General features: G+C 42.1%; 3 protein-coding genes across 3 annotated transcripts; all 3 read right to left on the bottom strand.

Annotated features, from left to right (window-relative positions):
- Positions 1-5,645: 5,645 nt before the first annotated feature.
- osbpl5 (oxysterol binding protein-like 5) lies at positions 5,646-57,331 on the bottom strand. Its single transcript, XM_071539671.1, has 23 exons — positions 57,250-57,331; positions 44,768-44,829; positions 23,850-24,005; positions 23,551-23,624; positions 21,648-21,728; positions 21,144-21,245; positions 20,823-21,026; positions 20,478-20,562; positions 20,190-20,352; positions 14,512-14,725; positions 13,855-14,039; positions 13,583-13,664; positions 12,922-13,020; positions 12,648-12,744; positions 12,084-12,182; positions 10,569-10,666; positions 9,949-10,038; positions 8,514-8,650; positions 8,033-8,212; positions 7,710-7,839; positions 7,078-7,192; positions 6,863-6,965; positions 5,646-6,152 (listed from the first exon to the last, which is right to left on the bottom strand). Exons 3-23 carry the CDS (start codon positions 23,983-23,985, stop codon positions 6,017-6,019), a joined length of 2,610 nt encoding a protein of 869 aa, XP_071395772.1. The 5' UTR covers positions 23,986-24,005; positions 44,768-44,829; positions 57,250-57,331; the 3' UTR covers positions 5,646-6,016.
- A 2,741-nt stretch (positions 57,332-60,072) lies between these two features.
- LOC139661256 (receptor-type tyrosine-protein phosphatase eta-like) lies at positions 60,073-108,977 on the bottom strand. The gene is made up of 33 exons (XM_071539676.1): positions 108,799-108,977; positions 94,462-94,486; positions 94,030-94,215; positions 93,490-93,750; positions 79,453-79,710; positions 75,813-76,070; positions 75,397-75,660; positions 74,630-74,890; positions 73,721-73,993; positions 73,191-73,460; positions 72,673-72,936; positions 71,838-72,098; positions 71,443-71,697; positions 70,734-71,000; positions 70,228-70,488; positions 69,806-70,069; positions 69,409-69,672; positions 69,043-69,309; positions 68,265-68,546; positions 67,548-67,697; positions 67,096-67,300; positions 66,810-66,928; positions 66,607-66,694; positions 66,444-66,488; positions 66,334-66,342; positions 66,105-66,192; positions 65,937-66,027; positions 65,439-65,512; positions 65,033-65,167; positions 64,807-64,923; positions 64,264-64,424; positions 62,173-62,308; positions 60,073-61,642 (listed from the first exon to the last, which is right to left on the bottom strand). Exons 1-33 carry the CDS (start codon positions 108,853-108,855, stop codon positions 61,484-61,486), a joined length of 6,075 nt encoding a protein of 2,024 aa, XP_071395777.1. The 5' UTR covers positions 108,856-108,977; the 3' UTR covers positions 60,073-61,483.
- On the bottom strand, positions 85,965-93,397 carry LOC139661250 (receptor-type tyrosine-protein phosphatase eta-like). The gene is made up of 9 exons (XM_071539670.1): positions 93,393-93,397; positions 92,581-92,780; positions 90,756-91,016; positions 90,321-90,581; positions 88,496-88,756; positions 88,138-88,321; positions 86,754-86,835; positions 86,249-86,306; positions 85,965-86,143 (listed from the first exon to the last, which is right to left on the bottom strand). The coding sequence occupies exons 1-9, from the start codon at positions 93,395-93,397 to the stop codon at positions 85,965-85,967; spliced, it is 1,491 nt and encodes a 496-aa protein (XP_071395771.1).
- Positions 108,978-115,143: the final 6,166 nt, after the last annotated feature.

The following is a 115,143-nucleotide window of genomic DNA, read 5'->3' as shown; positions in this document are numbered from 1 at the left end:
AATTAATCGTCAGCGGCCAAGTTCAAATTGATTTAATCGACGCTTCAGGGAAATTCGGTTGATAAAGTGTAGTGATGACAGGACATCAAGATAATACTGGAATTCGACAGATAATAATACACTCAGAAGTGACCCCACACCTTCAGCTATGTACGCCCTTAGCGGCCCCTGACACACACACACACACACACACACACACACACACACACACACACACACACACACACACTCTGACCCACATCAAGGTCCACATTAAAAACAGCTACTTAAGGTACAGTCCCAAGACTCAAACCAACACTGCATACATTACATGAGATTAAATTATTATATTCAATTAGATTAAACTATAAACAACTCAAAATTACAAGCTTAATCTGATCATTACTCAGACACACGTCAAACCAAACAATTTACACTGACAGGGCGATTAAAATCAAAGCTCAAACTTGTCAGAAGACAATGTTTTGATAAGGCAGTTGTCAAAACGCTTGTCAAAAAGCTTTTTAATTTCCAGTACAATACTTTTGTGTCCTAACTAAGCCCTGAATCAGACTAACAGCCACTGAATTGGTAGTGAGGAGACAAAGACGTTCACCCACAATACAGGAGTCCTGTGAAAATCATGTATCACTCTTAAACAATCACTCCCGGAAGTGATTTACTGGTTTAAAGTGGAGTGAACCTGACACCGTCTGATCTCCAGCTAGCAACACTGTCCAGAGAAAAACACTGCAACAAAAGGTAAAGAAATAGACACATGACACACATCACCTCAGGGTGGACCAGGCTGCCAGACTCTCTCTCTCTCTCTCTCTCTCTCTTTCTCTCTCTCTCTCTCTCTCTCTCTTCAAGGCAAGCCCGGACAAGCCCCGTGTCTCTGCCTCCCTCTCCCGCCTTTCAACAGGGTTCAGATGGTTTGGGACGCGCCTGAGCTGCAGCAGAGCAGCAAACCGCAGAGCAAACATCCGATCTGACTCCGCTGCCCCTCAGCCAAAACAAGCGGGACACGCCTCGACGCAGCTGGCCTCTCACACACTTACCTGGGGAGAGAGGTGTGTGTGTGTGTGTGTGTGTGTGTGGGGGGGGGGGGGGTCATGGTTTAGAGAGAGAGGGAATACAATTAGTCCTGTGTGTCTAATTATAGCTCAGTCAAGTTCTGAGGTGAATGAATAAATGAAGAGGTAACACGCGATATCCACTCATAAAAAATTTGAAAACCCCTCTAATAGAATGATTGCTGGAATGTAACTAATGACCACTATGGAATATTATTAAAGTAATTAAACATCTTAAGACCTTTGATTACTAAATTAATGAATTCCAGTGTGGATATATAAATAGCCTTTTGAAAAGAAAGCCTTCAAATATAAAACTGTTCCTCCACTTCCATATGACTCAGTGATGTGTTTGAATGTTCCCCTCAGTGAGGCTGTTTGTACTGCGGTGTGTGGGATACTGTATTTGACCAGAGAGCAATCACACTCCTCCTCACACACACTGACACAAAGACACACACACACACACACACACACACACACACACACACACACACAGACAGACAGGCAGGGATTAAAAGCAGGGAACAGCCTTGGAGCATAATGCCACACACCCACTAAAATTTCCTCCTTTGATGGAATGCTTATTGACTGGAAAATAAACACACACTCGTACACACACACACACACACACTCCTGTGGCCTAATTTGGACTTGTGGTGGCGCCCCTTCCGCCAACCCCCCACATGTCGTACGGCACAAAGGTCCAGTGTGCGCCCACTCAGCGCTGCGGCCAACTCTAGAGAATAGAAACATCTCCTCCAGGGGGAGGAGGCTGCCCCCTGATCTCTACCCTGCTGCCCATCTGCCCACTCTGCTGCTGCGCCCCTGTTCCTCGCCCTTTTCACCCCAACAAGCTCTTCCTTTTAAATTCACACATGGCCTATCTTGTCTGAGTCTGAATAGGGGGTGACCAGAACAGATTCAAGGAACTGCTGTTGCTGGATTCCCTGATCTAGATCCTGCTGGTCAAGTCAGTTTGCTCCCACATTTCCAGGTTCTTGTAATAAGTATTCCCAGGACCAGCAGGGTGTCACAGGGTGTAGAATCTGGGTTCAAGCCCCTGTGTTGGCAAGCATCCGCCCTGCTGAAGTGCCCTTGAGCAAGACACTGAATCCCTACCAGCTGCAGGAGCAGTGACCTCTGACCTCCCTGTATAGGTGGAGCAAGCCAAAAGAGAATTTGGTAACCCTTTAAATTACAGGCCATTAATTACATAGTAATGATTGGAAATGACTAAGTAATTTCCTAGTAAAATAGATGTAATAACTCTTTATAGAATTCAAATGAAGGCCCGTTCTGTGGTTCGTGTTGTTTTCTGTTGTTATTTGTGTAGAGTTACTATGGAGTACCTATATCCCTATGTGAATATTGTACATGGTCAGTATTGGTATGTCTTTATTATTTATTTCTAAAATATATAATGTATTTTAGTATTCTCCATTATAAGCAAATGAAAACCTAATGAAAAAACAGATTGTTTCTGCACAGGTGTCGTCACTTTCTGTAATGAATGGAAGATAAATCAATGCAGACAGTGTGTTTCTAGCTTTTTTTTTTTATCATTCTAACACTATAACCGGTTATTACATCTGTTTTACTTGGATATTAATTAGTTATTTCTGGTCATTTAAATGGTTACCGAGAATTTCCCTACAGGGTTCAATAATTATCACATTAGTATTTGGTTTTACTAGCTTAGAAATGCAGAGCGAGGATAAATAGCGGCCTTTCATCAGCCCGTTGCCTTGTTTTCATAGTGATTTTTATGACAATATCTGTGGAACAATATGTCAGTGTTGAGCCTTACTGGATGCATTAAAATCTGAAGTATCTTTATAAGCCTGACTCTAAAACAGGGTCAGCACCGTCACACAATGAAATGACAGCTTGTGAGAGGCGGGGAGTTTAAATGAGGTTAAGCCGGGCTAAAAGCTCCAGGTATCTATGCTACCGTGGACCACAAACGCATTCCCCCTCCCTTAGATTAGTCTGAGTTTGGACAGAGCTGACACATTGATATGCCAGGTATTCACCTCACACCACATCAAACGCATTCTCTGTAAAACCAAGCAGGGTGGGAACGGAAAGATGGTGTTGTAGAGTTTGACTGGCAGTGTCTTTTAGAAGAAAGAGTCAGTGAGAGTTTGTGGAATGCATTGGGTCAGGAAGGTGACAGAGCAGAGTCTGTATCTGAAGGCAGATCAACCATGGCTTTTAAATTTTGATGCACTGGTACACAACACTGAAACATCAGTTGACTGCAACAGATGGGATGTCTGGCCATGTCCATTCATCCATATCACTCCTAATGATCCGAAAGTCAAAACTGACTCTAGATCAGCACTGTGGAAATCTTGATAGACGCCGCCAATTGTTCAGAATGTTTGCACAGGGAAGTGACGTGATGATCCGTCATTGTAACACTGTCAGGACATCCCATAACACTCAAGGCTTATCTCCCATCTCCTGCCAAGGGAGTCTGATGCCTGTGCGCCCACACACACACACGCACACACACACAGACAGACACACACAGACACCACCTCAGCTGTCTCACCCACCCACCGTTTAGTCATCACAGACAGGCTCCTAAGACAATTCAGTTAACTCTTGGTGGGACTTAGATCTGTGTGTGTGGCAGAGATCCTGATCCGTGTGGCGTCTACCGGGGGATTTTCACCTGCACAGGTTCAAGTCTCACGCCCGTGTGAAGCCTCTGCACCACTGCTGCTGCTGCTGTGGGAACAACTCATCTGAGTTATGTGTACACAAACTTTGCCACCTACGTCGTTTGTACTTGTGTGTGGGCTCCAGTGAGGATCTGTCTTGTGTCTAGGGGTGGATTGTCACCTAAAAGACCCTTTTAGTTTAGTCTTGTCTAAGTCCAGCATATTCTTTCGTTTGTACCCAACGCCTCAACGCTTTCTCAGCTTGACTGCTCCAATCCATTTATTAGCATCTGGGTATTTATAAGTCAGAGGAAGGTGGACAGGTGAAAGCAGGTTAAGACTTTACAAAGCTATTGAATACTTTGGTAAAACAGCCCCAGTCTAAAAGACACATTCTATATTAGTCCCAAATCAACATCTCCCTCTAGTGGGCTGCCTGCAAAGGGAATGATGTTGCCTGTGTAAAGTGAAATATTTATTTAATTCTCATTGTTATCAACACCAGTGGATCCCATTTCCTACTCTAAAAAGAATTATGAGGGCAAAAGTCAGTGTGAGGATTAAAATGTCAATTTTTACTGTAGTGCTACAGTATGCAACAGGTATGAACAAAAACATTGGGCAATATCATGTTCTCTGTTGTATCATTCCATATGACAAAAATACCTGGCATGTAGAATACCCACAACATGGCAGTAGAGTAGAAAAAAAAACATATGAAATAAAAGAATAAACAAACAAAAGTGTGAATAAAAGCATTCAAAGAGTCGACTTCCTTCTTGTGCTCTCCGATTCTCTCCCACTGGGCAGATCAGCACTGGCAACGGACCAACGGACAACTTCTCAACTTTGATCCTCCTGCCCAACTGAAATTCAAGGGTAAAAACCAAGATCACAGACCTGGCTTTGTTTTGCACCACCATAATGGCTCACTCACGCACACAAATACACACACATATACATATATATACATATATTTATATATGTATACTGTAAACAGACAGACACACACACATACAGGCAGACAGACAGACACTGAACACACACAACCCTGGGAGAGCGATTGTCACTCCTGGCCTCTATCCTCCAAGCTGAATTAGATCAGGAAATCAAGGTTAATCACCCAATAAATACATTCTGAAATCTCTTTTGGAAACACAGACTGTGTGAATGTGCTCCAGACAAATATATACAAATTGGAACATTGATCAAAAAAGAAAAGAACAGAACAGAAAAACTCATTACTAAGTGTTTTACATCTTAAAACAGTCACTCTAAAATGGTGTGGACCGAGACGCACACCCAAACCCCTTCTGTTAGGCCGACTGCAGCGGTTTCCTCAACTCGTGAAATCCATCTTCTTCTCTTATTTGCCGTTTCCTCCACCCGTTGTTCCTATATATAACTGATTGTACACACTAGTGTCATGGTCTAGACCAAAGCAGTGCTATGCTATTACCCCTTCCGCTATGGTGCTACAGGCACACAAATACAAAGACACTCTGTTTAGCTCTCTGCCCTGCCTCTCTCCCACTGTCCTTCCTTCCTATGTGTCACTAGAAACACATACGCCCTGTAAACAAGTACTCTTTGTCCTTTCGGATTATAAATACTGTTTTGGTAAAATCATCATTATTAAAAGACGAGACAGAGTGTATTTGAGCGTACATCTATACAAAACAGACAGAATTGCACTGTTGGAAGATGCGTTTGTTCCTTCTTCATTTGTATATGTCACATTTTTCTCTTCTTTTTTTTTTGGCTTCAGCGTTAAGGCCCAAAATCTTGAGTGGAAGGGGAGTAGGAAAAGTCCACGCGGTGATCTATCTGCGCCCATAGGGCCTACTATAAGTACGAACAACACATACACGCACACTCAAAAGATCAACAGTATTGCTAAAGGAATGGTGGATGTTATTCTTTTCGCAAAAATCATTCTTCGTCATCATTACAATTCATCTTTTCCATTCGAAAACCTTCTATCCAATCTCTTGTCATCTTTCTCTCCTCTTTCCTGTCCAAAGTGCGTGGGTGCCGGTGTTGTTTCAGTCTGGCTACACTAGGGGGCGCCGTTCCTCTCTGCAGGTGACTGACAGGCGGTGGCTGTGGTTGTGTTTATTGCTATGGTGTCCATGCTCCTCCCCTCTGGAGGGGAAACGGGACAAAGTTGCCCTCTTGACACTGATCTAAGGTCTCCATCTCCCTCTGCTGATTAGAGTCTGTGTTTGTGGAGAGGGTCTGATGGTAGATCGGCGCCGGAGGGAAACTCCTCCCCGGGGAGGAGCGGCTTCAGGTGAAGACGTAGTTGAGGAGGAGCTGAGAGAGGAGCAGGACGCACAGGATGAGACAGTGACGACCCGTTAGCGACACGCCATCCTCCGCCGCCCTCTGACGAGCCAGCTGACGACTCAGAGCCACCAGGTTCCTACAGAGAGAGAAGGGACAGGATGACCAACACTTCTACAGGGTGTCTGCAGGTTTTAATACTGCTTGGAATTAAATTTTCAGTAGAACATAGCAATTGTTGTTTAAGTTCTAAAACTATAAATGTGTTTGATGTGTTTATTAAAGCAGATGTGATGAAAAAAAATGTTTTGCATATTGTATTAACCCTGTTCTGTATTCAACTAAGAGTGGACATGCATGTGGATCAAATTCACTGTGAACTGCAAGTGATGTAATAAATCATTAGAAAATAAAACTGACCCTCCTGCCCGTCACATTCCCGTTTTGGTGAAACTACACAATTTGCCCTATTTTGACTGCCTTGCTTTCCAACTCTGCTTTGGCTAGATATCACCAAATGATGAGGACCTCAAAAAACTGTTTAAGGCATTTTAATACTTTCTACGGCCATAGATTTAAATAATTTAAGACAGATACTGAGTTCCAACTGGAAGAGAAATGAATTTCTCTTTACCAAGAGGCAACTATTTCTTCAATGGCCATGTGGTTTTGAATTTCTCTTTTGTCTTGCCCCCTCCACAGGGAGGTCAGAGCACTGGGCCGGCTAGGACACTTCAGCTGGATGGATGCTTGCTGATATGGAAGCTTGAACCTGGGTCTTCCAGTCTCTACTCATTACGCATCCCTGCTGCCTCCACAGGTGTGTGTGTGTGTGTGTGTTATTCTCACCTCTGGATGTCCTGCTGTGTCTTCTGTATCGATGAGATGGAGGCCTCTATCAAGGCAATGTCCTTCACTTCTTTATTGCACCGCGCACACTGGTTGGAGAACCCTGGACACATGACAGGCAAGAACACAGGACACCGGTAACTCATAGAGCAATTGGAGTTCATATGTGTGTCCTTGTGTGTGTGTATGTGTGTATGAGCGTGTGTGTGTCTTACCCTCGTTGTCCGAGGACTCGTGTGTGGGCTCTGGTGTGGTGCTGCTGCTCTCGGTGTTCTGGCTGCAGCTGGACGGCTGGCTGCTGGCCTTCCTGCGCTTCCCAATCACCTCAGCCTGGGACACGGCAGAAGACACACACATTGCAAATCTGTTAGAACTGTACCGCAAACACCTGGACAGGGAACTGCTGGCTGACGCACCGTGAGGGCAGCTGAACGAAAGAGGAAAATCGGCCTGGCTGGTCATCACCAAACATGACAGTGACTGTGATTTTAGAACAGTTAAGAGCCGCTGTTAGGCATGATGCAAAGCAGATTGGCCTATTGCTTTGATAAAACAATAGGAAGACACCACTGTGATAAAAAAAGAAAACAAAAGCTCAATAAATCTTTCATGTTTAATCAATAATAAAGAATAATTATGATTAAATATTCTTCCACCAAGCAATATAGTTCTATCAGTATGAGTGATTTTCGGTTAGCGCTTACATATTTAAATGAACACTCATTCTCACAGGTTTTATTTTATCAGGTATTTTAAAACAGCTCTAAAAGTGACTCAGCCAATCAAGAGTTATCTGTTGTGTGAAAGTATGTAAGTGTGCAGGTGTGTGTGTTCGGGCCTGGCTAACCTTCTGCTGGCTGGCCCAGCTGTGGCTGTAGGAGAGTCCGTTGTGTCGTCTCTGGGTTTTCTCATGGGTCTGAATCACCCCGTCCTTCTCAAACTGAACCAGGCAGCTCTCTGGGTCCCACGGCCGCGTGCTAACAACAGTAACAATATATTAAGCTGTGGATGTGCTGACACCTGCTGCACACATCATTATCTCAATTTTTCCCCATCTCACTCTACTGTTCAATCCTTCTTGTTACATTCAGCTAAAAAGACAACATAGCATGCTGTGTTTTTCTGTGCGTGCAGGTTTTATTTGCTTGGTGTGCGGGTGTGTGTTCGTACTCTGTGTGCTTGTAGGACCACTCCGAGGTAACGGGGTCCTGGTGGAAAAGCCGCGGGCTCCAGGGCTTGTCTCCTCTTTCCCTGGCCTCTCTCCTCTGAGCTTCCTCCAGGACAAACTTCTCCTGGGTGGCCCGGTTCTGGTCCCGATCCATGATGGCACTGGTCACATGCTGCCACAGTCTGAAAAGAGCACATCACAAGGGTCACATGTCTGAATATAAGCTTAATCAGTCAATGGAGTTAGCAGAGGTCTTGCAGTTGTCTTGTATGTGACAAGTAAAGGGGGGTTTATATTTGGATAAGAAGCAAGATGTCTGAGGAAAAGAACATTTGCTACTTGTTATTGTCCTGTTGTTTTCATGTTGAGGGAAATCAAGTTATTTTCCTCAAATGAATGACTATGCGGTCAAGCATAAACGCAGAGTGACTGACAAACACAGTGGACATGCGTAGTGAATGAGTAACTGTGTGTGTGATTTACCTCTCAGACTCGAACTCTCCCTGCTGGTCCAGCTGGACCACCTGTCTCTTGAGGCGGCTGACGCGGACGTCTGGGCTGGGGTTCCACAACAGCTCCTGCTGGCCCGAGCGCTTCTCGTGGATGAACACCTCGCCGTCCTGATTACGATAACAAACAACAATGAACTGCTCAGTCCCGCCTATCAAAGAAAACAATTCTGAATGGCTGCATGAAATAATTTCAATTATCAATATGGAAAGAATATGTGACAGAAAACCTAACACAGAAAAAAGATTCTCCGAGATCTGGGGACCATTTCTAGATCGCTTGGAAAGATTTGACTACCATCTTGGGATACTTGGGCCATATATTATCTTTATTATTATTTACTACACTGTGATATAGTACAACTCTACCATATACATGATATCTATTAGATTGTTTCTCTTTGAGATTATTATGAATATGTCACACAGCATTTCGGTATGTGGTGGGACATTACATGTTATGTTGTATAAGATTATAGAGTTTCATAGTGTACTTGACCACGTTAGATATATTTGGGCACGAGACATGAAAGGCACAATGACATTTTTGTATATACACATACCAGTATGTCTGTGCGTAGATTGTTTTTTTTATTTATCTGCAAATTGTAAATGCCTATTTATAATCCATAATTTGATTTGTCAGCCCATGTTGCACCCTTTTCTTGTTTTTTTTAAAATTTATTTATACATATATTTTTTCTTTTCTTTTTTCTTGTACCATCATGTCCTTTTTCCTTTTCTTACACGTCTGTATGTCTATTGTTAAACCGCAAAATAAAATATATATATATCAAAAAAAAAAAAAAAAAGAAAACAATTCTGAAATTAAACCTGTCATTCATTCTAAGGTTACAACCATGTTCTCTATAATAGGGACATTCTCTTTTCTCTCTCTTTGGTCAGTGTTTAGTATAGTGCAGGCTGATATAATGGCTGGGCATGACTGTCAACTAGGCCATATTACTCTACTCACAATATGTAAAATGATACTAGGTCAACAACTACACAAATTCTCTAGTCATATGTATATCTTAAGATTCAACAGCAATATTTTTCCAACCTTTTCTAAACTTATGTGTACTGTCCCCAAACTTTTAAAGACCTAGGAATAATAAAATACATTTTCCCTACTTTTTCAGACTTTCCAGCCCTGTGTAGGAACCCTGCAAACCGGGTCCTCCAGTTGCTTTGTCTGCCTGCTCACTACACCGCCCTTCTGCCCCTAAAACGCTAATTACTGATTCTGCCCCTAATTACTACTGAGAATTAATTAGTGCTAAGTGGCAAAGAGTAGGCGGCAGAGAGAGAGAGGCTGCGAGACGAATTAAGAGGCGACAGGCATGGACAGAGGATAAAGAGATAAAACAGGAGAGGGGAAATGTTGGAGTCATGTTGGAGAATCTCACCCAGTGTCCATCCACAGTAGCCAGTAGCTCCTCTCCAACATGGATCTTCCCACTGATCTGATTCACAGAGCAGGGGCCTCCAAGGAAAGGCTGCATGGAAAAGAAAACACCTTTACTAAAACTGCTGTTACCTCGAACATATCGACAACTGCTACAGTAACTACAAGCTACTGTTATACCCTATTAGAGACTACTGACTCACTCAAACTACTGTTAAAACTGTGAAAAAGTCCTACTGTAACTATCAAAAACTACTAATGTCTAAAGCAACCAATTTTCCTAAGATGATAACTAATGATTAGATCTACTGTTATCTGTCACAGTATCAAAATTATTTAAATGATTACTGTCTCATACTGTATCAGAAAAACAAATATTGTTAACTTACACTATGATCACAAAAACAGCTGCTACCTCACATTGTATGAAAAACTATGACTACGGAAACTACCATTATCTCACACTATGTATTATCTCAAAACTATGCCTACAAATCCAGTGTTATCTCACACTGAAGGAAAACCTATTGCTACTAAAACCCTACTGCTACTGTATCACAATTCGCAAATTCAAGGCAAAAGGTGCCAATTCAATCACACACAAGTCATACAAATGTATACCTTCAGTTTGAACTCCAGCTCTGCGGCACATTTTGTTTTCTCACACTCGATGGTAATCTTCCCACCCAGCTCTAGTGTCATAGTGCCGTACAGGATACCTATAGAGACACATACAATAGTAGAGCATTACAGTAACAGTATATTAATCAACATAAAACCTAGACGAGGAACAGAGAACAGGAATCAGACAGACATTTACATTCCTGTGTAACTCAAGTGATGCATCATGGGTTAGGAGTTTAATTTGCACTCTGCCCACTCACAGTGACTGTATTTCTTGACTGCACTGTAGGACATGTGCTAATTTACAGTACAGCTACCTAAAGTATATCCAAAAAATAAACAGAAACTTGACCTGAGTTGGATTCCATGTCTACATTTGGCTGCCTGCCATATGACAGTCCATGAGCAGAGCAGAGCAGGATGTTATTCAATTTCCAGTACAGGAAGGCAGTCTGGCTAAGACAGATGGTCATGACAGGGACCGTCCACATACAATTTGTCATGGTAGGCGGGTTTCTATTTTAACCTTTTGTATTGTAGCCAAGTTTGGCAAATTAAGCGTAACACTGGGGAGCTTGGCGAAAATAGCCAACGAGGTTAGTGGGGTGAGCCAGGCACTACTAAATGAAATCTTTGAGAGGCATGTGGTGAGGAAGACCAGTGCTGTTCCCCACTGTCCTGGTCTCTCCCTTAGCGGGCAATTTGAGCTGATGCCTTTAACTCAAGAGAAAAAGAACCAGGGACTCATTTATCCCCACTACAAGTAGTGCCTTATGCCCCTATAAGAATACCTTATGACATTACTGCACTATGACTGATCTTATCAACTGATCTTATCAAAGCATTACCATATAGACTAACCAGATTAGAACTGGTTAGTCTACATGATATATGTTTTTGGTGTTTTATACTGAGTGTTTTTATTGTAATTGCCCTGCAAACTCAATTTCCCTAAATAAAATAAAGCTGGTAACCCTTCCTTGTCCTGTCAACCTAAGAACTAGGTATTTACTAATACTTTACAGTCCAGTTTCACCTTAGTCCTTAGTTTATGTGAAAATCAGAAGGTATTTGTTAGTAACACACTGATGCATAGACAGTAGCCACTGAGTAGAGAAGAATCTCAGAATACCAAACACACATGGTTTCATAAACCCTTTCCAAATGGGTAGAGCCATGAATAATTATTATATAAGAAAAGTGTATATAATTCATCTTGGGCTACTGCTAATATAAACTTTCAGTAACAAGATTCCTCCATGATTTGATGGGTAAAAGAGGTGTTTGAAAGAAAGTGTAGCCCAGTTCCTTTGGAATTCCACCTTTAAATTTGTGCTGTTCCCATCCTAAACTGTTCAAACCTTCAGCATCGTTACTTAAACTGATGAGTAATACCAGAGGTGTTTTTAAGTAATGCAGCTGTAATTTCTTACTTAATAACAGCTGTAATTACTTGGTAATTTAGTATTTGGACAGTTTGATAGCAGTCAACATATAGACCTAATCCATTACCTTTGCAGTGAGCGTAGGGCATAGTGATGACATACTCCTCATCCCTGCTCATGAACAGCAGCCTGGCTTTACCATCCAGGATGGCTGACAGAGAGTTACCTACAACAGGAGAGGGGGGGGGGCAAAGAGGACATTAGAGGGCATTGAAAAATATTTGTTTGTAGATCCCCTGACAAACACATATTTACAGGAATGCGTTTCAGTAAAGGACCGCCATTTGCGGCACCCGTGAAGCAGGCAGGAATTCAACTCGACATGCGTGTGTAGATCAAACTGGTGACCAAACCTGTGACCGTTGTGTCATGGGATGGTCTCTTAAACCAATATGACACACTGCTGCCCCTGACGTGTATGTCTAACATGCCTATGCTGATCTTCTGACTACGACCATCTATGCTTAGTTATACCACATTAAAAGAATAGTAATGATTTTCTCACATCATGACAAATCTTATTACTTCCATCCATATTAGCTTCAGAAAATGTCTCTCTATATTGTTATAAGTAGGTCCAAATAGATTAGAATTTTGTCAGAATTATAATATGCTGTGTAAAGTGGCGTACCATAGAACTTGGACTTGGCCAGGATGCTTCCACTGATTGAATAACCATCCTTCTTATTGCAGACATAGAAGGCAGAGATGGGTGGATGGTGGGACACCTGGCAGAAGGAGAGAAAGAGATGGAGAGATGGAGAGAGAGACGGAAAGGAAGAGAAGAGGTGTCAGGTACCCTCTGGCATGTGTAAATTTCACACTCGCTGTGTTTGCCAGGTGTGTGCTCTGTGTGTTTGTCTACATGTGGATGAATTAAGTCCTGTGCATGTGCCTGGTCTAACCTGTTCAGCTATGTAGAAAGTACAGCTGTCAGTTTGAGGGTGAAGCCAGCAGCAGCGAAATGTCTCCCCCAGGATCGGGTTATAAGGCTTCTTCAGACCCTGTGAAACACATGACACATCGTTAGTGTCTTCACACTGTGCATTTCCACACTGATTACTGAACACTGGCAGGCAGGTACACACACCCGCATACACATGCATGGACACACACACACACACACACACACACACACACACAGTTTCTCTTTCTTAAGCCAAATGAGGAACCTGTTAGACCAGTCTTTTCTGTTTAAAGCTTTTTGTCAGTTAGGCAAAACAAGACCACAGTTCCTCAGGATTGCACCAGTCTTACACAGTCAATATACCAAATTGGTATAACCACTGAGGTTAACTTACTCAAGACTAAGCTTCTATCAGCTACAATTTGTAGGGAAGAATACTAAATGAATGGACAGATTGTCAACATCACTATGGAAATATTAAATTCATTACACCACCTGTCTGGACTGAATAATGGAACAGGAAATTATTCACAATATGGTAGACAGTAGATGTCATGTACAACCTTTTACGCTATACTTACTCTAACAGAAACAGCAGAGGAGACTGATGCGCCACTTCAGAATAAATAACAAGCCATCTGGGAGTGAACACATCTTACCTTGGGCTTCTTGTAGAAGCCAGACAAGTACCATCGCAACACCTGCTTGATCCGCCCGTATGCACTCTCCTCCAGCGCAGCTCTGTGCCAGGGAAGGGAGGTGGGGTAATGGGAAGAAACAGAAACAAACAGGATTATGAAGAGAAAACAGAAACATCTTTAATTCAAAGAAAATACAAAAATGTAAAAAACGTGAACGTGTATCTACATATATTGTGTACACACAAACATGCGCGATCACACACAGAATATAATGACATTGGGTTACTGACTGTGAGAGCAGGTCAGCGTGGTAGTAGTAGTCTGACAGCTTGTCTAGGAAGGAGCGTGGCTCCAGGATGAAGGTGGGCAGCACCACCTTGGACAAGTCCATGCCTGGCCGCAGCTGCTTCAGCAGGGTCCAGATCAGACTCTTGTTCTCCTCCGACACAGTCTCCACCTGGGACAACTCCCCAGCCTGGGTGAACACATACAAACACAGGCAGGGACATGGGAGTGAGCTAGGACAGCAGGGTGGCCTAGCGGTTAGAGAGACAGCTCTGCCCTACGGCAAGCAATAAAGCATCACATTATTATTAGGCTAGGGCAACGAGGAGAGAGTACTGGATGAACTATATTTGGATACTTTAGTGAGCTTGCCTTGTGAAGTTGGGAGCACTGGAATGAGCGACACTAATGCAAATAGGGGTGATGGGGAAGGCAGACGGACAGAAGCATTAACAGAGGAGTTGTGCCATGGTGGAAATGCCTGAGTATAAGAAACTTTAAGAAATGTGCTCATTTGAACACAACAGAATATCTTGAAACACCCAAAATATATATCTTTCTACACTTATTTTTCCTGCTGCCTTCTTTGACATAAAAGGTAAACAAGATAAGAACAGGGTCAATGCCCATCAACATAAATAAATGTGAACTTGGCACCTCACCTCGGCCATCTCCTCTGGGCCCTGCTCTACGTAGGCTGTGGCCTGTGGCCCCGGGGACAGCTCGTCTGATTGGTCCATGTCGCTTTCCTCAGTCAGCCTTCCACCGTTCTCATTGGCTGTGGTGTCCCAGTCCTCGTGAGCCTCGCGCTCTGATTTGTCCGAGAAGCCGTCATGCTCCATGTGGTGATTGCCCAGCAGCACAGAGTCATTCAACCTACCGGTAGCAGAGGAGCAGCGAACACTCAGGTTAGAGCTATAATATGCAACTCTAACAAACAGCATCAGCCATTCAGCCATTCATATTGGATAAGGCACTGTTGTGGAACTGCATGTCTCTGAATAGGTCGAGTCAAACAAATTCTGGAAATTATGCTATGAATTTGTGGTTAAAGGCATGATTAATACAATTTAATGAGTTGTTTATTCTTCCTACATAACAGTTTTGTATGTTGATATTTGATTTATGGTTGTATCTTAACAGATTTAAATACAATCATAATGTGGCTCTCATAGCAGTAGCAAATCATTGCTGGGGATAATTCAGTTGTGTGGGAGCTTGAGGATATTTTTTTTCTGACCTAGCTCAGACATAAGAGATGAATAATAGGATATGACATGGAAATTAGGAACATCTCACTCAATCTTATCTCTGTGCTGCCAGAGCTCCAATGACTGCCTCGCCACTATGCCACAGACTTAAAATATCTACAAACAGTCCAAAACCATGACACAGCCTTCTGACAACACAGAAAGTCACTGCTATGAAACTTCAAGGCCGTGAATGTCCTTTGAATGTGTTGTGAATCTGAATCCACTGAGGGCTACTATGAGTAAGCCCACTGCGTTAGAGATGGCCCAATATAATAACACGGCTGACCTGGAGGGCCTGGATGTATCTAGCACATCTGACCTGTCTGGTTGCCCTGGCAACCCCCCACACTCCCCCCCTCACCTTGAAGTGGTCTGAATGTCACCAGCTACAGTCAGGTGACACATACAGGGACATATATGCGTTTGCACACAGACAATCCAGAGATATAACAAATTCAAAATGCATCCTCTGCTGAATTACCCATATTATGCATGCATGTTAGCTTCTGTGGAACGCTCCAGTCTAAACACGCATCCAACCAAATTTTCAGATCTGTTCGCTTTCTAACCAACCACAACAAACTAAAAAAAACAACAGCGGAGACAGACACGCATTAGCCTATCTATGGCCAAGGGAAGAGAAAGGGTGAGAAAGATAGACACAGGCAGAGAGAGAGAGAGAGAGAGAGAGAGAGAGAGAGAGAGAGAGAGAGAGAGAGAGAGAGAGAGAGAGAGAGAGAGAGAGAGAGAGAGAGAGAGAGAGAGAGAGAGATGGGGGATGAAATTGATGGCTAAAGAGGGACATCATGGCTCCAATCTCTCAGCCATTATAGAAGTCAGACAGTGGACTTTTGTCTATCTTTTATCTAAAAACACACACAGACAACACACTCACAGACAGACAGGCACACAAACAGACAGACGCACTTACACAGACAGACACAGGCAGGCATACACGTAAATTAAGGCAGGTCTCAATGGTATGCACACTCAAACAAAGGCTCCAGTCAGACATTGCACAAATCCTTCCCACTTCAAGTCCTGAAAAACACGTAGAAACCTTATGACAGTGGAAGACAACTGTAGTGTGCCATATGCTTTCTGCAAATGTGGGCCACACTGTATTCAGGGATGGGATTATGGTCACAAAACCTCCCCAGAAAAAAACACAAGGGAACAGTAATTTCGCCAAACAACAAAAATGAATGGGAGTTGCATGTCCGTAAAGCCTGAGGTCTCGACAAACCTGAAAAATCACATTCCTGCTCACTGTGTGAATCACTAACCAACCAGAGATGTTATTTATTAACACAAACACACAGACAGAGGAGGATTTCCTTACCTCACAGACCTCAAAACACCACCAGTGACGCTATCAATAAATCCAACCACAGGCACAGTCTGTCCTTATCTCTTTCCCTCTCCGGTTAATGAAGCGTTTGTGTGCGTTTTCAGTCAGGCAACAGAGAGGTGCAGATTTGTTTCCTTGTCTCTGACACGTCTGCTTCCTGAATGTGTGTGTGTGCATGTTCCCGTCTGTGCGCACTTGAGAGAGTGTGTGTATGTGTGTGTGCATGCAACGTCTGTGTTGCTGCCGTCTCTCTCTGGGTGGTGTAAGGTTCACATTCTACTCAATCTTCCTGCTCCTCTGTCGGCCATGTGACCCGGACGGGCTGCTTGGATTGGCTGGAAGAGGAGCAGGAGAGGAGGGAGAGCTGGGATGGATGGCCAGAGGGAGGGCTCAGCCGCGGAGGAGATAAGAGGAGGAGGGGCTGGGGAGGAGAAGGATGTCTAATGGAGGATGTCAACAGTACACAAACACTGATTTACACATTCAGGCAGAGACGGCAAATGGCAGCGCATGATGCCTAAATGCCTGCATGTACGGGACTGTTTGCACATAGCACACACACAAGCACATATCACACATTAATAACTACCAGTTTACAGGTGAAACATATATTGATAGGATTTACTACATATATATACATATATATATATACAGTATACATAACTACACACATAGCTATACACCCCTTCTCTACATATGTGTGTATGTGTGTGTAGTACAGTGCTGAATCATGGGTGGGGTTCAGACTCCGTGTAAAACAGACGGTGTGGCCTTTGGGCTTTAGTGTTACACAACAGCTATCAGTCGACACAGCGGACTGCACAACTGGAAGGACAGCACACAGACATACACAGACAAGCACAGACACACACAGACACACTCGCAGCATAATGACCTTTTTCTGAAATGCCCCTCGTCACATTCATTCTGTTCCACATTCACACTGGCTCAGTACAACCACAATCCTCTACTGTTTGCCACCGACCACTGGAGCAAATGGGGGTTAAGTGCCTTGCTTAAGGGCACCTCAACAGTCATTGCTGAGGAAGGGAAGAATGTTACTCATTCACTTTTAATGTCAAGATTTTCACAATTCAGGTTGTCTTCCTTATATGTTGAGTGTAACAGTGACAAAACAGAAATGCCAGAAATCTTTCATTCAGAGGTAAAGTTTGGCTTTAGGGTGGCTATTTGAATTTCCTGCAATTAATGGATTTTGGAAAAGTCCTAAAAGTTTCAGTTATAGTTTCAGATTCACAATTTTGCAAAAGTGAAAGTGTATCCCATATGGCAGTAAACATTCAGGCTGATGTTGAGCCAAAAGAAATTATAGATTTTTGAGAATTTGAGAATTCACAAACGGAAATAAATGGTATGAAACATTTTCTGTTTCCCCTGAAAAGACTGAAACAAAAAGGTAGGGTCTATGGCATGGCTAAAAAACAAACATTTGAGCCTGCAGTATCATTAGTGGAAAACTGAATTTCACAGGGCAGTTGTCAGTATACCCCATGACCACTCAAAATTAATGTCAAATTCAACAGTCTGCTACTGAAAAACATAACTAAGTTTAGCCAATTTTATATATAGTACAGTATGTGAATGCAACATCATCAATAATTGCCATGCAGAATCACCTACTTTTTCCTTCATGCTGTCCGTGTCTGTCTCTTAGTTTCAGAACCTGGCAGCAGCATGTTAAGTTTGAAGACTCTCCACTACCCATATTGGTTCAAATGTCCAAGTGTGTATCACTACTTCTACCATCTGGCTAGAAGTTTCAGCCAGGTTTCATAAGGTTTCATACTACAATCTAGCAGAGAAGAATAAACATAAATAGAATACAATTTAACATTTGTTTTAAAGAATGTCCATCTCTTAACTTAAATTTCCTAGTCAAAATCACTCTGACTCTATACAAATGTAACATTTTATTCCAACATTTACAGTTTTTCTCAATCGCTTACACACTATGACTGGGCCTATTAACTAAACATCCCAAACCATGACGCCATCTACCAAAAGACAGACCCATTTCCCAAAACTATAAACACTATTCCCCTGTTTCCACACATGATTCACATTTGTTGAACTTTTTGTGAAAAACTCTACACACAAATCCCTTCATATATCACTGACTGCACCATGTGCTCATTTAGAAAGCACTGCCATTCAATATCATTAACTCAAGTCATCACAGCTCAAACCCAATTAACACACAATTCCCCAGGTGCAAACACTAAGAGTCAAAATTGTTCACACACCAATCAGAACCTCAGGATAGATAGATAGATAGATAGATAAAAGGGCCATGGGTCAGTTTACTTGTTTTGGAACAATGGATCCACAAAGACCTGAAGGTAGAGGAAGAGGACACAGGAGAGGAGGTGGAAGAGGATGAGGAAGAGGAAGAGCAAGGGCAAGGAGACAAATAGTTTCTGATGAGATTCGTGCAACTCCAGCTGCACGAATCTCGAATCAGGATGCTGAGGCAGAATAAATGTGATTTTTTTTTTTTATGCACAAACTGTTTTTTTTCCATTGGTTTATATTGCTAAATACATGGACATTATTTTACTGTATTCTACATTCTTTATCAGTTGCATATTTTTACAGTAGATTTACTTATTCACTCAATTTCAGTTTATTTTACTACAGTACATTGAGGAATTAAACATTTTGAAAATGTATACATGTGTTGTGTCTTTATATTGTGTTCATCATGTAAAGAGGTTGTTCTGGGGGAAAACCATAAGCGGCATTATTCATTGCAGTAACACGTTTTTACGGTCGTGTTTTGAATTGATCTCACCAGTGTGTAATGGCTATTTTGTAGTGTATGTGTATTTGACGGTTTTTGTCTGATGTCTGAAGGCAAAGTTTGGATGTTTAGATGTAAGATTACATGGTTTTGAGTGGAGAGTTTGGTTTTGACATGGAAGTTTGAAGTTTATGAAAATGAGTGTGCAGTTATGCATTTGTGTTTAGAGTTTTGGGAAATGGAGCATAATTTCAAGAAATGTGTCTTGGCAATCAAGAAAAACTGTAATACCAGTAGGAACACGTATCCTCAAAATGGACCTGGCCATGAATAAGTTACATAAAGAGTTCTTTTTAATGAGCAAACCCAGCAAACCAGGATGATTCTTCAAAAATGAAAGGATAGTCATCCTGAGACCAGCTATAACACAGTACGTATGTGTGTGTTTGTGTGTGTGAAAGCATAGCACTTTTCATTTCCCCTTTATTGTAATTTTTTCTGAAAAATCATCCTGACCAAAAGCAGAAATAAGTGTCCTTTAACATCTGTTTTTCTCCTACGAAGGAGAAGCTTTACTTTCCTCTGCCTTTTCAGTTGTTGCGTATTCAGACTGGGAACTCCAACATGGATCGTCAACATGGCGACATACACTGTAAATGCTACACACCACTACTTTTAACATGTTTGTAATCCTTAAACACCTTATAATCCTTATACTTCTGAATGGAACACAGCATAACTGTGGTTGGTAGCAATGCCATCCTTATTGATTGATATGCACAGACTGGCGAGCAGCACCGGTGACGTGTGTCTACATCAATCTTTCAGGACCACCACAACTCGGGAGTGTGATTGTGTAGAGCTTTGACAGTCCAGTGAGAATTGCTGTATAATAGAGGATAACGATCAAATGATACCTGATAAGCAATCGATACATTGTGTGTGCAGCTGTATGTGTAGGCTTGTATTACTCACTGTAGCAGCTCTGTGTCTGTGAGTGCAGTGGACTGCAGTAGGTGGAGTATATGGGAGGACTCTGAGGAGGTGCTGATGTCTCCCTCTCTCCCTGCTTTGGCTGTCAGCTTGTAGAGACTGGAGCAGCTGAGAGCCAACTCCAGGGCATCCATCCAGCACCGGCCTGGAGGGACCAGCAGTGGTGTTAGAGGCAGGAAATATCGCTTTCAGCAAACAAAATATAAAATCTAAATTAAACCCTCAAGAACAGGTAGTTCCAACCCAGCCAAACACACACATATGCCTTACCATCAGACTCTGAGGCAGCTCTGAAGATCAGGTAGTTGCTGGGTAGAGGCTGAGTGATGGAGCCAACATTCTCTCCTTTGGGACCCTGAACATGGAAGAAACAGTGACTCACACCTCAGGTCATTTCAGTCATGTTGCACCAACAGAAATGGATTGTAATTCGATGGCTCTCTCAAAGGCTACAAGCATTATCAGGTCCTGAGTGAATGAGTTTATTTAGACGTCAATATGATCATCGGAGTCTTCTTGTTGCAAGTCAATTTAAAGTGTTGATGTTGATTGAATTCTTCTCGTCTGTTATTATTGGGGTAAAAAAAATTCAGTAAGCCTGACAAAATGTCTGACCTTGACAGCCCAGATGGATTTGTCCAGGGGGTGGTAGAGCTTGAAGCAGAAGCCGTCCTTCTTGGAGGGCCTCTCGATCAGCTTGCATGCATTGAGCAGGATGGTGCCCACCCAGTGGTCAGATTTTGGGGTCTTATAGATCAAGAGAACCCCAGGCTTCAGGGCACACCACAGCTTGGTCCAGCTCTTTAAAGAGCCACGGATCTGAGGAAGAAAAGAGATGGGGCAAATTAGCAGGGTTCAGTCAGACTGTCAGACTATCAATGACATCATACTAAGTAAGTCTGGGGGATTAATGCTGTCATGACAACATCCCTGTACCTTTAGCCAGTTGGACATGATGACAACACTGGGGTCCTTTAGAGCGCTAAACAGTTCTTTGGTTGCCCGTTTCTTCTCCTGCCTGTAATTTTGCTTCTGGAGCTGTGAAACAGAAAAACACCTGAATGAGTCATCTATCATTAGCGGGCGGGAGGATAGATCTAAAAACGCAATCACTAGGGGGAAGCAGAGTCAAACAAATTTCATGCTGGCATACTGTAGTCTTTGGTTGTCATCAACATGATTTATCTTTGGTCATTTGAAATGCGAGCTTAAAAAAGGGTACATGTTTAAAATATAATTTGAACAAATTTGAAAAGAAAATACAGAAAGGGTCAGTGTATATTTTAATTTTTGAGCTGAGATTGCTTACAGAGATACAGAAGTGCAAAATGATTACATATCATACAGTTATGATCAAGCTGAATGGCTGATAAAATTCTACATTTGTCACGATCGTCTCAAACTAGCCTCCTGTAACACGGGACAGGAAGTGATGCGTACCTTGAGAGACTCCTTCCGGGCCAGCTTTTCTGTGGGGGAGGGACAATCCTTCTCCACACCATTGAACATCCTGGACTCAGACTGGAGGAGGAGGGAGAAGAGGAGAGGTTCATTGAGGATGAAATGAAGACAAGGGAGAGGAGCGACTGTAAAGGATTTAAGTTAAACATGGCAACTGTCCACTGTGTCAACTTACCAACCACAATTTATCATGCATAACTGATTTCAGATTTTAGATCAAGAGTTTAGTTTCTAAAATTAATAAATGTAGAGTATTGGCTTGTAAATTAGAATGTCCACTGTGGCTGAAATTAGTCAAGATCTTGACATAGGATTTGAAAAGTACAGTAAAATAATTCTGTTCCTCAGATAATAAAGATTAATAATCAGTGATTAATAATCATCATGTCTAGCAATATCTATCAAAATGATTGGGACTGTCTGCTCATGCTCATTAGTAACAACTCAAAAAACAACAACAACAACAATTGACTCTCTAATGCAGTGCCCATTACCCAACTCAACTCTTTGACATCAAATAAAAAGCCCATTATTAAAATATCTCATTTGCCCTGTCTTGAGCTGATGCCACTGTAACACAGCTATTATGTGCAAGGTTGTGTGGAGCAGGTGGGTGGTCAGCCCATTCAGCCAACAAGGCAGCTTAGCAGTCATTCAGTATTTTGGTCAGAGGATGACCGTTCCAGTTCCACCCAGCCTGGCGTTTTGATCCATGAACCCACTGACTTCCTGGGTTAGATAGCATAGGGCTGAGATACTGATCTGTGGTCTCCACTGACCAATCAGTAGATAAAGATTAGAATCTTAGTAGTAAGTCCTCCTATGATTTCAATGTGGTAAGTAATCACATAACCACTTTCATTGTAAGCTAAACCAGTATGATTCACAATATTATTTGGTGAGCCCACACAGGCGCTGAGTCCTACTCATTTGTGTTTACAAGAGCCCATTCTTAGTGTGTAGTACACAATTACAACCCAGTCTAAATGGCAGCATGTGATGCTAGGGTTAGGCTGTGCTGAGTCTCCTATTGTCCCACAAGGGCTTTTGTAATGGGAGAAAGGCCAAAGGGCCAGAGATGCAGCTGTGCCTGTGAATCATTCCACACACAAACATGTGATGGAGGAGAGGAGAGGAGAGGAGAGGGCAGGAGAGGAGAGGAGAGGAGAGGAGAGATGAACTGAAACCATTGGAAACATTTATTGATCATTGTTAATCACTCTTGCTAATGAGTGGAGAAAGATTAAGGCCAGCATAACATGAGAGCGGGAGAGAGATAAGCACCAGAACAACTAAGGTCTGGGTTGTCAAGAGAATGGCTTGCAGTGGGCTGTCACCGTGGCCCTGATGTAAAACTCCATGACTTTTGCATGACTTCCCATAGCTAAAGTCAGTGTGACCTGAAAATGTTTTTAATTCCTGGTTTGTTCACGTTGTTTTACCAAAGGAATGAACACCACTTTTGGGCCTGCTGTGTAGAAAAACAGTTGAAAACCACCATCTAACGCACTAACTGTGTGAAACAAGGTGGAAAATACATTCTGGTATATGCCTGTGAAGTCACCCATTTGTAAAATTTCCTGATATTCCCTGACTCCCCCAGAGAATTTATCAAATTCCCTGTTTGGAATACACCACTCAAAATTCCATGATATTCCAGAAATTGCCAGTGGGAACCCTGTAAAGAAGGGTTCAACATTGGTGGGTCTGTCTAGCGTTAGAACAAAACACTTATGAATGCTTTAGTCTGCTAATTATAAGCAATCAGAAAAATAAATCATCATAGGATGCACTATGATGACACATGAGGCTGTGTGCTCACCTAATGAGTCAATAAGATTGGATTGTTAAGGAGCGGCCCAATCAGGAACTGTGTTCTTACCTTGCTGCTCGGCGATTGGGCGGGGCTGAGCTCATTACTCAGCATGGAGAGACCATTCCTGTCCGTCTCACTGCCTGGTGGGAACACACAACACACAGTCACATACAATTATACCGTAACAGACAATAAAAAACATGACAGACCAAGAAACAACTGTACAGAATACATACAATACAGTACACTGTCATTTCACAGACAGTGGATTTCAACTAGCACGCTTCACTGAAATATCAGATTTTGCGTGTCATATCCTTATTTTATGTTCTTAGCTTGTCAGCCTTGACCTCTTGGTGTTTCACCTGGGCTGAGGTGGTAGAGGTCGTTGTCTCCTCCGTAAGACAGGTTCCGGGTGAGGGCGCGGGGGTCAATTTTTGGCGGGGAGGTGGCATTGGGGCACAGAGAAAACCTCCGATGGAACAAATTCTCCTCCTTCATCCTGACAACCTGCTGGTCCTCTGGAGGGAGAGAGAGAGGAAGGAAGGAAAGATTTGGAAGGGGAGGAGGAAATGGAGGAATAAAGACACAAGGAAGGATGGAAGAAAGACAAATTTTGATTAGAACAAAACCTATTTTCAAGACCTTTTCAAGGTCAATGTTAATTCAAGATACATCAATTTGATGATCATAACGCTGCAGTCATAAACTCTACCTACAAGGAGGACAAACAGTTCAGTGAAGTGATCCATCCTCTCTCCCCTCTCTGTAGTAGCTCCTCTCTATATATATCTGATCTCCTTCTTTGTCTCTCCCTGCGTCTCTGACTCCTAGCTCTCAAACTCCTTCTTCCCTTCTGTCTCCCTGCGTATATTTCAATCCGTCTGGTCCCTCCTCTTTCTCTCTCCATTCCTAGACTAACAAAAACCCACTGTACGAGGATATGTCAGCCTGTCCACATAATGGGACTGTACGTGGCAGTGACAGACCATCCAGGCCGCACAGTGTCCGCGTATGTGACAGATAGCCTCTCCACACAAGTTCACAGTCACTCTGTCCACACAGACAGAGCCACTGTCCATGGCAGCCCTACCCCCACTCCCCCTCCCATCCTCTCCGTCTGCTAGCACCACCAGGCTCTGTGGTGGCAGAGGGACAGGCTTCGGCCCACAAATTGCTTCACCCAGAGTAATGATGTCTGCAGTCACACCCTTGACATCCGGGTCCCACCATACTAGGGAGACGCAAAACTCCACATGCACACAGGTGGGGTCAAATGCAGCCGTTGTAGATTTCCACATGATCACTGTGGTTCTGTGGCTTCATGTTGTTGTTGTTTACAAAGGTAAAATATGTGCTGTTGTGTATTTACAGCACTGAGCGGATGGATTGCGTTTTTAGGCCACCATCTCCACGCAAAGCTAACAAAAACATGTGTACACAATAAGCAAACACACATGCATACACACGTGTGCCTGCAAACACACACACACACACGCACACACACACACACGCACACACACACACACACACAAATCTGTGCCAAGACTGTTAGCGTTTTGCACATCTGTCTGTTGTTAATGAGTGAGAGATGTTTTTCTTCTTTGATCCCTGGAGACAGAATGACGTAGCACTTTGTCGCGCTCTGACTGTTTCCTCAATCCTCCGGTTCTTTCCCTCTCCTTGTCCCTTGTTTTCTCCTCCACTGAGCTCTGTAGTTATTGACGGGTGCAAACTATTCATAGCCTGGTATTAACATCTGCAGAGAGTCCTGACTGTGTCCAGACAGATCATTAAGCTCATTCAAATGGGCGGTGAGCTGATCTTTGGAGATCAGAGCTGACAGTAAAAACGCTGAGGTTAATGGAGCGTTGCTGTTACCACCTGGGTCTGTCTGGCCGCACTGTGTTCTGCTCAGATCAATATAATCCTTTTCATTTTCTCTCCGAGCAGAAACACATATAGTAGGCTAGACCCTCTGACTCCCAGCCTACACAGCAGTCTCGCCTACAAATCCTCAGCTGCAACATCCAAGAACAGTGTGTTACATAAAATTCATTCATGGACTGTTTTTACAAACCGATTCATTTTTAAACTCTCCCACATTATTCCACCATGACTACACTGTTACATGATGTCAATACCGTATGTTACAAAGTCCTGCGCACATATTGTTAAGTGATCGGGGTGTACCACAGTGATCAGGGTGTACCAGGGTTCATGGTAAGCTATGGGTAGACAATGGCTTACTCTTTCAACAAAGCACATTAGAGAAATTGGAAATCACATCTAGTGCTGAGGGAGTCCTATAATCCTTGTATCAGACAACAGTATTTCCTGTATGTCAGTGACAGTGCAAGAGCATTACTGGACACCACTGCATATGGGCGTGCATGTATGTGTGTGTGTGTGTGTGAGTGAGAGAGACGACAATACATTATGAGAAAGCCAGTTGCCTGTTGCAGGATTTAAATGGTACGGACATGCATTATTCTAGCAGTGATAGGAGGTATTAAGTGCTTGGTGTGGATTAACAATATGTACTATAACCTCCCATACAAATAGACATATGTAAAACACACACACTCACAAGTACCCACTTCCCTGCTTTCTCAACACACCACTCCCTGCTTTCTCTGTTCCTTACCCTGACTCTGTGACTCATTCTCTCTACCTCCTGACTGCCTTCTCATTTCTGATCTTGCCATCTCTTCTGTTCTCTTCTTCATCTCGCCCTCTGCTCCTTTGTTCTTTCAGAGACGTAGCTAAGAGCGACCGAGATATGAGAGAGAGAGGAAAGGTAAATTCCTTCTTCCCAAAAAGAAGCCTTATTCGTCCTCGTTGGGTTGGGTCTATAAATAGCATTTCATTGCTGCAGTGCGTGTGTGCATGTGTAGTACAGTGCTGAACCCTGGGTGGGGTGCAGGCTGCATGTAAAAGAGCTTGTAGCTTTAGTGTTACACAGCAGTAAACACAATGGACTGACAAACTGTATGGAGACACACACACACACACACACACACAAAAATAATACCACTTACTGCCAGCCTCAGGGAGGGCCAAGATGTCATGGGCAGACATGCTGACTGACAGAACAAACCAATCATAGATGGTCCTCACAGCTGCAGGGCGGGGAGTCTGCTGGGTGTGTGTGAGCACGTTACTTAGTCTAGTACTAGCATGGGTGTGGCATCCGTGTGTGTGTCATACGTGTGGGCCTGTCAGTTGGATGTATCTGAGAGTCCATGGTAGTATGTGTGTTGAGGGATGTGTGCGTGAAGTGAGTGTGTGGATGTGTGTCTATCGAGCATACGTGACTGTGTGTGTGTGTGTGTGTGTGTGTGCCTGCCTTGCTGCTGCAGACTGAGGGGAGGATTACACAGGATGTAGAAGGAGAGAGAAAACACTCACCACTCCAACCAGTGAATCCCAGCTGCAGTGGCAGAGCAGGCAGTACTGAGCGCCCATTACACACACACACACATATGTACACACACACACACACACACACACACACTCGTCACCAGTCTAACTACAGCGTAGGTGCTGGGAACACTATTAACCTGCCTACACATGATCAGCGTTCTTGTGCCTCGCTCACTGCACAGTTGAGCGCAGGTAGACAAGTTTGCAAATTGATTCGTCATCACGGAAGGCCAGTCTGACAACTGACATTTCACCATGCAACAGTTTTTCTCCCAAGATCGTGATATGTCTTCAGTGTGGTGTTATACCCAAGGAGGTTCGAGGTACTCCACGTCTTCACATCGCCTGCTTACGTCACGTTTATGTCACAAGCTACAATCTCATTGGTGGCGCTTTGAAAGGTCAGTTGCAAATGCGGTCAAAGTTGAAATAATTTGAACTTTGAGCACAGCAGCTGGGTGGCAAACTTGAGTGGTGCATGTTGCCATGGGTAACGCTACCGTCAAGGTGGGCACCACCACTCTCACCATAGGAAAAGCCAGTGCAAAGCCGTTTTACGGTGTAGGCACCATTAGGATGCATTAAGACCAGGGATTGGTAGATTGACAGAAAAGCAAAGGATCATATTTGTTCACTCATTCACTCACTCACGTGTATGTCTGTTTGTACTTGCTTGCGTGCATGTGTGTATGTTTGTACTTGTGTGCATGTACGTGGGCGTGTGTGTCTTTCACAGCACAAGAAGCAAATGTGGGTGTTTCAGGAAGGAGCAGGACGGCTGGCTGGCTGGAGAGTGTTCAATGCCATGGGGTTCCCAGGCTCAGCCAAGGGCCACAGTAACACAATATCAGACTAAATGATTGACTACTGTTGCTTCAGTCTGTGGGAGGGCCTAGTAACACTAGCCTTCCTCTATGGAAATAGAAGTGTGTATCAGTTGGCTCACCAAAGCCAATCTTACGCAACTTGGCCTTTGTCCACCGTTTCACTAGTGCTACTGTCTGCATGCATGCAATACTCTAGTTACTGTGAACCATCAAATTAAGGTGATAGTTTGATTTAAAGTAATAATCCACAACATTTTTCGATAAAATGCCTGTTTTGCTACTCTCTATCGCCGACTGATAATCATGCAACAGTGATTCCACCTATAACCAGTTCATAAATAGCGATATCAATTGTAATAGATATGCAGTAATAATGTAAGTAAACAGTTATCACATTTTCTAAAACACTGGATATATTTATATAGTGTAGATATTACAGTTTCTGTAGACATGGTCACTTGTTTTGTTATTTGTAGTCGCTTCTCTATTCTCAGTAGAGCAGCCCAACCTTGTTTGTTTTGGGGGTTTGGGAGCTGCTGTCTGTCCAGTGACTTCCAAGTACTGGGGACACTGCCGTCAAATGATCGCAGGGAAATGCAGTGCAAAACACCAAAGTGATGAACGTTTATCACCAAAGCTGTTGCAAAAATCAAGAAAATTATCACTTTAAGCAGATTATCACATTAAGCATTTCAAGTAACGCAATTTCCCCCAATAACCTGGGTCTTACATGGATTTATTTTAGATTCAAGTCAGCTTATGCAATGTGCTGCAATTAGATCCAGCCCACAGCCACACCAATATAGACAAAAAATGTCTGAAAATATTGGCAGATGTGGCATTCCTTGTTGTTCGCATCGATGCACTTCGAGAACACCTTGATGCAAGCAATGTGAATCTCCGTGTTTGCTGAAAATAGAAGGTACTGACGCAGCACAGACCCTTTCCCATTGGAGAGATACTTTTCAGGCAACAGGTCAACTTCCTCTGTGACCTTTGAGACACGTGCACACATTTAAAACCCCAAATGAAAACAGACTGAAGTGTTTTCATTGCCAAATAAAGCAAGATTGGGCTTCTCTATCCTCTGAGCTTAAGGAGTGCAGTGTTGGCCTTTGCAGCAGTAACAGTAGACACACAGTGTAACAGAGAAGGTGCTACTGAAGGGGGAAACACATGACTGAACATCAGCAACAGGAAAGGACATTCAAAAAATACCGCTGGGACCAGTTAACCTGGCAATGATAAATACAGATAACAAGTCAGAAATAGACTGTACACGTCCATACTTGAAAATATCACTTATGGTGGGCATCTGTCCAAAAAAAATGTCACCTGCTGCTCAGTTCGTTTGAAGTCACGTGGGTTTATATATCTTGAGAAAGGAGAAAAGGTGAGATGAACCTATCCAATGTAGGTTGCATTTGTTTAAGAGTGCTATGTACTATGCTTGCTCCAGAGTAAACGACAAATCATAAGTGCGCACTATTTCTGTACTAAGCAGCCATTCTACCCTTTCACTGACCTTTCATTAATACAGAAAAACAACCTGCGATGGTGCTAAACCTCAACTCTCACCACTCTCAGAGCAAAGCATTGCACCTACTGCCTGCCAGGCTGGGCTAACATTAACCTCATTCACCATGACCATGCTACACAGGCGCTAGGCTAATATTTACCCAATGATATGGACTTATAAAGGACTACCTGTGGAAAAGATAACAGTGGAGTAGCAGGACCAGGCCAGTCAATAACACAGACATTCTTGTATCCTACAATAACCTTGAACTATGAGTAAAGAGGACAGGAAAAAAACACAATAAAAGGGTTTGTCCCACAGTTACCCTGTTGAGGTGTAAGCACTTGTCTTTTTGTCACATGGGGCCTGCTGCTTTTTATTAATCATTAGACCACATGGGAGGAGGAGGGAGGGGAGACGGAGGGAGGTGTCTGGAAGGGAACATGTTGACATGCTGTAACCTGTGCAATGTTAATATGCTTGACTAATCTGACTAGCATACAATCTCAATCTCACTCAGGGACACACTGTATTAGCCTCCATACGAGTCTGGGGTGCAGATGCACTGGCTGATGTTGACCTTGGTTCGGTCTGTTGGAAAACTCATAGATTGTAGTACTGTAGTTCAATGAAGTCCTGAAACTTTCCACAGTGCTTTTTAAGATTCAAGTTGCCCTATGCACAGCCCTCGACTTCTACATAAATCCTAATCAGAAACACTATATGAGATGTTGGCTGAGAGTTTTCTGAATTGATTGAACACACAAACACACATACACCCCATATTGGAGCAGGAGGGAGTATGGCATCACGCTGTGCTCTGGCAGTAGCATTAAGTTGTTTTCAATGCAAAGCTCACATTGAAAGGAAGCCTGCTGTTTGTTTTACACAGTGCCCATTAATCCTAAATCATAGAGAAACTTTACATCTGTCAACAATATTGCTATTTAAGGAGGAAACTGTCATATCACATTTAAGTACCCTGAATTAGTCTACATTCCACATGAAAAATTGGGTCTTGTTTGTCAGCTGACCCTCTGACCCTCTGTCCCTGCTGTCATTCCCCCCAAGGTCTCACTGCAGCCACACACGCATACACACACACGCACACACACGCGCGCACACACACACACACACACACACACACGTGGGTGGGCACACACACACGCATGCATGCACACACACTTATAATACATGTGGTTGCCATCTATTGACTATATTCTTATTTTGTAATCCCTAGACTACACGCAATCTAAACTACAATACATGCTTACCGTTAGGGCTGGGCGATATGGTTGAAATCAATATCACGATAATCATAAGGATTTTTCTCAATATCAATATATATCACGATATGGTTCATGTATGCAAAATCATGTTAAATAATCAAATTAATGTTCATCTCATTGAACCGAATGGTAATGTTAGGTGTGGTGTCAAACAAAACAGAAATTTTCAAATAATATTCCTACCATACCTCATTTTATGAGAGTTTAAGTAAAATTTGCTTGTCATCAATTTAGACAGCAGAAATGTGTGTCACGATATCAAAATATGTTATCATATGTTATCATCACGATATGATTCCACTGAAAGACGATAAACGATAATATTGAATTATCGGCCAGTCCTACTTACCGTTAACACTATTTTTAAACCTTAACCTAACATTTGAGGGCAATCCAAAGGGCCATTATTTGGAGAGGGGTTTGGATGGTCAAATGGATAGAGAGAGATGGAAAAATAAATGGGGTGATGAGAGGCAGTGTGGTGATGGTGCTGCAGCATTAGGGAGGGGCATGCTGGGTGGAAACATTTCATAGATGGGGGTTGCAGAGGGACAGTGAAGGGTGAGAGGTGATGTGGAAGCCTGCGAGGCTGCACAGAGGATCTTCACTTCAAAGTTCCAAAACTTAAAAAGGCATACTTTACAGGATTTTATGTCCGTAAACGTAAGTCAACATGGCAGCGTTCGGTGAATGATCAGAACAAAAAATAAGTGTTTTAAGCTTTTAAACAGACTTTCAAATTTCAGTTGTATGGCATAATCAAACCTATATATGGCTAGATGAAAATAACATAAAATAAATGCTCACCTTAGGCGCTTTTTCTCCTCTTCATGTGCTTTTGCAAGAGATGGATAACATCTCTGAAAGCAGCCAAACAAACGCAACTTATCAAAACTGTTCTCACCTCAAACACAGTAGGATATTCCAAGTGGGAAGTTTCCCAGTCATCTTGAACGTACCATAACGCCAACACAGAAAAAGGTTACTGCCCAGAAATGCTCCAAACATAATAAACCCAGGCTGGGGGGGGGGCTCTGCAGTCATGGGTATTTATATAGATTGCCAGTCCAGCGAAGCGTGTGGTCATTTAAAATATTTTCAACAGTAAAATCCTGCATAGTATGCCTTTAAACCAATTTAAACCAACCACCAGTATAGTAATATAAGTACATAAACACTGCTGCAACACAAACACATACACAATCAAGGTGACAGTCAGCACTGGCTGATATTGAGTGACACAGTGGATGAGTGACAACCCAGCATGCGTGTGGCCTTGACTGTGTACGTGTATATTTACATGTACGCACTGCAGTATGTGTCCAGCATATGTATGAGAGTGTGGGGGAATTGCTACACTGAGAGCCAGCGCCAAGCCAGCTGTTCCTAATATGATGGCACAGATTAAGTCCAGAGCCAGGCTCCAGACACTCTCTCCATCCTTCCACCACTCTCTATCTACCCTCCCTCGAACGCCCCCAACCCCCCTAACCTCCGACTCCAACGACGACAGGATTAATGGATGGCCATATGACCTAGATTCTGCATGGGGTGGGGCTAGTCAAACACACTAATGGACTGTTTCCAAGTCTGTGCATCCACAATGTGCACAGCAACATAGACAGACAGCTTATTGAAATGCTACAGTGGGTACAGTAACTAGTCTCAACTGAATTAACACACACACACACACACACACGCAGGAGACCAATGCTGACATCCAACACAAGCACACACACACGCACACACACACCAAGAGAGCTATATTTGCAGACATTTGTTCTTCCATTTGCTCATGTTCAGTGCATTCCAAAAACTGGCCCTTCTACTGTTGCTGCAGACTGCTCAAACTGATACTGTCCGTCCTAGTAACGCCTGTCCGCCTGTCCAGATGCCTTCATTGTTTCTGCAATAGAATCTACTGTCATACCCAATAAAAATTAAACTATTGCTCAGAAACTGAAGGAGAAGCATGGGGTAATGTTGTTCTTTCTAAAAGAACACAGTGAAAGCAGAACTAGTCCTACTGTTACATATTTTTACTGCATAAAAAACACAGTGACACAGGAGGCTAATTTTGTGACGGACTGTGGGAGGTTGTGTGGTTTGCCTGCTCTATTCTGGGCCCCGCTAGGGGTGCAGGTGTATTTTTGGGAACTCACATGGAGAAAATGCCTTGCAGCCAGACTTCGGCTTTGATCTCACTTAAAATAGGAAACCCCCTGTTCTGTGGGACTGCAGCGGTCCTTCCTGTCCTGCCCCCATCGCTCTCTCTCTCTCTGCCTAACTGTAGCCAGACACGCTAAACCCTAACCCCCTGTGTAGCCTTGCAGACCTCCATATCACCTCTCACCCTTCACTGCCCCTCTGCAACCCACTATTTCCATCCTGTTCCACCCAGCATGCCCCTCCCTAATGCTGCAGCAACATCACCACACTGCCTCTCATCGCATCACCTCATCTATTTTTCCCATTTCCCTCTACCCAACTGACCACCCAAACTCCACAGGTCAGTTGCATTTAATAACTCAATAATCACATCTGTGAACACATACACACACAGGCATGCACACATAAAAACATAAGCTTGTCCAGGTAATACTTGTTCCTATTCTAAAAGAGAAGAAGCTCTCTGATCACAAGCCAGCTGGGGAGAGATGGATGACAGTAATCAGTGAGGCTGCAGGTCTGTCTCCTTGTGTTCCCCCTCCCTCTATCAAAGACATCCAGGGACACAGCGGTGGCAGCCTATTGAAGGCTAATTGGGCAGAATGCCTCCACCGGTCTCTGTGTCTCAGGTCAGACTGGCAGGAGCTCACTCCCTGCCCTTGGTACACACAGCCTGTTTCTAAGCACAGAGGCTTCTGTCAGATGGGAAGGGGAAATAACAAAGTAAACACAGACAGAAAATGAGACCTAAAATTCCCCACAGGGAGGGTGGGAAATGAGCTCAGAGGTTGGTTTGGGGTAAGCTCTGAAAATTCAAGCTCAGTTAGACCACCAGAAACCACCTTTCAAAACCCATATTTACCTCCGTCAACGGAGTTATGTTTTCGCCCCATTCAGTCTGTTTGTCTGTTAGCAAGATATCTCAAAAAGTTATGAACGGATTTGCACAAAACTTTGTTGAAAGGTTGGTCATTGGGAAGTAAGAAGATGTGACTAACTTTTCATACCAGTTGGCCAAAGGGGGTGTGGTGGTGGCTGTGGCTTCTCACAAAAAGGCATGTACCTTCCAAACAGATTCACCATAACACCATCAAACTTTGTGTGCCTATCAGCAGAAATACGAAGAGGCAAACCATACATTATTCACCCAATCAAACAACATGGGGCACTGGAGAGCTCATTTCCAGTTTAGACATACCGCCCTGCCAATTTTTCCAAAATGTGGCCGAAGGGCAGCCCTAATGGCCACTGAACAGATATAGTTGCGATAATTGGCTAAAATGCTTGAAAGTGGCTTTGAAAAGGCATATTTTGTGTCTCATTTCAGGTACAGTCGTGAAACAAGTTGGTAATGGGGCATGGAAGAAATTATTAACTTTTGGTGAAAATCTGACATGTGGAACTGTCATATCTTGCATTGCGTTGGCAGAGGTATGCACTCTACTGAGTGCCATCTAGTCAATCCTGTAAAACTGCTGTGCTTGTTATTATGATCCACCTTTCAAGGCAGCAGAGTCCAATATTATTCCAGGAACAACCACCCACAAGACAGTCCATTCCCTGTGGGTCATTACTATCCACAGACCTGCTTTACTCACTGACATCTATTTTTAAATTATACACTATACAGCTGCAGTAATGTAACAACACTAGCTAGGAAAAGACTAAGATAAAAAGCAGAGCACTTATTTCTTTTGGATGACTTGAGGCTGTGCCATTGTGAATCTCTAAAATGTTCAGCGCTTCAGTTCATAGTCATTTTCACAGAGGGGATTTCAAATGAAAAGAGGTCCAGAGCCATGCACTGGAACCATGTCTGACCAGGTAGATGGAACAAGCCAGTTGGCTGTCTGTACAGCTGGATCCAGGCCAGGGATGGCTGTCCATGAGGGCCAGCTTTAAGCAGGCCTAGCCCAGCTGAGCCCATGGCACTGGGCCCGGGGGTGCTGCCAATCATGGCCCTTTTGTTTACACACACGCGCATGCATAAACACATGAGTGTGACACACACATGCACGGGTACACACACACACTCACATACTGCCATGGACATGGAAGACAGGACCACACAATCATAAGGCTGTGTTTACTTAGCCAATTAATTATAACCAACAGCCACTCAGACTGAACTGCAAAAGTGTCAGAGGAGCTTATGATTGTGTGGTGCACTGTGATTTCAGTGTCACACACGGTTACCTAGCCTAATAGGAATGAGTCATTATTGTACCTTGAGAGGCTGCAGCCATGACTTTAACTGGTACTGACACGCACCCTCTCTCACTTCCATTTTCATGCTGTTCTTTCTCTCTGAGCATCAAGGACACTCAAAGTATAGTGCCACTTTCACACTATTCAGGATTGTGTCACCATCAATGGAATGTACCTTGCAGCTTTAGAGACACAGATCTGACAGTACTTGCTGCAGGTGTATGCGCACCAACAAGCAGATACACGCATGCATGCGTGCACATACAGGCCTACACACAGACACAGACACAAACACACACAGACAACTTCAATTCTGGGTGCGAGCCAGACTTAGCCTAGTCTTAAGAGCAGAGTTTTTCCAGCACTGTAAAATCTTGGGTAGGCCAAGGTAGTTTTGAGCCACCTAAGGAAAATTGTGAAAATTAAATTTAAATCGGCTCGGAAATTGCGTTTGAATAAAAGCCTATTTAAGAGTGGATTATTAATACGATAAAGTCTTCCACCAACGGAGGGCACTTGTCATTCTATCAGTAGAGACAGGAAGAAGCAGTTGGAGCCACAGGTGGCAGGTGAAGTGAGTCAAAGTGTAGAAGTTGTGTTATGTATAACAAGAAGCGAACAATTTCTGACATTTCAACGTTTGAAGGCACGAGTGGTGAATGATGGCAAAAAGCTGAGGTAATGTCGGAAGTAACAGGCAGTTACAGGCAGACATCTTTCTAGCCAGTGGCAAGCTACCACTACTCAGCTGCACTGACCAATCTGACACACAACAACGGCTACAACATCAGTGTCGACCACAAGCTTTCCTGAAAATAAATGATTCCATTACTTTTATGTTCAACATAATAAAACTGATTAAAGTCACTAAGCACTGCTCTATGTACATGTATCCCTGAGTAAGTTGGGTTTTTTTATGTTCTAGTTACACAGCTGAGGGACTTGTTCATTTATTGTATGTTCTAATTATCCAGATGAAGAATTTTGTTTGTTGTTTATTGTATGTTCTAAACTTACAATTTTTTATTATTCATTTATTGTTTCCCAAATAAGTCTAAAGAAACACGGGAAAGATTCTGTACATGTCTGATTTATCAGCATTATTAGCATAATGACAATTGATTCAATCCAAAAATTGTGTTAATCATGGCAATCGTTTTTCATGGAATCAAATTAAGAGAACCCAGGCACTTAAAAAGACAAACACATTAAGTGATGAATTCATACTGACCTGTCCTGGTCCTCTCAACCATGGAAAAATGAATTAAATTGGATTCATAAAGCTAAGGAATTTCTCAACTAGGATGCTGTTATTAGGGCTGTCCCGAATACCATTTTTTGGGCTTCGGAGCTTCGGTAGTAATCAACAGCGAATATTCGAAGCTTCGGCCGCAGCGTGTGTGTGTGTGTGTGCGTGCGTGCGTGAAGAGTCACGCACCTTCAAACTGCTTGGCTTTCCATACACGGGTAACAGTTCACCCGACAAAGTTCACACACAGTCACAGTTCCTCCTCACAAAAACACAGCGCTGAAAACATACATATAACTTCAATTAATAGCCAGAGAGAGAGAGAGAGAGAGAGAGAGAAGTGAGTGACCAATACACTTTTATTTTATTTATTTAATCATTTATTTATGTCCTTTTTCTTTTCTTTTTTATTAACATAATCTTAATCTCTCTATATCTTGAAACCCTTATTTGATATTTTTCTCTTTGAATGTTATTGTGTACTGCATATAAAATGTGTGTAACCCTTGTTACCAACAAACATTAATTCCTTCACATAGTTTACTGATCCTCACTCTGTGATGGAGGCTCTGGGTACGGGAGCTGAACACGCAGCAACCCAGTTCCTCTGTCCAGGCACTGACTCTCTCTCACACTCACACACACACACACACACACACACACACACACACACACACACACACACACACACACACACACACACACACACACACACACACACACACACACACACACACACACACACACACACACACACACACACACACCTAGACTGATATTCATCTTGATGCTTTGGCAATATTGTCTGTGAACTTTCATGCCAATAAAGCACATTGAATTGAATTGAATTGAGAGAGAGAGAGAGAGAGAGAGAGAGAGAGAGAGAGAGAGGTATCAAAATACCGGTAGCCTACCTTAGAAAAAAGATTAAAAAAAAAAGATCAACAGAGAAATGTCTTGCTGCTGCTTCCTACTGCTTCTCCTGAGTTTTGTTCAGCAAATTTGACAACTGACAGCTTGAATTTCAGGTCGTACTTTTTTCTCTGTGCCACCATGGCGATCAGCAAATGTGACTGACATTTGAATGCAAGTAAGAAAAAAAAAGAAACTGCTTCGCAGCGTCAATGGCAACCGGTTTACGGATTACATATAAAATTACATTTAAAAAAACGAATATCCGATTCCCAAAATTGAAAACCGAATACCTACCCAACGAACAAATATCCGAATAGTCGAATATTCGGGTCCAGCCCTAGCTGTTATGTTAGTCTATGCCAAAACTGGTGTCTATAAAAGAATAAAATTGGAACCACAGGAGTTTGGGTGTTAAGTTAGCCGCAATGATAAAGCCAGACCGGCTGTGCTTAGGCACAACTTAAGCCTCTTTTTGAGCCAGGAAAAACCCTGAATACTTTACCAATAATGCACCTGGGTGTTTCATTGGAGTGAGCCACGATGCCAGAATCACTAACAAGAAAAGCTTTATGCAACACTTCCCTTTCTGTACTGACCTTAGTACGACTCATCACTGTTAAAAGGCAAAGAACTATGAAAAGTTCCGCTTTCCACTTAGTTCAATTTCACTTCAGCTGCGACGAAAAGGTGAAGTACACCCACTGTAGGCTTTTTGTACTTCATTTGAACTGGATGTTTTCTTTTGGAATGACTGAGAGATTAGAAAACAGACTGGCCGGCAGAAGACATACAAATGTTCCTCCACTAACCTACTTCGCCTAAAGTTTGATTCTCTTTTAACCAGAAAACAAATGGCTCAGACAACATATTCAGCAAAAGTTAAACAAAGTCCATGTCTGAGTCCATCAGTTTCAGAAGAGTTAAATGCTTCCTGAGAAAGTTGGTGGTGATTGTCTATGTAGCTGAACGTTGAACTGAACGCTGACCCACAAGGTTTCAGGGGTCAGGGGTCATTCATTCAGCATAGCACACAGTCAGTTAGAGCAGCTCCACATCAGGCATCACTAATGATGGGAAGAGATGGATGGAAGGATTGACGAGCAGTGGGATGGGAGGACAAATACTGGAGGAGGGGCACTGTGATGACACTCAAAGTGATAGCTTAAATGTAGCGTGAAAAAGAGCCTTGCTTTAGACTTTTTTTCTCAACTGCCATTGGGAAGCGGGCTTCGAACACCAAAGTTGCGTCTCTGAATATCTGCACTGGCTGGTAAAATATGTTTGGGAGAGGTGAATGAGTAACTTCCTCTCCACCCAAATCAACTCCTGACAAAGTGCCGTTGAGCAAGCACTTAATCCCCAGTGGAGCGGCTCAGCAGTCAACAGCGTGTCGTGTCACTACCTCTACTAAAATGAAGAGTCTCACAAAAAGATTCAAGTTGGACCTCACGCAGAAGAACAAAGTCTTTGTTCATGCAAAGGCAGCCTCGTGCCATATCTACCCTTCCTTCAGCTCTAAATGCCACTCTTCCATTTCCACTCTCAAGGCTGAAAAAGTTGAAGCAAGAAAAAAATCAATGCATCAGCCAATTTTAGTTATCGCATTGCACTCTGAATTATATATAAGGGCTATGCAAATTAGACTCTCTCTCTTGCTCCATTTCCAGTCTCTGCGGCGATTTAAAGGCCCTGTTACATCATGACAAGGCCTTTTTATAGAGCTGAAAACCTCCGTGGCGGAAAAGGGAATAATAAGCTGTGGAGGCTGCAGAGAAGGAGAGATAGCGAGAGAGACAGAAAAAAAGAAAGAGAAAATGAGCCTGTGTCTGATTAAGCCGGCACAGGCTATGGGCTGTGTAAAGTATGGGCCCCAGGGGAGCGAGTGTGGTGAGGGCAGGGCTCTTCTGTCTGTCTGCTGCAAAGAAAGAAGGTGCGGGGGTTTTCTGCCAGCAGAGTCCTGTAGGCTGCCTATCCTGACTGGACAGAAGCAGGGTCATTAATCCAGGGATAATAGATGACAAGGTGTCTGCTAAATGACAGGAATGAATGATGCTCAAGCTAAGAGCCACCCAATGGGAAGCAGAGGGTGGCATCCTGCATGGAGCCCATTAAAATTGTTTAAAAACACACCTCAGAGTGTATTATCCCACTTAAACCATGACCACTTGCCAAAGATGAGAGAACCATGACTGTTTTTCATCTTTTCTAAAATAAAATATTATTTGGTCTTCTCTTGTACTTTGCCAGAACCTAGAAGAAGCCCAAGCTGTGCAGAGGTCATTTTACTTTCATTTGCAAAAAATTATTTGGGCCTGCTCACTGACAACCTTGAAAAATTACGCCCTTTATCAGGAGGGACAGTCAACCCACACCTGCTGATTCTGCCTGCCAATCAGCCAATGAGCTGGTTATTAGCCAAAATACTTTGTGGGTATTTAGAAAACTGAATAAATACTGCAGCTATAAACACAAATGTTTTGTAAGTTAGACACTTACATGTTTTCATATAAAAGCAAGCAGGTCAGAGTTTCATGGGGATTTTACAACATCAGTTTCATCTTGAGACATCGTCTAAAGGAGTACAGTTTTCATCTGGCTTGATTCCAATCTTATCTTGAGCATTTTTTTTTTTAGATAAGGTAAAAAAAATATGAGGTCCATCCACCCTATTACAAGGCTTCATTCCAACTAACCAGCTGACTGTCAGGCTTGTCATCAAGAAGCTTTCATTTATTATTTTTCCAATCTACCCTTGTCTTTCAAGAACGGAGCTGAGATCATCTTCAGAGAACTTAGATAGCCTAGTAGTTAGAGCCATGAGCAGCTGCCCTCCTCCCACCTCTGATCTCAGCATGGAGGCTCCTCCAACTGCTCTTCAGAGGGAGGGACTGTGAGAGAGAAGCTGACCTCGGGGCACTGCTGTAAACTGCCAGCCTTTCTTATCTGGGAAAGAAGAAACGCCATTAAAAACACCCAAAAGGAAGGCTGGCTTACCACAGCCTTATTGGACTTCCGGACGCTCTCACACACAGCCAGACAAATGGATACTGCAACAACAAGGCTCTCTCATGATTTTTTAAAGAAGTAGTGGAAAGTAATTGGGTCATCCCCACTAAGAGTGCAAGTTCAGCCCTTTGTCCAAGTAGTCATTTGATAGTCATGTCACAAGCCAGCCCACGGGCTAAATAAACGCGATGCAATGGGGCTAGGATTTCTCTATAGATCCAATGGCTAAACAGCCACTGTGCTCCAGTTACGCTCCTGTCAAGGCAGTTATCAGACCAGCTCATTCTTGTCTGATGGTTAATCCTTATCAAAAATACACAGCAACAAGCACTGTTGTGACAGATATGATAATGATCTGCCTAAAAAATCTAGGGTCAACTGGAATATGGTAAGCAAGATTTGCCTACTTGGAATATTTACTTCCCTGTTAACTGAACAATAATTATAAGTACAAATAATATTAAAATGCCTGCCTGACTTGCATTAGGACGGACTTTATGGACTGTGCTCTACACTGGGTAAATTTAGTGACCGTCACCTCATCAAGGGATCACTCTGGCTGTGTCTGTCCATTGCCTTACCACTGGCCCACACCTTCCCTTTGTTCACCTGCTGTCCACCAGTATTAATTAGGTAGCAATCAATGCGGTTTTGGTGAACATACACACCTCTCGCAGCCCGTCCATCCTCCCTCTTTCGTTGTTGTCCACCTTCCCCCTTTCTCTCCCTTCATCCATCCTATTTCTGACAGACATTTTAATAGAAGCTGGCAGCAGCTCACAGGCTTTTCACTGACAGATACACAGGCTTATCTTGGCCAGCAGCCTTTGAGTGCTAATCAAATAAACAGACCTGCAACTCAATATAAGGAGAGAGAGAGAGGAGATGGATCTTATCAACATACAGTAAGGGCTCCCCTGCAGATGCTACAGCACCGGGCGTGTACAGGGCCAAATATAGCCAGGATGAGGAAGAGCACAACTAGGACTTCAGGAGTTAAAGGATAATTCCAGTTATTTTCAACCCTATTTTCCAGTTTTGTTTTCCATGACGATCGATTGTGTTCAAAATTTCATCACTTACATCACTGTAGAGCTTAACATTCCTCCAGTTTGGCAGGAGCGCTGCTCTAGCGCTCTCTAACACACACCAAGAGGGCCAAAGCAATCTCCAACAGCTGAACCCAAAAACTGCTTAAAACACATCATTTCAACACAATAAAGTCACACTGCAGTTACACATCTTTAAATAGCTGTGATCAAACAATTATCACAACATTTCAGTTATAATAGTCTATTTGATACTTTTCTAATGTTGCTCACATGCTTCCTTGTTTACTTTGCTGGTGAACTGGAGGTACATAAAGGTCTACAGTGAAGTAAGTGACAAAATTTTTAACAATCAATCGTCATGTTGGCAAAACTAGGCAAATAAGGCCCAGGTTGAAAATAACCAGAATTATCTTTAAGATAAAGTCTGGACTAAAATCAGCATCGTTCATTGTTACTGCAGAGGCCCACGTATATGAAATGGTGTGCTATTTTTGCTGTCATTATGCTGTTTCAGAAGGAACAGAACAGACCTGATTGGTTTCCTCATATCACTGATACACAGAGAGGCTCTCAGATCAAACACACAGTAGGATAAAGCTGCTCTCCAACCATCAGAAACACAATGAATAAACATAAATCTCACTCTGGCTGCCTCAGTGTTGAGCTCATTAATTTACACTTTGCTTTGCTGATCAAAAGGGACCGCAGAATAGGCTACTCTATGTTTTCTGTGAATGGAGTTCTACAATACCCAGTGCAGAAGCTATTTAGCATTATTAGTAACAAATATAGTGTTAATTTAGCACTTATCCTAGATTTATTCTGCCTGACATCCATCTTGCATGTACTTTTCCTTTGGCTTTATTATTCCAAGGTCAGACTCCTAACCCTAAACACATGACTAGTGTTTCAGGCGCTAAGCTAACATTCAGCTACAAAATATAGGCTTATGCTAATTCAGAGGACAACCCATACATAACCTTGTATTATTCCTCTCCCTGCATCTTAAACTGTCCAGGCTATGCAATGCTAAATCAAGTAGCTTGTAGATCAAATGATAAGAATTAGGACTGATTAAATATGGAAAGGAGAGCAGTTCCACCATTAACCCCAGTTTCAATATTTCCATCCACCCTGCTCTCTACAGCCAGCCATGGGTGTAGTTAGTCTTTGAAATTTACTCAGCAGTGAACCCAGACTCTCCACTCCCCATTGGTTGGCTGCCTATTCATCAGAAAGACCACATTTTAACATTTCATAGGACCGTCAGACCTCACTGTAACAGAGAGAGAAGTTAAATCAGAAGTGTGACAGAAAACAAGAATGAAGTCCATCAGATGTGTGAGACAAAGAGCAAGAGATAAAGTGAAGTGTGTGATTTTCAGCGAGCACCTCACAGCACCTTTTTCATTCAGTTAAAGAAAGGTGTAAGTTGAGCCGGTGGTGTTATTAAGATATAGAATAAGGACAATTCTCTACTCTCTGCACTTTTGTAAACCAAATCACGAGCTCAGCAGTAACTTCAAACTGTTGCTATGGGGTGATTAAGGCAAACAAAGCCAGGGTGATTCAGTGCTGACGTGATAGATTGGACATGTGGACAGAAATTAAGCCATCTTCCATCTGTTGACCCAAAGTGTATGAACATTATGAACTCCAATATGTCCAGTAGATGGACACTGTGTGCATAATATTGAGCATTATAAATGGAAGGCAGGACCGATAAGCAGTACTATGGAATAGGGGTGGGCAGTATTCATCGTATTCTGTTACATCACCACACGGCCATCTTGGTAGGAAAATAACAGGTGATTGTAATAAATTAACAAGTGATTGCAATCAAATGACAAACACAGCCAATGAGCTGTGTGTATTGTAAAGCACCATATTGGTAGGAAATGCATGTGACATCATGGGAACTATGAATACCGAAAATGTAATGAAACCGACACCACATATCTTTTACTGACCCAATTTTCCACGTCAGCATGTTCATTAAATGTATTCCTCCAGTGTGTTTGTTCCTTTAATTTAAAGCTGTGACCAGAATGTGAAACTTGATGTCTTTGGCGACCCTTTGAGTCCCTTAGTGGTGTAAACAAAATATAAACAAATTATCATTTAATTTATTGTAATTGAGGTAAATGTGAAAATATATCATGATATGGATTTCAGGTCACATCGCCCAGCACTACTATGTAACTAAAGTCAGTCGCCCAAGTATTTATAACCCTTATCTCAGCTCCACACTAAGGGAACGCAACACCGTAGTAAATCAGAGAATCTGCGTGGGTGTGTGCGTTAACACAGACAAAAATGAGACAATAGTAGCCTGGGTGTGAGCTGTCGGGTACAGGTTGATCTTGCCTGGTTAATGTGTAATTTGCTGTTAAACCTCATAACAGATCGTACTGCTTCACATGCCAAGATAAACAGCCAGGGCAAAGCTGAATGTAAACACTTCCTGACTGATATGAGCGGGCAAGTGGTGCTTTCTCACAACGACCACAGTAGAGTTATAACCTGCTACCATCTTAGGGCCGTGAGGAATAGCAAAGCAAAATCTCTCATTGACCTAACCAGGACAGAGCTGAGACACCAAAAACACATGCAATGTCCCTGGCTTTACTATTATTATGATTCCATCACACCAACAGGAACATTTTTATTGTAAGTAGGCTTTCATTTGAATGAGTCTGCTCACTAGTGTTATATGAACACCTGGTTTCCATCTTTAGACCCAAAAAGCAGATGTGTTGAACAGCTGGCTGTCTCCAGCACTGTTTATACAACTAACCAACATGGACCAAGAACCTGGAATACTCTCCATCCAGGAGAGACCAAAATACCCACTGTAGTAATGATGGGAGACTGTAAAAAAGAAATAGTAACTAGTCATTACACATTCTCTACTCCTGTATGAAAGAAGAACATGTACTCCAGGCAAACTGCCTGTTTTAGGGCTTTGCATATCTCTGAAGTATCATTCTGTAGCCAGCTGTCCTTGTGCAACCCCAAACACTCACTCCCTTCTAGGCCAAATGCATGTGACACACCCTGTGCTCTGCAGATCTCAGTTCTGTCAAATTGGTTCTCTACTTTCTCGGCCGCATTCTGTTCCAACTTTGCAACACTGACACACAATCAGTCACGTGGAAACGTGGTCATCAAAGGAGCACCAACGTGAGCATTACTGCCCTAACTGATTTCCGTGATCCAAATAGCTGCAGAAGGGAAATGCACTTCAAGTTCAATAAAAACCTGGCACAAATAGAAAGTAAATGTACTACACACCTTGAGGGACATGCCCTATTTCTCTGTCCTGCTCGAAAAGTGAGTCACCCCTCTTGGCAAGATGGGGTACCAATGTGCTTTTGCATCCATGTCACACTGAAAGTGGACTGACACCTGTGAGACAACAGGCCCAAAAATAAAACAAGCACACCCATGTACGAAATCTACACGTGAGGCGTCACAGCCTGGAATTACCGCAGGTGCAAATGGTTTGCATACGCAAACCATTTGATTAACTTAACCTAAAGTAGATATCTAGCCCATTTAACCGAGCTGGTGCATTATTAAGACCATTAAAGTGTAGACCAGCAGGTGAGAGCTCAGCTTACCTTTCACCTGAGCCGCAGGACACACCACATCCAGAAGCCTTGGTTGGAGCAGCCTGTCTCACCTGCAGAGAAACAAACAGAGAGTAAGGTTTCACTCCAACTCACATAGTACAAACAGACAAACTCCCTCCCTCCCTCTGTCCCTCCTTCCCATGCTCCTCCTGGTCACACCACCATAGCCTGTGCTGGAGAGGGAGGGGCCCCACCCAGTCCCCGTCCCAAGGGAGCCAAGCCAGGGAGCCGTTAACGTCTCTCTGGGCCAAACACACAGCCTGTTTACCACCGCTATACACAACACTGTCAGTCAATCACTGCTAGCTAATGTCGGATTAGGGCAACAGACCCGCTTTAGCTGTCTATCATTCTAAGATCCAATCCAATTTGTGCACAATAAGGCCCTGAAAAAAGTCATTAAAAGTGACAGTGAGTATGACTGATGGCGCTCCATTTTTCATGGAAGGAAGCAAGATTCTATTCAGAATGTTTACTGAGTCAATAGAACTACAGCAGCAGTTACAGCCAACTGTATACACACACACACACCTAGAGCACTACTCACACTAAACAAACACACACCCTAGTTGGAGGTAAATCCAGGAAAACTTGAAGTGAGAAAAGGAGCGGGTTGATTGCTGCAGGCAGGGTGATGTCCCCTGCTCATTTACATTTACAATTTTGACTCTCATTCTAATTGGACATATTGGACACATGTTGTGTTGTTGCCTGCTTGAAATTTTGTTTTCAAAATCCCATTCTTGTCTCACTTTTGTTCTCCCTTGAAATGCTGCTTAATCCTGCCTGTGCAAAGAACAATGCATTCTGGAACAGCTGGGATGTGTGATAAGCCACAAATCCAAAAAACAAAACACGCGCGTACACACACACACATACACACACACATACCCTTAATGTACACCAAATACACTCATATCATTCCAAACAGACGTGAAACCACTTCCACAAATGCAATACTGTAATCACTAAACCTCAATATTTCAGTACTGCATCATCTTGCTGCAGGGAAACAGTTGCACACACTTTTTACACATCTATCATATATGACTTCTCAATAACTACTTCCACAATATAGGCTTGAAGAAATATTTATATGAACAGTAGAGGATTGTCTCTATGTTACAATTAGGGCTGAACAATTAATCAAACTTTTATCGAAATCGCAATATGGCCTACAGCAATTTTCAAATCGCAGGAGGCGCAATATTTGTTAAAGGCGAAATGTGTGTCAAAATACCATTTTAAATGAAATATTGTCATGTTGCAGAGATGTCCTGGCCTACACATCATATTCTACAGACTTAAGAAAATCCGCAAAAATCACACCATAATCATTTTAATACGTTTTTCAATGAAAATGAGAATAATGATGTAAAAAGTATCATTCCCTCTAATATCGCAAATCATATCGCAATTGCAATATCAGTCAAAATAATCGCAATTAGATATTTTTTCAAAATCGTTCAGCCCTAGTTACAATACGGTATGAATGTTTTCATCAGGAACATGTAGCAAGGAAGTGTGTACTTGGATTACAGGTAAGAAAGCTTGACTTTTAAATTTTCACTCAAAACCTTTCGAGTTTTCCAAGGTGTTCCCATGACTGAATGAATCCTGCACGTAATTCATCACAATTCTAGTAGATCTAAAGATGACTTGGCCTGGATCTCTCAGGCCAACACCGGTCAAGGATCTAATTGCAAACCAAAGAGTGTAAAATGGTCTGGGTAGCAGGGGCAGAATCTGTGCCTTTAAATCCCACTGCAGAGCAAAGGAGCAGGCAATAACACTTGAGTACATCTAACCTAAATAAGAAGTGAACTGAGAGAGAATCCCTGAGCTGACAGCGCTTGAGGGAGAAAGACAAAGAGGGAGGGAGAGGGGAGGAGACAGGAGCCAAAGAGAGAAAGCAAGGAGAAGAAAATAGAAAGATAGAGGGAGGAGGGAAAGATGGGCTGAGAGAGTCGTGACATACTACTGGGCAGAATCAAACCATGCAGCACTGGTTTTTGTTGTATGATTTGTATGATGTCAACCACGTATGACGACATGAGAGAGGTGGAGTGCGCATGGAAGTAAGTGTGCATGAAAAAGAGGGAGCATGAGAGGAAGAGGAAGACATTGTGACCCAGAATGTGACGTGGTTCGGAGGGAAGGACTCCGGTAGCACTTGGGTCCCAACACTACTCTTTCATAGACACTCCTAGGCGTAGCTGTCTAGGCTTGTCCTACATTTCCTCACACAGACCAGATTCTGAAGTATCTGGGCCTGGGGCCATCCCACAGTGCAATGGACTAAAACGCATGCCACGTAGTTGTGACGCTGTGCATTTGCATTCAGCTCATGACCTGTATTGCATTTCGGCCAACCTCCACTATGCTGTCCAATAATATTAAGTTACCATAAAAATAATCTTCAAGTAACTGGGCCAAATAAAATTCAAGCAAGATACACTGATAAGCAAAGCTAGTCCTGAGAACTGGTAGTTGGTAGAAATCATGCCACATGCATACATAACAGACTGTATGCTTCTCTGGAAGCAAATAACATAACAATTACATCAGAACATTGTGAGCTAGCCAACGGTTTCCTACCAGAGAGCCAAAAGTGATTCATAGGAGGGGTTTTAGATCACAGAGTGCAGGCCACTGATTTATAGTTGTGTCTGAGGCTCAATGGAGGGAAACAATGGGGAAGACATGAATAATAAGTTTGGGCTAGAACTGGCTGCTCCATGTGAGAATATAGCTGCTAAAAACTGTGGCAGAATAAATAGAATGACAAATACAATGACAGAGTACCAAGATGAACAATAAGCTGATTTCTGAACATTTGAGATGAGATTTTACTGATGTCTTCAACTTAGGCCAAGTGATCCAGAGCTGTCTGTAATAAATCAAGTCCTTGCATATCCAAATCTCTACATTATTTACAGTCCTGTTGTGCGTTTGTCAGTGTATAAGATAAGATAAGATAAGATAAGATAAGATAAGATAAGATAAGATAAGATAAGATAAGATATACTTTATTGTCCCACAGGGAAACTTGTCTTGGGCTCCTAGCCACTGCATCACGCAACACATTTGTCAACAACATCACAATGCACATGCATGCAAGTACATAGATCATACATACAAACTCATGCAAAACGTGCTTCAATTCACATGTTGAGTGTGAGACAGTAGTTCTTTAAAATAATAAAAGGTAATAAAAAAGACAATAGTTTCAAATAATAAAACCAGGTATAATCAACCTGTGGTTCTTTAAAATAATAAAATAATATAGTACTCCTACTTGTTGCTATTTAATATCTTGATGGAGGATGGAATAAATGAATTCTTGGAACCGGTTCAGTCTGCAATTTGGCATCCTGAACCATCAGCCTGAGGGCAACACCTCGAATTCTGGGTTCAGGATGTGTGTTGGGTCTTTCAGAATCTTCTGTGCCTCCCTGAAGATAGTGATGTTCTTTTTTCCCTTTCTTTTGATCTTCATGGCCGTTTAGATGAGACGTGCGAGCTTAGACTTTAACTGTGCTGACAGGTTACCATACCATACTTGGATGCCATATCGAATTACACTCTCTAAAATCATTTGATAAAACAAGAACATAAGTTTAATATTTACACCATAGAGTCTAAGCCTTCTCAAAAAAGTACATCCTCTGTTGTAGCCTAGAACAAAGGTTTTCAACATGAACATGCCATGTGAGCGAACTGTCAATGTGGACACCAAGATATGTATATGAAGGAACCTGATTTATGGGTACATAGTGAATGAGTACTGGACTGTGGTCACCAATTGACTTTGGGTCGAATATCATCTCCTCAGTTTTTTTCACATTCACATTAAGGTGGTGAGCATCACACCAATCCACAAACTAATGAAGTGGTGGTGAACCACTAAAGTGGTGGTGAACCAGTAAACTTCCATCTCTCTATTTTTCTTTTGACCTCCCTTTAACTTCCATAAATGTTCCCTGTTCGTCTACCTCTGCATACTTATTTTCCCTAAAGGGTAAATATCTGTCTCTGTCACTCACATTTTAGGTGTTAAACTGATGCTCCAGACTGACTTACAAGAGTGCAACAGGGATAAGCTTAAAATCCTAGATCACCCACATTACAAGCAACCAATAATGAGTAGTGTATAGATTGCAAGGGTCACACCCATAGTGCCCTGACAGTATAATATATGATAGACAAATGCTTCATAAACAATTTAGAAGCAGGGGAAAATGTCAATTTTTCCCACCATACGTTATCTACCCCTGTCCATAAAATTATCCTCCATCTCCCCACCATAGGGTGGTTCACCACCACTTCCCATCCATGTCCTTCCCTTGAGGCTTCTTCCCAGAACCCATCTAAGCCTCCTTAATGAGGCAGTGGGGACTCCACACCTTTAATAAGAGACATGGAAGGGATGTAGGGGACTGAACTTTAGCTTAATGAGAGAGGTGAAGGGATGGACAGAGGCAGGGAGAGCACAAAACAGTCCATGGTTGAGGGCAGGCACTGATTATAGACCTCCCTCTGCTTATAAAAAAGCCTTTAAAAGTCAAGCATCTCATCAGCAGCCCCCTCCACTTCCCTCTTCATCCAGCCGCCCTCATCTCCATCCATGTCCTTCAGCCCACTTAGTTTGATGCAATCACTTAGGCAAGGCCGAAGCAGGCCGCACATAGCATTCTTGTGAAGGTAGACAGTTGTCAAAAGACCTTCAAAAGTAAAATATGAGAAGGTCAGTGTTTGTTTAGAAAGTGAGCCTTTTCAAGTTGTGGATGATTAGGCTAACTCCTTCCTTTGGTCCTACATCTGATAGGCCCTAATCCAAGTGGATAATGTAGGTCGATATTTACAAGTCAAAGCCAATGCCTTGGGTATACAGGGGTTGTTTGTCCAGTTACGCCAAGCCACTAGGAGGACAAATAGACTATGACTTAATCATTCTCCCTCCATGAACAACAGAACAGTCAGAAGACTGGGACACAGGGAGACAAAGTGAGCATTCGCCGTTCCTAATGGCAGCAGATTAGTGCTCTAAGGAATGACGCTCGGTCTAAGGGCACTTAACAGTAAGTGCACTCAAATGCCTTACAGACTAATTATTGCTCATCCCATGTCCTCCTCCCCTGGGGCCCAGTGTCTGTGCCGTTAGGTTTTATTCTGGGCTGGCAGAATACAACTGGCAGAGAGCTGTTGTATGAGAACTAGCAACATGGGACCAAGAGTCAACTGCACCCATCTAAAACAGCCCCCACATCACAATACTTGCTTGGGAACTAATAATGTTGCTGATGATGATGATGATGATGATGATGAACTTCTCTGGACCTGTCGCTTCAGACAAACAAAAACAAACTATTAAGAAATATCCTGTTCAGGTGGCACAAGTTCATGTGAAATAGCCGCACAGCTGGAAAATTTCACCCACAGCTAATAAAATGTAAACACAAAGAAAATGTATAATTTGGCCTCAGTTTGTCTCTATTGTGTAGCCCTGGCACAAGGGCTTGCTGTGAAAATGCATTCCTGAACGTGCATGTTTGTTATTGATAACCCACTGCTCCACAGTGGTTTCATAACCATAGCTTTTGCAAGCATTGCCTTAGCCTTTTTCCCTTTTGAAAAAAGCCTAATAATTAAGCTAGATTTTGCTGCGTAACATAGGGTACATTAACATTATCCTACACTGCTAAATATAAAACCAAAGACAGACACTCTGTCTAATAATCACCAAAATATGATAAATGAAGCATGAATGGCAATTCATCTTCATAAGTGGGTGGTTGGGTTCTTGAATCAGGCTGTGATTACTAAATCGGTTAGCAGCCTTATCACAGTGCTGGTCCGGTACAAGGAGAAGTAAGGCAGGGAGTCTACCAGTACGGAGATTAGGTTTGGTTCGTTCTTAAACATAAACATTCACACCCACTGTAGGATCTCTGAGATTCATCTGCATTCATCAAGACTCGACCCTGACTGGATGAGAGGATTCCTCCACCAAAACCATAAAGAACCCTGTCCTGAATATTGCAATAATAACCTCATTGAGGTTACTGCCGATTCACTGCATCCAGTCATTCAGGCTAGCTGTGTTTTATGGGAATTATCAGTACGACTAGAATATGCCATTTCCCAATCACATTTTTTGGCTGAAACTATGCGATGTACAATAGTCAGAGAAAGTAGCACAAAAAATGCCCAAACTAACAGTAAAATCTAAGCAGTACTGAATCCACAAAATTATCACATTTTAGCATTAGAGTTGACTAAGCATTCTAATCTTAACCGTTACGGAGATGAGGTCATACTTATGTTTAGCCTTCATTTACGTCTATTATGATTGTAGTCAGGTGATGGGCCCATGTTATGGAAACTGTCCACGCTCTGAAACCTGAGGTCTTTCTGGGAGCTGGTTGGCAAAGACAGCAACGCTTGAGTATCACAAGTTTCCTTTTAGTGTAATCTAACACAGTGGCACTTTCCCCCTGCGCCTGCTTCCTCCAGTAGCAAAACTGCTACTGCACAGTCTCACAAACACACACACATACACATCAATGCTGACCCTAGAAAATGGGGAGGAAACTATTTTTTTTTACTAAAACAACAGAGAGGTGTGATATTACCCCATTAATGGCAATTGATTAAGAAGTAGCCGATGACATAAGTGCCACTTGTCATGTCAACACCAGTATAATACAGGATACCAGGTCCAAAAATCAGAGCCAATCCGACCAAGCCTGCGCAGAGCCACGATGACCCTCCAAAAAGGGCTTTAACAGCCTGATGCTAAAACCATGACGTAATCAAGCCTCTCAGCAACACCTCTTTCGTAATAAAACACTCTCCCTGCTCCAAAAGTGTTCAAAGTGTGTCAAACATTGACGACAACCCTCCTGTAAACTCAACACAGAAACTGCAGCTTAGCCCTTAAAACTGCAGATTATCAGCATCTGACATGGGGTGTCCACAGCGCCAATCATTTTCAGGGACGGGACAAAATCTCTGTGCAAGGCCTGGCGCTCAGAAACAGCTTTTAGAACAGATGAAGAAAACAGATGACAACAGATGAGCTTGGTAACCATTTAGCTTTGATTAAACTGATGTTTTGTTTATGCACTGTAATTACGAAGCAGGGTGGGTCTAATAAGACACTGCATTAGCCTCACAACTTGAAACCCAACAATGAATTGTACTTTAAATGGTAGCCTAGTCTAAAGTGTAATAGAGGAGTGAAAGACCACAGTGTTTCAGCCCAAGAGGAAATGGAATCTCTCTTGGGGCATCATTCTGCAAGATTACACATTTTCCACATTTGACTGACTGGATGTATTGAATACAGCTTCACAAAATCAATTTTAAAAAGGACAATTCCAGTGTGTTTATTTTTTTATGTTTTCCATCCCTTTAACATTAATTCTGTCTGTTTTTACATGCATGTAAAAACGATTACAGAAAACAACTCCTTCTACCTCATCACTGAGAATGAGAAGCTGACTTTGTGTTTTGTAAAGTTGCATCAGAACGCTAATATCAGGCTATAAACTTTAACATTTTGAAAGAACTTCCGTTGAATGCTTCATGTTAATTCGCACATTCAGGAACACTGTGAGAGACGAGACAGGAGGGGGGTCTTTCTTCCATTTTCTCCTTGTAAACAAACATATGACTTCCGGGTCACTGCATGTGCAATTTCTGCATTTTCCTCTCCAAAATAAATCATTTAACCAACAGTTAATGTTCTCTGTGGTTACAGTAGGACCCGCCTTCTATCAATGACATCCAAGTCAAGTCAATGTGCAAACCAAAGCAAGATTCTTCTGCCAGCTATAGGCCCTTTTCACATCGTCATGGTAACAGCTTCTGCATTGAGAAACAGGTGCATTACAACTTCCTATTGCCAGCTCTGGCCTTCACTAAATCTCTCCACAACCTTCCCAAAATTAACATTGGTGAAATACAAAGACTATTTTTGTAGAGTCCTGGATCTAAACCAGAGACAGGCTACAAGATTTTCACCTTGAGTTACTTCTTTGCAAAAATAAAGTTGCCACAAGGTGTATGCACTGGTTTCTCAACATGGAAGCTGTGAAAAGGGTCTATAGCCCGTAAAATGAAATGGATATTAAAGCTAGATTTTACACAATTAGCCTACAGCTTAAAATTGCTGCCCTCTTCTTTACTGGGTGTAAGTTGTAATAATTAGACAGTGTTTGTTTCAAAATATTTACTCTGAAAAACAACTAAGAAGACAACAACTCTGTTTATCGTCCCATTACAAAGCCATGTGTATTTTTTAACATACATGTACAGACAACCATGTACACACAACATAAATATGCAGCTCTGCCCTATATACATATTGCTATGATGATGATGATGTTTAAATAAATTACTCTTTCATGCTTTCATGACAGAAATTAAACAAAATAACAAATGTTTCACCATTTCTACAACAATTTGTACAAAACCTTACAATATGGTGTTTTGCATTTGTCTGAATTCCCTTTTATAACCTAGATTCTGTGATTCCATCTTCAAGTGAGTAAAGCAGCAGCCCCATACACTAAGCTACAGTTCAGTGAGAGGTGGATATCGATTGCAGAGGCGCTGCCGTGAGAACTGTTTCCAGCCACTGCCTCTGTAAAGGGAAGAGCAGTGGATCTACCATCTTAAACCTCCTCTCTATAAATACACACACACCGGCTAAGCCCACCCAAACCAGCAGCCTAGGAACAAACGTCAGGGTTCAGGGGTTAGTCACAAACCTTGACTGTGTGTGTGTGTGTGAGTGTGTGAGTGTGTGTGTGTGTGAGTGTGTGAGAGTGTGTGAGAGAGAGAGAGAGAGAGAGAGAGAGAGAGAGAGAGAGAGAGAGAGAGAGAGAGAGAGAGAGAGAGAGAGAGAGAGAGAGAGAGAGAGGAGAGCGAGTGATGGAAGCAAGAGACAGAGGAAGAGTGAGAGAGCTTAGAGAACAGGAATGTAAAAAAAAAAAGTGTGACAGGAAATTTTGCGATACAAAAATTTGACGATATGTATTGTTGAATTTTTCATTACCCTATTTTTTTCAGTTTTTGCTCAAAATATTGTGATAATATCAAACTCTGAACTCAGTACTGTGTCAGCTGAATATATCGTTACCTCCCCATTAGAGAATAAAAATAGATTGTAGATTATTGTGATGCCTACATGAAAGGTTAGTGTCTAGAGATGTTATACACTGTTATAATACTGGTGTCAGCATAGAAAACTGCTAGGATGATAAAAGAAGAGTTGTCTCATGGGCAAACTGAGGGTATAACAAAATCCACAATGATGCCTAACACCTTTAACGGCTTCCTACAATGGACCATATGTCATCTTGTGTGCGCTCTTTTTCTCAATTTAATGGAACAGCTAAATCATAACCTTGAAAACATCCGTATTTCTTATTTTATTCACAGGGAAATCAGTTTTTTCACTGGGAAAGAATGGCATTCTGTGAGAGGAACCTGCTTTGAGACATATAAAGGCCAAGTTACAGCTGTAAAGTGACTTAGGACAAAAAAACTCCACAAGAGCAGAAGGGGGGGGGGATCTTGGCACAATGGAGGCTGCTAAAAGTGCGTTTGCTCTCTGGGGGCAGAGAGAGACAGATTCAATATGGAGCAGTATTAGCCTAGATTCCCCCACTAGATGTCGGGGAAAGCATTTAGGTCTCAGGGGAGCTGGAACGGCACTGAGCCACTTATCAAACCCTGGAGTAGGACGCTCCCATAGTAAAGAGCTGTCAGATTCAAACTAATGGTTTAAGGTACACCAACTAAAGCCAGTGTGCCGCTCCAAGGGAAAAGCACACCGAGTATTAACAGTTGCACCACAGGCACACATACAAATTAAGGCATGCAAAGCGGTAAAGATGTTTTAAATGCACAGGTGTACAGCCATTGCCGGCTGCTGGGGTTCAAAGAGGGGGTGTCTCTCCTTACTGCTCAGCAGGTTTTGTCTCTATTGGGCAGCTCTCTGGCATCCATGACTTCCCTCATGACAGACTCAGCCAACAGATAAAGCTGAAGATCCAGCTGGTCATTCAAAGCAAGTAAATGGCTTTGCTGTGCTCAACTGAGGTTCCAGAGAAAGATTAGCAATTCACCAAACACTGATATTGACTGTAAGAGTGTGACCTCAGGTGGCTCCTGCGGTAGAAGTCCATAGAGATCTACAGTACGTGTTTAGGCATGGTGTTTTTTTGAGCATTCCTCAGAACAGCATGGGAGTTGGGACATCTGTTGCTGTAACTTCCTGCTAGAAAAAGCAATGATAAAAGATTCAGCACTCACCGCCCTCAGAAAGTGACTCAGGCAGCTCTTCACATACATCCCTCTCCTTCCTTCATTCACTATCACTCTCCATTTGTCATTCCTGGCAGAGGAAAGCCACAGTTCTAGTTGATAGGCTTAGGGACCAACACCATTAAATCTCTCTGCCTGATTAGTGCAGGGCAGATTCTCACACGGCACAACAAAGCTTTGGATGAGAACAGATCAGCACAGCAAACCTCCCATCAATACAAAAACCTCAGTGACCCCAAATTTCATACGTTCGAGAAACTCAGCTAAAACTGTGCCTAGATAGAGACATGTTGGGTTGTAGAAGATTAAAAATCAATCTAATGAAAGGAAAGAGAAATATTTATAGCTACATAGACCCGATAGCAAACATAAACAAAGAGGAGGACAGACAATAAATGGCTGTTTTTGTTATGGATCTTGGCCTATTTCCAAGTGCCAGTCATTATTATTGACTTTCAAATGCCTGGTGTGTTACCAACTCTGCTACTGACACTATTTGCAGTCTGACATTTTGCGGTCATTCAATATCAGATCAATTTTTTCCAATGCAAGTCAGAGTCTGACAGGGAATTCTAAAGTTGGACCAAGCCCTTTATAACCAAAATGTTCTGCATAACCTGCTCTGAAAGATGGAGTGTAGCACCCAAGTCCAGACAGATGGTGGAAAGAAGGGGGCAACAAGGCAAATACAACCAGAAGAAAAAAGTGGGGAACAAGAGCCAGGTTGTTGCACAGCGTTTTCTCACCCAGCTGCGATTTTCCCAATGTCACCAAACATTTCACTTCTAGCACTCTGGCAATCATTTCCATTTGTGCTTAGACTGTCTTCTCTTCAGATTATTTTTTCCAGTATTTTCTGCTACATGTTCGAGTAAAACCTTACCCATTAACTAAAGTGCACCACTGTGTTATTCTCCTCTCTAGCAGAGCCTAACTACACCTAATACCACACAAATAAAAAAGATGAGCTCCTCTATCTCTACTAAGAGCAGGCAGAGATGGATATGGTGAAATGGCACAAGTGAAATCTCCACATTTATTCATGATCTCATCAAGATCAGATATCTTAAACCCCTCTGTTCATTTCTAGTCATGTTGATCACATTCAGACAGTGCATGCTGTGCCATGAGAAGGAAAAAGCATCACAACACAACACTCTCCAAAATACCCTAACATTAGCTCTGAGCACTTCAATATTAGCTAGGAGAGGACTTAGCAGAAAAGCTTGTTGACAACCATCATGTGTTGGTAGTGAACACATGAGAAAGGTTACAGCTTTGGCAGCACACCAGCAACAGAGGGATATACCGCTGCAGAGATGTCTTGGCCTGCACTGTTTGTATTTGACATTGAAGTGTCTACAGCCCTATATGTCTCTATACAGTCCTCTGCAATTACACACTGCATTATGACTACTGCATGCGATACATCGTGCATTACATGTGTTGTACTGTAATGTAGATACACTCACTATCGTAGAGTGTATCGGCATTGGTTAGTTGAGGTTATTAACAGGTCATTGCTATGGTCAGCTTTCATATGACTAATCTGCTCTGTCACATGCGTTTTACAGGTTATCCATTCAAATCATTAACCGCTACACTTGCAGCTGGTTATACTAGAAAGGTATATCTAACAAATATGAGAAAATCCTACAAAGCTATCCGCCCTTGCCTGTCATAGCCAGCCCAGACATCGGCTAGGTTCATGGTTGCCATGCAAACAAGTGACAACCAAGCTGCAACCGCATGGGGCATCGTCCGTTCAGCTAACGCGCTAATGTGGTGCTGTAGGTTTACTTTGTACCTAATAACGTCACTAGTAACCGCTACCCAGCCAGCCGGTAACCCGAGAGAGATAAATACTACCACCACTGACCAAATACTTCCAAATGTTGTCTCGCTATGACAACGTTACATAAAATTGACGTCTGGATAATGGATATTGAAAAACACCACTGTGTCAGCCAATGCTAGTTGAGCCCCGCTAGCTAGCTAACGTTAGCACGTAAAACATGTAACTGTTAGCAGTTAAAGAAAAGCAAGTAACGCTAGCCAACTAAAAATAGCAAGTTCTGTTTCTCGCCGTGTTGATTCGGTATCATCAGATGAATAGTTAAAGATAAACTTACTGTGTGTCGATTACGGTAACGCACATGCAGTTGTTTCAGACCTTCCTTGACAGTCCTCCACTCTGGCACAGCTTCATGGCACGGGGTCTAGCCAGGCTGGAGGAGCAGCGGGCTGTGGCAGACGGCTGGAGGCGGCCAGAGAAGTTGCTCCGTCTAAACATGGAGAGTGTGGACTGGATCCTCCTGCTGCGGTTCATCTGGCTCCTGCAGGGAGCTCTAGCGACCCCAGCGGACACAGCTGCGTACAGCAACTGTCCAAGTGGGATTTTGTAATGCTTAACAGGTCATATTTATTCAGTTTGATATATACCACCTCATTAAGAAACATATTCCTTAGTCAAATAATTAGTAGTACTCCAGCGTACCAGAATTACTTAAATCGACAATTTTATTCATCTATATCTGTACTAGACATATTCCTTAATTTATACTTTTAATTTCTGGTATACTACGTCTTTTATATGTTTGTATATTTGTTTGTGTATTTGTGAAATATCCCAAAGTAATCCATTATAGTGGATTTACTGGCACACAAGCATTTGATCTCATCATTAAATTTGGAGCACTTATGTCTGTGTCCCATTTTAATCTCAGTACTCTGCTGGTTGCATAGCACAGTTGTTGTGCAAAAACCTCATAACTCCAATTTTGGTAATTTCCATGTGTTAACTTCTATTGAAGGATTACATGGTCTCCTCTGGGTTGAGAAAATGCTCTGTCCGCTTGGGCTTTTGAAACCCTTTCCTGAAAGGGCTAAACACAAGGCTGTTTTTGATATAGTTCCTGAAAAGGTGACATTTTGGAGATACAAGGTTTTCACCTGACAGCAACGATAGGCTAGAATAAATTCTGCAGCCCCCTGTGCACCTTTCTTTATGAGACGATAGGAAACTAGAGAGAGGCAGCCAAAAGCTAAAATCTATTTTTGGATCCAAGTTTGGGATTTCTGAGACATGAAACAGAAATTATGACAATAATAACATACAGAGCTGCAAGAAGTGCTTGCAGCATTGTAATGTACATTACACTGTAGCTCTGGAGAATGGGGGAAAGAAATGGAGACATGGGGGGAAGAGGAGAAAGAGGGAACATGTAGGAAAGGAGAAATACCATTCAGTGATTGAAGCTGACATGCCAACACAATCTCATAACATATTAACCCCAATGCCATGAGCTGCAGCCCCAGTGCTGTATAGGCTACTGTGTGAAAATGATTGCCCTCAAAAACGCCCCCATAATGGACAAAAATCCCCAGAGTGTAGGCCTGCTGTAAGCTGTAAAATTATAACTTTGTGATGCTGTTCGGCAGTCTCTGTATAAAAGCATTTTTCTCTCCAAGTAAGAAACAGAAATGGAATCCATTATTTATTCATCCTATGAGGATCCACTTAGCTACCTGCATCCTCAAAGTTGCCCTGAATAATGCAGAGGTGTGCTAGCTCAATCCTCCTCTGCAGTAGGCAGCATATTCTTCACACTGTTGCTACCTTTGATCCTTCTATTTGACTGAAACAATTTGGAAACTATTTACATGATGAATTCATCAACAGCTGGCAGGAAAGTAGTCAGAACAGAATGCTACCTACTGTAGTTTGTGGAACCAGCTACCTCTTACAATCAGGGAAGCTAATTCTGTCGAAATCTTCAAATCTAGACTCAAATCCTACTTATTCTCGCCGTTAGCTTGGGATCAACACAGTCTTTCTTTTACCTTAGCTTAGGTAGTATTTATATAGGAATTTGCCATTGGGAACATAGCACAGGGCTGCCTCCTGGTTACACTGTGTCTAATCACTTTCTATCTGCTGTCTGTACGAGTGTGTCTGTGGCCAAATATGTCTGAGTATATGGGTTGCATTTGCACAGCTGTGTGTGTGTGTGTGTGTGTGTGTGTGTGTGTGGCTGGTTTTCTCCCCCCCTTTCTCAGATTCTGGTGCAGTGTTTCTAGCTGCCAGTGGACGGGTGCTGCCCCGGCTCTGACGGTCGTTGGCACTGGCCCTAGTCCCATCCCTAATGCTGCTCCCACCTGGACGTGAATTACGACTATGTGTGTGTGTGTGTGTGTGTGTGTGCATGCGTGTGTGCAGCTGCGGGGATCCCTCTTTTCTTCAGCCCGCCCAAGGTGTCTTCCAATTTTTTCCTACTTTTTCTTGGGAGTTTTTCCTTTTGTGCAATTAGGGTCTAAGGCTGGTGGTGCCGGGTAAGTTAGGCTACATCGAATAGGTAGACTGTTTGTCTGTCTTTTCTGTCTTATGCTTTTCGCTAGGCCCCTATGCTTGTCCTATATCATTTTGTTCACCACTGATTTTTGATAAAGTTAGATCTAGTTAAGCTCATTAAGCTCATTCTCTGTAAAGTCAGACCATGGAGTTTTAGCTTGTAAACTGTTATACAACAGAAAAACTAACATATGTTTTGAATGACGTCGGCTTAGGTATCAAAAATCCTGGTTGTGAATGGATAAAGCTGATGGGGACAGTAAAAAACCTCTGTAAATCCACTGGAACTGCTATGTGCTATTATGTAAAAGAGAGATCTGGACCATACACACACACACACACACATACACACACACACACAGATGCAAATCACACACAGGCACATAGCCAGAGACAAATACGGGGAAAAAGCGTAATAACATCTTTAATCCCATTTTGTTTGACAGACTGAAGAGTATACAAATACTAAATCCTTGCTACTTTTTTCTTTTTGCATTGTACCAGCAAGCATCTTTTAAAGCGTTTCAACCTCTAAAACTTTCTGACTATTTGCTATTTTTGTTTGTCATTAAAAAAAACAGATATAAAAGATATAAAACAGATATAAAAACAGAAAGTGCATTTAATCATTTTCATAAACAAATATCTTATTGAAGTAAAGTACATTATAATACAAAGGCAATAAAATGTCGACTTCACAAATCTACAGGATAACCACACATACAATTATCTTAAAAAAAAAAAAAAAACGTACCCGCCTCATGGAAAAATCTGCCCTTTTCTGAGCTGAAAATAAATGTCATGCTCCTCTGGTGATCCAAACATCACAGGAAATGTCCATAGATAGATGAGATGTGCAGCAGGAAGTGACATAACATTGTTATTTCTTTAAGGAATGTACAGTGCAGAAAACAAAACAAAGGAGACATAAACAAAACAAAACAAAACAGTGTGACCTCTCAGTCCTTCGTAGTAAAAGCTGTTTTAGGCACTGGTGCAGTATGGGTCTTCTAACACCATGTCTGTCAATGAAAGGCTCACTTTCATGTTCAGATATTGCTTGAGTTCCTGAGTTTGTGCTTAAGGTGACTTTTCAGTGTCGTCTACAAATATCAAAGTGAATCAATCAAACGCAAGGAGAGTAGCATATATTCAGTGTCACAAAGCACTTTTGTTTTTTCCTACATAAAAATTACACCAGTAAGGACAGGCACATCTATAGATAAAAAAAAAAACAGGTAGAAACAAAAACAGTGTAGAAACAAAAATGCATCCAGTTGATTATTCAGAACAGTGCATACAAATACAAAAAGACAAAACAAACAAACAAAAACAAACAGCAAAACTTCTCATTCGCTAAAGGCATTGCACAGAAACATCTAGAATAAAATTCTAGATATTGAAACACTCAAACTCATAACAGTTTGCCTTTTTAAGCTTTGGCCTAAATCACAAAAAACAACAAAAGTGTGCCACCTATTGGTATTAAAGGGCTACAAGTTTTGAAGAGGCACATGGTGCTTCACTGAATTATTACACCAGTAACCTTGTTGTAAAAGGCAGTTACATTATTCAAATCATTCAGTTAAATATATAGAATGTTTTTCTTCTTATAATACCTATACAGCATCCAACATATTACCTGAGCAAAATCTTTTATGTCCTTAAATCATATAGTAAGCAAGCAGAAACCAAAACAACTAAGTATATACAAAAATATGCAATTATAAGAAACAAACCTCTGATATATTTGACAAACTTTTATATACAATCCAAATATTTTTGGTCAGCATTTATGTCCATAATTTTATCTCCATATACAGTTACCTCCATTATCACACATTCAACATTTTTAACAAATAAATATCAGAAAACAGAGACTTCAATCCAGACAAATCTTAACAAGAGTGTAAGCGGGGGAATGTAAAAAAAAAAAATCTAGATTTCCCTTTCTCTGCTCAGCCTCTTGCTGAGAGTTAAAGAGAGGAGTGGAAGACCTGAGCTGCTGCCTGTGCCTAGGCATTGTGGTAACCATTTTTGGGCAAACCTTTCCTGGGTTCTACATTCTCGTAAATGGAGAGTGCAGCAGTGTTTTGGTAGATTAAATCCACATTGGTTCCAGTTCTTGATCTGATGATGTCCATTGCACACTGGTTTAGGAACACATACTGGTCCTGCGGCAACAACAAGTACATAATTCATTGGTGTGAATTAGCAGTTGTGATGAGCCATTTATTTCTCACAACGTACGAAGCATTAGGGCATTTTTTTTTTTAGAAAAAATCCTGTCAGGTACACTACCAGTCAAAAGTTTGGACACACCACATTTTTCTTATTTTTTTACAATTTTCCACATTTTAGAATAATAGTAAAGACATCAAATCTATGAAATAACACAAATGGAATTATGCAGTGACCAAAAAAGTGCTAAACAAATCAAAAGTTTATTTTTTTCTTCTTTTGCCTTGATGGCAAGGCAAAGGCTTTGGAAAGAAATTCATACATAAGCATCAACTTCACTATTTATATATTTCTAAGAAACAAATTTCAGGCATTTAAGCATAAGCCTTTAGATCAAAATGGCTTTACGATAATGAGAAACAGTACATTCAATCAGGTGTGTCCACACTTTGGGCTGGTAGTGTACATGTCAGGTATGTGGTATATGGTATATGGGTATAAGGTATATGGGACTGTGGCCTACCTCTGTCTGGACCATGAGCGACCGGTGCATGCGCAGGTCATGGATGATGCCATACACATCCACAATGCTCTCCCTCTCAATCTGGAAGATCAGGCGGTCTATGGCTATAAAGGTACCTGTACGCCCCACGCCAGCACTATAGACAATGCATAGCAAGATGGAGAGAAAGTAAGTAAGTAAGTAAAGCTTTATTTAAATAGCACTTTTTAAAACACATTGTTACAAAGTGCTGCACATAGAAACGTGGCAGAGGATACAAAAACAATAAAAGCAAGATCAAAATCATTATTATTATTCAGGGTTTAGCAGAAAAAAAACAGCTGTGTGTCCTCAGCATAACAGTGATAACATATGCCATGGAAACAGTTGAACAAATGACCCAGAGGAAGCATGTATAAGGAAAATAGGATGGGGCCAAGGATCAACCCCTGAGGGACTCCACCTAGAAGAGGAGTGGAGGAGGACATAAAATTGTTAAAATGGACATTAAAAAATCTGTTGGACAAGTAAGAGGAAAACCATGTAAGAGCAGTGCCAGAAATACCAACCCAACTGCAAAGCCTATCAATTAAAATGCCATGATCAGTGGTGTCAAAGGCAGAGGTTAAGTCAAGCAACTCTAGAATGGAATATTCACCCTTATCTGCATGCATTAGGATATCATTGGTCACTCTTAGCAGTGCAGTCTCAGTCCTGTCTGTGCTTATGGCAAAAGTCAGATTGGAATTTATCGAAGATGTTGTGACCTTCAACCAGTGCAAGGAGTTGTTCAGCAACAGCTTTTTCTAGAATTTTGGACAAAAAAGGTAATTTAGATATGGGCCTATAATTGTCTAACTGAGTTGGGTCAAGGTTGGGTTTTTTGAGGAGTGGTTGGACTGTTGCTGTCTTAAAATAATCAGGTACACAGCCAGATGTGAGAGATTGGTTTAATTATGGAGAGAAGACTGGAGCCTATGACTGGCAGGACCTCTTTAAGAAATTTTGTGGGAATTACATCCAGATGGACGCATATGGGATGCAATATCCAAGAGTTTTTGCAGGAAAATAGGGGTGAACTCAGACAATAATGTAGGACAATTTCCTGAGACTGGGCACAGGACACCAGGGTTAAAATGACCTGAGACCATTGATCTTGCCAACAAAGAAAGATACAAAATTTTCACAATCATCAGTTGACAATGCAGGGGCCGAGGGAAGGGCTGGATTCACAAGCTGGTTAATGGTATTGAATAAGAACCTGGAGTTGTGTTAGTTAGTGCTGATTAAGCCAGCGAAATATGTGGCTCTCTCATCTTTGATGTTTTGATTGAGCTTACTTAATAAATCCTTCATATGAAGGTAGTGTACATTGAGTTTTGATTTCTTCCATCTATGCTCTGCTTTTCTATATTCTCTTCTTTGGCATCAGATGCTGTCATTAATCCAAGGAGATGGATTAACGGCTCGAGCTGAAGAACAGACATCATTAAACCATTTTACAGAGTTGTTAATATTTGGGAAGTGTGGAGAGTACTTGGCCATATTAGAGAAGATGGTGGAAAATGCAGGGGCAGAGTGGTCATAAACGCTGTACTACAGTATACGCTTCTGATGAACAGCAGTTGACTGAAAAACAGTCAAAGAGTCAAAGCTGACACATTTGTGATCTGAAACGGAATCATGTACAAGGAGTTCAGGGTCAAGCCAAGAGTGAAAACTAGATCTAGGGCATGCCCACGGTTATGAGTGGAGCCAGAAACAGCCAGAAACATGCTAAACAAGGTAAAAAGATTTTGACATCATTGATGTGGATGTTGAAATCATCTAGTATAATGGCCCTATGAAATTTTAGCACCACAGAAGATAAAAGCTCTGAGAAATCATTTAAAAAGCTGTTATTGGACTTTGGAGGAGAGGGGGGTAGTGGCAGAAACAACAGAAGGAGAGGGAGAAAGCAATGGAAACATGTAGACAAAGACTGAGAGGCTAAGACAGAAAAGCAGATTGGTGAAAGAAACAGATTAAGCAATTGTTAGTTTCATCAATAGAAATCACTTGGAATTGAGGTCAGCTGTGTGTGTGTGTGTGTGTGCGTGTGTGTTAGCGGACCTGCAGTGGACCACGGTAGGAGAGTGTCTGGAGTACTGGTCCATGTGCTCTCTGACCAAGTGTCTGAAGTTGATCAGGAGCTCGGTGGTCTCTGGCACCCCGTGGTCAGGCCAGGCCGTGAAATGGAAGTGACGCACGGAACGAGTCTCTGCTGTTTTCACCTGGAACACAAACACACGCACACTTCATGCTTATGACTGCATTCATTTAATACTTGTGACCTTATGCAGCAAAGGATGTTTTCTACAAGGCAACACCTGTATTTTCACAAAAAAGAGAGCAGTGACCGCAGCAAAATCGTCAATGTTAAAATCAACACTGTCAGTGTTTATTAAAGTCCACAGCATCAGAGTTAATTTAACACTTCTGATAGTTTTCAAAACCAGGATGTTGCTGTTACAGGTATTATGATCACATATAAACATAATACCTTCATATGTGATAACATGAAATCAAATAATTTCACATGTGGTTTCAAGGGTGATTTTCAAGATCGGACCGAATCCACGCTGTATATATGTCATATTATATCTTGCAACTTACATTTTTGATGTCAAAGTCCCTGATGGTCCAGTCTTCAAGTGGTATTTCAGAGGTGGTTGTCACAGTGATGTTGCCAAAGTGCTTGGTGTCAGAGGGCCAGTACCGCTCACATTTTACCTGGGAAAGGAAGATGAAGGATGTGTGAGACAGACAAGAGGATTATGTGTGTGTGTGTGTGTGTGTGTGTGTGTGACGGTGTGGTGAGGGTGTTTGTGTTTGTACTTACTCGTCCCTGTTCATTGCAGCGGGTCAGCATGACCAGAGTCTGTACGTTCTTCTCCCAGATCATCCTCCAGAACTCGTTGACTGTGGCGGGCAAAGGACCCTGTGCTGCAATAAACTCCTTCCTGGAGTTGTAACCCTGACAAATAAAAACATCATCCCAACCCCAGAACATAAACATCCATTCTGCTCACTTTTCTCAATTCATACATCAACATGGATGGAGATGGAATAGTTTAAATGCCATGAGATGACTACTGTTTTCAGCAACAGCCTTATGAGCCTGAAAATAATGAGTGGTTATGCAGCATTAGCCGGTAAATGTTACATTCTAGTGGGATATTTAATGACACCAGAGGGGGAAGCAATGACTGAAGCAGAGAGTTGGTTTGCAGAGCGTCAGTACGCACCGGGATGTAGTTAGCATTGATGTAGTCATCGAATGGACTCCCAAGGACAGAGAGTTTCACCCTAGAAGAGTCGTCTAGGAGGTGGGAAAGAGGGGAAATGAATGCTTGATGGAGATAAACATAAGGATACATGCTAAATAGGGATGTGACGATGTGATTTGCAATATGGGGTTCATGATTTGATACAACAATATGATGTAATAAATAAAATGTCAATGACAAAGTCTGACTGTGCAAAATTATGTTAATTTCTGAGCCACCAATCTTTCTAGCAATGCCATTGGCTTGCTAGTGTGTAAACAAAAATTTTAAAATACTGTCATTAGAAAGTGCAAATAGTATAATTTCAATGGAGAGCTTGTGAAATTGTTGTATTGTACTTCATCTCAGAGCAAAAATGTGATGAGGTAGAAGATATGACAAGCGATGACATAGTTTAAATAGTGTTATTGCTGGCAGCAGCAGAGGTGCAGAGTGGGCGTTGCTATAGAGACTCACAGGGAAGAACATTGTTGTAGCGGTTCTTGGGCTTGTTCTCCAAAGCCAGAGCGCTTGACTTTGCCTGGGCTGTACCAACAGGCTTCAGGTCCTAAAAGACAAAAGAATTGCAGCCATCATCTAGCTTAAGTGCCAGAAAAGCAAGTCATTATTAGGCTCATGCTTTACCTCAAACTCTTCAGCAAAGCCACAGTTGGAGTCTGCTTTCTGCTTCCTGTAGTAAGCCTCATAGTCATCCACCGTTACAGCCAGGTTTCTGCTCAAATGGACACCAGAGGTCAGACAACAGCAATGATTTTTCCTCAGTAAACCACTGTCGCTGCTACTTGCTGCAGTTCAATCTATTCCTGTCATATGACTTATACTATACTATTTAATATGAGGGATTTATACTCACACTTTGGCCCTGAAAGAGAGAGAGAAAACAGTGATATTAACCAACACTTACAGAAATACTTGTCATTCATTTACTTAAGATTTATAATATGACAAAGATTAAAACCTTACCTCAAGGTTTGAATCTGGATGTCTGAAGATTCTTTGTTGTTTAACCTATATATACATATGTATATAAAAAAAATAATTATGTTAATCATCCAGGAGGTTCGTCTCATACACACTGCCACTTAATAGTTAAATTCAGGTTTATCTATGATGATGATGACAATACCTCCTCCAGTAGATGATGAAGCCAATGGTGATGATGAGGAGGACACAAAATATTCCCAGTGTTGCTCCGACAGCGATGCCAATGACAACTTAAATGTTGAGACAGAATAAGACAGAGAAAAAAAATAAAGGGCCAATTTCCTTGCATGATAGGGACTCTGGGTTTTTAACATTTCCAAACAAAACTGGTTTTGAATGTGGTACCTGGGCTCTGTGGGAGTTTTACAGCAGAGAAGAAGACCGTTGTTGAGGCCAGTGAGAATTCAGTACTCACAAGGCCATCTGATTGCAAGGTCAGATTGGTGAATAATACAATCGCATAACTGCAATATCAAACAAAACAACATCAGTTTAGTGATTTAATTTTTTTTTAAACTTTAAAATAATAATAAAGAAAAATCTACCACACCCTTTATGAAGTAATAATCGCCGGAGGGGCATTTTGTTACATTATCCAGCAGTTCACCAACAATATGTTTTCTGTTCTTACTGATACTGTTCATTGGCCGTCAGGACACCATTGCTGTAGCCATTCCATTTGGTTGCGTCCCCAATGTTTATAACCAGCTGGTTCCCTCCGCTGCGGGATTGGATGAGGTTGTCTTTGACTGTTGCCAGGTATACTGAAGTAGCCTGTCTGGTCCACTCTTGATACGTATTCACTAAGTACTGCTTGAGATTAGAAGGATCTACAGCTGAGGGGGAGGAAATTAGATTTGTTATATTACAATAGTCAATGGCTTTTGACAGCAAAGTTCTTAACAAGAGTCTATATTCTTCATGAAATAAGAAATACACATTTACACTAGGAATGACTAATTCTAACTCCAACTCCCAAGTCATGGAATATAGTCATGTCAGCACTAATGGATTAGGACAGGATTATGACATGGTTACGACAGATATTGACTGACAGAGTAAGAAAAGACAAAGAAAACCCACCATTGATGTTGTTTGTCACCAGCACCCCAACCTGGGTGATTGGCCCATTGATGGCGTTCAGCAGGCTGGGGTCAATCTGAATGGAGAACATGTTGTGTTCCGTCTCAGTCACCTTCACCAGTGACACATAGTTCGGTGGTATCGGTGGGTCTTCAGACAAAGAGAAGAGGAAGAATACATTATTGTAAATACTTACACATATATTGCACAACAAGAGAAAAGTTTGCCACCTGTTTTGTCTGTGAAGCGGACTAATATAACAGCTTGAAGTATCAAACCAAAGTATATCAATTGTACATTCAAAATTTCTAATAATTCCCAACATCTAGGCTAAGCTATGACAACATCACACAAACAACAAAAATCAAGAAGACCCAAGGCAACTTGCTTGGGCCTTCCCATGATTTTTGTCACAGAGGAGATAGCGCAGTCTACTGACCAGTAGAGGAAATTGCCACAGATGTAAGCCAATGAAACTAAATGAGCATCCAAAATGAATGAAGTCTATGAAACACTGTCCCCCATAAAGCTTCTCCTTACACTAACCAACATATAGAAGCTCTCCATCTAGTGGTGATTTTAAAAACAATATCTATGCATCTTAAGCACTGTCAAACACTTGTAATGGACAGTTTTTGATCATATTCATAGAATTTACAATTACTTTCTATTGTTATCTATTCTGAATTATAATATCCACACAGAATGATGTCCTACTTGTGATGCCAGTCATGCAGGTGAGTGTTACGGGAGTGCTGGGTTCTCCACAGCTCTGAGTCTCCAAGGTCAGTTTGTATTGTGTACTGTAATTCAAGTTAGAGACAGTGTGGCCACAGTTAGGGTTACAGGTGTTGGGCAAGTAGATAGTGGTCTTGTTGTGGTTCTCTACAGTGAGCCGGAAGCCAGAGTTCAGGCCGTTGGGTTTGGTCCAGGACAGGCTGACTTTGGCCTCAGTTCCATCAGGACCCTCACATTTGATATTTGTCACTGGGCTCGCATCTGCAGGGATAAACAGAAACGAGTCTGTTACAGGGAGAACTGAACATAGATGAAAGACAGATAGATATCCTTGGGTGATCTTAAACTTAGGGATATTGCCCAAATACATCTTAGCTATGACAGTGTTTTAACATCTGTAGTGCATGACGTCCTTTACATCCTTTATAAATCAATTAAAGGAAGTTGTGACCAATTTTCATGAGCCCAGGCACATTTAACAGTACAGGAGACCCATTTTACATCAGAAAAAAATATCAAAATGCACTTTTTGATTAATTATAACAAATAAATAATTCAAACAATATTATGTATCGACCTGTACTATGTAATTTACCACTTTAAAGCTCTGAATGCAAAGATTACAGTCTATTTAACACAAAAACAATGCACGTTTGTCACATTTTACCTATCATAGGCAACTGACAGACAAAATTCATGCAAATAACTTTGATTGCATAAAGTGTCAATTAAATAAATCAAGCTGCTATGAGCATACCTGTGCAAGTGGAAATCGACTCTGGTGCACCCTGTGTTCGGTCCGAGGTCTCTGTGGTCACGCTGAAGTTATACGAGCTGCCAGGGACCAGCCCGCTGATATGAAGCTCTTCTGTCTCAGTTGTTTCATTGTGGCTGATAGGCCCACCTGAGTTACCCCAGGTCAGATAGTAGCGATAGCTTTCTTTGTAGTCGTCAGGTTTGACCCACTTCAGTGTGATGTTATTCTCTTTCTCTACAGCTTCTAGAGACTTCACGCTGTTTGGTCCTGATTGATTATATAGAGATATAAATGTTAAAAGTGGAAAATTGTGTGTGTGAGCACTTGTACTTGTGTATCACTTGTGTACATAAATAAAACCCTCACTTGTGGTGACCATGTGACTCCAGACCTCCTCGCTCTTAAAGTCCATGGGCCCCACTGTTGCCACGGAGATGTTGTAGGAGGTTCCAGAAAGCAGGGAGGAAAATGTATGGCTGGTGTTGGTGGTGTTTTCAGTTCCCTGGGATGACATCTTAGTCACTAGGTACTGGAATGAAGCATTGGCCATCAGAGGGGCTTCTTCCCACTTAATGTGAATGGAGCTGGTTGTCTTCATCAGGATCTCAATGGGCCCCGGTGGGTTAGGAACTGAGGGGGTAATTCCAATGATGTGAACTCAGTTGATTATATGAGAAATACTCTAGTTTGCCAATAGGAACTTCAACAAGCAGAGTTACAACTACTGAAAACCTGAAAAATATAACATGTTCATCACACTTACAAGTTGCATTAGTAATGAATCCAGATGATGCAGTGAAGGGTCCGCTACTTGTGGTCACCTTGGCACTATATTCCCTTCCTGCTGACAGGCTGTCAAATAGGAAGGATGTGCTGGTAGAGTTCAGCTCCACTGAGGGAAAATCCTGGGAAGTGCTGTTTAGATGCACCACATACTGCTCCACATTCCCAAAGGGAGCTGACCACCACACCAGGACTGAACTGTTAGAACCACTGCTAGAGATCATGGGTTGCACCATCTCAGGTTCTGTTAAATAGGAAGAAAACCAGGGGAGGAAAGGAGGACAAAAAGACAAAAAGGAAGGTTGATAGGAGGTGTGGTAGGACCGAGGCTGGCCACCTTGGATAATGCTCAAGCTTGAGAACTTGAAATAAACAAATAGAAATGAGAAATAAGGGTCTTACTGGTGTACTGAGAGGTGCAATAAGATTCCCCTTCTGTGCCATCCTCTGCCATGACAGAAACACAGAATGTGCAGTTGGTTCCAGGTGTGAGCTCCGAGATCTCGGCTTCTTCTTCTGCCACGGTTTTGTTTCGGGAGCCGCAACCGGTGATCTCAATCCAATATTTGTAGCCATTCTTGTACTGCAGTGGCCTCGTCCAGTTCAGATGTACAGCAGTTGTGTTCAAGGTGCTAGCCTCCAACCCAGTAATTTTATATGGGCCTACAAACACAAGGAGGAGACAATATTACCTTTGAAAATACCAATGGATAGATTAGCCACAGAATAACATTTTGTTTTCTGTCTGTTTTCAATCTATCATGTTAGCAGCAAATCAATTTTAACAAGATAGCTAACATCCATGATAAATAAATAACAACAAAATAAATATGTTCATATCCTTACATATTGGGATTAATACTGTTTTACTGTTTCTACAAAGTATTTCTGATAGGATGGATACATACTTGTAAAATAAGACACAGTCACAGGAGTTGCCTTGGTGCCATCTGCTGTTTGTGTGGTGACAGTGAAGGTGTAGTTGCTCCCAGACAGAAGTCCAGTGATAGTGTATGTGGTGTTGAAGACTAACAGATATATTATGGAGCTGTCTTCTGAGTTGGTGGTCTGCACCAAGTATGAGTAGCCAGGTTTGCTCTCTGGCTGATCCCACAGCAAGGTCACTGTGGTTGGGGAGATTCCTGCCTCTCTCAGCATGCTAACAGAGTGTGGTCCTGGGAAAAGGAGACAGCAGAGATACAATAGAAATACAGAAGAGGTATGTGTGCTTGAATGTTTGCATATCAGATCTGGGAAAAATAGCATAAATAGTGAGTGGGATTTGTCACACAGGACAATACAATAAGCGATGAGTAATCTATCTATCACTAAAACTAAGATAAAACTAGGTATTAAAAAACATAAATCGAACATAAACTGAAAAAAAAAGAAAAAAAAACGTAAACTGTAATAAAAATAAAATTTGTTTATATACAGGGTATAAAAATGAATGAACTTTGGGCAAAGAATCTTTTTCATTTTTTTCAATTTTTAAAACAAATTTATGTTTTATTGTTTGTACTTCTATCTATCTACTTCTATCACTATATCTTGAACAAATACCAGTGTGTGTGTGTGTGTGTGTGTGTGTGTTAAAGTGTGTTAAATCACACTTACTGGTGTAGTTTTGTGTCATCACCACTGTGCTCTGGTAGCCAAGCGCACCCACAGTAACAACAGAGACGTTGTAGGCAGTTCCAGACTGGAGTTGCGGCAGCAAGATCCAGTTGTTTGTGATCAGGAACTCCTTGTTCAGACTGAACACTGTGAAGTTGTACTGACCCGGCTCCATGTGCTCTGGTAAGGCCCAGCTCATGTTGAGGGCATCGGTGGTCTGGGACTCCACCATGATGGAGCCGGGAGGGTTGGGAACTGAGCAGGAGGAGGAAGAGTGGTAAAACGGTGCTCAATCCAAACATTTCTGCTAGTTCTGGTCAAAACACATGGAGAACGCATGCACAGGTTTAAGCGTCACAATGTAACAGTGTTTAAATATTAGCAATGTGACTCACAAGTTGCATTCGAAGTAGTTGAATTGTCAAAGAGAGGCCCGCTCTTGGTGACCACCTGGACACGGTACAGCGTTCCTGGTTTCAGGCCCTGAAACAAGACTGTTAAGGTGGTGTTGCTCAGGCCGGTGTGGTTCCCCTCCTGCAGGGTGCCTCTGTACAGCAGGACGGAGTAAGAGTCCACCTGCCCAGCCGCAGCTGTCCAGCTCACTGACATGTTGGTTGTGGTTCCTGCGGCAGCCAAGTCAGACACCGCCCCAGGCCCTGCAAAAAGATATTTCAACAAAATGTAAAGTGTAAGTATGGGAAATACATTTGAAAAATCTTCAGCATTCACTGAAGTAATGAATATAAGTTAACATGTAGAAATAGACAGGGTTAGTAGTAACGGAATAATAAATACAAAAATGTTTTACTGTATTCTGTTAAGTTACCTAAAAACAAGAATGTTTTCTGGTTACAGATACTTGTGAGTTAAGTTAATAGGATAGGATTACTTCAGGGAGTTAAATCGAAAGCAATTTAAATAGTGGCAGGTGTTGTAAGTCTTTATAAAATGGGACACAGGTGTAAATTTGCGTTTGTACGCAAAACTGATATAAATTTCTTTAACTTTGTGATTTTTCACTTTTTATCTGTACGTTAATTTAATACCTAAAAATATGGCAAAATAACCTGAAAGTAATCAGAATACATTACTGAGTTTGGGTAATCCCTTGGATGGTGTTACTGATGGAATAATTTAAAGATACCCAATCCTGGAAATGTACAGTGAATATGAATTGTTTGTCCATGTGACAATATTACAAAACAAACTTTGGAAGCTATGGAGATGCACCTGTGTAGCTTGATGTGCTTTCCACAGCAGACTTGACCTCTTCTACAACCGTAAGCACACGGAAAGTGTAGCTTTCCCCCGGAGTCAGACTGACGAAGGTGTAAGTCTCTGTCTGTGTTGAATCACTGTGAACCACCTCTGCGCCCCTGAGCACAGACACCTGGTAGGAGTAGGAGGGCTTATAATCGCTCTGTCTGAGCCACGTCAACCGGATGGCAGTGGTGTTCAGATCCACAACCGTTAGGTTGGTCACTGCTTTGGGCTCTGCAGAGAACACAGCAGAAGGTTGTGTAAGAGCAGAGACCGCAATGGAAATAGGGAGTCAAAATGGAAATGGAAATTTTAGTGTTATCCTTGATAATTTGTATGTAGTATTTTAACATTTGTTTCAAAGATTGTCCGGTAAACTGAACTAAACTAGTCAAAAAAATGTATTATTCATTATCCAGCGTACACAGAGATTATTAATATGATAATAGTTTTGATACTGCAGAAAACCTTTGAATCTAAGGACTTACGTGTGTAACTGAATGCCTGCTCCGTAGTGGAGTCACTTCCTGGAGCTGCAACCGTAGTGACAGTGAAAGTGTATCCGGTTCCCGGCTCCAGACCAGTTACAACGGTGCTGTCAGTGCTGACTGTTATTGGGTTCACAGGCATTCCTGCTGTGTTGTTGGTTTGAATCCTGTATGTGTAATACACCTGGACTCCCTGCGGGTCTGACCATTCCACTTTGACTGAGGTGGTGGATTCAGGGCTGGCTGTGACATTCAACACAGGGTTGGGCACTAAAAGAAATCGAAAAAATGGGGAAATGTTAGTAATTTACTAAGAAGGGATTCCTATTTGTATAGATATTTTTGTAGTATTTGCTACAGTGTTGTATGTTTAGGCTCTGGCCAGATGAAAAAATAGTGAGTAGTTGAGTCCAAAAGTAGTTATTTGGTCACTACTAAAATTACAAAATGAATTTCATCCAATTAAGGAGTACAGGATAAATGAAACAACTGCACTTTTATGTCCTTTAGTTTCTCCATGTTTTACTCACATGTGTAAGTAGAATTATGGATGACCGTGCTCCTTAAATTCTGTGGTCCCACTGTTTCCACAGTTACATTATAGGAAGTTCCAGAAGAGAGCGAGGATAGCTCCGTGTTGTTGACTATGGAGCTTTTATTTTGCACTCCGCCCCCTTCACGCTGGTAGGTTATGTGGTAGCTGATGTCCAGGGCTCCCTCCATCAAGGCAGGAGTCGCCCACTCCAGACGGAGGGAAGTGGTCGCCCTCTGATTTATGATGATGGCATGAGGAGGCGTGGGAACTGAGATGCATGAAGAATGGATTAAATAATGACTGAGTTTCAGGTACACACACTGAGATTACATTTTGCATAATGTGTATGTCAGACAAACAAAAACAGAGATACACACTACACAGTTTAATGCTGCATACAACTCTGTAATATACTCAAAAACCAGCAAACATAGGCCTTAAAGGGGCCCTATTAAAGAATTCTAATTTTCTTCTATTCATGTACATATATGATCAAAGATGTTTAATAAAGACATTGACATTGTTTGAGTAGTTAAATTTAAAGTTGTTACATTTTCAAAAATCCTTCTTACAGGCAGTTTTGGATTAACTTCAGTCAACACATCATAACTACACAAAACAGTTCCCTTCTAATCAGGCAAGTGTGAAGCATTTGAACTGCATTTTTTTTTTTTTTTTCAAACTTTCCAACTTCATCATCAGGCATGAAATTTCACAATAGGAAATTCATTTCCTATATATGATTCCTATATCATTCCAATATATCAAATAATGGGTAAATCTAAATTTAAATAAGCTACATCTATTTGCAAAACAACATGAAGAACATTACTCTTATCCTGAGCCACAGCATATCTGAAAATCTTGAAAGCTGAATAATTTGTAACTTTAACCTTGAACTTACCGGTGGCCAATGTGGACTGATCAGATGTGTTACTGAAGTGTCCAGCCACAGCAGTCACTGTGATAATGTAGATTCTCCCAGGATATAAAGGGCTGAAGCTGACTGTGGTGAGCCCTGTTGTATTGCTAGACAGAAACCTCACTTCCTCGTTTGAGATGTTCACCACATAGTGATCCACCTTCCCACTAGGCAAGGTCCAGTCAATGTTCAGGTTATCAGTTCCTTTTGCTGTAACCTGAATGTTCCCAGGCTTCTCAGGCCCTGTACAACACACAAGTGAAAGATATTTTGGTTCTTTTGTTATGGCATTGTGTAAAAAGATATCCTGACAATGTGTCACATTTTAAAATGGCACATATGAACACAAACTGCAAACAAATGAGGTATAAACAAGTGAGGCATATATAATTAACTATAAACATGATCAAATATCAAATTGTAGCTTCATCCATACATGTTAGTAATCCATAGTTCCTTAGTTTTAACCAATACAAGTCTACATAATATGCATTTAAACTGAAACCAGGTATCCCCAATTGTCATTCTATTTTATTGCTTCAATGTTGGTATTAGTTTTTTTTTACTGTTTTATGTTGCTCATTTTTGATTCTATTAAGGTGTTTAAATCCTATGTATCTTTCTCCTTGCTGAATCCTATTACATTTGCTCCTACAACAACCTAATTTCCCTCATGGATCATTAAAGTTTCATCTTATCTTATCTTAACTGCCCAGACACCTAAGCATTTTCTCAAAGTATGGACCTACTTGTAAAAGTGGTAACTAGGCTGCTCGCTCCCTCATTTGAGGCATATCCAGCGACAGCAGCGACTGTGATGTTGTACTGGGATCCAGCGAGTAACTCAGTGATGATAATGGAGGTGTCATTAGTGGTGATGTTACTAAGAGCATCTGCTCCTGCAGTCCACTGAACTGTATACGAGGTAGCATTGCCCTCTGGTTCAGCCCAGTTCAGAGACACAGACGATGTTGTGACTTCGGTGACAGTGAGATTCCTGACTACTTCGGGTTCTGTGAGTGGAAGATAGACACAGGATGAGGAGAAAAACAACTGGCTGCAATCAGGTTGAATATATTAAGTACTTTTCATCCTAGAGGAGTACAACTGTCCATCCAAAATGATCTAGAATTAGAAGATGTTAAATACAGAAACTGTGGCTTACTTGTGACTGCACTGAAAATGTGAGGGGCTCCTTCTGTTCGGTTATCTTGAGCAATGGCAGTGACTTTGAGTGTGTAGTTGCTGCCAGGGATCAGGTCAGGTAATACAGCAGAGGTATAATGTGTTGTCTGGATCATCACTTCTCCCCCATTGTGCCACTCCACCCTGTACTTGAAGACCTCCCCGGCAGGTTTGGTCCAGTTCAGCGAGATGGAGGAGGTGGTCTGGGACACACTAGGTGCCTCAATTGTACCAGGGCCTGGAGAGGGGAGGAGAGGAGCAGAGAGGAGAGGAGAGGAGAGGAGAGGAGTTAATTCTGCTATGAAAAAGGCACTATTGCCAACGAGTTCAGTCCATTTCAGAGACACAGAGGACATTGTGATTTGAGAAAAAGTGAAGTTCCTGATGATTGCAGGATGCATGCATGCAAAAGAGGAGCAGGCAACAACATCAATGGCAGAAAACAAAAGATAACGACAAAAGATACTATCTACAATATGTTGCAAGAGGCGAGAAAGGCAGTAAAGCATATGGACAATGAGATTATTTGCCAAAATAAACATCGAACAAAAAGTACGGAAATTTGTGTTTGGTAGATTATTTCTCTGTTGTAACAATGCTTCTTGGCAATACATTTTATACCGTTGGAAAGCCTGTTTATTTCCCTTTTAAATGGTGCCTCATTTGTAAGGAACATGCATTTGTGGGATGAGCAGCACAGCTGAGAATGTGGGTTGCGCTCATGTAAAATTTGCCAAATCTTCTCTGCCAATGCCAAACAGCTTATTCTGCTGTTGCTATTGACTCTTGTTTGGTGTTGTTTGGTGGATTGGATGATTGAAGTCTATCAGTAACAAGGAAGAAACAAGACATATTGGCAATTTTACAATTTATTCATTTAACAAACAGTCAGGAGCCTCAGTAGCGTGTGGAAGAACCATACACAGCCACAACAGCCTGGCACCTCCTCCTCATGCTGGTCACCAGCCTGGTCACACACTGCTGTGGGATGGCATTCCACTCCTCAACCAAGATTTGTCGCAAGTCAGCCAACGTGGTTGTGTTGGTCACTCTAGCACGAACAGCACACCCAAGCTGATCCCATAAGTGTTCAATTGGGTTGAGGTCAGGACTGTTGGCAGGCCATTCCATTCTCTCTACTCCTGGAGGTAGTCTCTGATAAACCCCGCTCTGTGGGGGCGAGCGTTGTCATCTTGGAGGATGGAGTTCGGTCCCAGACTGTGGAGATATGGGATTGCCACTGGTTGCAGAATCTCATCTTGATATCTCTCTGCATTGAGATTGCCTCCAATGATGACAAGCCTCGTTTTTCCAGTGATGGAGATGCCGCCCCACACCATCACACTGCCTCCACCAAAAGGTGTTACTCTATCGGTGCAGCAATCAGCATAGCGTTCTCCCCGTCTTCTCCACACTTTGACCGTACGATCCAACTTCCGTAGGCAGAATCTGGACTCATGAACATAACGTTCCTCCACATGTTCAGGTTCCAGTGCAGGTGTTGCCGACACCAGCGCAAACGGGCCTGACGGTGAAGGGCAGTCATGGCAGGCCTCCTGGCAGCCCCATGAGCCCGGAGATTGGCTGTGTGCAGTCTGTTCCGGATTGTCTGGGCTGAGAGCCGTGTGCCATATCGTCCTGCAAACCTTGACTGCAAATCTGTAGAAGATAGCCTACGGTTCCTAAGTGCTGGAAGGGTGAGGAACCGGTCTTCTTGGGGTGTCGTCTTCTTGGGACGCCGACTTCGCGGTCTGTCTCTGACATCCCCCGTTTCATGGAACTTGGCCTTCAGTTTGGAGATGGTACTATGGCTCACTCCAAATAATGCCGCAACTTGCTTTTGTGGAACATGCGGCATTGTGGCATGCCGATTCTTGGAGCAGACACCAATTGACCACTGTAGCAGGGCCCATGCTCACAGGTGCTGCCAATCAGGTGCCAATCAGGTACCTGATTGTCAGCACCTGGGGGTACCGGAAGCTCAAAACAAGAGTCAATAGCAACAGCAGAATAAGCTGTTTGGCATTGGCAGAGAAGATTTGGCAAATTTAAAATTTAAAAGGGAAATAAACAGGCTTTCCAACGGTATAAAATGTATTGCCAAGAAGCATTGTTACAACAGAGAAATAATCTACCAAACACAAATTTCCGAACTTTTTGTTCGATGTTTAGTAGTGTCGTCTTACTTGTATAAAGTAAAATCTCAGCCTTGTTGCTTTCTGTTTTGTTATCTCCAGCTACTGCAATAACAGTAAATGTGTACTGCACTCCAGCTGTCAGTTCAATGATGTTCATATATGTTTCATTCACATTGTGAATGAAACTCCCATTGTCTCTTCCATCAGTCCACTCTACTCTATAGAAGGAGCTGTTTCCCTCTGGTTCAGTCCAGCTCAGAGACACAGAGGATGTTGTGATTTCAGTAACAGTGAGATTTCTGACTATGTCAGGCTCTATGAGTGGAAGACAGGGGTAAGTGGAGGAGGAAAACGAGAGCAAATCTTATTTCATCATCACTAACAACATATATAAATATAGTAAAACCTGGCTCTGTTCCTGTTCAAGAGAAGCCATTTTGGCAACATTGAAACTTCTACTATCAAATAAAGTGCAATCTTTAAAAAAGAAAATCCAATTATTTTTGACAAAAAGCTTAGGATGAGTTACAAAATTCAGTCTCCAACAACATGTTAACCTGTCACGAACATAGGACACCATTTTGATGCAGAAATACAAGTTTTTGCCATGTCAGTATTACCACTCAGCATCTTGTGGTTAACTGCCAAAGTCAAAGATCTACTTACTTGTATATCGAGACACAGTGACACTCTTTCCTTCAATTAGATACTGATCAGTCACTGCTCTCACACCAAATGTATATAGCACTCCAGGGGTCAGATCAGAAACGGTAATATTAGATTCAGATGTATAGACTGTCTTATTGACAGCTCCATCAGTCCACTCTACTCTAAAGTGGCGACATACAGTATCAAATGCAATGTGTGTTCTACAGTACATCTTACTTGTATAGAGTAAAATGTTGTTTGCCACTCCATGAGTTTGTTTATCTCCAGCTACTGCAATGACAGTAAATGTGTACTGCACTCCAGAAGTCAGCTCAGTGATATTTATATATGTTTTATTCACACTGTGACTCCCATTGTCTCTTCCATCAGTCCACTCTACTCTATAGAAGGAGCTGTTCCCCTCTGGTTCAGTCCAGTCCAGAGTCACAGAAGACGTTGTAATTTTAGTAACAGTGAGATTCCTGACTATTTCAGGCTCTGTGAGTGGAAGATAATCACAGGATGAGTGGAAAAAACCATGACATTTACAGCTATAAAACAACCTACTGATTGACTAATATAACACCTGCCATTACAAAACCTACAATAACCTCAGGTTTTATGGATAAAAGAGAGAAGTTGAAAGTTTTGCATTTTTAAATGCTGATTGCGTGTTCTAATCTTGTGAAAGTAAATCCTGTACAAACTCCATAGAAGTAGATTCAACGCAAATCAGGTTGAATATATTAAGTACTTCTCATCATAGAGGAGCACAACTGTCCATCCAAAATGATCTAGAATTAGAAGATGTTAAATACAGAAACTGTGGCTTACTTGTGACTGCACTGAAAATGTGAGGGGCTCCTTCTGTTCGGTTATCTTGAGCAATGGCAATGACTTTGAGTGTGTAGTTGCTGCCAGGGATCAGGTCAGGTAATACAGCAGAGGTATAATGTGTTGTCTGGGTCATCACTTCTCCACCACTGTGCCACTCCACCCTGTACTTGAAGACCTCCCCGGCAGGTTTGGTCCAGTTCAGTGAGATGGAGGAGGTGGTCTGGGACACACTAGGTGCCTCAATTGTACCAGGGCCTGGAGAGGAGAGGAGAGGAGAGGAGAGGAGAGGAGAGGAGAGGAGAGGAGAGGAGATGAGAAACTCTATTGAAATGGGTTGTGGCCTCAACAAAGTGGGATATACTCTCAGAGTGAATTCTGAGACACTTAATCAATCTTCTTAAAGTGCCATCATATTACAGATCTTTTCCCACTCTATTATCCACTAACACTGCTGTCCTTTAAGAAACTGACAGTCAGTATAGTTCAGTATGACCTTACAGTGTAAGCCACAAGTAAACACTTACTCACTTATTGTATGTGTATTGTGTATTGAATAACATTGATACTCTGTCCTTCAGTACGGCCATCACCTGCAGCTGCAGTGATAGGTATCTGATACTGGACCCCAGCAATCAGGTTAATAATGTTCTCTAACTCCTCCTAGGGGATCCCCAGGAACTCCCAGGCATGCTGGGAGATGTAGTCCCTCTAGTGTGTCCGGGGTCTGCCTCGGAGTCTCCTCCCAGTAGGTGGTACCTGATACACCTCCAAAGGCAGGCGCCCAGGGGGCGTCCTTAGCAGGTGCTCGAACCACTTCAACTGGCTTCTCTCAATGTTGAGGAGCAGCGGCTCGAGAATTACAGGTGCTGATCCTCATCCTGACTACATCATACTCAGCTGCAAACTGCTCCAGTGCACACTGGAGATCACGGTCCAATGAAGCCAAGAGGACAACATCATCTGCAAACAGCAGAGATGCCACCCTAGTTTTTATCATACCGGACACTCTCAAGCCCTAAGCTGTCCCTTGGTATCCTGATATCCTGTCCGTGAATATCACAAACAGAAGAGGGGACAAGGGTCATCCTTGTTGGAGTCCGATGCCCACCTCAAATGAGGTTGACTTGGGTGTCCTGGTGGATCAGTGATCTAAGGTTCACGCCATGTGGGCGTGATGTCCCGGCCCAGGACCTTTGTCGCATGTCATCCCCCTCTCTCTCCCGGTCTTTCCTGTCTCTCTCAACTTTCAACTGTCTAATAAAGGCAAAAATGCCAAAAGAATTATCTTTTAAAATAGGAGCTCGACTTAAGGTCTAGAATGTAAAAACAGCTCGTGCTCCAAGTGTATAGGGACCAAATGGCTCACAGCAGTGACCCCAGCACCCAAAACTCCCACAGCACCTCCCACAGGATACCTCAGGGAACACAGTCGTAAGCCTTTTTCAAATCTACAAAACACATGCAGAAAGGGTTAACAAATTCCTGTGACCCCTTGATTATCTATGAGAGGGTAAAAGGCTGCTCCGTGACCGGAGCAGAATCCACATTGTTTGTCTTGAATCTGAGGTTTGGCAATCGGCCGGAGTCTCCTTTCTAGAACATTGACATAGGCTTTCCAAGGTAGGTTGAGTAGTGTGTATTTCTCCATAGTGGTAACACATCCTCTGGTCCCCTTTTTTGAAAACAGAGACCAAAACCCGTCTGTCAATCCAAAGACACTATTCCCGAAAACCACGCAACATTGAAGAGATGCATCGACGACGACAGCCCAGTAATATCGTGAGCCAGAGCCCAGATACAGGGCAAGCTACCAGTTGATCCCAGCAAACCCTCACTAGATGTTTTAATCACATTTTCTGTCTTATTGTCTCTTCCATCAGTCCACTCTACTCTATAGGAGGAGCTGTTTCCCACTGGTTCAGTCCAGCTCAGAGACACAGAGGATGTTGTGATTTCAGTGACAGTGAGATTCCTGACTACTTCAGGCTCTGTGAGAGCAAGACAGGGGTAATTGGAGGAGGAAAAGTGACAGTAAATCTTAATTTATCCATGACCATCTACGCATTTAAATAAAACTACAGAGCACAACCTTATAAAAGAAAAAATAGTCAACTATACAGTAAAACTGTATGAAAGCAAAGACAACCTAAAGTGGCAACATACAGAATCAAACGAAGAATGTGAACTGCTGAACATCTTACTTGTATAGAGTGAAATGTTGTTTGCCACTCCAAGAGTTTCTTTATCTCCAGCTACTGCAATGACAGTAAATGTGTACTGCACTCCTGCAGTCAGCTCAGTGATATTTATATATGTTTTATTCACACTGTGACTCCCATTCTCTCTTCCATCAGTCCACTCTACTCTATAGAAGGAGCTGTTTCCCTCTGGTTCAGTCCAGCTCAGAGACACAGAGGATGTTGTGATTTCAGTGACAGTGAGATTCCTGACTACTTCAGGCTCTGTGAGAGCAAGACAGGGGTAATTGGAGGAGGAAAAGTGACAGTAAATCTTAATTTATCCGTGACCATCTACGCATTTAAATAAAACTACACAGCAAAACCTTATAAAAGAAAAAATAGTCAACTATACAGTAAAACTGTATGAAAGCAAAGACAACCTAAAGTGGCAACATACAGAATCAAACGAAGAATGTGAACTGCTGAACATCTTACTTGTATAGAGTGAAATGTTGTTTGCCACTCCAAGAGTTTCTTTATCTCCAGCTACTGCAATGACAGTAAATGTGTACTGCACTCCTGCAGTCAGCTCAGTGATATTTATATATGTTTTATTCACACTGTGACTCCCATTCTCTCTTCCATCAGTCCACTCTACTCTATAGAAGGAGCTGTTTCCCTCTGGTTCAGTCCAGCTCAGAGACACAGAGGATGTTGTGATTTCAGTGACAGTGAGATTCCTGACTACTTCAGGCTCTGTGAGTGGAAGACAGGGGCAAAATGGGAAATAAAGACGTTTTTCAAGCGCCATCATGCTACAGATATTTTCACACTCCATTATCCACTAACTCTCTCATCCTTTAGGAGTCTGACATTCAATAAAGATGAGTATAATCTCACAGTGTAAAATACAATTAATTGCTTACTTACTTGTGTATGGAGAAACAGTGGTACTCTGTCCATCAGTAAGGTCATCATCTGCCACTGCAGTGATAGTTATCTGATACTGGACCCCAGCAATCAGATCAGTAATGTTGGTAGATGTTTTATTCACATCGTGACTGTCATTCTCTCTTCCATCAGTCCACTCTACTCTATAGAAGGAGCTGTTTCCCTCTGGTTCAGTCCAGCTCAGAGACACAGAGGATGTTGTGATTTCAGTAACAGTGAGATTCCTGACTATTCCAGGATCTGTGAGTGGAAGAGAGGGGCAATATGGGAAATTAAAAAAAAAAATTTAAGTGCCATGATGCTACAGATATTTTCACACTCTCTAAGCAACTAACCGCCCAGTCGTTTGAGAGACTGACACTTAGTATAGGTCAGTATGACTTTTCAGTCCATCCATCCATCCATCCATTTTCTAGCTGCCTATCCGAATCAGGTTTGTGGTGGCAACAGAGTGGCCCAGACGTTTGATTCCCCAGCAACTTTCTCTAACTCCTCCTGGGGGATCCCCAGGAACTCCCAGGCATGCTGGGAGATGTAGTCCCTCTAGTGTGTCCGGGGTCTGCCTCGGAGTCTCCTCCCAGTAGGTGGTACCTGATACACCTCCAAAGGCAGGCGCCCAGGGGGCGTCCTTAACAGGTGCTCGAACCACTTCAACTGGCTTCTCTCAATGTTGAGGAGCAGCGGCTCGAGAATTACAGGTGCTGATCCTCATCCTGACTACATCATACTCAGCTGCAAACTGCTCCAGTGCACACTGGAGATCACGGTCCAATGAAGCCAAGAGGACAACATCATCTGCAAACAGCAGAGATGCCACCCTAGTTTTTATCATACCGGACACTCTCAAGCCCTAAGCTGTCCCTTGGTATCCTGATATCCTGTCCGTGAATATCACAAACAGAAGAGGGGACAAGGGTCATCCTTGTTGGAGTCCGATGCCCACCTCAAATGAGGTTGACTTGGGTGTCCTGGTGGATCAGTGATCTAAGGTTCACGCCATGTGGGCGTGATGTCCCGGCCCAGGACCTTTGTCGCATGTCATCCCCCTCTCTCTCCCGGTCTTTCCTGTCTCTCTCAACTTTCAACTGTCTAATAAAGGCAAAAATGCCAAAAGAATTATCTTTTAAAAAAGGAGCTCGACTTAAGGTCTAGAATGTAAAAACAGCTCGTGCTCCAAGTGTATAGGGACCAAATGGCTCACAGCAGTGACCCCAGCACCCAAAACTCCCACAGCACCTCCCACAGGATACCTCAGGGAACACAGTCGTAAGCCTTTTTCAAATCTACAAAACACATGCAGAAAGGGTTAACAAATTCCTGTGACCCCTTGATTATCTATGGGAGGGTAAAAGGCTGCTCCGTGACCGGAGCAGAATCCACATTGTTTGTCTTGAATCTGAGGTTTGACAATCGGCCGGAGTCTCCTTTCTAGAACATTGACATAGGCTTTCCAAGGTAGGTTGAGTAGTGTGTATTTCTCCATAGTGGTAACACGTCCTCTGGTCCCCTTTTTTGAAAACAGAGACCACAACCCGTCTGTCAATCCAAAGACACTATTCCCGAAAACCACGCAACATTGAAGAGATGCATCGACGACGACAGCCCAGTAATATCGTGAGCCAGAGCCCAGATACAGGGCAAGCTACCAGTTGATCCCAGCAAACCCTCACTAGATGTTTTAATCACATTTTCTGTCTTATTGTCTCTTCCATCAGTCCACTCTACTCTATAGGAGGAGCTGTTTCCCACTGGTTCAGTCCAGCTCAGAGACACAGAGGATGTTGTGATTTCAGTGACAGTGAGATTCCTGACTACTTCAGGCTCTGTGAGAGCAAGACAGGGGTAATTGGAGGAGGAAAAGTGACAGTAAATCTTAATTTATCCATGACCATCTATGCATTTAAATAAAACTACAGAGCACAACCTTATAAAAGAAAAAATAGTCAACTATACAGTAAAACTGTATGAAAGCAAAGACAACCTAAAGTGGCAACATACAGAATCAAACGAAGAATGTGAACTGCTGAACATCTTACTTGTATAGAGTGAAATGTTGTTTGCCACTCCAAGAGTTTCTTTATCTCCAGCTACTGCAATGACAGTAAATGTGTACTGCACTCCTGCAGTCAGCTCAGTGATATTTATATATGTTTTATTCACACTGTGACTCCCATTCTCTCTTCCATCAGTCCACTCTACTCTATAGAAGGAGCTGTTTCCCTCTGGTTCAGTCCAGCTCAGAGACACAGAGGATGTTGTGATTTCAGTGACAGTGAGATTCCTGACTACTTCAGGCTCTGTGAGAGCAAGACAGGGGTAATTGGAGGAGGAAAAGTGACAGTAAATCTTAATTTATCCGTGACCATCTACGCATTTAAATAAAACTACACAGCAAAACCTTATAAAAGAAAAAATAGTCAACTATACAGTAAAACTGTATGAAAGCAAAGACAACCTAAAGTGGCAACATACAGAATCAAACGAAGAATGTGAACTGCTGAACATCTTACTTGTATAGAGTGAAATGTTGTTTGCCACTCCAAGAGTTTCTTTATCTCCAGCTACTGCAATGACAGTAAATGTGTACTGCACTCCTGCAGTCAGCTCAGTGATATTTATATATGTTTTATTCACACTGTGACTCCCATTCTCTCTTCCATCAGTCCACTCTACTCTATAGAAGGAGCTGTTTCCCTCTGGTTCAGTCCAGCTCAGAGACACAGAGGATGTTGTGATTTCAGTGACAGTGAGATTCCTGACTACTTCAGGCTCTGTGAGTGGAAGACAGGGGCAAAATGGGAAATAAAGACGTTTTTCAAGCGCCATCATGCTACAGATATTTTCACACTCCATTATCCACTAACTCTCTCATCCTTTAGGAGTCTGACATTCAATAAAGATGAGTATAATCTCACAGTGTAAAATACAATTAATTGCTTACTTACTTGTGTATGGAGAAACAGTGGTACTCTGTCCATCAGTAAGGTCATCATCTGCCACTGCAGTGATAGTTATCTGATACTGGACCCCAGCAATCAGATCAGTAATGTTGGTAGATGTTTTATTCACATCGTGACTGTCATTCTCTCTTCCATCAGTCCACTCTACTCTATAGAAGGAGCTGTTTCCCTCTGGTTCAGTCCAGCTCAGAGACACAGAGGATGTTGTGATTTCAGTAACAGTGAGATTCCTGACTATTCCAGGATCTGTGAGTGGAAGAGAGGGGCAATATGGGAAATTAAAAAAAAAAATTTAAGTGCCATGATGCTACAGATATTTTCACACTCTCTAAGCAACTAACCGCCCAGTCGTTTGAGAGACTGACACTTAGTATAGGTCAGTATGACTTTTCAGTCCATCCATCCATCCATCCATTTTCTAGCTGCCTATCCGAATCAGGTTTGTGGTGGCAACAGAGTGGCCCAGACGTTTGATTCCCCAGCAACTTTCTCTAACTCCTCCTGGGGGATCCCCAGGAACTCCCAGGCATGCTGGGAGATGTAGTCCCTCTAGTGTGTCCGGGGTCTGCCTCGGAGTCTCCTCCCAGTAGGTGGTACCTGATACACCCCCAAAGGCAGGCGCCCAGGGGGCGTCCTTAACAGGTGCTCGAACCACTTCAACTGGCTTCTCTCAATGTTGAGGAGCAGCGGCTCGAGAATTACAGGTGCTGATCCTCATCCTGACTACATCATACTCAGCTGCAAACTGCTCCAGTGCACACTGGAGATCACGGTCCAATGAAGCCAAGAGGACAACATCATCTGCAAACAGCAGAGATGCCACCCTAGTTTTTATCATACCGGACACTCTCAAGCCCTAAGCTGTCCCTTGGTATCCTGATATCCTGTCCGTGAATATCACAAACAGAAGAGGGGACAAGGGTCATCCTTGTTGGAGTCCGATGCCCACCTCAAATGAGGTTGACTTGGGTGTCCTGGTGGATCAGTGATCTAAGGTTCACGCCATGTGGGCGTGATGTCCCGGCCCAGGACCTTTGTCGCATGTCATCCCCCTCTCTCTCCCGGTCTTTCCTGTCTCTCTCAACTTTCAACTGTCTAATAAAGGCAAAAATGCCAAAAGAATTATCTTTTAAAAAAGGAGCTCGACTTAAGGTCTAGAATGTAAAAACAGCTCGTGCTCCAAGTGTATAGGGACCAAATGGCTCACAGCAGTGACCCCAGCACCCAAAACTCCCACAGCACCTCCCACAGGATACCTCAGGGAACACAGTCGTAAGCCTTTTTCAAATCTACAAAACACATGCAGAAAGGGTTAACAAATTCCTGTGACCCCTTGATTATCTATGGGAGGGTAAAAGGCTGCTCCGTGACCGGAGCAGAATCCACATTGTTTGTCTTGAATCTGAGGTTTGACAATCGGCCGGAGTCTCCTTTCTAGAACATTGACATAGGCTTTCCAAGGTAGGTTGAGTAGTGTGTATTTCTCCATAGTGGTAACACGTCCTCTGGTCCCCTTTTTTGAAAACAGAGACCACAACCCGTCTGTCAATCCAAAGACACTATTCCCGAAAACCACGCAACATTGAAGAGATGCATCGACGACGACAGCCCAGTAATATCGTGAGCCAGAGCCCAGATACAGGCAAGCTACCAGTTGATCCCAGCAAACCCTCACTAGATGTTTTAATCACATTTTCTGTCTTATTGTCTCTTCCATCAGTCCACTCTACTCTATAGGAGGAGCTGTTTCCCACTGGTTCAGTCCAGCTCAGAGACACAGAGGATGTTGTGATTTCAGTGACAGTGAGATTCCTGACTACTTCAGGCTCTGTGAGAGCAAGACAGGGGTAATTGGAGGAGGAAAAGTGACAGTAAATCTTAATTTATCCATGACCATCTACGCATTTAAATAAAACTACAGAGCACAACCTTATAAAAGAAAAAATAGTCAACTATACAGTAAAACTGTATGAAAGCAAAGACAACCTAAAGTGGCAACATACAGAATCAAACGAAGAATGTGAACTGCTGAACATCTTACTTGTATAGAGTGAAATGTTGTTTGCCACTCCAAGAGTTTCTTTATCTCCAGCTACTGCAATGACAGTAAATGTGTACTGCACTCCTGCAGTCAGCTCAGTGATATTTATATATGTTTTATTCACACTGTGACTCCCATTCTCTCTTCCATCAGTCCACTCTACTCTATAGAAGGAGCTGTTTCCCTCTGGTTCAGTCCAGCTCAGAGACACAGAGGATGTTGTGATTTCAGTGACAGTGAGATCCTGACTACTTCAGGCTCTGTGAGAGCAAGACAGGGGTAATTGGAGGAGGAAAAGTGACAGTAAATCTTAATTTATCCGTGACCATCTACGCATTTAAATAAAACTACACAGCAAAACCTTATAAAAGAAAAAATAGTCAACTATACAGTAAAACTGTATGAAAGCAAAGACAACCTAAAGTGGCAACATACAGAATCAAACGAAGAATGTGAACTGCTGAACATCTTACTTGTATAGAGTGAAATGTTGTTTGCCACTCCAAGAGTTTCTTTATCTCCAGCTACTGCAATGACAGTAAATGTGTACTGCACTCCTGCAGTCAGCTCAGTGATATTTATATATGTTTTATTCACACTGTGACTCCCATTCTCTCTTCCATCAGTCCACTCTACTCTATAGAAGGAGCTGTTTCCCTCTGGTTCAGTCCAGCTCAGAGACACAGAGGATGTTGTGATTTCAGTGACAGTGAGATTCCTGACTACTTCAGGCTCTGTGAGTGGAAGACAGGGGCAAAATGGGAAATAAAGACGTTTTTCAAGCGCCATCATGCTACAGATATTTTCACACTCCATTATCCACTAACTCTCTCATCCTTTAGGAGTCTGACATTCAATAAAGATGAGTATAATCTCACAGTGTAAAATACAATTAATTGCTTACTTACTTGTGTATGGAGAAACAGTGGTACTCTGTCCATCAGTAAGGTCATCATCTGCCACTGCAGTGATAGTTATCTGATACTGGACCCCAGCAATCAGATCAGTAATGTTGGTAGATGTTTTATTCACATCGTGACTGTCATTCTCTCTTCCATCAGTCCACTCTACTCTATAGAAGGAGCTGTTTCCCTCTGGTTCAGTCCAGCTCAGAGACACAGAGGATGTTGTGATTTCAGTAACAGTGAGATTCCTGACTATTCCAGGATCTGTGAGTGGAAGAGAGGGGCAATATGGGAAATTAAAAAAAAAAATTTAAGTGCCATGATGCTACAGATATTTTCACACTCTCTAAGCAACTAACCGCCCAGTCGTTTGAGAGACTGACACTTAGTATAGGTCAGTATGACTTTTCAGTCCATCCATCCATCCATCCATTTTCTAGCTGCCTATCCGAATCAGGTTTGTGGTGGCAACAGAGTGGCCCAGACGTTTGATTCCCCAGCAACTTTCTCTAACTCCTCCTGGGGGATCCCCAGGAACTCCCAGGCATGCTGGGAGATGTAGTCCCTCTAGTGTGTCCGGGGTCTGCCTCGGAGTCTCCTCCCAGTAGGTGGTACCTGATACACCTCCAAAGGCAGGCGCCCAGGGGGCGTCCTTAACAGGTGCTCGAACCACTTCAACTGGCTTCTCTCAATGTTGAGGAGCAGCGGCTCGAGAATTACAGGTGCTGATCCTCATCCTGACTACATCATACTCAGCTGCAAACTGCTCCAGTGCACACTGGAGATCACGGTCCAATGAAGCCAAGAGGACAACATCATCTGCAAACAGCAGAGATGCCACCCTAGTTTTTATCATACCGGACACTCTCAAGCCCTAAGCTGTCCCTTGGTATCCTGATATCCTGTCCGTGAATATCACAAACAGAAGAGGGGACAAGGGTCATCCTTGTTGGAGTCCGATGCCCACCTCAAATGAGGTTGACTTGGGTGTCCTGGTGGATCAGTGATCTAAGGTTCACGCCATGTGGGCGTGATGTCCCGGCCCAGGACCTTTGTCGCATGTCATCCCCCTCTCTCTCCCGGTCTTTCCTGTCTCTCTCAACTTTCAACTGTCTAATAAAGGCAAAAATGCCAAAAGAATTATCTTTTAAAAAAGGAGCTCGACTTAAGGTCTAGAATGTAAAAACAGCTCGTGCTCCAAGTGTATAGGGACCAAATGGCTCACAGCAGTGACCCCAGCACCCAAAACTCCCACAGCACCTCCCACAGGATACCTCAGGGAACACAGTCGTAAGCCTTTTTCAAATCTACAAAACACATGCAGAAAGGGTTAACAAATTCCTGTGACCCCTTGATTATCTATGGGAGGGTAAAAGGCTGCTCCGTGACCGGAGCAGAATCCACATTGTTTGTCTTGAATCTGAGGTTTGACAATCGGCCGGAGTCTCCTTTCTAGAACATTGACATAGGCTTTCCAAGGTAGGTTGAGTAGTGTGTATTTCTCCATAGTGGTAACACGTCCTCTGGTCCCCTTTTTTGAAAACAGAGACCACAACCCGTCTGTCAATCCAAAGACACTATTCCCGAAAACCACGCAACATTGAAGAGATGCATCGACGACGACAGCCCAGTAATATCGTGAGCCAGAGCCCAGATACAGGGCAAGCTACCAGTTGATCCCAGCAAACCCTCACTACCTTACAGTGAAAATCACAATTAAACACTTACTTACTTGTGTATTGAATAACAGTGTTACTCTGTCCAGTCTGACATTCAATAAAGATGAGTATAATCTCACAGTGTGAAATACAATTCATTGCTTACTTACTTGTGTATGGAGAAACAGTGGTACTCTGTCCATCAGTAAGGTTATCATCTGCCACTGCAGTGATAGTTATCTGATACTGGACCCCAGCAATCAGATCAGTAATGTTGGTAGATGTTTTATTCACATTGTGACTGTCATTCTCTCTTCCATCAGTCCACTCTACTCTATAGAAGGAGCTGTTTCCCTCTGGTTCAGTCCAGCTCAGAGACACAGAGGATGTTGTGATTTCAGTGACAGTGAGATTCCTGACTATTTCAGGCTCTGTGAGTGGAAGACAGGGGCAAAATGGGAAATAAAGACGTTTTTCAAGCGCCATCATGCTACAGATATTTTCACACTCCATTATCCACTAACTCTCTCATCCTTTAGGAGTCTGACATTCAGTAAAGATGAGTATAATCTCACAGTGTAAAATACAATTAATTGCTTACTTACTTGTGTATGGAGAAACAGTGGTACTCTGTCCATCAGTAAGGTTATCATCTGCCACTGCAGTGATAGTTATCTGATACTGGACCCCAGCAATCAGATCAGTAATGTTGGTAGATGTTTTATTCACATCGTGACTGTCATTCTCTCTTCCATCAGTCCACTCTACTCTATAGAAGGAGCTGTTTCCCTCTGGTTCAGTCCAGCTCAGAGACACAGAGGATGTTGTGATTTCAGTAACAGTGAGATTCCTGACTATTCCAGGATCTGTGAGTGGAAGAGAGGGGCAATATGGGAAATTAAAAAAAAAAATTTAAGTGCCATGATGCTACAGATATTTTCACACTCTCTAAGCAACTAACCGCCCAGTCGTTTGAGAGACTGACACTTAGTATAGGTCAGTATGACTTTTCAGTCCATCCATCCATCCATCCATTTTCTAGCTGCCTATCCGAATCAGGTTTGTGGTGGCAACAGAGTGGCCCAGACGTTTGATTCCCCAGCAACTTTCTCTAACTCCTCCTGGGGGATCCCCAGGAACTCCCAGGCATGCTGGGAGATGTAGTCCCTCTAGTGTGTCCGGGGTCTGCCTCGGAGTCTCCTCCCAGTAGGTGGTACCTGATACACCTCCAAAGGCAGGCGCCCAGGGGGCGTCCTTAACAGGTGCTCGAACCACTTCAACTGGCTTCTCTCAATGTTGAGGAGCAGCGGCTCGAGAATTACAGGTGCTGATCCTCATCCTGACTACATCATACTCAGCTGCAAACTGCTCCAGTGCACACTGGAGATCACGGTCCAATGAAGCCAAGAGGACAACATCATCTGCAAACAGCAGAGATGCCACCCTAGTTTTTATCATACCGGACACTCTCAAGCCCTAAGCTGTCCCTTGGTATCCTGATATCCTGTCCGTGAATATCACAAACAGAAGAGGGGACAAGGGTCATCCTTGTTGGAGTCCGATGCCCACCTCAAATGAGGTTGACTTGGGTGTCCTGGTGGATCAGTGATCTAAGGTTCACGCCATGTGGGCGTGATGTCCCGGCCCAGGACCTTTGTCGCATGTCATCCCCCTCTCTCTCCCGGTCTTTCCTGTCTCTCTCAACTTTCAACTGTCTAATAAAGGCAAAAATGCCAAAAGAATTATCTTTTAAAAAAGGAGCTCGACTTAAGGTCTAGAATGTAAAAACAGCTCGTGCTCCAAGTGTATAGGGACCAAATGGCTCACAGCAGTGACCCCAGCACCCAAAACTCCCACAGCACCTCCCACAGGATACCTCAGGGAACACAGTCGTAAGCCTTTTTCAAATCTACAAAACACATGCAGAAAGGGTTAACAAATTCCTGTGACCCCTTGATTATCTATGGGAGGGTAAAAGGCTGCTCCGTGACCGGAGCAGAATCCACATTGTTTGTCTTGAATCTGAGGTTTGACAATCGGCCGGAGTCTCCTTTCTAGAACATTGACATAGGCTTTCCAAGGTAGGTTGAGTAGTGTGTATTTCTCCATAGTGGTAACACGTCCTCTGGTCCCCTTTTTTGAAAACAGAGACCACAACCCGTCTGTCAATCCAAAGACACTATTCCCGAAAACCACGCAACATTGAAGAGATGCATCGACGACGACAGCCCAGTAATATCGTGAGCCAGAGCCCAGATACAGGGCAAGCTACCAGTTGATCCCAGCAAACCCTCACTACCTTACAGTGAAAATCACAATTAAACACTTACTTACTTGTGTATTGAATAACAGTGTTACTCTGTCCAGTCTGACATTCAATAAAGATGAGTATAATCTCACAGTGTGAAATACAATTCATTGCTTACTTACTTGTGTATGGAGAAACAGTGGTACTCTGTCCATCAGTAAGGTTATCATCTGCCACTGCAGTGATAGTTATCTGATACTGGACCCCAGCAATCAGATCAGTAATGTTGGTAGATGTTTTATTCACATTGTGACTGTCATTCTCTCTTCCATCAGTCCACTCTACTCTATAGAAGGAGCTGTTTCCCTCTGGTTCAGTCCAGCTCAGAGACACAGAGGATGTTGTGATTTCAGTGACAGTGAGATTCCTGACTACTTCAGGCTCTGTGAGAGCAAGACAGGGGTAATTGGAGGAGGAAAAGTGACAGTAAATCTTAATTTATCCATGACCATCTACGCATTTAAATAAAACTACAGAGCAAAACCTTATAAAAGAAAGAATAGTCAACTATACAATAAAACTGCATGAAAGCAAAGACAACCTAAAGTGGCAACATACAGAATCAAACGAAGAATGTGAACTGCTGAACATCTTACTTGTATAGAATGAAATGTTGTTTGCCACTCCAAGAGTTTCTTTATCTCCAGCTACTGCAATGACAGTAAATGTGTACTGCACTCCTGCAGTCAGCTCAGTGATATTTATATATGTTTTATTCACACTGTGACTCCCATTCTCTCTTCCATCAGTCCACTCTACTCTATAGAAGGAGCTGTTTCCCTCTGGTTCAGTCCAGCTCAGAGACACAGAGGATGTTGTGATTTCAGTGACAGTGAGATTCCTGACTATTTCAGGCTCTGTGAGTGGAAGACAGGGGCAAAATGGGAAATAAAGACGTTTTTCAAGCGCCATCATGCTACAGATATTTTCACACTCCATTATCCACTAACTCTCTCATCCTTTAGGATTCTGACATTCAATAAAGATGAGTATAACCTCACAGTGTAAAATACAATTAATTGCTTACTTACTTGTGTATTGAGAAACAGTGGTACTCTGTCCATCAGTAAGGTCATCATCTGCCACTGCAGTGATAGTTATCTGATACTGGACCCCAGCAATCAGAGCAGTAATGTTGGTAGATGTTGTATTCACATTGTGACTCCCATTCTCTCTTCCATCAGTCCACTCTACTCTATAGAAGGAGCTGTTTCCCTCTGGTTCAGTCCAGCTCAGAGACACAGAGGATGTTGTGATTTCAGTGAAAGTGAGATTCCTGACTACTTCAGGCTCTGTGAGAGCAAGACAGGTGGATGGGGGAGAAAGAGTATAATCATTTAGAGAGACAGTATAGTGATATATCCTTTAGCTTCTTTCAAATTTGAGATTGTTTTCATACTGATGGTGTTCAGGTTTTGTTTGCAGTTGTACAAAGCACAATCAAACCTATGTTGAGCATTTTTAACCTATAAAATGGTAATGCTATTACTAGAAAATATACTATAAATACATTCCTGTAGATATTGTTTCGTACTGGAATGTAAGTGATTCCACAGAGTAAAAGGACTTACTAGTTGTGATCTCTTTGCAACAGTTGGCACACTTGAGGAAGACTTGATGGACAGCCCCAGGAGTCAATCCAGTTATCAACAGTTCTTCAAAGGATTGGTTGCCAATGACTAAGGTGCAGTTTTGCAGAGGATTGAAGTTGATTGTAGTTGTTGTTGTTGTTAGTTTTAAGTTGCGACATCCATTAACTAAGAGGAAGAAGAATAATAAATGGGTGGTAGCACAAATAGAGTAGAAAGTCAAAACTTCTTTGAAACCTGTCTTCTCAACACATCTTGCACATCTTATGCATTGGCTGGCGTGAAATGAAACAAGCCTGTATTCAATACAACATAATCTCTGAGACTTTACATCTCTCAAATAAATTAAATACAATCTAGTATAAATCTAGCACAATCAAATAGATCATTAAGAAATAACAAGGGTCTACTTACCATCACATTGTGCTTGTTGTGAGTTCTATAAGAAAGGAAAGAGAAAAGTCAAGTAAATCAGTTTATACCAGTAGAGGTCAGCATTGAGTTTAAAACATCTTCAAATCAGCCAGAGACCTGTTCAGTCATAGGGCAACAATGAGTTTAGCTTGATGGCTGCTGAAGCAACCACTAATAAAATGATAAATAAATGATAAAATCTGATAAATTAAAATGATGAAAGAGAACAACTATGTTCAAGATCGTGAATAAGGTAACTCTACATCAAATTCCAAAATACTAGCCATGTAGAAACCTCAGGTCGTATGTGCTACGACTGAGGCATCTATGTCCTAAAGCAGGATGCCCCACAAGCTTTTGTCCAGCCTGACTACACTCTTTCAAAGCTCAGGTCACAGATCCTAGAGCAGTCTCTCTCTCACTTTCTGCCTCCCAGATTCATTCTCTCTCTCTCTCTCTCTCTCTCTCTCTCTCTCTCTCTCTCTCTCTCTCTCTCTCTCTCTCTCTCTCTCTCTCTCTCTCTCTCTCTCTCTCTCTCTCTCTCTCTCTCTCTCTCTCTCTCTCTCTCTCTCTCTGGTAGTAGCAAAGACCATCTCAATGATCATATCTGAAACTGTTATAAGAAAGTCAACATTCTATATTCCTGGCTCAGAGAGGAAATATTGAAATTCAGCTTATTTTGGGTTTATTTCATTAAGAGACCTTCTTTTTCCTGGTGTCAATGAACACACAAAAGCTGTATATAATGAGTCTGTGAGCCAGTTAGTACAAACAAGGAACAAGGAAGTGGACCCTGGGTAATACATGCCCAGTATTCGTTGGTCATTCCTTCTCATTCTCGGGTAATATAAAACACGGGGAATTGTTTTCTCTTCTAACACTACACCGGGAAATGGAATGAAAAAGAAATCTCCCTCTTTTGTTTGTGTGATTATTAGCTCTAACAGAAAGCATGTAAATGCTCAAAAATACAGTGGTTAGCTAAAGAGAACATGTATAAAAGAGGAATGTACACTTACGATGTATTTATGAAACATGTTTCAACCCACCATGGGGTCTTCGTCAGAAAAATGGAACACACATGCACAAATACAGCCAAAATGCTGATCACAGCAAACAATAGTCCACAACACACAATACAATTCCAATTCCCCATTTCTACTGTGGTTACCCACCTGTTTTGTGGTATTGAGGCTACACACAAATCTCATTCCACCTTAATGATTAGTCAAAACCAAACAGTCCAGAGCCACACTGCAGGCCTTGGCTGACATGCTGCCTTACAGTCTGTTTACCACACAGCTAAACATTAAACCCATGGCATCATTGGTCTGACATTCCCTCCTCTCACTCCCCCACAAGGACTTGCCCACAGATAAGGCCATTTATTAACTCCACTTAACATTAACAGAGTAAATACAAGTCACGGTCTGGTTAAGGTAATGTCCATCATTACAGTGCTTCTAATCAGGGTATACTTTAAAATGAAATACAATACTGTGACCATTACAAGCGTAAGTATGTTGGGCTGGGCAGGATATAGTGTGAACAGGACACATTACAACTCAAGCAGTATTAATGGATTATGCAGTATGTCTCTCTGAGGATGTGGAAAATAGGCAGATTAATCTTGGGTTGAGTCCAATTAGGCTTGGTCACATTCACAGGACAAGATTGCCACCCAAGGAAATTTCAAAAAGAATAGAATAGAATAGAATAGAATAGAATAGAATAGAATAGACCAGTGGCTATTCTGCAATTTGAGATCCCCTGTTCCCACAGCTTCCAGACCAGGGACCCAAACCATAGTCTTCAGTGGGACAAGAAGTGGTCCATTCTGGGTGTAACATTGCCACTTCCCCCTACCCTTCCCTGGAGACCCCTCTCCTCTCCTCAACTTTTCCTATTCTATTCATAACAGCAACCCTGCCCTTCCTCCCAACCCTCTGGGACCCTATTCTTTCTGAAGGCCAGGGGTCCCACACAGTGGCGCATAAGGGGTTGAAGGGTTCAGTGCTTTTTGATGTGTTTACCATGAGAACCTGAAGGTCAGGACAATATGATGGCTATATGTGTATTCTTTAACATGGAAAAGGATAAACAGATTGTTTCTTGCTTTACACCGTGTTATCTAAGGATTCCATTTCATTCCTAGGGAGCTTTATTTATTGAATACAAAAGTAATTAAAAGACTCTTAACCTTTTCAGTGAGTCAATATTTTACAGTCAAAGTGCCAGGTGGTATGGACAAAAGATGTTGTGCTGAGTGAATGGAAGAAGTCGTCTACTTTGAGGAACTAGCCTATATGTCTGCATTGTTTCTGCTCTCTCTGAACTTCTGTAAGGTTGAATAATGTGATCCACTTACTGTATGTTTAGAGATTGGTTTATGACAAAGTTAGCTGTTGGTACTGGTGGGTGTTACACTAAGCGATTTTCCGACCACTAGAGGGTGGCAGAAACTGCAACATATTTTGTAAACACACAGCAAAAGTACTGGGCGACAGAAACCCTTAAGGACAAACCGTGCATAAAGGCTAATGGCTAAAATAAACGTATGTACAGAGAAATATCGCCCGTTACCAGTCTGGCTTTGCCAAATTTTTCTCCCGCTGAAGGTTACATGTCCCACAATGACAAGTGAAGAGGTAAGTAGCAAGTTTACTAGTTGAACAAGTTTACTCGCTCGCTTGGATACCGCCATTACCTGAATTTTTTTCATGGATGGGAGGGGTAGCTTGCCGCTTTCAAATAACGAGGGAGGAGACAAGCTAGTTTTAAAAAAAAATGGAAAAGCTACGACTCGGGCCGAATTTGACAACAAGCTTTAGAAAAGAGGTGAAAACAACAACACAGCTGGCCCGCATGTGTGGCTTATTACGCCTCACAGAAATCTCCATGTAGCACACGTTAAGTTTAATTGTTTATTAAGTTTAAGTTTATTGCAAGTTTAACTGTTGCTACTGGTGGGTGTTAGCTGTTGTTGCATGTTAGCTAGTGGGTGTTAGCTGTTGCTACTGGTGGGTATTAGCTGTATTGGATGGGGCATTTATATTACAAGAGAAAAACTGTTGTGTTCATGTGTGTTCTTGTGTCCTCCATTTATGTAATGCAATGTTGTGATGTTGTAACCACCAAAGCATGGTTCCAACACAAAAGAACAAAAGCACCCAGGACAGATAAAGATAAGTTTATTTGCCTGTCAAGAATGCATGGGGTGGTGATTTGACCGATGAGAACACGTTGAAAGCCCCAAGATTCATTGCGAGAACGACGCATCCATCCAAACTATAAGAAAGCATCTCTGTGCTTACTTTAATCAGAAGATCGTTCTCTCCAAGATGACACAGGGAGAACTTTCTCCACAAGGTCATATCGACTTGGAATTCTTGGATTTCTTGGATAATCAGCTTTTTTCAGGTGAGACAACTAGCAAATTGTGAAGTCAGTATGTCTTTTAATCTATGATGCAGTATGTTTTGGAAGTAGCGGTTAGCATGATCCAGTGGAAAAAATGAACACTATCCTAGCCTGATGTTTATATCTGAATTGTTTTACTTAAAATAAATCAGATGCAAAACTATGCTGTGTCCATCTGAAGCAAATGAAACATTTGTTTCTAAGACACAATCATAAAGACACTATAGACCTCTTCCCAGTACTCAGTACTCTCAGTAATCAAAATATGGTGAAGGGCGCATACCAGTATGTGAAAGCTGCATCTCAGTACTATGACAACCTCATGTTTTGATACAAATATTGATGTTTAATTGACCTCTGGGAATGTGACTTTGCTAAGCCATGATTCCCTAATGTTTTTTTTTCTTGGCCCATTTCCTAAGTATCACTTATTTTCTTGTGACTAAATAAACAAAACAACGTCTCAAGCCACAGGAGCCATTATGCCTTGGCAGTGACTCAGGGAGAAGAAACCCAAGCCTACAGTCCCATTTGGGAAATACTGCTCTGGAAATACTGAAGTCTACTTCAAATAATGGAAGTCGTTTTTTATGAATCCTTTGGGACTCAGCTCCACCCATCTGCATGTCCCTCTTCCCCTCTTACACCCTCAGCTTTAGTCTCAGTCCCAGGCTGTAGGATCACTTGGATCACTAGCCCGTTCATGACAGTTGTGATTCTTTCAACCTGACGTTTCTTCTAAAAGGATGTTTCTGGTGGTTGTGTAAAACCACTAATAGCAGGGACTAATGAAGAGATTCTACTAAAATCACTGAGAGAAAGGAAATACTACAATACAAGGCACTACAATATAGCACTACTTAGAAGCTCTCCAGTGCTATTTGTTGTATGCATTAGACTTTGGACGCAATATTTAACCCAAATCTTGAAACATACTTGGCTGGGACTCAACCAGTGACCCTTGTGCCCTGTGTACTGTATCTGTGCCCTTTGGCTGGGCCAGTCTGCATCAGTGGGAGGAAATAGCTGTACTGACCACTATGTAAACATTACATCAACCCTAAAGGCAGCCTGCCTGCTACCCTATGATTCCCTCTCATTCCCAACAGTCTGCCTTCGCTGCTTGCCTCCTGATAACGCCCCAGTTCCTTCCTCTATAATAACAGTTGGACCCAAAAACAATTAAGAAATCACCTTAAAAGCTGTTTGTTCAGGGATCAGCCTATTTAACCTTAGCTCCTCATAATCTGATAACTTGGAACAAAAACACAATGAAAATAAATCCCACGAGTCTTTGTTTCTTGATCCTTAAATTACGCTAAATTGCATAAGGTTGAGGGGCTGTTGGTGGTGCCCTTGTTGACTTGCTGAGTCGTGGCAAAGAAAGTGCTATCCTACAGCTGTAAATAGCTGTAAAGAGAAAGGGCATGAGAATTAGTTGGAATAGTGTGATGACTAAACTAGGTGAGATTGAATGAGAGAGAAAGTGATGACGAATGAAACAGGACAAAGTGGGTGCTTCCAAGGGTGAAGGCAGTCAATTAGACGTGGCAGTTTAGCTGCAACTCTCTACACACTAAATGGGATTAGGCATGTAACAATATACAGTATAGTCACAGAGGATATGGATTCAAAGAAGTCCTAATACGCATTGTGGAATTGGAAAATGATATGAGGTTGCTGTTACTGAATAAAGCCAACTGACTGGATAATAAAGCTTACAAATCACAATTTCATGGCAAAGTATCAAGACATCCTGAGCTTTGTAAATTTTATCTTTTTATGTTGAAAAAGAAATGTGTAGCCAAGTATAAACTTGCTTGTAATATTGTAAAAATAAGAAAAAGTCACTCATTGTGCCTTTATAGAGCAAAAAGAAAGATAAGAGCCTTTCAGAACAGCAAATATGCTGACGTGAAGTTGATACTATGCAGGGCCGAATGAACATTCATATTGAGTGCAAATCGAAAATGTGCATCTCTAATTGCTTGCAAAGAAAAAGGTGACTGTTGTGTGTCGTAAACCAATTTTCCATTGTACTGTAGAGCAATCCAGCAGGTTTGACCTGGTGGCACCCAGTGTAAAATGCAGTGAATAAGTTGGTAGAAACTACTAATCTTCTCGCCAATGGTCTCATTTGTTTACAGTAATTACACTAATTTCTCAAAATGAATGTGGAAGTACTTTATTGATGTTAAAATGGGGCAAGTAGCACCTTTATATGAAGCCACACATGCACACACATGCATGCACACAAACAAACACACAGACTTTGTCATACAGGCTTCTCATTGGAAAATAAGTATTTTGAAAAGGTATGACTCATCACAACACACTTCACACTGATGTGTACATACAAAAGCCAGAAGGGTGGACCAACACTTTGCACATACAAGTCCTCCCTGCTAACTTTCCTTCTGAGAATGCAGAAATTGGCATTCTCCTTCTGAGAATGCAGAAATTGGTCTTCTGATGATAATTTATGATGTGTGAGGTTCTTGAAAGCTGTAATTCTCACTTGAGACTCACTTTCTCCCAGGCTTTACTCATTGGCAGCATGTTCTCTATTTAACGGTCACTCCCCCAGCCTAGCAGTTTCTCATGAGTGACCTATTCATTGTTTCTGGACTAGCACATAACATCCTGGCACTTCCTCAGCCCACCCAGAGACCCCTGATAACAAATTGGAAAAATATAAAGGACTTTTCAGTAAACCATTATTTTGCATTTCATGCCTCCACCTCATAAGGGTTGAATAAAGGAAGAGAAGAGCCACACGACATTGGCTAATAAATCAATACTAGCCTCCCTTGAACTGGTCTAGGGTTACTAAAGGAGCGCTTGATGTACTGTACTGTTCCTTCCTCTGTAGTGAGGTTCTCTCGCGCTAATCTTTACCTTTGAGTTTTCTCCATCTTAGACACAGCATCTTACTGTAATAATAATAATAATAATAATAATAATCATCATCATAACAATAACTTTATTTGTATAGCACTTTCCTAAAAACAATGTTTACAAAGTGCTTTACATACAATAAAATCCAAAAGCAGCAATAAAAGAAAATAGGCATAAAAGGTAATATATGAGGTAGACAGGTACAACTAAAAACACACAAACAAACAACAGATCGAACTTTACATAAAAGTGTGTAATAAATTCTTTTTTTTTTAAATACTTGCAATGCTTCTGAAAAATGTGCATGATGTCTTGGTTTTTGTAGAGATATTTTATGTAAAGAAATTCAACCCTTGAGTCAAAGTCAGAATGAAGTTTGATAGAATATTCAAGAAATTAACTGAAAGGTTAAATATTAATAGACAAGGTCATGCTTTTCTTTTTGTTGGAAGGACCATTTTCTCAGTAGTTTTCTGACCGTATGAGGACGGGTTTGGCCTCACAACACTTCGCTAACCACTTAGAGATAAAGTGAAACATTCACAGAGAGGGTGGTGTCTGACCAAAATATATGAGGAAGTTAAAGATCTTTTGGCCCCTGCAAATTCTTGATATGAGGGGCACCAGATGACCTTTGACCTACCTAACTACAAGGTTTAGAGCACCTGGGAACTATATTCAAAGAGAATCTTAGACTAGGGGTGCTAATCTGAGACCAGTTTGCCTCTTATGTTATTTCTCTGTTCATATGACAACACCAATGATCCCAGATCAGTACAGTAGAGACCCAGACCATTAGCTATTTGCTGATGGTCAGAGAACATACCGCCATCATTTATTGGTCAAATTCTAAGTTGCTTCCCATGGTGATCTGGATGTTTAGGGTACACATTTACGGTAAAGCTACACTTACGACATTTGAAAGGTTTTGGTACTAAATATCATCTACTGTCCTATTTATCAAAGGCCATTTAAGACAAAAGCTGAAATTAATATACTTTTATAACCACTGTATGGGAAAATCAGGAGACTTAATTTTTGGCTTGACTATCATCTGCTGTACTGATTCAAGTACTTTGTGGCTCTGGTCTGTGACTGAAGGATAAGATAACACGTTTATGGGAAGCTCACATCTAGTCCTGAGTCACTTTACCACTGAAGGAGCTCAGTGCTCGTTTGATGGGAGCCATTTTCATAAAAATTTGCCTTTCTAGATTGGTGTGTTCAGTTTCCTGGTATCACTAGCCATGACTGATGGGCAGGGTGGCGACAGGTTTTCCAGTCAGGACGGAGCCAGTTCTAACAAAAAACCTATTTACATAAAAAAAAAAAAAAAAGAATTAAGTAATTTACATGGTTTAATTAGCTTGGATAGCATGTAGTGTTCATTTATTCTTTTTCTGATCCCTTCAGATGGTGTGTTTACCCATTTGTACATTTGTGTTTAATGTCTGTAGTATATTACATGTGGCAGTGTTTGAGTGTGATAGTGTCCCTGTGAGAATATAAAGGGCATAGTACTGAACAAGGTAAATCTGATATGAGCATCAACACTAGGATACTATGGGAATATGAATCATGAAACAATTTCTAATAAAAACCTACTGCCTCCAAAACACCCTGTGTATAATGGCTTTATGTATGAGTGTGTTTTCCCCAGGTGTCCAGCCTCCCACACCACAGTCCCACTGCTGCTATCATGGGCCGATCAGGAGCAATATGGAAATGAGTGACGTAGTATTTACTGTCCCCGGCCCCACGGTGCCGTGCTGGACTGTGCGGTGTGGTGATCTGCCGGCTGCAGATACCTATCTGAGTACACTGTACTTACTGGAGCTTCCTCCTTACGCTCCTGGCCATGCAACAAGAGGAACACGCTCATGAATGCATTTATATACTGTATATATATATTTACACACACACACACACACAAACACCCAAACACTTTGGACAGAGAGCGCTGGGCCTTCATGCTGATCTCAGAAGTGCGATCTATGTGTGAAGTGTGTGAAAGTGCAGCATGGGGTGTGATGTGTGCTTGTTGTGGGTGGGGTGGGGGGGTGAGAGAGGCAGAAGTTGCGGAAGAGCAGAGAAAAGTATAGGCTTTGCATTATCAGTTACTGGTTTATTTGTGCTATCTTCAAGGGTATAATTACTGCCTTTAAATAATCACAGAGACGATATCTGTACCTGTCTTCTCCATTTAAATCCAGACTATGGAGAACAGCGCCTGTCCCAGATCTTTCTTCTCCTTTTATGAGCCTTTTAAACAGTCCCCTAATTTTACAAGCTGTGTTTAACTCTCTCCATAGGTCAAACAAGCATTCACATACTATATCTGTCTCTCTCTCTCTCTCTCTCTCTCTCTCTCTCTCTCTCTCTCTCTCACTCTCTCTCTCTCTCTCTCTCTAACAGTTTTTTTTATTCTTGTTAGAGGGGTATTAAGTAATTTTGAACTTTTATCAACCTCTATTGGTGACAAAGAAATTGCAAAAACATTGACAGGTCTTTGACACAGCTAACAGTGGCCTGTAATTCACATAAATATAAAAGTCACATTTTTACAATAGAACAAAAGTAAGCTAGCTAATTAGAGCAGAGATCCAACAGAAATGTGTAGTGAGGAGGTGATATGTCATGATGCATAGTAAAACTGCTTTGTCATTTCCTTTTTTTGGCTTGAGAACCAAATGTGTTGTGACGCCTCGCTTGCACATAGCATCATCAGCTATCTTTGAGCAGTTGTAAAAGATAGGGGCACCTGGCAAAGTAATCAGTGAGTCATTGGTATTGATCAAAAACCCTATCAAACCACTGCAGATAGGTGTCATTTTCTACTATGGGACGGTAAAAATCTTACATAATGCACCTTTGAAAGAGCGCTCATTCTGACCTGTCTATAAAGGGAGGGAGAGTGAGATTGAGATAGAGGGACAAATGGAAAAGGAGAAAAAAAACGCTAATTTTTCATCTTCACTCCACATCACGTCCACAGCCTGGCCACGGCTCGCTCATTGGCTGCTGATAAAATGATAGTTATCTGCTGACAATAAGGTCTTTGAGGCCGAGAGAGGAGCCTGTCTCTCATTTACATGGACTCTGGAACTGTGTCTCTTTGTAATGCATTGCACATGCAAGGGTTCCAGTCACAGCGCTGGTCGAAGGCAACAGAGAGTTTGGGGATGTTAATTTGGAACTGGACCGTCTTGATTCAGTTGGAGGGGGGGTTTGGGAGTGGGTGGAGGCTGCAGCATTCCACAAAGGAGGGCTTGATTTGAGACTTGAGTACTTCAGACCAATAATGGGATGCGAGACACTGGCAGGCCTGTGCTGTCTCATTTGGATACAGTGAGATGACCGAATTTTGGACCGGGATACGCGTTGAGACGTCACCAATTCATCAGAATCAGAGGCACCAGAAATTCTCTGAAAATTACAAAACTGCGTTGTTGTGTCTATGTAGAATATGTGAGTCCACAGTTGAAAATAATGTGATACACAGAACAGTATCTAACCAGAAAGACAGTGATTATCACATAGTGCGAATAGACAGACCAGACCTTGTAAATGATAGAAAGGTCCCGTTTCCTTGTTCCAAGATGTTTCCCACTGATACCAGCGTCACCATTCTCTCATCATTCATATGTCTGCAAGCTATGACACGGCCACAGAGAGAGAAATAGATAGATGGGGGTAGAGAAAGACTCCATACCATGATAAACTCATGCAAAGTGTTGTACTTTTCCTGGGTCGTTAATGGGTGAGTGTTGAGCGGTGACTTTGCACGCACTCTCTCTGAACTGTGGTTAACATCTAGCAACCCACACTGTCCTTAATAGGCCTATTTTTTCCTCCCAGGTTCATATTTTCAAAGGTGCCACATGTTGGCTAAACAAATGGCATGCAAAGTTTCCCATTACGGAAAAAATATGTTTGTGTAACTGAAGAGTAGCAGCCTTTCATTTTAAGAAGTGAGATGAGTTGGAGTCATTATAGTCTGGAAGTGTGGGAGAGAAAGGAGGAAATCACTGAATGAGTCAGACTGCAAAATGGAATTATTCATTACGATGTTAGTTTATCAGTTCCATTTCATTTAGTGTTTTACATGAATTTAATAAGATACTATCCAACTTTAATGAGCCCTGTGGAGAAATTAGTTTGTTGCAGCAAAAGTAATAGGGTTCAGCAAGGAAGAAGACAAATAAGAATATAAAATAAGCAATAAACCACCAAAAAACTAATAAAACCAATAAAGCAAAAAAAATAGAATGTAAACAATTGTTGGGTTCTGAGAATGCATGCTGGGGTCAATTTAAACCCATTATAAAGACTGTATTGGTTGGAGTATGGATTACTAACATGTATGGATTAAAGTTACAATTGTTACTGCATTTACTTAGTTACTATATGATGTTACTTGTGGTCACGACTGCTTAATTGAATATATCCTGTCAGTCAGAAATATGTGCTATGCAAATAAATAAGATTGATTAAAATTTAGATGCAATCTCTCTCTGCAAAGTTTCAATATATCAATTTCATAGTTACTGAATCATTGATTGATAACTCAAAACATTTTTGGACAAAATGGTCAAAGGTTTGGTTTTGGTATTAACAGCAGCAGCATTTTGGTTGCAAGATGGCATCATATTCTGTTAACTTTTTCACTTAACCTTGACTGACTACGTGCTTGCAATGGCGATATAATCAAAAAACACATTTGCATATATGTTGGGTTGAAACCACTCGCCGTGTGGCCATGAGATACAGGGATGCAGTCTCACTTCCTGGTCCAAATTACAGGGGTGAGACTAAAATCAGGCTCAGAGGGCAGACTAGAACTGTTTGTGTTTCGGTAGTGACATGAATAGCAGGGAACAGCAGTTTTTTACAGATTAGGTTTCTTCATTTAGAATGTTTTTACAAAATGGACCTAAATCGTTCAACGTTTATTTAGAATAAATCAAAAAGCTACTATATATTTAAAAAAAAAAAGAATGTAAAAAATATGCAACAGTGTTTTCAGTATTATTTTCCGAAATGTAGGTGTTAGGGCTAGGGACACGTCCCAATAGAAAGTAGCATATAAATACTGAATTTGTACTAATTTTTTCTTAGAGGGGAACTGCAATTTGAACCATTTCACCAGAGTTACCCATATACAGCGTTGTGGCGTACGGAAAATGGCAGTGTGCAAAACAGAAGTTTGTGTGCAAATGTCCTCCTATTGTACCATACATTTCAGAGAAACACATTATTTCCCCTTTTTCTGTTTCAGCTTCTGTTCTGCTTTAGCCTTGTCCTGTCTGCAGTAGGCTGGGCCCTCTGCTGTTATCACCTGTTATTAAGTTATCAGCTCCATCCCACCCTCTCTGCCCTGTTTCCATTTCCTTCTATTGAGCTCCCAGGGGCATCGAGGGGTGGGCAGCTGCCCCACCACACCTGGCACTTCCCACGTCTGGGGCCTACTTTAGGAAGCATTGCATGATGGTCTTTTGAGTCCCCCCACCAACTCCCTGTGAGACACTCACAGGGACACCGGACCCCCTAAAGTACATTAACAGTGCTGCGAGGACAGGAGATGACAACACATTAACACTGCGAGTGAGAGGAGAAAAAGAAAAAGAGAAGCAGGTGTAGTGTCACTCATCATGATATAAGAATACTAAGAATAAGACTACTAATCTTAGAAAATATATATATATTTAAAAAAGAACAGAAAAGGACAACTATAGGGGGAGGCATGAAGAAGTTGGGACAGAGACAAATGAGAAAAAATCAATCACTGTAAACTGTTTACAACGTATCTTCCATATCTGTAACTAACACCTTTGTCATTGTCATTATCGTCGCTGTCGTCATCATCATCATCATCATTGTCAATGTCATCATTACCAGGCAAGGTAATAAGCATAAGATACACACACACACACACACACACACACAGAAAATTTACCAGGATCTAAGATCTATCAATAAAACCCTGATCTCAACCACACAGTGATCCGATCCCAAAGCCTTTCTCAGCCTCTCAAGTTGGAACAAAGTCTTTCAAACATTTGTAATAGCTTTTTATTTCTCACACACTTCCATGGTTTCAAACCCACTATTCCATATGAGGTTGAAAGATCACAAGTTTGGGGCGAGCAGAAAACTGTATAAACAAAGTCATGAGTGTCGTGAACAATTCTGTCACATTACGGCCTTTTTAACTAGTAGATATACTCGGACTGCACAAATTCACTTGAACGTACAATCCAGGCTTGATATAATCTTAGACAGTTGAACCAAGGTTTCTTGACATGAATAAGTCTCCTAAAGCTAGAAATGAGACAATCAAGGCTCTAATTTCTGGTTTCGTCAAAGAACAAACGCTGAAGCTGCTCCAGGTTTTTGAGTCCTGACTGTCTTGTCTATAGCTTTGGGAGAAAATTGTTTTTGTTCATAATTCTTGATCATTCATTTCAACTGTCTGAGATTTACTGTGAAGCAACATGTGAAGTGTGTTTTAGGATGGATTTCTACCTCAAAAACTTAACAATCCCTGAAAACATTTATGCTTACAGCACAATAAAAATCCTCTTAAATTATTCAAACACACAGTCCCAGCCATCATATCTGATAATCAGTTCCACAGAGTCCGCAGGCCTGTCTGTCTCTTCCACCTGTTGCACCCTCACATGATTAAAACACATTGGTCCCGCTGGTGGTAGGCTCACATTTGCATGCGTACCATGGCCTGAACTGATCACTGATCACCATGTGTACTCTTCATAGAAGTTGGCAAAAGTAATGGGCCATCTCATCTTCACTTCCTCATCAGGACCTTTACGGGTATCACGCCATTCAGGCACATAATACTTATTCTTTTGTTACTAGATGCTTTATTATATGTTGTTGTACACATCATGAACAAACCAATATTGGAACAAGCAAATTAGGGCAATTAAAAAAGCATGTATTGTCTTCCACGGTTAACTGCGGTGAACCCGGCTGCTGCAGCAGAGGTGTCGCTCCTGCTGCCTACATGTTGTATATCTGAGGCGGTGTGGCTGCAGGAGTGACAGGGACACAGAGCTGCACCTCATTCCATTCCTGACCCTTTTGTGTTGACCACACACATCCTCACATGCCATTCTTAACCTCTCTCAACCTCTCTCTCTCTCTCTCTCTCTCTCTCTCTCTCTCTCTGTCTCTCTCTCTCTCTCCCAACCTCCCTCTCTCTCCAGAAAGACCAGTACGACAAGGACAGGTGGGTCTGTGGCTGCAAGATGCCACAGTCAGTCTGTTTCTGTATTAAACCTCACAGGTTTGTACGTTTTGGTCACAGGGAAATAGATTTCACATTATATGGCAAGACTGGAATAAACCAATTATTGATCTGTACACTCATAAATCATTTTCCAATGAAGAGAGTCCAAATAATGATAAAGTAGCCCACTTGACAATTGGTCCACAAAACAGTGTTGAAGTATTGAAACATGCAAGCGCTTCTCCATTCCCATCAAAACAAGTCAAACATGTTGCTCTCCCATCGTTAGACGTAATATATTCTCTCCGCGTATTCTAATAAATAGCTCACCATTGTTAAACCTCTCCAACTGAAGGTCAGCATATTAATTACTTGCTGACATAAATTTGAATCCAATTAAAATTCTCAAAGGGGCATTATTCATCCTACAGTAAGCCATGACATTCTCCATCTGCCAAAAAAAAAAATCAGTCATCAAACCTCCTTTGCTGACACCAATTTAGAATTTGGCTTTTTACGTGTTGCTTATTTCTCTCAAACTTTACCTCATAAGCCGTAAGGATAAGAGTCAAAGCTCTGCTGGACCGTCTGACACTGCCTTACAGCAGCACAGTTACCTGCAACAGGTGCAGACACCCGCGTGGCACAAAAAAAAGACCTTTATCATCTGAACAAAGCGCTCTTTTGTCTGACTCCATGAGACAACATCGACATCTGCGCTCAAGGTGTACGCTTGGGCAAAATGGAAATGAATAAGAGCGTCTTACCTTGAGGAAAGCGCAAAACACCAGGAGGAACGAGAGGCGCAACAGCAACAGCTTCATGATGCCGTACAGCTGTGGGGTGGAAAAAGATTCAAGTGCCTTTTCTACCCGGCGAGCGCTGTCATGTCCAAACTTTCTCCTCACTTGAAAGAAACAAGATCCCTGACTTTACGTGTCACCCTCGCGCTCGGCCAAGTGTCGGGCAAATAGTTGATACATCAGGAGTCAGTTTGATGAGAAGGGGAAACTTTTCTGCCTCCTGTAAACGGGGGTGGAGCGGCGGAAGCGTCACTTCGGGAAGTTTCAGTCCCTCGGCGTGCCTGTGCAGAGGGATGCGTCAAAACAGTCTGCCACTCCTCTCCTCATCCGCTGCCCTCCGCTTCGCTATCGCCGCCGATACGTCGCAGCCTCGACCCGAGAAAGCCTCGGATGAGGGTGGACGATGAGGAGGAGGAAGCCGGTCCATACAGAAATGTAAAAGCCATCCCACATTCTTGCCATAACTTGGCGACGCAGGGTGAAGGAATGCATCCGTGGGGTCCGTTCAGCCGCGGCACGCAGAGCCAAGGCAAATGTTTTTAGGAAACTCCAAGTCACTGGCCTAGTTTTAGTGTTACAGACTGACGGCCGTGACTTCAGATGAGGAGGGGGCTACAACATTTTCTGAAACACCAGTGAATGTTAGGGGGATGGTGTTGCAGCTGGTTTTGATTAAAGGATGCTGCAGCCAGCAGCATGAGGCTTGAACCTGAGTCTTCTACTTGAAGGGCAATCTCCCTTGCTATGACACTTCTGCACCCTCAACTCCCTTAATCAAAGGGTCAGAATTAAAATCTGGGCCTGACTGTGCCACAAGGGACTTATGGGACCTCCGGGACTTGTTAACACAGCAGCCAGTCCACCTTGTGCACCAAACTTAAATAGAAATTGTGATCATATTTTGAAGCTGTAAATCAATACAGCAAGATCTAATCCTTATTCAGTAAATTTGTAATTTAAATCTAGTTTCGGCCACCAGATACTCCTGCCTAACCCATTATTCTGTTTCTGCACCTCCCCTTCCACTCCCCTACTTTACCTGATATCCTTCACAGTGGTTTAACCCTAACCCAGACCAGTCCACATTCTTTGTCATGAATAAACTTATAGAAGGAGTTAAAGGGCTATTTTAAGCACCACTTAAAGACATGGGAAGACACTGATGCTGGTTCCCCTTTAGTCTGGAGCCATCAGTTCTTAGCTGATTGAGCGTGGTCAAAAGGACGATAATTTTAAGTGATTTGGAGCTCATAGCACAAGGAGTCACAGAATAGGAGTGAGATATAGCACAGTTCAGTTATACTACAGTTATAGCAAGCAACAATTTGCAACAAATTTGGGGGGTGAACAAATGTCAATGAGTGATGTCAAACAATAAACTATGAATTTATACAACCATCGCAACTTACCAAACTAAATTCTCTGGAGAAATATGAGTCTTCAAGGATATTTACCCTGCAACAATGGTCTGACCTGCTGAAATACAAAGAATGCAACAAAAAAGGGGTCATGGCCACGTCTGGCTCTTTTCACAGAGATACCGTACTTATTTTATTTATTTACACAGAGATGAATGTTAAAGTGTTTTCCTCATCTCGTCATGTTAGTCTATTTGCTTTCATAAGTGCCTGTTGTTTATATCTTTATTAAATTTATTTGTCTGTGTTTAAGCGTTAAGCTGTGCTCACACCACAGCTCCCACTGACTCCAGCGCAGTTCAAAAGTGAACCTAAAGTTCATCTAAAACAACATGAAGAGTCTTCAGTGTGTGTGTGTGTGTGTGTTGGTAACACATCTTTGCAGAGCAACGTCTGCTGACGCTGTTTACAAGGAAGTGATTAACAGGCGAAAACGTGATTCAGACTGACTTGGGATCAGTGTGTTTTGGGGTGTATGGCAAAATTGAACTCAGATCAGCATTCTTGAAGCATTTTGAAGGCATGTCTGGATTATGTTACCGGAAACGAGTAATCTACACACAATAATAGACAGCTCATGGAGATTAAAGCATATTTCTGGAGTGTGTTTCGAATGTGCTGTGTTTTGGAGTCAAATTTAATTCCAAATTTCTGCTGAGTCAGTGGATGGAGCTAAACTTGCCGTGGATCAACAGAAAGTCATTAATAGCCACAGATGAACACTGGTACTATAACAACATAATTTTCAGGTGAGGCCCAAAAAAGGGGCTTGAAGATGGGAACCCTATAGATAAAAGAAGACAAGTGTAAGAGCAATCAGTATGGGGATAAATGCAAGGATGGAGCCAACAAAGTCTGATAAAACATGGAGAATAGTGGTGCATGCACATATAGACGATGAGACTGATAAGGTCATGAAAGACAGAAAAAAATAAAAATACACTTCACTCATAGCACTCATAGCACTCATGCAATTACAAGCGAGGACAGCTGATCTAGCTGTGAGTTAATATGCTGTGTTGCAACATTAACACCTCCTACTAGCTGCAGCGCTGTACTAAACAAATGTGTGCTGAGTGGGTGATTTTAACCTCCTCTGAATGGTATACTGGATGTCAAGGCTGGCCGCCACTCTGCGACAGAGTGTCCCGTAATGGCTGTTATGAAAGGCCCGCTGATGATGGCTGATGGAGATAGAGATGATGTGAACTGGTCACTATGACCCACCGTTCCCAAGGAAATGTTATGTAATGCTCTGGGGATTATTGCAGCGTGTCTGTCTGTCTTTTCCTCCAGGTCCTTTTCTGTCCATTGGTGCAATGGTCGCCATATTTTGGGGGTTTGTTAGTTACTTATGTTTGTCTTATTGCCTGCCATCTGTCCGCCTCCCTGTATCAAGAGATCAAGAGTCAAGCGATTTCATGTGTGAGATGATGCTAATAGTATTTAAGCAGATTAATTTTATGTTATCTGCTTGAATTGCTGTCCCCCTCTCTCTCTCTCTTTCTCTCTAGAGTCCATGAGTTTTATACAACTTTAAATTTGGGAATAACAGAAAGCTACACTGAGCGCAATCGAGACTTCAGTGACATAATGTGCCATACAGTGAAATAAGAATCATTTGAACAAAGTAGTGCAAATATACAGTGAATTTGCGCTCTGAAGATTTGCCACAGTGACCTTGAGCAAAAGACACAGAGACAGTAATTGGCGATAGAGCAAAAAATCTACGCAAGCCAGATACCAGATTGTAAATGTTATAGGGTTATTACGTTAGTGTTTTGCATTACAGTGGGGAATGTAAAAGTTGTGGAGCGTAGGAAATGTGTGCGGGTGCGTGCAAGTGTACTAACGTGTTTATGGGTTTATGTGTACACAGTATACACGTTTGCATACACAAACCCACAGTGCACTATGTACACAGTACACGTATACTTAGATCAGCCAAATTGCAGTTTACCTTAATATACGCAAACTTAATGTAAATTCAAGTCTTACTGGCTCATTTCATGTGTCGGATCTTTCACACAGTCTAAACAAGACAGGATGCAAATCAGATACATTTATTGCATCTCTAGGACAGGAGGCAGTGTTCGGCTTTCATGTAAATGGTATATTGACATGGGTTATAAATGTCACAACCAGTGTCACTGCGTGGGAAGCAGTCCTACTGATGAATGCCGTCACTTTACCGAAATGTCTCAGTACCTGTTGGATGTTTTTCATAATAACTTTCACACGAGACGCACTCTCATCTGATGCCAATGGTGGAACTGACTGGCTAAATAATAGGAAATAAGTTCAAACTATAATTTCCATTGGTGATAATACAAGTTCTGCTGTCATTTCTGCTTTTTCTGCTTTGTGATGTCAATTTTATCTTCTATTCTTCCTCTTGTATTGACCTGAAGTCGTTGAGGCACACAGACGAATTAAAGAGTTTGAAAAATGCCTTGTAATGCTTTCTTTAAAACTTAGGTTTCTGTGCACTATTTCATATTATATTTTAAACAGTTTCTTTTTATGCCAAGTCAGATTCTGTGTAGTAATTACTCCAAGAACAAACAGAAAGAAAAAAGAGAGAGAGGAAAGAGACTGATTACATTAGCTGGGCTCTATATGATGATTGATACCATATTTTATCAGAGCAGACATTAGCTGGACAGAGCTTCAGAGAAGTGCACAATGTGACACGCACCGGCCCTGCTCAAGTTTAAACATCAGGCTGACGGGGCGATCCTTTGGGTGTTTGCTCTCCTTCAAAGGAGATATGAGGAGAAAAGAAACCAAAGCATGTCAAGTTCCAGGCCAAATAGTGAAGACAATGGAGGAATTTCCCAATTAAGGCGAAATGGTTATATACATTGGCTGTTGGCCACACGTTGGAACTGGAGGTGTCTCCTAGAGCAACAGAGGCCTTCCAGTTGAAGAATGTGTATAATAAGTAGAGGAGATTGCCGAGTCATAAGAGGACATGTACACCGTATAAATCAACATGCAGCTATCTCTCTCACGTACGCTTCACTTCACTTTCACTCACCGCCATTTTTCCACCGGAGATGTATCGAGATAAAGGTGTTTTGTTCCGATCCAAGTGAACCCTGCCTGTTCCTCGGGTGTCTGGTGTGTTCGAATGATAACTCTCTCCGTTATAAATGACTCTCTGCCTTTGATGATGGGCTGAGGCTTTTTCCTAGAACTCTGATCCAGCGTTTGATGTTTGCTCTCACACCCTGCTGCCAATTGTGATATTTTTTTTTTCTTTTGTCGTTAGGGAAACACCCGAGGAAATACCCAATTAATTCCCTGCTACAGACAACATTTTCTATTTCTTCATATGGACTGTGTGCTGTACTGTTGTCATTCAATTTCAACAGTATAAAAAGAACATTGCAACATAACTCATAACCCTGCTTTTTTTTTTTAACAAAACCTAACCACAGTCAAGAAAAAAAGTCCTTAACCATCTTATGGAATTGAATTGGACCACCTAACATATATGATGTGCTTTATGTAAAGTAGATAGATAATGTATGTGTAATAGAACAAAAGGAAATCTTTGACCGACTCAATAAAAGCATCCAGAGTTGAGGGAAGAGAAACCCCCTCTCACATGCTTACCTCCTAACCTCTTTCCCTCGTTTCTGTCCTTTACAAGAGAAAGCTGCTGTGTTTGGGAGAGGGAGAATCTCACATTACAGCAGAAGAGAGGTGGCAGACAACATTTAAGAGGAGACAGACGGGGGGGGGGGGCTGGGAAGGGGGAAGGACCTGGGGAGAGGAGGAGGAGGAAGAAAGGCAGAGTATTCTGGTCGTGTTTTAATCAAGAGGTCACAACCCAGCTGGACTGGATCCATGCTGGGAATTTTTAGGGAAGTGTATGAAAGAGACCCACCTGCCGCCTGCAGAATGCCTGTCACGTTTAAAATAACAGGGATGAAGAAGATGTCCGACCCTGTTTCTGTTTAGCTCCCTATTCGCAGAACACAAGAATTTTGAAAATTTGACCCATCCAACAACATGTAAACATTACAACACACAGACATTAACACAGTCGATCATGTTAATCATTCAGCACTGTACATGTTGTAACTGCCCCGTCAGTGACCCCACTCTTCCCGATACTGTCCTGCTCCCACCACCATCTCTCTCTCTCCCTCTCTCTCTCTCTCTGTGTCTTTCTCTCTCCCTCTCTCTCCCCCGCTGTCACTAACTAAACACACTCCCTCTGACTCATCCTGCTACAGATCTACAGAGGCCTTAGAAAAGCATGGATCAGAGTCCCTGTGTTTGACAGTACGCTCTGTCCAGAAAGGCAGTTTAAAGGATGTTTCCCTTTAAACTTGTGTTTAGATTTGGGGGGAAACAGAAAGCTTATAATTATGCCTGTATGAAACGGTCACAGCTACTATCAGGCCAGGAGATTCCTTTAAGTTCCCATCTCGGCTCTCCATCTCTCTGTCTGTATGACCCTCTCTCTCTCTCTCTCTCTCTCTCTCTCTCTCATTTGTTTGTTTATGTTGGGCAAATGATCATAATTGCAGCTATGACCCATGAACATGTGTGTTTACATCTTTGCTGTCAGAGCTTGTTGTTTGGTTTTGAACGCTGGAGTAAACATGGAGCCTTAATCTACTGTTTGAAACTGTCCTATCTTAAGTGTGTCCCTCCTGTGTGATCATACAGTGTTTAATAGAGGTTAGCAGTAGTAGAAGTAGTATTAAAATGAGGATCAGTATTGCTGTTGTTGATGGTGTTGCTGTTCATGGTGAGGAGGACAAAGGTGACAATGTGAATGAAGATTATAAATAATGTTGAGTATTACAGTAAGATGAGTTTGGCCTCAGTTTTCACAGGTTCTTACAAACAAGTCACATGTGAAAACCCACAT

The sequence above is a fragment of the Centroberyx affinis genome, unplaced genomic scaffold (assembly GCF_046629955.1).
Source record: "Centroberyx affinis isolate AG114_WGS23_722 - 3 ecotype Tasmania unplaced genomic scaffold, CSIRO-AGI_Caff_v1 ptg003487l_1, whole genome shotgun sequence".
In the NCBI taxonomy this organism is placed as follows: Eukaryota; Metazoa; Chordata; class Actinopteri; order Beryciformes; family Berycidae; genus Centroberyx; species Centroberyx affinis.
The sequence above is the reverse complement of the archived record's forward strand: the minus strand, read 5'-3'. Positions and strand labels throughout refer to the sequence as shown.

Bases quoted from the DNA above. Each gene is read 5' to 3' on its own strand.
- LOC139661250 (XM_071539670.1), bottom strand. The intron at 91,017-92,580 runs GTAAGTAAGCAA...TTCCACTCACAG, and splicing joins CACTGTTTCTCCATACACAA to ATCCTGGAATAGTCAGGAAT. The intron at 86,307-86,753 runs GTGAGCCATTTG...CGTGATCTCCAG, and splicing joins TGGGTGCTGGGGTCACTGCT to TGTGCACTGGAGCAGTTTGC.
- osbpl5 (XM_071539671.1), bottom strand. From the start codon at position 23,985: ATGAAGGAGGAGAATTTGTTCCATCGGAGGTTTTCTCTGTGCCCCAAT. The intron at 20,563-20,822 runs GTCAGACATTTT...TTCCATGTTCAG, and splicing joins AATCCATCTGGGCTGTCAAG to GGTCCCAAAGGAGAGAATGT. The intron at 6,966-7,077 runs GTAAGACACACA...TCATGTGTCCAG, and splicing joins CGAGTCCTCGGACAACGAGG to GGTTCTCCAACCAGTGTGCG.
- LOC139661256 (XM_071539676.1), bottom strand. From the start codon at position 108,855: ATGAAGCTGTTGCTGTTGCGCCTCTCGTTCCTCCTGGTGTTTTGCGCT. The intron at 71,698-71,837 runs GTGAGTCACATT...CCTCCTGCTCAG, and splicing joins AACTACTTCGAATGCAACTT to TTCCCAACCCTCCCGGCTCC. The intron at 65,168-65,438 runs GTGCGTACTGAC...TTTATTTGTCAG, and splicing joins TCAATGCTAACTACATCCCG to GGTTACAACTCCAGGAAGGA.